A 144,179-nucleotide genomic window follows, 5' to 3' on the forward strand; every position below is an offset into this window, starting at 1 on the left:
TATAGGATAGTATAGTATTTGGATATAGGATAGTATAGTATTTGGATATAGGATAGTGTAGTATTTGGATATAGGATAGTATAGTATTTGGATATAGGATAGTGTAGTATTTGGATATAGGATAGTATAGTATTTAGATATAGGATAGTATAGTATTTGGATATAGGATAGTATAGTATTTGGATATAGGATAGTATAGTATTTGGATATAGGATAGTATAGTATTTGGATATAGGATAGTATAGTATTTGGATATAGGATAGTATAGTATTTGGATATAGGATAGTATAGTATTTGGATATAGGATAGTATAGTATTTGGATATAGGATAGTATAGTTTTAGTATATATGATAGTGGGTATTTGGATATAGGATAGTATAGTATTTGGATATAGGATAGTATAGTATTTGAATATAGGATAGTATGGTATTTGGATATAGGATATTGTAGTTTTAGTATATATGATAGTGGGTATTTGGATATAGGATAGTATAGTATTTGGATATAGGATAGTATAGTATTTGGATATAGGATAGTGTAGTATTTGGATATAGGATAGTATAGTATTTGGATATAGGATAGTATAGTATTTGGATATAGGATAGTGTAGTATTTGGATATAGGATAGTATAGTATTTGGGTATAGGATAGTGTAGTTTTAGTATATATGATAGTGGGTATTTGGATATAGGATAGTATAGTATTTGGATATAGGATAGTATAGTATTTGAATATAGGATAGTATGGTATTTGGATATAGGATAGTATAGTATTTGGATATAGGATAGTGTAGTATTTGGATATAGGATAGTATAGTATTTGGATATAGGATAGTGTAGTATTTGGATATAGGATAGTATAGTATTTGGATATAGGATAGTGTAGTATTTGGATATAGGATAGTATAGTATTTGGGTATAGGATAGTGTAGTTTTAGTATATATGATAGTGGGTATTTGGATATAGGATTGCATATTATATAAATATATAGTGTAGTATCTGGATTAAGTGTAGTCTATGAAGTATTGGATTTAGAGTAGTTTTTGGATATGAAATAGTAGGATTTGCCCAAATATGAGATGTTGTACTTCTATTTTAAATGTCCTGCAATTCAGTGTTGTCTTCCCAGGTTAAAAGTTTATCCTTTGATTCTATTGTATTTGACATTCATATAAGAGCTGGTGAGAATTACGTGATGCTATGGTGAGAAATGTAATGACAAAATCCATAAACACACAGCTTATTAGCACCTAATCCGGGATGGATTTCACAATGATTTTCAGAAGATTGTTTACTTTGCTGTTATGTATTTTAATGTTTGTGTTATAAATCCTACTGGAGAGTTTACCGAGGGGTGGACTGTGGACAAGCATGAGGAGAGGTTCTCTTCCTGTAACCCATTGTATCACTGTCGGTGTTTTAGAAAGGAGAATCTGCTATTTCTGATTTATATTCTTACCATTCAGATTTCATTCATAATGTCTTTATTTGTGGGGAGTATCCACTAAACAGTAATACATGAAGATTTGCAGAATCGAATCCTTTCACATCGGGGCCGTATCTCAGTTTAGAGAAGGCTAGATGGATCTTGTAGTGATTTACTGTACATTAGATTTATAGAAAACAGAAGTAGTATTTTTATTACATTTTTATATCGGAAGAATTTCAATTTTTCATCACTACCCAAGGTGGAATAGTCCATTCATGCATTTACGATAAATAACAATTCCTAATCTTTTCAATTTTTTTTTTATTAATTTAGTAAAGAAATACTAAGCTACTCATCATCCCTAGTAAATGCAAGAAGGTGCAAATTGTAATGAGAGGATTAGATACTAAGTACCCCTGTCTCTGACCAGCAAACTGTTGAATCTGAGACTAGGGGTAACGGGCCAGGGTGGTGGTACCAGTTCCACCTAGATTGGGCTTGAACCCAGATATGGATAAACAATTTACAAAGGATAGAACAGATTAGACAGCTCCCCCCACTCTCACCTGCAGAGTTAAGCAAAAGAGAGAGAAGGAGCTATCAATCCACCTGGTATGTTAGAGAAAAAATAAAGCAATTTAAATGTAGAGATATGCCTACAGTTAAGTCCAAGTAACTAGGTATCTAAAGATAACACACAACAATATTGGAAACACTAGCAAGATATGTATCCTGGCATAAACAGTGAAAACTGTAACTTTATTAGAGCAGACTAAAGAAAGGATACATTAAGCAGTGTCCAAAAGATGTTGGTGAAAGCCACTGCGAAATTCCCAATGGATATGTTTGAACACCAGAGGGTAGGAATTGGAGCATAAAAATTGCTATACTGTGTAAATACCCCTGTTTGGTGTCCACATAGAAGAAACTGAGGGAAAAACGCAGTAGATTAGATACCTTTGAATCTTACAGAGGTTGGACGGTTAGGTGGAGAGGGACAGAGTTGCACAGTGAAAAAAAGGAACTCAAGTGTCCATTGTACAAAGGCTTCACAGGATAGTTTTGGAGTGAAGGGGTTAATCGGATGTATGATAATTCATATGTTAGAGTCAGGTTACAATACCCAGTAATCCTCTGAATCTCATCTCCTATAAGCTCCCCCCAACACCTTCGTGGGTGTTCTATCGCTAGTAAGCCCTGCAGGCTGTCCCCTCGAACTGCCGTTACACTAGTCCAGCTTGTAAGTTCAAAAGAACAAACATCAAATTAAAGAAAAAAAAGAAAAAATAATGAAAGTGATCAGAAGGGGATTCCCACGTGCATAGTGCTCAGTGAGTGCTCAGTGGATGAGGAATCCCCCTGCAACGAAACCCGACGCGCGTTTCGGAGTATGATACTCCTTCGTCAGGGGCTAGAATTTGCCGCCCGGTCTCCCCTCGGTATTTGAATGTAGGCTGGCCAATCACTGAAGTGAACGTCAAAGGCGTCATCGGTGACGTGTCGCTGGTGCGATCACGTGTGAGAAGGGTGGGCGGGGTGAACCGCTACGTCAGGGTGATTGGCAGCCGAATGTCCCATTGAATTACTTAGCTCTCCTGCTAACGAAAAAAGTTTGGGAGTTAGGTATCAGCTCCGTGGTGGACAGTGGAGCATAATCAGGCTGGTTGGCAACTAAATGTGCCATTCATTTACCTGATTCTTCTGTTGACAGTGGACATTGGAGAGTTAGGTATAAGTTCCATAGTGGACAGTGGGACATAAAGAGTTTCTCTTCAACTATCAGGACAGTGTGAATTATCTGTCTTACTGCTGATTCCAATTTTGTGTAGATATATGCTACAAATCTGCACACCATTAAAGTATACTTAGTTGGTAGTTGTAGATATATACGATGAGAGTTTTGATTGGGTTTATTATTCGCCACTATGTCTCCATTATTTAAAGGGGTATATATCCTATTATTTGGTATCTCTTAAGGGGTGCAGAAACTTTTTATCCTTTTGAAGGTCTGGGCTCACCTTTTGTGAGGACGAGTACTTATTGCCTTTTACTTTCTGTCGGGATGAAAGCAGAGTATTAACTCCTATGTCTCAACATAGGAAAGAGAATATGGGGTTAAGTACATCAATGTGTGTTCTTATTGATGTTTAGTCCTTCATCTAGCGGTGGGCAAGGTTCAGAGGAGATGGAATCGGCCCAGATAGTGACTCTGTCTGTCGAGGTAAAGACATGAGGAGTCGTGAAGAGAGAGGGGGGGTGGGGGGGGGGGACAGAAAATCCTTTTAGATTAGTGCTTATGGTGATTAAAGAATTGTATATCTATACGTTAAAGAGTATACATGTTCATAAGTAATTGGACTCGCTAAAATCTGGCAATAACTATATTGCTCTAGATTCAGAGGGATGTTATTCGTAGAGACTTATTAAATAAAGGGGGTATATGAAAACCCTTCGTTAAGTCCTCTAGGGGACAATGTTTTTAGGCGGTATATCCAATAGCATTCGCGTCTTCTCAGACGTTGATCCCAGTTGCCTTTTCTCTGGTCTGGTTTGATCAATTCAATGCCCATAAATTTGAGGACATTAGGGTCCCCATTGTGGGCTGTTTTGACGTGTCTAGAGACAGGAGTTTCGATATTCCTCGTGGTCTTTACTGAATTAATATGTTCGAGGATCCTCTTCTTGAGGGGTCTAAAGGTCTTCCCTACATACATGAGTTGACATTGGCATGTAATGAGGTAGATTACTCCTTTAGAGTTACAATTGAAGAAGGATGAGGATTCAAAATTTTCTATGCGGGTGCTGTCACTGAAAGTTTTGGAGTTTATATTTATATGGTTGCAGGCTTTACACCTTCCACATTTATAAGTGCCCTTGATCTTATTCGACAGCCAATGTGTTGGAACTTTTTTTGCTTGAAAATGGCTATGTACCAACATGTCTTTTAAGTTCCTGCCTCTTCTAGCTGTTAAGGTGCAAATTGTGTGTTTTTAACACATGACAGGAGAAAAGAGACTATGATTGTGACGGACCCATCGTCAATCGATGCTCCTAGTGCTTACCAATGACCATCAGCACCGCACCAGACACCATCAGCACCGCCGTCCCCACATCCAGCGTTACAGCTTGGCTGGGTACTCGCAGTCCTCTACCCACCCTGGACCTACGACAAGGCTCCAGGTTCCAGTGGGTGAACCTCTCCTCCAAGAGAGTAGCAGGAACAAGCTCTTAAAGGAGCTTAGTGATTATAGCCAGGGGAGTATACAGCGTATAGCAATCCCCAGGGTAGATGCAGCCTTTCCCCCCACACATGAGACAAGGCTCTATGTTGAGGGTAAAACAGGAACTCAGCAGATCTGAGGGTTTATTGTCTTTTATACAGTTTTCCCCACAAGGTTACCACCAAGGTGGACCTTGTGGAGCACAGGACACAAAGTCACAAAACCAATCAAAACAGTATTGTACAGTTAGACACTCCCAGATAATGTACACAAACCGTCCCCTCTGCCGGTGATATAATTAACGAAGACAATGGACTAACTCAATTAACTCTATGCAGAAAAAAAACATACATTTTTACAAACCCCAAAAAGTACCGTATATACTCGAGTATAAGCCGAGTTTTTCAGCCCATTTTTTGGGCTGAAAAACCCCAACTCGGCTTATACTCGAGTCAAGGTCTGTATTATGGCAATTTGCATTGCCATAATACAGACTGGGGGGAGAGGGGGGCTGGCAGAGCTGTAACTTACCTGTTCTGCAGCTCCTGTCAGCTCTCTCCTCCTCTGCGCCGTCCGGTCAGCACCTCGGTCAGCTCCCAGTGTAAATCTCGCGAGAGCCGCGGCTCTCGCGAGACTTACAATGTGAGCTGATAGAAGGAGCTGCACGGACGGCGCAGAGGAGGAGAGAGCTGACAGGAGCTGCAGAACAGGTAAGTTACAGCTCTGCCAGCCCCCCTCTCCCCCCCACTGAACTGCCACTGGACCACCAGGGAAGGAGAGCCCCCCTCCCTGCCATGTATCAAGCAGGGAGGGGGGACGAAAAATAAATAAAAATATAAATAAAATAAGAAATAATAATAAAAAATTATAATAATAAAAATAATAATAAAAAAAGGGGGTATAAGGACCACTGTGGGAGGGGGGGGTATAAGGACCACTATGGGAGGGAGGGGGTGGGATAAGGACCACTATGGGAGGGGGGGGGTATAAGGACCGCTATGGGAGGGAGGGGGGGGATAAGGACCACTATGGGAGGGAGGGGGGGGATAAGGACCACTATGGGAGGGAGGGGGGGATAAGGACCACTATGGGAGGGAGGGGGGGGATAAGGACCACTATGGGAGGGAGGGGGGGATAAGGACCACTATGGGAGGGAGGGGGGGTATAAGGACCGCTATGGGAGGGAGGGGGGGATAAGGACCACTATGGGAGGGAGGGGGGAGAAAAGGAACACTATGGGAGGGAGGGGGGGATAAGGACCACTATGGGAGGGAGGGAGGGGGGGATAAGGACCACTATGGGAGGGAGGGGGATAAGGACCACTATGGGAGGGAGGGGGGATAAGGACGACTATGGGAGGGAGGGGGGGATAAGGACCACTAGGGGAGGGGAGGGGGAAGTAAGGACCACTAGGGGAGGGGAGGGTAAGGACCACTAGGGGAGGGGTGAGTCAGGACCACTGGGGGAGGGGGGTGAAGGAACACGGGGGTGGGGAGGTAAGGACCACTGAGGGAGGAGGAGGGGAGGTCAGGACATATGGGGGGGGGCAAATATCCTTGCACCGGCCCTGCACACACTGCATTCATACACTGCATTCATACACACACTGCATTCATACACACACACACTGCACTCATACACACACTGCACTCATACACACGCTGCACTCATACACACGCTGCACTCATACACACGCTGCACTCATACACACGCTGCACTCATACACACACACGCTGCACTCATACACACACACGCTGCACTCATACGCACACACTGCATTCATTATACACACACTGTAAATAAATATTCAATTAATATATTTTTTTTAGGATCTAATTTTATTTAGAAATTTACCAGTAGCTGCTGCATTTCCCACCCTAGTCTTATACTCGAGTCAATAAGTTTTCCCAGTTTTTTGGGGAAAAATTAGGGGCCTCGGCTTATATTCGGGTCGGCTTATACTCGAGTATATACGGTACCCCAAAATACAACATATCCCCTAATAGCCCCAATCTGGGTGAACAACATATTAAAAAAATCACCCAGATCGATTCAGGGGTTCAGGAATTTCCTGGAAGTCTTATATTTGCCCCACCGTGCACATGGTCCCATGCCCAAAACAGTTCCATACACTCGACGACAAACACTGCTGGACAATTTAAGATGGCCGCCGCCACATGTTTGAAAGGGGCATTGTGCTAAGTCCTAATATGCACAAATAGTGTTTTTAAAAGGCAATACACCCCAGGGGCCATAGTCACAGGGCAAGAGGCTGGCAAGCAGGCCTCTCCAAATCCCAGTGGCGAGGTTACTTTCGCCACAATCATAAAATAGACAATGCACAGTTTACAAGCCAAGTGTTATCCAAAATAGTAAATCATTTCCATAATCATATATTTCTAGAAAGAAGACCATCTTAAGAATTCATAGTTACCCAACAGCCCAGACTACATTCAATAAAGTAGTGACACATTCAAACAATATGATTCCCATAAAACCACAAACAAAATGTCATAGAATTTATATCTCACATTCTCACAAGTTCTGCTATAGGGACACAATTACGCCATAAGCCCTGAGTACATTGACACATTTAGCAATAGGTGTATTATCGCACTGTCCCTATCAGACGGACCCTTGTTGGATGTGAAAGCTCCGGATAATCAGTGATCATATCAGAAGGTAAAATGCTTTCATAGAGTGGCTGTTCCTCTGACCAGCGGGACGATGCACTTTCATGCTTTAGGTAATTAAAAGGCAGACTCTAACACTATTTTCCCATTAGTAAATAAGACTAATAGGGGGATTATTTTCTTGATGTAATTAAATGCCGTTTGTTTGCTAAGCTCCTCTTCTGATTACAGCTTAATGATTAATAGCCACTCTAGATACACATACTTAATCTCTGACAAATATCATGAAATGCCGCCCTGAACATATATATCTATGTGTGCACCCTTCGCATGGCTAAATGCACAAACAGTTTTTATGTCTTAAGATGTGTCCAAATATCTTTTATTAATTACAGTAAGAGGTTTTAACTCTGAAAACATCTCTCTTGTGACTAAAAGTGCAAACGTGACACTCATGCATTCCTTGCTATTTCTCTATCCACAGAGTCAATATAAAAGTTACGTTTCGTTTACCTGTCCTATTCAGAAATGATTACCCAACACACCCACCCCTTCCCACACTGTGAAACTCCATTCTAAACTCAGAAAATTGAATAAAATCTTTTAAAACACAAAAGCTAATGTTAAAGGATCATTCAAATCTCCATGCATGCAGCAGTGCCCTCCAGGAGTGTTCAAGCTGCATGCGGCTCGCCTGGAGGCAGGAGTGCTCGAGCCGCATGCTGCTCGATCGGAGGACCCCTGCAGGCACGCAGACCGGGTAAGTACCGTAACAGGTGGGCCAAAGGGGTGGAGCCAAATGCCACTATGGCCAATCAGCATCACCTCATAGAGATGTATTGAATCATTGCATCTCGATGAGGAAAGTTCAGTGTCTGCATGCAGAGGGTGGAGACACTGAATGCCAGTCACACTGTGCAACACTGCCCCAGGAAGCACCTCCAGCAGCCATCTGAGGAGTGGCCAGTGGAGGTAACCCTAGGCTGTAATCTAAACAGTCTATTCTCTTAAAAAACTGTGTTTACTGCAAGAAGCCCGAAGGAACATGATATAGACATCATAACAACTACATTAAGCTGTATACTGTAAATTAAGCTGTAGTTGCTCTGGTGACTGTAGTGTCCCTTTAAATCCTGTTCCTGGACTCTTATTATACACATATATAAGCAGCTGTTAATTGAAGACTGTATTGTGTATAATCTAGATCCACTTTGACTTACTTGCTGTTACCTTGAGTTTACGGTATTACATATATGTATATTTAATTAACTAAATAAAAAAGAAATCCATAAAAAAAATGTTCCCGTATAAAATTTGACAGAGAGTAATTTAATTAATATCATTTGATAACAAAAAGCCTGGGTTTGGCGATAATATTGGCACAATACCCCACACGCTGTATCAATATACCAGGTTTCTTTTAAGATTACTATACATTTAAGTACATTTTCAATGTCTTGAACTGAAATTAAGCACAGAGTTTGTTTTTTGAAAATAGGCGCCATTGCTTGTGATTAAAGAAGACATTATTTTCCTTTCTCGACTCACCATTCTAGTTTACCATTCCGGATGCTATAGGTATCAAGTTATATGGAATCACTGGAACAATATAAACTCTTGTATTGTCTTCTAATAGCTCAATGTATTGTCTGATAGATCATGGTCTGAGTGGTGGGAATGAATGGTCCATTCTCTATACATATTATATCGGTGTGGGATATGCCTAGTCTATGGGAGATAGGACAACATATTCCATCTCAGGACACAGATCTGGGGTTTTATTTCCATGATGGACACTACGTGGTGCGGAGATTGGTTACAAGGTGGTGGATCTAGGAGGAGCATAGTGGATGCATGGAATAGCCTTCCAGCTGAAGTGGTAGAGGTTAACACAGTAAAGGAGTTTAAGCATGTGTGGGATAGACATAAGGCTATCCTAACTATAAGATAATGCCAGGGACTAATGAAAGTATTTAGAAAACTGGGCAGACTAGATGGGCCGAATGGTTCTTATCTGCCGTCACATTCTATGTTTCTATGTTTCTATAATGTCTCTCTGATAGATTTAGTAGTTTAGAAGAATAAAACGGTTTTAAAAGCAAACTTTCTCTTTTTCTTTGCACTTGAAGAAGGACCCTGAGGGTACACAGGCGGCAGACGCAGAGCACGATTCATCAGCGCAAGGAACGTCCCCGCTAGCTTTACACAGACACTTGGTGGTGCAGGTGGAATCTGTCCAAAACTCTTCACCTTCTTTGGCAAAACTGGCTGCATGGGAAATGTACGTATTAACATGTTAACAAGACAATGACATAGAACTCAGCTCTACATTAAATTTCACAAAATATTAATAATAGTGAGAGTTTACCCAAATTAAAGGTGCGATATAGCTGGATCCAGGCCACAATCCATATTAACAGAAATGCCGAGCAATGCAGAATAAAACCGCCCTGGGTCTCAATGTGTAACTGTGTGTAATGGGTCTAGTGTGGATTTATGTTTGTTTGTTTTTTACAATTGCAGTCTTGTTCAGTTTTGAACATTACCAGTAACATAATATGAATAAAATGGGAATGTGGTTAAATGCATTCAGGGTTATTTACTACAGTGAGAATTCAAAGTGAATTAAGACCAAAGTAGCCAAACTAGAAATATTCTCCAATTTAATGTTTGATCTTCAGCTTTGACCTAAAATTTGATTTTCACTTTGAAATCTCAAAAATTCTCTTTAGTAAATAACCATTGATTGTGTCCTATGATTAATGGTATAGCAGAGCTACTTGGAGAACAGAACGAATCACTGAGCAGAGGCACTCACAGAAAATAGCTACTCACAGGACAGAGGCACTCACAGAAAATAGCTACTCACAGGACAGAGGCACTCACAGAAAATAGCTACTCACAGGACAGAGACACTCACAGAAAATAGCTACTCACAGGACAGAGGCACTCACAGAAAATAGCTACTCACAGGACAGAGACACTCACAGAAAATAGCTACTCACAGGACAGAGACACACAGAAAATAGCTACTCACAGGACAGAGGCACTCACAGAAAATAGCTACTCACAGGACAGAGGCACTCACAGAAAATAGCTACTCACAGGACAGAGACACTCACAGGACAGAGACACACAGAAAATAGCTACTCACAGGACAGAGGCACTCACAGAAAATAGCTACTCACAGGACAGAGGCACTCACAGAAAATAGCTACTCACAGGACAGAGACACTCACAGAAAATAGCTACTCACAGGACAGAGGCACTCACAGGACAGAGACACTCACAGAAAATAGCTACTCACAGGACAGAGACACTCACAGGACAGAGACACTCACAGAAAATAGCTACTCACAGGACAGAGACACTCACAGGACAGAGACACTCACAGAAAATAGCTACTCACAGGACAGAGACACTCACAGGACAGAGACACTCACAGAAAATAGCTACTCACAGGACAGAGACACTCACAGGACAGAGACACTCACAGAAAATAGCTACTCACAGGACAGAGACACTCACAGGACAGAGACACTCACAGAAAATAGCTACTCACAGGACAGAGACACTCACAGAAATTAGCTACTCACAGGACAGAGACACTCACAGAAAATAGCTACTCACAGGACAGAGACACTCACAGGACAGAGACACTCACAGAAAATAGCTACTCACAGGACAGAGACACTCACAGAAATTAGCTACTCACAGGACAGAGAAACTCACAGAAAATAGCTACTCACAGGACAGAGACACTCACAGAAAATAGCTACTCACAGGACAGAGGCACTCACAGAAAATAGCTACTCACAGGACAGAGACACTCACAGAAAATAGCTACTCACAGGACAGAGACACTCACAGAAAATAGCTACTCACAGGACAGAGACACTCACAGAAAATAGCTACTCACAGGACAGAGGCACTCACAGAAAATAGCTACTCACAGGACAGAGACACTCACAGAAAATAGCTACTCACAGGACAGAGACACTCACAGAAAATAGCTACTCACAGGACAGAGACACTCACAGAAAATAGCTACTCACTGAGCAGAGACACTCACAGAAAATAGCTACTGACAGAACAGAGATACTGACAGATCAGAGACACTCACAGAGCAGAGATACTGAAAAAACAGAGCTTATCACTGGACAGAGCTACTCCAAGGACAGAGCTACTTGCAGAACAAAGATACCGCAGAAAATAGCTACTCATGGAATACAGCAACTCACAGAACAGAGCTACTGACAAAACAGAGCTACTGACAAAACAGAGCTACTGACAAAACAGAGATACTGACAAAACAGAGCTACTCACAGAACGGAGATACTCACAGAACAGAGATACTGACAAAACAGAACTTGTCACAGAAAAAAGCTACTCACAGAACAGAGCTACTCACAGAACAGAGCTACTCACAGAACAGAGCTACTAACAAAACAGAGCTACTCACAGAACAGAGATACTCACAGAACAGAGATACTGACAAAACAGAACTTGTCACAGAACAAAGCTACTCACAGAACAGAGCTATTCACAGAACAGAGCTACTCAAAGGACAGAGCTAATCACAGAACAAAGATACTCACAGAACAGAGCTACTCACAGAACAGAGCTACTCACAGAACAGAGCTACTCACAGAACAAAGCTACTCACAGAACAGAGCTACTCACAGAACAGAGCTACTCACAGAACATAGCTACTGACAAAACAGAGCTACTGACAAAACAGAGCTACTCACAGAACGGAGATACTCACAGAACAGAGATACTGACAAAACAGAACTTGTCACAGAACAAAGCTACTCACAGAACAGAGCTATTCACAGAACAGAGATACTGAAAAAACAGAGCTTATCACTGGACAGAGCTACTCAAAGGACAGAGCTAATCACAGAACAAAGATACTCGCAGAAAATAGCTACTCATGGAATACAGCAACTCACAGAACAGAGCTACTGACAAAACAGAGCTACTGACAAAACAGAGATACTGACAAAACAGAGCTACTCACAGAACGGAGATACTCACAGAACAGAGCTACTGACAAAACAGAGCTACTGACAAAACAGAGATACTGACAAAACAGAGATACTCACAGAATGGAGATACTCACAGAATAGAGCTACTCACAGAACATAGCTACTCACAGAACAGAGCTACTCACAGAACAGAGCTACTGACAAAACAGAGATACTGACAAAACAGAGCTACTCACAGAACGGAGATACTCACAGAACAGAGCTACTGACAAAACAGAGCTACTGACAAAACAGAGATACTGACAAAACAGAGCTACTCACAGAACGGAGATACTCACAGAACAGAGATACTGACAAAACAGAACTTGTCACAGAACAAAGCTACTCACAGAACAGAGCTACTCACAGAACGGAGATACTCACAGAACAGAGATACTGACAAAACAGAACTTGTCACAGAACAAAGCTACTCACAGAACAGAGCTATTCACAGAACAGAGATGCTGAAAAAACAGAGCTTATCACTGGACAGAGCTACTCAAAGGACAGAGCTACTCACAGAACAAAGATATTCGCAGAAAATAGCTACTCATGGAATACAGCAACTCACAGAAAAGAGCTACTGACAAAAGAGAGCTACTGACAAAACAGAGATACTGACAAAACAGAGCTACTCACAGAATGGAGATACTCACAGAACAGAGCTACTCACAGAACATAGCTACTCACAGAACAGAGCTACTCACAGAACAGAGCTACTCACAGAACAGAGCTACTGACAAAACAGAGCTACTGACAAAACAGAGCTACTCACAGAACAGAGATACTCACAGAACAGAGATACTGACAAAACAGAACTTGTCACAGAACAAAGCTACTCACAGAACAGAGCTATTCACAGAACATAGCTACTCAAAGGACAGAGCTAATCACAGAACAAAGATACCCACAGAACAGAGCTACTCACAGAACAGAGCTACTCACAGAACAGAGCTACTCACAGAACATAGCTACTGACAAAACAGAGCTACTGACAAAACAGAGCTACTCACAGAATGGAGATACTCACAGAACAGAGCTACTCACAGAACATAGCTACTCACAGAACAGAGCTACTCACAGAACAGAGCTACTGACAAAACAGAGATACTGACAAAACAGAGCTACTCACAGAGCGGAGATACTCACAGAACAGAGCTACTGACAAAACAGAGCTACTGACAAAACAGAGATACTGACAAAACAGAGATACTCACAGAACGGAGATACTCACAGAACAGAGATACTGACAAAACAGAACTTGTCACAGAACAAAGCTACTCACAGAACAGAGCTACTCACAGAACGGAGATACTCACAGAACAGAGATTCTGACAAAACAGAACTTGTCACAGAACAAAGCTACTCACAGAACAGAGCTATTCACAGAACAGAGATGCTGAAAAAACAGAGCTTATCACTGGACAGAGCTACTCAAAGGACAGAGCTACTCACAGAACAAAGATATTCGCAGAAAATAGCTACTCATGGAATACAGCAACTCACAGAAAATAGCTACTGACAAAAGAGAGCTACTGACAAAACAGAGATACTGACAAAACAGAGCTACTCACAGAATGGAGATACTCACAGAACAGAGCTACTCACAGAACATAGCTACTCACAGAACAGAGCTACTCACAGAACAGAGCTACTCACAGAACAGAGCTACTGACAAAACAGAGCTACTGACAAAACAGAGCTACTCACAGAACAGAGATACTCACAGAACAGAGATACTGACAAAACAGAACTTGTCACAGAACAAAGCTACTCACAGAACAGAGCTATTCACAGAACATAGCTACTCAAAGGACAGAGCTAATCACAGAACAAAGATACCCACAGAACAGAGCTACTCACAGAACAGAGCTACTCACAGAACAGAGCTACTCACAGAACATAGCTACTGACAAAACAGAGCTACTGACAAAACAGAGCTACTCACAGAATGGAGATACTCACAGAACAGAGCTACTCACAGAACATAGCTACTCACAGAACAGAGCTACTCACAGAACAGAGCTACTGACAAAACAGAGATACTGACAAAACAGAGCTACTCACAGAGCGGAGATACTCACAGAACAGAGCTACTGACAAAACAGAGCTACTGACAAAACAGAGATACTGACAAAACAGAGATACTCACAGAACGGAGATACTCACAGAACAGAGATACTGACAAAACAGAACTTGTCACAGAACAAAGCTACTCACAGAACAGAGCTACTCACAGAACGGAGATACTCACAGAACAGAGATACTGACAAAACAGAACTTGTCACAGAACAAAGCTACTCACAGAACAGAGCTATTCACAGAACAGAGATGCTGAAAAAACAGAGCTTATCACTGGACAGAGCTACTCAAAGGACAGAGCTACTGACAAAACAGAGATACTGACAAAACAGAGCTACTCACAGAACGGAGATACTCACAGAACAGAGCTACTGACAAAACAGAGCTACTGACAAAACAGAGATACTGACAAAACAGAGCTACTCACAGAACGGAGATACTCACAGAACAGAGATACTGACAAAACAGAACTTGTCACAGAACAAAGCTACTCACAGAACAGAGCTACTCACAGAACGGAGATACTCACAGAACAGAGATACTGACAAAACAGAACTTGTCACAGAACAAAGCTACTCACAGAACAGAGCTATTCACAGAACAGAGATGCTGAAAAAAACAGAGCTTATCACTGGACAGAGCTACTCAAAGGACAGAGCTACTCACAGAACAAAGATATTCGCAGAAAATAGCTACTCATGGAATACAGCAACTCACAGAACAGAGCTACTGACAAAACAGAGCTACTAACAAAACAGAGATACTGACAAAACAGAGCTACTCACAGAACAGAGCTACTCACAGAACATAGCTACTCACAGAACAGAGCTACTCACAGAACAGAGATACTGACAAAACAGAGCTACTCACAGAACGGAGATACTCACAGAACAGAGCTACTGACAAAACAGAGCTACTGACAAAACAGAGATACTGACAAAACAGAGCTACTCACAGAATGGAGATACTCACAGAACATAGCTACTCACAGAACAGAGCTACTCACAGAACAGAGCTACTGACAAAACAGAGCTACTGACAAAACAGAGATACTGACAAAACAGAACTTGTCACAGAACAAAGCTACTCACAGAACAGAGCTATTCACAGACCTACTCACAGAACACAGCTACTCGCAGAACAAAGCAACTCACAGAACAGCACTCCTCACAGAACAAAGCTACTCACAGAAGAAAGCTATTCACAGAACAGAGATACTGATAAAACAGAGCTACTCACAGGACAGAGCTACTCACAGGACAGAGCTACTCACAGAACAAAGCTGTAGCAGAGCGCTAGTTCCACATGTATCCGCTGGTATTCCAAGAGTTGCTCAGGAACAAGTAGTTAGCACAGGAAGAACAGCATCAGTAGCAAATAAAATAATCCACGAATATCCCATCACCTTTCCCAATAACTGGACGACACACAGTATCAGGAGCAGAACTGAAGTTTAATGCCACATACCCTGCTTTTATGCAACTCTCTCGTGCAAGGGAGACACCCACAGAAAATTATACAGTATCCAATCACAAACTGGTTACAGCCCACACATCCCCTCCCCTCAGCCTGCGAGATAACCCAATTAGAGCAAAATAGAGCAAAACTGCTCACATGACAGAGCTACTCACAGAACATAGCTACTCACAGAACAGAGATACTGACAAAACAGAGTTTCTCACAGAACAAAGCTACTCACAGAACAGAGATACTGAGAAAACAGAGCTACTCACAGAACGGAGATACTCACAGAACAGAGCTACTGACAAAACAGAGCTACTGACAAAACAGAGATACTGACAAAACAGAGATACTGACAAAACAGAGCTACTCACAGAATGGAGATACTCACAGAACATAGCTACTCACAGAACAGAGCTACTCACAGAACAGAGCTACTGACAAAACAGAGCTACTGACAAAACAGAGATACTGACAAAACAGAGCTACTCACAGAACAGAGATACTCACAGAACAGAGATACTGACAAAACAGAACTTGTCACAGAACAAAGCTACTCACAGAACAGAGCTATTCACAGACCTACTCACAGAACACAGCTACTCGCAGAACAAAGCAACTCACAGAACAGCACTCCTCACAGAACAAAGCTACTCACAGAAGAAAGCTATTCACAGAACAGAGATACTGATAAAACAGAGCTACTCACAGGACAGAGCTACTCACAGGACAGAGCTACTCACAGAACAAAGCTGTAGCAGAGCGCTAGTTCCACATGTATCCGCTGGTATTCCAAGAGTTGCTCAGGAACAAGTAGTTAGCACAGGAAGAACAGCATCAGTAGCAAATAAAATAATCCACGAATATCCCATCACCTTTCCCAATAACTGGACGACACACAGTATCAGGAGCAGAACTGAAGTTTAATGCCACATACCCTGCTTTTATGCAACTCTCTCGTGCAAGGGAGACACCCACAGAAAATTATACAGTATCCAATCACAAACTGGTTACAGCCCACACATCCCCTCCCCTCAGCCTGCGAGATAACCCAATTAGAGCTAAATAGAGCAAAACTGCTCACATGACAGAGCTACTCACAGAACATAGCTACTCACAGAACAGAGATACTGACAAAACAGAGTTTCTCACAGAACAAAGCTACTCACAGAACAGAGATACTGAGAAAACAGAGCTACTCACAGAGCAAAGCTGCTCACAGGACAGAGTTACTTTCAGAACAGAACAACTCATAGAACAGAGATACGCACAGAACAAAGCTACTCACAGAAAATAGCTACTCACAGAGCAGAACAACTTAAAGAATAGAGCTTCTCACAGGATAGAGCTACTCACAAAAAATTGCTACCTATAGAAATTAGGACAGAGTTACTCACAGAAAAAAAACTGAGAACACAGAGCTTCTCACAGAACAGAGCTACTCACAGGACAGAGCTACTCACAGAACAGAGATACTGAGTAAACAGAGCTTGTCACAGAACAAAGCTACTCACAGAACATAGCTACTCACAGAACATAGCTACTCACAGAACAGAACTACTCACAGAACAAAGCTACTCACAGAACAGAGATACTGAGAAAATTGAGCTTCTCACATGTTACTCACAGGACAGAGCTACTCACAGAACAAAGCTACTCACAGAACAGAGATACTGAGTAAACAGAGCTTCTCACAGAGCAAAGTTACTCACAGGACAGAGCTACTCACAGAACAGAGCTTATCAAAGAACAAAGCTACTCACAGAACATAGCTACTCACAGAAAATACCTACTCACAGAACATAACTACCCACTGAACAGAGATACTCACAGAACAGAACTGCTCACAGGATAGAACTACTCAAAGAACAGAGCTACTCAGACAACAAAGCTACTCACAGAACAGAGCTACTCAGAGAACAGAACTACTTACAGAACAGAACAACTCGCAGAACATAGCTACTCAAAAATCAGAGCTACTCAGAGATCAGAGCTACTCACAGAACAGAGTAATTAATAAAGAGAACTCAAGACAAAACAGAAATACTCATGAACAACAAAACAGATGAATAGTTATTTTAGCATACATTTGAACAAGCAGCCTCCAGGAACTTGAAAATCATCGACTCTAAAGATCCATCGACCTGGATAGTTGACATTAGAGGTTGACTTAATCTTCAGGACTTCTGCAGTTCTGGACCCAGGGATATTGAAGTAGTGAGTATTATCACCACTATTGAATCCAGCCTATTGGAATCAAAACACATTTTCCTATATTTAATTTCCAGTTACGAGAAGTAATGATGGATTTAACACGATATTATGTCTTTCTGAGTTCTGTTCATTCTGTACCTGAGCTGGTAATCCTTCCAGACCTGTAAGGGGATTACCACCACTAGCTTCTCCTGTTGTCCACTGGATGTCACCATAATTCAGGATGATGAAGTATCTGAACCCATCAGTTGTGAGGGCAGCTTGGAATGTGTTAACCTGGACATTGGGTTAAAGAATGCTTAGAACCAACTGATCACAACAAAGGATTTCACTTATTTTTAAACATTATGAAAGTCCTTTCTGAACTATTTGGATTTTATTCATTTTTAGAAGAATTTCTGTTTTACATTAACAATAAACCACGAGAAATCTGTGAATATTAATTTACAGTCTGTAATATCTTTGTAAGGTTTGTATCTTTAGGTCTGTCTTTCACACAACATAGTTCAATGGGCTTGTTTAAACAAGTAGCTCCCTCACAGGTCTATAGCGGACACTGAACATGTGAGTGTGAGTACAGGAGTGTGTGCGCACACTAATATGAGTACAGCGATCAGCAGCGAAAACAAGAACTAGCCAAGGTCTGGTACACAGTAATCAGTAAGCCGGCAAACAGGACAAAACAGGGATAAAGAGATAAACGGAGTCATACAAAGCCAAGGTCAAGTACGAAAAATCACAACTGAACACAACAAGCACTAAAGGGAACTGAAACAGAAACCATGATAGGGCAGGGAGTTAAGAGGTAAGGAGAGGTAAGTATAAATACCCTCACATTTAATTTGATTGGCCCATGTCATATCCACGCCTCCAAAATGTGAGTGTATGGGGAATGTGGGATGACAGGGGCCAATGGGAGACCGTTAGTTTTCGTCTCCCACTTCCCCTTTAAGAGTGTGCCCGAGACGCGCGGCGCGCTCTTGGAGCTAGGCGGGACATGTGACCGCATCCCGTGGTTAGTGCCCGCCGTCATCCGAGCCCTGAGCGAGCCGCGCGCGGCAGGAACTGAGGACCTCGGCCGGCCCCCGGATAAGGTAAGTACCGCTACAGAGTATAGTAGTGTGAGTACAGTAGTGTGAGTACAGTAGTATAAGTACAGAAGTGTGAGTACAGTTGTGTAGGTGTGAGTACATTAGTGTTAGTGTGAGTACAGTAGTGTGTGTGTGTGTGAGTACAGTAGTGTAATGTGAGTACATTAGTGTAGGTGTGAGTATAGTAGTGTAAGTGTGAGTACATTAATGTAGGTGTGAGTACAGTAGTGCAAGTGTGATTACAGTACTGTGAGTGAGAGTATATTAGAGTAAATGTGATTACAGTAGTGTGAGTGTGAGTATATTAGTGTAAGTACAGTAGTTTGAGTACAGTAGTGTGAGTGTGAGTACAGTAGCGTAAGTGTTGTTATGGGCAAATGCAAATATTGTATTCCTCAAACTGTGTACTTTGTCTTTAAGAGATATTGCAAACTGACAAAGTGTTAGAAATGGAACATATTGTTTTTCATACATGTTTCTTTAAGCAATAACCTTTTACCTACTTTCACTGCATAATATGTTTACGCCATTTTGTCCCAGACGAAATACAATAACAATAATGCATAAACAAGCTATCCTATGACTCTTTCAGTACACAATATACTGTGGTAACCCTAAGTAGATAAAGATGTTCAGACTTTAAGATGCAATCTTGTCCTAAGACAGGGAATTTCCCATGATGTGTACACCCTTACGTTATGGCCTTGTGTTTTTGCCAAGTTAAGGGATGTCCTAAAATGAATAAAGTAAAATAAGTGTTACTTTTTCATATATGAACTATGGTGAGCCTAAAATGAAGACACATATATTTATATATATTTTTTTAGTAAAGTATCTAAAAGACAAAACTTTATTGCTTCAAAGACAATCCTTATTTTATATTGTATTCTCAATTATTTATATATGTTAAATAGAGGATCTCTTACTAACTATATAAAATTATGGCTAAGATATCTGTATGCTTTAAGACGTTATAGTGGTAAATAAGGGAACCAGCTGCGGTTACAGCGTGAGTACAGTAGTGTAGATGTGAGTACAGTAGTGTGAGTGTGAGTACAGTAGTGTAGGTGTTAGTACAGTAGTGTGAGTGTGAGTACAGTAGTATGAGCATGAGTACAGTAGCGTGAGCGTGAGTACAGTAGTGTAAGTGTGAGTACAGTAGTGTGAGTACAGTAGTGTAGGTGTGAATACAGTAGTGTGAGTACAGTAATATGAGTGTGAGTACAGCAGTGTGTGTATTGCATAGTTCAGGACAGTTCACACTAAGAGTTTGACTGAGATTTTTATACAATATTTTAAAGTCCATATTGCTGCAATTTTGTTAATTTTTAAAGATGCTCAACCAACCTTGTGAGATTTTGACCCGAAGTAGGCCACTTTGTCCCATGTGGCAACAAAGGCCCATTTTGCAGTGAAATGTTGGCTTGGTAGATGCTTTTCCATGTCTTTGGTTATCATTTTCAGCAGATTGTCATCTGTGCTCTCCCGGTAATACACGTTCCCAGACAATTCATTGTTCACATCTCCCCAGAATGGGGTCACAAATGTTTCTCCATGGGTCAGGGGGAAAGCGTCTGGTGTGTATTGGGAAACGGCCGTTTTAAAGGAAATCACTCCGTTATTATTTACCTACAATTTGTATGTGGATAAAATGTATTTATAGAGTGGACTTGTTTGACATGGGTACTTTAAAGTGCTCTCATCACCTATGGGATAAAAAGAATAAAACTTACATAGAGGGATTTGTATTCCTTACTGAAGAATTTAAAAGCCACTGAGATTGGAACATTATCAGACGCCCCATCATCATCCACTGGAGTAGTTCTGTCACCTTCAGATGGTCCGTATGGATAAAGAAGAGGTTCTAAAATTTTAAAGATGAATGCCCCAAGAAAGCATTATTGATTAAAATCTCAAACAGGTCTTTTTTTATCAGATGCAGTACACTCACAATCATATATTGTAGCTCAGGGCCGGTGCAAGCAATATTGCCTACAGAGGAGAAGAAGCATTTTGCCACCCCACCCACCCCAACCAAAACAAATGCATCTTTACCTGTGTCTTGTAAACCCCCACCCCTTTTGAATTTGTTACCCCCTTTAGTTTTTCATATCCCCACTTTTGAATGGCTTGCCCCTTTTATGACAAACTCCCCTTTCCAAGTGAGTTTGCCACGAGCTACTGGAGGAGCCTGCTTGCCAGCCTCCTGCCCACAGACTATGGACCCTGTAAATTGTAATGTAAAAGTCTCCGTTCGTGTATGTGGACTATATGATTCAGGAACCGAACAGCCACACAAGCCTAATTGATACTTTGCGGCAATTTCCATCGCAGTGTTCTAAGTGTTCATCTGGGTGGCCGCATTTCCTATGGACGACCACGAGGTGGCGGCCATCTTGTTCGCATGAACACAGGCAACAGTGTTTGGTTATCGAGTTCATGGAACTATGTTCAAACACTGAAACTCCCAAACACTGCTGAACTTCCATGATCGCCTGTGTTCGGTTCTACAACACTTAGAAAGACAATGTTTGGTGGAAATGTTCCCACGATCAAGGGAAACAAGCTCCAGTGTAAGACTATTGACTATGTTCAGTAGTTTGTTCGGTTTTTAAACTATCAAACTAAATCAATGGCAAGCCCTGATTCTATGGAACTGTTTTGGGCATGGGACTATGCGTGCGGTCGGTCAAATTATGACTTCCAGGAAATTCCTGAACCCCTGAACTGATCTAGGTGATTTTTGGATATGTTGGTTACCCAGATCGGGGCTATCAGGGGATGTAACTTATGTGGGGTTTTATGTATTTTTAAGTTACTTTTGGGGTGTTTGGGAAATGTGTGTTTTTTGTGCCTGGAGGTAATTGAATTTAATACAGTGCTTGACTCAATTATCTCCCAGTTACAGGGGAGTGTCCTGGACCTGAGAGCCAATGTAATTGTGTGTATGTTTTTACTGTGGTCTACACTCAGGACTAGTGGGGGAGTGCCCCTTGCATGGGGACCTGCATATAAGGCCAATTGTGGCTGCCGATAAACATATTCCAGCTTGTACTCCCAGAAATGTGTTTTCTGGTTACTGGTAGGGGGAAGGGCTATTCTTTAATCACTATTCCAGGGTGGAAGATTCAACAGGGAAAGTCCTTGTAAGCGACTGTGGGCAGAAGTGCTGCAGTTTGTCCCCTGTTCCAGCTAGGAAGCGGTCCTTGGCGGAAGTATCCAGCCAGGGGTACAGGGAGCTCTGTTACAATGGTGGCAGAGGTGAGATGGCTTCCTAGTCGTGGGAAAACCAGCATGACTTCAGAGATGGGAGGCAAGTACCATCGGGCAGTATGCAGCATCGACACCCAGCTTAAGCAGCAGTTTCATGAGGTGCTGCGCAGTTCGGATGACCCTATATCAGCAGAAAAAGAGACAGAATGGAGACTCTGAACCGAACTCTGGATAGGGGCCCTCGGAGAAATATTCCCAAATTCTAACCAACGTCAATGATACCCATTCGACCTATGAATGCCGTTTCTGGGAAAACAGCCTCTGGAGGAGTGAGTAAGAGAACTAGAGCGGTTAGTTGGAATTGAGTTATGGTTGGATGAATCCTACCGGGCCTTGAGGTGGCATGCAGGCCACCTCTACCCAGGGCTACTGTACCTCCTACTTCCAACCAGCCCCAGAGATAAGAGACCTTATCGACTGGTCCTGGGAAGACCCCCAGTTGGCAGTTGGAAATACACCTTTAGTGTATTTTAGTGTATTTATTCCCCTTCTCCGTCTTTCCGCTCTGCCGGTGACCTTCTCCTGTCCACTGCTTGCACCCTTACTGCTAACTCGCACTTGCAGGACTTCTCGCGCGCAGCTCCCTTCTTTTGGAACTGCCTGTCTACCCCCATCAGACTCTCCCCCTGTCTTTAAATGTTTAAGAAGTCCCTCAAATCACGTCTGTTCAGTGTCAGGATATTTATATCGGCAGACATTTTGTGCTATGATAGAAATTAAAAGTGTATATTGCCTGAGTCAGTCAAACAGAGCGGACTCCATTTTGGATTTCAGGCTAACAAAGATACATAATTTCTTCTTCCTTTCTGTAACACTAACCACCGAGCCTAAGCTAAGGAATACATTATATAAACAAGCCAAGTGATAAGCAATGAAGCAGGGGGATGGAATGCTCTGTCTAAATGTTAATGGAATAGAAATAATTCTAAACGCAGACACTAGTGACAGAGAAAATTAAGTAATTAATTTTACTTTCTAAATTTTACAAGGTCCCATTGTAAGTAAGGGGTAAAATTGAGTTTAGACATGTCAATCCTAGAAATTACGATCAAAGTCGTAGTCACAAAGACTGAGGCAAACGCTTTGAACTGACAGCAAATTTAAGTTATGGTAGTCATTTTAGATTAGCCAAATGACGTCAAAATCGTCATCAGGAAAAGTTAACTCTTTCCTGGATAGGAAAGTTTAGTGAGGCGAGAGTGCCCTCTATGGACCAAATACCTAAATTGCAATCTGCAGGTTGACCTCACCTTCAGTATCCTATTGGTTATACCAACTGATGACGTACAGAGAATCGTTCCCTTTAAAAGTTAGGACAAAGGGAAGAGAGGTAGTTAGTTTGGGCTTTCAGATTCGGACATGCAGAGAGATCCATGACAGATATTCACTCTGGGACTAACTCAATTCTCAAACTCTCTTGGACCCAACTCAAGAAACACTCCTTGACACTTACTTTTTACTATTACTTACATACCTCCATACAACCAATCATACACGCATTCAAGTTCCTGGGACTACCTACTCATCTGATGAGAATATCTACTTAACTGGTAATTATGCTGGTTTTATTTAATTAATCTAAATTAATTAAAAATCTAATAGCATGATATATGACTGGATAAATAGATGACTGGATTCAATATTTAGAAATCTTAGTTAACTAAAGAATATATAGTTATACACATTCCATTCTGCAGGTGGAATTAAAAATAATTATATATTAATGTGATATTATCACGTGTTAGCATGCCGCTGTTTTTATCCAGGTGTATTGATTTGCTCTAATTAAGATAAGATATCTTTTTAGGCAAATTAAAATTCGGCTTATAGAATCTGGTAGATTATTCTTATTGGATGGGTCCAGGAAATGATTAATGAGTTGGTTTGAATGTTATTTTAATTGAAAATTACATGAGAATAGGATATTATATGCCTAGGAGGATCTAGCCAGCATTGAAAGGGTTACTCAGTTGATTTAACTGTTAGCCAAGGTTTTACGACTTTTCGCTGGAAGTTTAGCTTTCTGTCTGTGAAGTAAACTCATAAATATTGTAAGTGACAGTTGATGCTGTTAGTCATTGGAATGTGCCATTCCTCTGTATTGCATACTTATGTTATACTAAATATTCACTGATTATTATCATGCATGCTGCCTATTATTATTATTATTATTATTATTATAATTATTTTATTTGTCACAATAAATTATATGTATTTTTATAACAAATTGTGATTTTATTTGTATGCAATACATTTCACTTACATGATAACGATCTCTAAGAGAATTGAAATAGTTGGCAATTCTCAACTGTTTAATATTATCATCCCATAAATATCCCCACATCAGAAATGCTTATGTACTCCCAGAGTAACTAATCTATACTTATCCAAATCTGTATCTTGCTCTTCTATAGAGCCATACTCCACTCTCACCTCCAGCTCTGCTACTTTCCCAACTTGTTTGGTGACTGTCACCCTTGCTGCCCTGTTGTGTATTTGTACCCCACCTCCTCTAGTCTGTAAGCTCGTTTGAGCAGGGTCCTCATCTTCCTATTGTTCCTGTGTCACTGTGTAATTGTCTCATTTATTGTAAATGTACCCCTTTTTTATTGTAATGCACTGCGGAATTAGTTGGCGCTATATATATATACAAATAATAATAATAATCCCCCCATTACTGTGTTTTACACCCCCTTGTGTGTTTCTTACAACTTCACCTTGGGTATCTCTTCCTTTTCCCAGCCCCTTTGTGTGTTTCTTTCTCCACCCAGTCCCTTTCTTTGTCTCCACCCAGCCCGTTTGTGTGTGTCTTTCTCCCCTGAGTCCATTTTGTGTGTCTTTTTCCTCTCAAGCCACATAGACATAGATATACAGGCAAAAATACATACATGCACAAAGATACAAACATACAGACACACAACCATACAAGCACATAGGCATAGTCATTCAGGCACACAGTCATACAAGTCACACAATCAAACACAGTCATACAATCTACACATACAGGTACACTGTCAGACAAACACAGACATACAGTCATACAGAAACATACATGCAGTTCATACAGTGATTAAGACGGAGGCATACAGAGACATACGGACACAGTCACACAAAGATATACAGACGTTGAAGGAATACCGATCACTTGGTTGGGCACATTTCATTTATGGATATTCGTTTATTTTGTTCGTACCCAATTGTTTTGGTTCCTGAACGAGAATGTGGAACACTGAGTATCCAGTATGAAAGCCGCAAATGAAACAATTATTAAAATGCTCCACTGGGTGGCTGGCATTTCGTGCAACTGAAGGCATGTGGTCGACAGAATGGATGACTCCTGCGAACACTGGTGAAAATAGACCTGCTGTCCGTTCAAGTTCCCGACCACCTATACGAAAGGCATTCGGGCAGGGCCTGAGTCCTGCAGTAACACGTGGGAACGGCGTTCCTGCACTTTTTTTACAGCAGGAATGCCGTTCCCGGTGTTCTCCATGTCATGGGGGGCACAAGAGGTGGCCTGATTCCCTTTATGTATTCCCCTCCTCAGCGCTGTCCCCTCCTCAGTCCCTGTCCCCTTAGTCAGCCCCTGTCACCCTTCCTCAGCCCCTGTCCCCTTAGTCAGCCCCTGTCCCCTTAGTCAGCCCCTGTCACTCTTCCTCAGCCCTGTCCCCTTAGTCAGCCTTGTCCCCCCTTCTCAGCCTTGTCCCCTTAGTCAACCAATGTCCCCCATCCTCAGCCCTGTCTCCTTAGTCAGCCCCTGTCCCCTACCTCAGCCCCTGTCACCCTTCCTCAGCCCCTGTCCCCTTAGTCAGCCCCTGTCCCCTTAGTCAGCCCATGTCAACCTTCCTCAGCCCCTGTCACCCTTCCTCAGCCCTTGTCCCCTTAGTCAGCCCCTGTCACCCTTCCTCAGCCCTTGTCCCCTTGCTCAGCCCTTGTCCTCTTAGTCAGCCCCTGTCCCCCCTCCTCAGCCCTATCCCCTTAGTCAGCCCCTGTCCCCTTAGTCAGCCCCTGTCTCCCCTCCTCAGCCCCTGTCCCCTTAGTCAGCCCCTGTCCCCTTAGTCAGCCTCTGTCCCCTACCTCAGCCCCTGTTACCCTTCCTCAGCCCTTGTCCCCTTAGTCATCCCCTGTCCCCTTAGTCAGCCCATGTCAACCTTCCTCAGCCCTTGTCCCCTTGCTCAGCCCTTGTCCTCTTAGTCAGCCCCTGTCCCCCCTCCTCAGCCCTATCCCCTTAGTCAGCCCCTGTCCCCTTAGTCAGCCCCTGTCTCCCCTCCTCAGCCCCTGTTCCCTTAGTCAGCCCCTGTCCCCTTAGTCAGCCCCTGTCCCCTACCTCAGCCCCTGTCACCCTTCCTCAGCCCTTGTCCCCTTAGTCAGCCCCTGTCCCCTTAGTCAGCCCCTGTCACCCTTCCTCAGCCCTTGTCCCCTTGCTCAGCCCTTGTCCTCTTAGTCAGCTCCTGTCCCCCCTCCTCAGCCCTGTCCCCTTAGTCAGCACCTGTAACTCTTCCTCAGCCCTGTCCCCTTAGTCAGCCTTGTACCCCCTTCTCAGCCCTGTCCCCTTAGTCAACCCCTGTCCCCCATCCTCAGCCCTGTCTCCTTAGTCAGCCCCTGTCCCCTACCTCAGCCCCTCTCACCCTTCCTCAGCCCCTGTCCCCTTAGTCAGCCCCTGTCCCCTTAGTCAGCCCATGTCAACCTTCCTCAGAACCTGTCACCCTTCCTCAGCCCTTGTCCCCTTAGTCAGCCCCTGTCACTCTTCCTCAGCCCTGTCCCCTTGCTCAGCCCCTGTCCCCTTAGTCAGCCCCTGTCTCCCCTCCTCAGCCCCTGTCCCCTTAGTCAGCCCCTGTCCCCTTAGTCAGCCCCTGTCCCCTTAGTCAGCCCCTGTCCCCTTAGTCAGCCCCTGTCACCCTTCCTCATCCCTTGTCCCCTTGCTCAGCCCTTGTCCTCTTAGTCAGGTCCTGTCCCCCCTCCTCAGCCCTGTCCCCTTAGTCAGCACCTGTAACTCTTCCTCAGCCCTGTCCCCTTAGTCAGCCTTGTCCCCCCTTCTCAGCCCTGTCCCCTTAGTCAACCCCTGTCCCCCATCCTCAGCCCTGTCTCCTTAGTCAGCCCCTGTCCCCTACATCAGCCCCTCTCACCCTTCCTCAGCCCCTGTCCCCTTAGTCAGCCCCTGTCCCCTTAGTCAGCCCATGTCAACCTTCCTCAGAACCTGTCGCCCTTCCTCAGCCCTTGTCCCCTTAGTCAGCCCCTGTCACCCTTCCTCAGCCCTTGTCCCCTTGCTCAGCCCTTGTCCTCTTAGTCAGCCCCTGTCCCCCTCCTCAGCCCTATCCCCTTAGTCAGCCCCTGTCCCCTTAGTCAGCCCCTGTCTCCCCTCCTCAGCCCCTGTCCCCTTAGTCAGCCCCTGTCCCCTTAGTCAGCCCCTGTCCCCTACCTCAGCCCCTGTCACCCTTCCTCAGCCCTTGTCCCCTTAGTCATCCCCTGTCCCCTTAGTCAGCCCCTGTCACTCTTCCTCAGCCCTTGTCCCCTTGCTCAGCCCTTGTCCTCTTAGTCAGCCCCTGTCCCCCCTCCTCAGCCCTATCCCCTTAGTCAGCCCCTGTTCCCTTAGTCAGCCCCTGTCCCCTTAGTCAGCCCCTGTCCCCTACCTCAGCCCCTGTTACCCTTCCTCAGCCCTTGTCCCCTTAGTCAGCCCTTGTCCCCTTAGTCAGCCCCTGTCACCCTTCCTCAGCCCTTGTCCCCTTGTTCAGCCCTTGTCCTCTTAGTCAGCCCATGTCCCCCCTCCTCAGCTCTGTCCCCTTAGTCAGCCTTGTCCCCCCTTCTCAGCCCTGTCCCCTTAGTCAACCCCTGTCCCCCATCCTCAGCCCTGTCTCCTTAGTCAGCCCCTGTCCCCTACCTCAGCCCCTGTCACCCTTCCTCAGCCCTTGTCCCCTTAGTCAGCCCCTGTCCCCTTAGTCAGCCCATGTCAACCTTCCTCAGCCCCTGTCACCCTTCCTCAGCCCTTGTCCCCTTAGTCAGCCCCTGTCACCCTTCCTCAGCCCTGTCCCCTTGCTCAGCCCCTGTCCCCTTAGTCAGCCCCTGTCTCCCCTCCTCAGCCCCTGTCCCCTTAGTCAGCCCCTGTCCCCTACCTCAGCCCCTGTCACCCTCTTCTCAGCCCCTGTCCCCTTAGTCAGCCCCTGTCCCCTTAGTCAGCCCATGTCAACCTTCCTCAGCCCCCGTCACCCTTCCTCAGCCCTTGTCCCCTTGCTCAGCCCTTGTCCTCTTAGTCAGCCCCTGCCCCCCTCCTCAGCCCTATCCCCTTAGTCAGCCCCTGTCCCCTTAGTCAGCCCCTGTCCTCTACCTCAGCCCCTGTCACCCTTCCTCAGCCCTTGTCCCCTTAGTCAGCCCCTGTCCCCTTAGTCAGGCCCTGTCACTCTTCCTCAGCCCTTGTCCCCTTGCTCAGCCCTTGTCCTCTTAGTCAGCCCCTGTCCCCCTCCTCAGCCCTGTCCCCTTAGTCAGCCCCTGTCCCCTTAGTCAGCCCCTGCCCCCTGCTCCTCAGCCCCTGTCCCATTAGTCAGCCCCTGTCCCCTACCTCAGCCCCTGTCACCCTTCCTCAGCCCCTGTCCCCTTCATTAGCCTCTGTCCTCTTCCTCAGCCCCTGTCCCCCCTTCCTCAGCCCATGTCCACCTTTATCAGCCCCTGTCCACCTTCCTCAGCCCCTGTCTCCTCCTCAGCCCCTGTGTCCTCCTCAGCCCCGGTCCACCTTCCTCAGCCCCTGTCCCCTCCTCAGCCCCTGTCCACATTCCTCAGCCCCTGTCCTCTTTTGCCCAGCCCATCCCTTTTCTCAGCCCTGTCCCCTTCTTCACCCCTTATCCCCCTTCCAAAGCCCTGCCCCACACTTTTCTTGCTCCTTTCCCCCCTCTCAGCTCCAGCCCCCTTCCTCAGCCCCATGCTCCCTGCTACAGCTCCCTAACATCCCCACTACAGCTCCTCTCCCCCATCTGCAACCCATATCACCCACACCACAGCCCCTTTCCCAAATTGTAGCGATCAACCTACTTCAGCCCCTATCCGCCCCCCTACATTTCCTAAACCCCCAATTACAGCTTATACCCTCCACTACAGCCCCTGCCCCCCCCTACTACAGCCCTGTCCCTTTACTCATCCCCTGTCTACTAGTTTTAAAAGTGTACAGTTTAGGTGTATGTGTGTGTATGAGTATGTCTGTGTGTGTCAGTATGTCTGTGTGTGTGCACATCAGTATGTCTTTCTGTGTGTGTGCCAGTTTGTCTGTCTGTGTGTGTGCCAGTTTGTCTGTCTGTGTGTGTCAGTCAGTATGCCTGTAACAGTGTGTCTTTCTGTGTGTGCCTGTCAGTGAGTGTGTGCCTGTCAGTGAGTGTGTGTTTTTTCGTGTGTGCCAAATCAGCAAGTGTGTGTGTGCCTGTCATTGAGTGTCTGTTTAGGTGACTGCCCCCCTCCCCCCTTTCAATCACATGGGAAAGGTGTTTTTTCGTGCCTCCTGGTGCAATGGGCCACATGACTGGATTTGCCTCCCAGGCCTAAGGCTGCCAGCTCTCCCCTGACCATGATATACGTAATACAGAAAACTGGAATCAAACATCTATCTATGAAAACAAAGCTTTTTTATTAATTACTACCTTTCTCTTTAAAAATCTAAACCTGGGCTCTTTTTGTGTATTTGTTTTGTAGTTAATTAAAACACCCCAAAAGTACCCTAAAAATACACAAAACCCCAAAAATGTTAGTGAAAAAGCCTTGAACAAGAATTCCTTCTTAGAGGTCAGCGGGATTCTTCCATCACATTATTCCATAGATATATGAACTCAATACATGTCACCACTAGGCGTCCTACGCGTTTCATCCAGGAAGTCCTGCAATTGGATGAAACGCGTAGGACGCCTAGTGGTGACATGTATTGTTTCTAACTGAACTGTAAGTTATTAAATTTCTTCTTTTTTATACTCTAGATGGTCTATTTCAACTTGATTTTATTTGCATTTTCTCCTGAGTTCATATATCTATGGAATAATGTGATGGAAGAATCCAGCTGACCTTTAAGAAGGAATTCTTGTTCAAGGTTCTTTTCACAACTGTGAGAGTGTGAGTGGCCATTTGTTACACAATCTGTGGTTCACCTATATATACAGTTATACGCTATGTGATTTTATTTCTATTTAGCAGATTACCCCCTATTTTTTGTATATATTGTACTGAAGACAAGAGGAAGTCTTTGGGGAAACCTGTGGAGTCTTTGGGGAAACCTGTGGAATAGTTCCTTTCTGCTAAATTATTAAGCACTTTTTCACAGTGGTTTGTGCACACTTTGTGTTTGTTCAGTGGGCCCACAAATGTTAGCCCTGATCTGGGTGACCAACATATCCAAAAATCCCCCAGATAAGTTCAGGGGATCAGGAATTTCCTGGAAGTCTTGTTTTTGGACGACCGTGCACATGGTCCCATGCCCAAAACAGTTCCAGAAAATTAGTGCTAATGGTCGGTCTTCACAGACCAATAACAATAAGGTTACAAGGCACGGCACTCCCACACAAAGTACACAATCCCTCCCCTATGCTTGGGAGATAATTGGATGAGTAACTGTACTAATTCTAATTAGCTGGGGTGTAGCTAGGGATCTGGGCCAGCTACCCAGCATCCCTGTAGAGCCGGTGGAGAGACTTTGGTCCCATCTCCACCTGCCAGTTGGGGTTCCTCACAGGACCAGTCTATGTGGTCCCCTACTTTGGGTACCTCCGGCTGCCGCAGGGGAGAGAGGCTAACATCATCTGATGTAAAGTCAATTAAATCGGTGGGCGCCTCTTCCCAGATCAGTTGCACCACCTCTGCCGAAGGGCTGCTGCAAACCTCCTTTCGCTGAAGACTTCCTCCCCTCGTGGTCTCTCTTGGATTGTCTCTCAACAGTCACCTGGTTCCAGATCACCTGGAAGGTCTCCATCGACACATTAGGGCCATACCAGGTCAGTCGCTGCCGCACCTCAAACAGCAACTCTGAGCAAGAGTCAGAGGATGCCTTACTTGCTTGCTCCAAGTCTGTGGGCACCTATGCTTCCAGGGGCGCTGTACGAATGCTAGTGTTGCCCTCAATATACTCCACATGTTACCGGTGTCTCCAGGATGCTTCTCCTCGCACTAGGAACCAACCGTGCTAGTGTTGCCCTCAATATACTCCACACGTTACCGGTGTCTCCAGGATGCTTCTCCTCGCACTAGGAACCAACCGGGTACCTCCATCAATCGCTGCTTCCTAGTACTTGCGAGCACCATAAGTACTGTACTGGAACACCATAACCACCATAGACCCCACGAACCACTGCAGCTTGGTTGGGGTCGTCCTCCACCCACCCTGAACTCAAGACCAAAATCCAGCTTCCAGTGGGTAGACCTCTCCCAGTCCAGAGAGGAACAGTTCTTATAAGAGCTAGTGATTATATTTAGGGGAGTATTGTGATAAAGCAATCCCCAGAGTTAAATGTAGTTCTCCAATCCCCCAAACATGAGACAAGACTTCATGAAAGGGTAAACAAATATATGACAATCCCCATGCAAAGGGTACACCCACAGGGACCTTGTGGGGGACTGATTTGCAACTTCACAGACCAATAACAATAAGGTTACAAGGCACGACACTCCCACACACAGCACACAATCCCTCCCCTCAGCTTGGGGGATAATTGGATCAGTAACAGAACTAATTCTAATCCAATTATCTCCAAGCACAGAAAAAACATACTTTTTAAAAACATCCCAAATGTACCCTTAAATATATAAAACCCCACAAATGTTACATCCCCTGATATCCCTGATCTGGGTGACCAACATATGCAAAAATCACCCAGATCAGAGCATGGGTTCAGGAAATTGACCGATCGTGCACATGGCCCCATGCACAAAACAGTTCCAGAGAGTTTGTGCTAACGGTCGGTCTCTCTGTCTGGAGTACAAAAGTACATACTTCACATGAACAGAGCCTTTTGAAGTATTTTAGCCAGGTCTATTGCAGGGGCCATAGTCACAGGGTAAGAGGCTGGCCAGCAGGCTCCTCCAAGAACCAGTGACGAGGTTCAGTTCGTCACACATTGCATTTTTTAAAACCCCTGCCCAGACATTACGGTGAATACCACATTCCTGACACTCTAAACAAAAGCACCGTTTGGAGGACAATAAATTAGGTGGGGATCTAATGGTAAGGTTAACGCTCCCATCTGTAGCACAGCAGCAAGATGTCTAGCCAGATTCACTTATAACCATTCGTTTTTGCTTTTTAAAATATTTAGGACATTTTAAGACTTTTTTACCAATATTTTATAACGCGCTTTAGTCTGTTTGCAATTTACCTGATTCGGAATATCCTTGTCCAATTGATGAGATCAAAACTGTGGAGAAATAAATATTTGTAATTAAAGATTTTATTTGATTTCCACCATGATGCTCACGCTATGTCCAACCTTCCTTTCTGTGGTACTATCCACACAAGCATTACTCTGAAGTGGAGCATCAATACCTGACTCCTAATGGAAAACCTTAAAAAATATAAAGGGCCCTTCCCTCCCTCAGCTTCCACCCTTGTTGGTCTTTGATGTAAGTGTATTAAGAAGAAAACAAGTATATCTTTCTTTGCTCCGCAAATTCTTTGTTACCAAGTGTATTTCTTTTACAATAAACTACTGACATTTTTTTATTATTGTAATGATTAAATTAATACATAATATTAAAATGATGATGATGTTTTTTATTATTAAACTCTACGATACTCACTGATTGCCAACAAGAAGGCGATTTTTCTAATAAAAAGCATCTTTTCTTGATCGCTTCCAACACTAGAAACATAAGTTAAGAATACATTTTTTAATTTTTTTTCTTTTTCCGAGATTCATAATATCCATATTTAATACGACTGAAATTTCTTCCATGTGTTTTTCATCGTATTTATAGCACAAGAGAGATGGATTACTCTTCCAGGCCTCCCAACAGTCCCGCTTTTATCGGGACACCCCCTATTTTACTGCTTCGTGCCGCTGCATTCACTTTGTTTCCTGGTGAACTTTTCCCAAATAGTGTAACGCCATCATTAACGCACTCATTCCCTGAATGGTCGCCCTCAGTGGGTTGGCCGGTGTGATTGGTATTCACGCCATGCAGACTTGCCTTTTCTTTGGGTGGACCCGGCCCCGATAGGTGGGATCATCTCATTGGTTGAAGGAACAAATGCCATACACATATTTGGTCTGTCTTCTTTTACCTGCCCTATGGCACCTGGTTTACGAGGCGTGGATGTAGCGCGCTATGCTCTGCACACTTTTCTCAGTAGCAATAATATCACAAAATCCCCCTGTGTACCATTACCCTATTCAGAGCCGTTGCAGGAATAAATATATATTTTAACTTTGAACATTTTTTTCAAGCAGAGCTGCATGTTTAAATGCAAAGTTTCAACCCCACGTGAAAGATCATGTATATAAAGTCATGAGATAGACGTATGGGGTCCGTGACTTAATATCACCACTTATCTCTCCTCAATTCATTTAATGACTATTATGTTTCCCATAGACTGTTAAACACTATCAGCACAGCAAGAACAGGTCAATAGTTTAAAACGAGCCCTGATCTCTAGTGAAGCAGTCCGCCATGGGCTAATAGTGATTCAGACTCACTAGGTGAGATAACCTGGAGGTTTACTCAATATATTGCTCAGAATGGAGGCCAACAAACAGCGCACGTATTCTTCAGACAGCGAGGAAATTACACGGAGATGCGCAGGTAAAATAACTGAATTACTAATAATTTATCCGCAGTAACATGTAATAGCCCTGATAAATCCACGCAAAAATAAAAAGGAACGCAAAGCGCAGAGACCATGGAAATCGGGATCTTCCATATAGCTAGCAAATCCTGTGGATAAGATATACAGCAGACAGACAGAGACCTTACCTGCAAGCTGTTTGAACTACAACCTCAGCTCTATCCAGAACATCCGTCCAGGCCTTATATACAGCGGGTGGTAAATGTAACGTAGCATTTTATTAGCCGTCTCTGTTTATTCTACAGTGGTAATGTATGGGTGAGGTGTGTTTAAATAATGCTATTATCTTTTTTAACATTGACCCTCAATATAAACCCTATACACACCTGTTTGTACAGCCTTTCTATATAACGCCTTTGTAAAAATCTACTCCTTGCTTAAAATAACTTTACATGAATTAGTGAACTGTGTGTTTTATATTGGGATTGGAATATTGTCTAGTGTTTTCATATAGATTATAGATGAGAACCTGGGGACTGCACTTCCCTGAACATGCATACATTACACCCTGTTCCAAATTATTATACAAATTATATTTTTTCTCATTTACCTAAATAATTGATGTAAATAACATACAGCATAATTCTCATGTTATCAACTATTAAGAGTACAATCCAATTTTATTGAACAAACCTCCTAATGATAACAGTATTTTTGTAAACATAAAAAACTTACAATGCACTGTTCCAAATTATTACACACAGTAAGTTTCAAAGCACTTTATAGGTTGTAAAGAACTGAAAATTGTCATTTGTTGATAGCAGCTTCACAAGTCTTGCATCCATTGAACTTGTGAGTTTTTGGACAGTTTCTGCTTGAATTTGTTTGCAAGATGTCAGAATAGCCTCCCAGAGCTGCTGTTTGGATGTAAACTGCCTCCCACCCTCATAGATCTTTTGCTTGAGGATGCTCCAAAGGTTCTCAATAGGATTAAGGTCGGGGGGGGGGGGGGGGGGGGGGGGAGACTTTCTCTCCTTTTATCCCCATAGCAGCCATTGATGCAGAGGTATTCTTTGCAGCATGAGATGGTGCATTGTCATGCATGAAGATGATTTTATTATGGAAAGCATAGTTCTTCCTTCTGTACCAGGGAAGAAAGTGGTCAGTCAGAAACTCCACATACTTTGCAGACTTAATCTTCGCAGCCTTGTTGGAACAGGGTGGCCGTCCACCAACCATCCACTACTCCATCCATCTGGACCATCCAGGGTTGCACGGCACTCATCAGTGAACAGGACTGTTTGAAAATTAGTCTTCATGTATTTTTCTGCCCAATGCAGCTGTTTCTGCTTGTGAGCATTGGTTAGTGGTGGCCGAATAGAAGGTATATGCACAGTTGCAAGACTTTGGAGGACTCTACACCTTGATGTCCGTGGGACTCCAAAGGCCACCAGCAGCTTCAAATATCAGTTTGCTGCTATGTAATGGTATTTTAGCAGCTGCTCTCTTGATCCGATGCATGGATCTGGCAGAAATCTTCATCAATGTGCCTTTATCTGCACAAACCCCTCTGTGCTCTGAATCAGCCACAAATCTCTTCATAGTGCGATGATCACGCTTAAGTTTTCGTGAAATATCTAATGTTTTCATACCTCGTCCAAGGCATTGAACTATTTCACTCTTTTTGGCAGCAGAGAGATCCTTTTTCTTCCCCATATTGCATGAAAATGGTGCTCTGCTTAATAATGTGGAACACCCTCCTTTAGTAGTTTTTCCTTAAATTGGGCTCACCTGGCAATCTAATTATCACAGGTGTCCGAGATTGTTTTCCGTGATCAAAAGAGCCCTGAGACACAATGCCATCCATGAGTTAAACTGAAAAACTAAATATTTAATCTTTGTGACACTTAAATAGAATTTGCATAATAATTTGGAACAGAGTGTATATACAGTATATATATATATCTCATCTCGCCATATATACAGTATATATATATATACAACTGTAGTGGGCCTCACCCTTTCAATGAATAAGTAAAAAACTGCCTTGGTGCAATCCCACGCTGGGTATGTAAAGCAAGAAGAAAAGAGATGCACTCTCAGGTCTTTGTAGAAAAAACTCGATATTATTTAATAACAGGTAACATACATCTGATCGACGTTTCGACCTCTTCAGGTCTTCCTGGATCTTGAGGAAGACCTGAAGAGGTCGAAACGTCGATCAGATGTATGTTACCTGTTATTAAATAATATCGATTTTTTTCTACAAAGACCTGAGAGTGCATCTCTTTTCTTCTTGCTTTATATATATATCTCATCTCGCCATATATACAGTATATATTTATATTATTATTATTATTATTGCCATTTATATAGCGCCAACAGATTCCGTAGCGCTTTACAATATTTTGAGAGGGGGGATGTAACAATAAATAAGACAATTACAAGAAAACTTACAGGAACAATAGGTTGAAGAGGACCCTGCTCAAATGAGCTTACAGTCTATAGGAGGTGGGGTATTAGAAACATTAGGATAGGAAATATCAGGTAGGAGTGAAGCAGAGCTGGGGAAGAGAGCAAAGCACTATCCCATAGGAGAGAGCAAGAGACAGGTATGTAAGGGAGAGATTACTCTGGGAGGCCATACGCTTTCCTGAAGAGATGGGTTTTAAGGCCCTTCTTAAATGATTGAAGACTAGGGGAGAGTCTGATGGCAGTAGGCAAGTTATTCCAAAGGAGAGGAGCCGCCCGTGAGAGGTCCTGCAAGCGCGAGTTGGCCGTACGGGTGCGAGCAGCGGTCAGGAGGTGGTCGCGGGCAGAGCGGAGGGTACGAGGAGGGTCATACCTCTGGATCAGTGAAGAGATATAAGAGGGGCTGGAATTGTTCAGTGCTTTAAATGTATGGGTTAGCACTTTGAATTGACTCCTATAGGATACAGGGAGCCAATGTAAGGACTGGCAGAGGGGCGAGGTGTCATTACAGACTTAGCGGGGCAGTACGGCTTTTGGGGAGACCAATCAGGAGAGGGTTACAGTAATCCATGCGGGAAATTACTAGAGCATGGACAAGCTCCTTGGTAGCATCTTGCGTAAGAAAGGGGCGGATGCGGGCTATGTTTTTGAGTTGGAACCTACAGGACTTGGCAACAAACTGGATGTGAGACTCAAAGGTGAGACCAGAGTCAAGTATGACGCCAAGACAGCGCGCTTGTAGGGATGGACTTATGTGGATATCACTGACTTGAAGGGAGAGTGAGAGAGGAGGATCAGTATTAGGAGGAGGAAAGACAAGGAGTTCAGTTTTAGAGAGGTTAAGTTTGAGAAAGCGTGACGACATCCAGTCAGAGATGGAAGAGAGGCAAGCAGTGACACGTTGCAGGACGGCCGGGGAGAGGTCCGGTGAGGAGAGGTATATCTGAGTGTCATCAGCGTACAGGTGGTAGTTGAATCCAAAAGAGGCAATAAGTTTTCCAAGAGAGGCAGTATAAAGAGAAAATAGAAGGGGACCAAGGACAGAGCCTTGGGGAACTCCAACCGAGACAGGGCGAGGGGAGGAGGTATCCTTGGAAAAGGAGACACTAAATGAGCGTTGGGAGAGATAGGAGGAAAACCAAGAGAGGACAGAGTCACAGAGACCGAGTTTGAAGGAGGAGAGCATGATCAACTGTGTCAAAGGCAGCAGAGAGGTCAAGGAGAATTAATATGGAGTAGTGACCTTTGGATTTAGCGGAGATTAGGTCATTAGTCACTTTGATAAGAGCGGTCTCAGTAGAGTGGAGAGGGCGGAAGCCAGACTGAAGAGGGTCAAGGAGAGAGTTGGAATTAAGGAAGTGAGACACACGGGTAAAGACAAGTCTTTCCAAAAGCTTTGATGAGTAAGGGAGCAGGGATATGGGACGATAGTTAGAGGGGGAGGACGGGTCAAGAGATGATTTTTTCAGGATAGGTATTACAGTGGCATGTTTAAGGTCAGCAGGAACAGTGCCAGAAGAGAGAGAGCAGTTAAAGATGTGTGTTAGGATAGGCACAAGACAAGGGGAGAGAGATCTGATGAGGTGAGATGGGACAGGATCAAGTGGGCAAGTGGTGGGGCGAGAGGAACGGAGAAGTGCAGCCACCTCTTATTCAGTAGCTGGGGAGAAAGTCTGAAGGGTAGGGAAAGCATGATTTATGTGTGGTTGAGAAAGAGAAAGGCAAGGAGGGGAGAATTGTTTCCTTAGCTGTTCAATCTTGTCAGTAAAGTAATATGCAAAGCTATCAGCTGTAAGGTTAGTTTGGGGGGTGGCCACAGCAGGGCGGAGAAGGGAATTAAAAGTGTCAAAGAGACGTCTGGGATTGCGGAAGCATGAACTAATGAGAGAGGAAAAGTAGGACTGTTTGGCGAGGGCAAGGGTTATATATATATATATAACTCATCTCGCCATATATATAGTATATATATATATATATATATATATCTCATCTCGCCATATATACAGTATATATATGTATATATTTAGGGCGAGGGGAGATGTAAGTGAAAGTGAGTAGTGATGGGAGTTATTGGCTGGGAAATAGCTCGGCTCCCTGTTGATTTAATCCACCTCTATTCCTGTGATTGTCAATAATCACTAATTAAATTATCTGCCATCTGTCTGAAGCACGTGACAAAGTCCAGCAGCAATAAATGTAACTAAAGATTCTCTGTGTACTATCACGCAATGCCTAACTCAATGATTACAACCTTATTAAAGCTTCCTCTTCCTTTTTCAGGACAATCGTTGGAGTCACATTATTCATCTTTCAAAGAATTATGATGTCATTAGATACAAAAATATTTCAATTATTTTAATCGATAAAGTTACATCATCACATTTTATACACCACAATGCACGGCTTCCCTATGGAGAATGAATGTCATTTCAAGAAACAGATTTCCTGGTTGATTTTACACGTTATCCATGGTTTGCAAGCAACGTTTTTAACTAAACTGTAAAAAAGAACCCTAGTAGCATATATTTCTAAAAAGAGGAGCTTTTTAATTACTCAGAACACTCAATACGGAAGGTTGCAGTAAATGATGCAGTGCACAGGGCCGGTACAAGCATTTTTGGCGCCCTAGGCAAAAACAAATTTGCCGCTCCATTTGCTCCATCCAATCATGCAGACTAACACAGACACTGACTCAAGTAGACACACACTGACCATGCAAGCTGACACACACGCACTAACCCATGTAGACTGAAGCACACTGACCCATATGCACACACTGAACCATGCAGACACACACTGACCCATGCAGACACACACACACTGACCCATGCAGACACACAATAACCCATACAGACACACACAATGACCCATACAGATATACAGACACACACACTGACCCATACAGCCACACAATGACCCATACATACACACACACTGACCCATACAGCCACAATGCCACATACAGACAGACATACACACACTGACCCATAGAGACAAACTCAATGACCCATACAGACCCACTGACACATATAGACACACACAACAATCCATACATACACACACAATCACCCATACAGACACACAAACTGACCCATACAGACATTACACACATGACATGCACAGACACTGACCTATACAGACACAAACATACTGACTGAAGCAGACTAACGCACATTCTCTGACATACCTTACCTTCATTGCTGTTCATTGCCTGCGCCTGGCTGCCCATCAAGTCCTTTCTCTGCACATTTCCTGTTATTCTCCTGCCCACTTCTCCCCACGTACAGGGGGAGGGGAGGGAGCGAGGAATTGAAGCGACCTTGTGCTGCAGCCACCGCCGCCGCAATGATTGTCTGGGAGGGGAGTCCTGCCGCTGAGTGGGCTGTTCTGTATGCTGCCGGACCGGTGTTCTACCGGGTGCTAGCAGCAACACCAAGCGCCCGGTAACATGGCCTGCTGCATGTTCATAATAATCTAATTTGTCAGGGCCGGGCCCCCCCATTAAGTAGCGCCCCAGGCGGCCGCCTAATTTGCCTATAGGAAGCACCGGCCCTGGTAGTGCACATTTTATTTTTCCAGATATCAATACAGAAAATGGTACAAATTAATCTCTCCATCTCTCACAAATGTATACATAGAAAAGTGAGAAAATAAGATTATATATGATCCTGCCAGGTGTATGATTGCTGCTCTGATTCATTTACTAGACTAGTCACTAAATTCCGAATGGCTGTAGTGTCTGGATTTTGTTTTGCAGACTCAAATGAGCCTGAATTTAATTTCTCTTCATCTGCAGAATCAATATTAATGTTCATTTGTTGAGTTCTCCACTTCAGAGCTCAAAGTGTGAAAAATAAACAAGGAAAGAAAGCCTTCCTTACTGACACAACCCGAACACATCAAGTTATATCACAAACTGGCAACAAGTTATATTAGGAATCTGGAGGAACAATGATTCAAGCAGAATCTAACAAATATAACATAAAGGGGAGTGCACTGGAATAAGAGATCTGCAACATCAAAGGAAGAAATTAAACATGCATGAAAGATATGGAATGTAGGTAGAAGAGAGAAAACATGTTTTGTAGATGCAGAACGTGAATGGAACAGAAGGAACAGAGATAGAGCATTGGTGGAAGACATGGAACATGGGCGGAAGACATTGAGCATGGGCAGAAGACATGGAGTATGGGCAGATGAGATGGAATATGGGCAGAAGACATGGAACATGGGCGGAAGACATTGAGCATGGGCAGAAAGCATGGAGCATGGGCGGAAGACATGGACAGATGGAATATGGGCGGAAGACATAGAACATGGGTGGAAGATATGGAATGTGGGTAGAAGAGAGAGAGAGAGAACATGAATTGAAAACGTAAAACATGAGTGAAACAGAATGAACAGAGATGGAACATGGGCAGAATACATAGAGCATAGGTAGAAGACATGGGAAAAGGAATGTAGTAGAGTCCTTAAGGGGATATTTAGAGATGATCAAAAACTTGATTTTACTTTATTAGATATAAAAAAACAAAAACCTAAAGAGCGATAATAAATCCAATTTTCAAAAGTTCACTAATGTTCCTTGTCTTTTGGATGCATGAGAAATGTAAGGTTTACTTAGCAAACATAAAATTGTTAAAATTGTGGAGAAACCAAAAAAAATATTAAAAAGTAAAACAGAGTTTAAGAATTCAAAATCAGGATTATTTACTAGCCTTTGACTACTTTGGCCTTAAATTAGAAATTTGCCTTGAAATCACACTTTATTTAGAAAATGGTGCAGACTAGATGGGCCAAACGGTTCTTATCTGCCGTCACATTCTATGTTTCTAAGTTTAGCGAAGACTCCTGAATGTATGCAAAATACACACCTTTCTCCTGGATGACTTTGGCTAATAATGTAAGAGCTTGTTGATTACCAGATAAATATATTAAATCCTTCCGGCGGCCAACGGTTTTTATTCTCTCAAGGACAACGGTAGTTGTGACAGTTAAAGGACCACTCTAGGCACCAAGACAACTTCATTTCAATGAAGTTGTCTTGGTGCCAGGTACCTCTAGTTTTTTTTTTTTTTTTTAAATACACTGCAGTTTCAGAGTTTTCCTGTGAAGCATAGTTACGGAGGACACTCCATCTTAAAATGCAAACCACTTTATAAATCATTTTTATTTTTTCTGAGTAGTTATTATGAACTGTAATGTTTTGACTACCTTGTATTTATTTGATTTAAATCTGTTGTAGTTCCCTCCAGATAGATAAACATCACAACATTATTATTATTATTATTATTATTATTATTATTATATTTATATAGCGCCAACAAATTCCACAGCGCTTTACAGTGTGTGGACTAACAGACATGTAATTGTAACCAGACAAGTTGGACACACAGAAACAGAGGGGTTGAGGGCCCTACTCAATGAGCTTACATGCTAGAGGGAAGAGCTTACAAGGCGTGGACAGTCTTCAACAGCAGAGCTCTATATAGCTCTTGAAAGTGTGAGTGAGCTGTCAATAGAAATATATTATTCCAACTTTAATCTATATATTATTCTTAGATTGTTTGTTATCTCTGTCTCTGTTTTTTACGATATTCATCTACAAACAAGATTCTGGTGCATGTATGTATGTATATACTTTTATTTACATGAGGTTGTACTAAACCATAGAAGCGGATTATCTCTTTTTTTGCACATTTAACTGTACCTTAAAGATATACTATAGTCACCAAACCAATTTTAGCTTAATGAAGCAGTTTTTGTGTATAGTTCATGCCCCTGCAGTCTCACTGCTCAATCCTCTGCCATTTAAGATTTAAATCATTTTGTTTATGCAGCCCTAGCCACACCTCCTCAGGCTGAGACTGACACAGACAACATGAAAAATGGCTTCATTTTCAATCAGATGTTAACTTGCGTTAGAAGTGTTTAATCTCCTACTCTGTAAATTGAACTTTAATTACATACAGGAGTCTCCTGAATAATCTAGCTATAAACATAGCAGAAGATAAGGAACTCTAAATTAAATAGAATTTGCAATAAACAAAGTGTAAACATTAGATCTCTCTTTACAGGAAGTGTTTGGGAAGGCTGAGTCACATGCAGGGAGCTGTGACTAGGGCTGTATAAACAAAGTAATGTAACTCCTAAACAGCAGAGAAATAAGCAGTGAGACTGCAGGGGCATGATCTACACACCAAAACTGCCTCATTAAGATAAAGTTGTTTTGGCAAATACACTTTTCGTAGGAGACATTGCTGTACATTGTCACCATTTGTTTCTTTTACTTATCGTGTTTGCTACTTGTTTGATCAACCATTAGATAATGAAAGTCTGAGTGGACCCCTGAGCGTTGAATCTGTGACAGTGGTCTCTACAGCAGGATTGGGATAACAATTTCACTTCTGTCAGACTCCTGATCACCGTATAACTTTACTCGATTAAGGCCTCGGTTTAATATTTATGGAGAAGAGTTTCAAATAAATTATCATTTTTGGATAAACCTTTAAAGTGATTTGATACTAATTTTGTAATATGTTATGTATTTTATATTCACAATGCATTTTGATATTTTAATATTGTAAAACAAAAAGTAATTTTAAAAGAACTTGTTTGGAAAGCTTATCAAACAATATTAAATCGTCGCCCAAGTAAGAAACAAAACCTGGAACAGTACGGACAACCTGTGGCTTTAACCCCTTAAGGACCAAACTTCTGGAATAAAAGGGAATCATGACATGTCATACGTCATGTGTCCTTAAGGGGTTAAAGCTTTCGCACGTCTTAGATTGGGTATTTATAAAAATAAACTTTACATTATTCTATATCTTCTGTCCCACCTTCTCCTTCCTGCTGGTTATTGTACCAGCGTCCCCCTGTCTGTCCCCCCTCCATTAGAGCTCTGTATGGTTTCCAAGATCAATGTATTCTGGAGAGGTAGAAAAGGTTTCTGGGACTTGTAGTTCAGCCAACGGCGCTCATAAGAGAAAGTTGAGAACTAAAATCAGCCCCCAAACCCTGCTCCAAGTAAACCCGATGATGTACAGAGAGATTTGATTCCTGAGAACCAGCCACCCCTCACCCATACAATGTAACCCTTGCAGATCTGTGTAAAACACACCCGTCGTTCAGTTTCCATAGACAGAAATTAGGGTATTCTGTCCCAGCTATGTTCAGTCGTGGGCAGAACTCAAGCCTAATGTGGGATTTCAACAAAATTAAGGAACATTAGTTAAGTTTTGTTTTATTTTAATTGTTTTATTAAGATTAATTGCTTCTGCAAATGTTTAATGCATTAAAAGTTATTGTGCAATTTCCAGAATGGAGTGTCGGTAACGCTGGAATAATGTGTCCTAAATCATATAACAAAAACACAGATTGTAGTCATGGTGACCTGCTTGTAAAAAAAAAAAAGCAACAGACATTCACAAATAAAACGGATTTCCATAGAAAACACGTCAGAGAGTATTTTATTTAAACTCATAGCTTTGCATATAATTGGATTCCATCAATTTACTGGGTAATCATTTAAAGTGACAGAACAGATTTTACCTTCCCTAAACAGGCCCAATAGTCAGAGGGACATTATTCTCCTTCCTCGACTTACCATTCTAGGAATCTAGTTATATAGAATCACTGGAACAATATAAACTCTTGTATTGTCTTCTAATACCGCAATGTATTGTCTGATAGATCATGGTCTGAGTGGTGGGAACGAATGGTCCATTCTCTATACATATTATATGGGTGTGGGATATGCTTAGTCTACGTGAGATAGGACAACATATTTCATCTCAGGACACAGATCTGGGGTTTTATTTCCATGATGGACACTACGTGGTGTTTAGTGTCTAAACCTGCGGAGATTGGTGGTGGATCTAGGAGGAGCATAATGTCTGATAGATTTAGTAGTTTAGAAGAATAAAACGGTTTTAAAAGCAAACTTTCTCTTTTTCTTTGCACTTGAAGAAGGACCCTGAGGGTACACAGGCGGCAGACGCAGAGCACGATTCATCAGAGCAAGGAACGTCCCCGTTAGCTTTACACAGACACTTGGTGGTGCAGGTGGAATCTGTCCAAAACTCTTCACCTTCTTTGGCAAAACTTGCTGCATGGGAAATGTACGTATTAACATGTTAACAAGACAATGACATAGAACTCAGCTCTACATTATAGCTTCTAAAGTTAATTAGTATCATATTTTATGCTAATAAAGGGTCCCTACTTATTACTGCCACACATTCCATGGGTGTCCTATTAAGGGTTACTATAGTCACCAAAACAAATTAATTAAAGTTAATGAAGCAGTTTTCATGTATAGATCACATCCCTGCATTCCCATTGCTCAATAATCTGCCATTTACAACCAAGCATTCTGCTAGCATTTCCTGCTGCTCTATTACATTGTCTGCCTACCTTTAAGTCATCAGAAATAATTACCCCTAAATCCCTTTCCTCAGATGTTGAGGTTAGGACTCTATCAAATATTCTGTACCCTGCCCTTGGGTTTTTACGTCCAAGATGCATTATCTTGCACTTATCCACATTAAATGTCAAATGCCACTACTCTGACCGTTTTTCTAGTTTACCTAAATCATTAGCCATTTGGCTTATCTCTCCTGGAACATCAACTCTGTTACATATCTTAGTATCATCAGCAAAAAGACACACCTTACCATCAAGACCTTCTGCAATATCACTAATAAAATATTAAAGAGAATGGGTCCAAGTACAGATCCCTGAGGTACCCCACTGGTGACAAGCCCAAGCTTCGAATATACTCCATTGACTACAACCTTCTGTTGCCTGTCACTCAGCCACTGCCTCACCCATTCAACAATATTGGAATCCAAACTTAAAGATTGCAGTTTAATGATAAGCCTTCTATGTGCAACAGTGTCAAAAGCCTTACTGAAATCTAGGTAAGCAATGTCTACTGCACCACACTGATCTATTATTTTAGTTACCCAATCAAAAAAAATCAATAAGATTAGTTTGGCATGATCTCCCTGAAGTAAACCCATGTTGTCTCTGATCTGACAGGAAGTGTTTCTGAAGGCTGTGTAGGTCACATGCAGGGAGATGTGACTATGGCTGAATAAACAAAGTTGTAACGGATCACCTGGCACCCCGACTTGGTACCTCCGTTAATGGATGCTCCTAGTGCTTCCTGAGGACTCCAAGCACTCTGGCAGACACCACAATCACCGAATCCGAGAAACCTTTTAAATTCTCCCAAGCATATGAATGCTGTAGACCATTGAATAGGAACCATACGAATAGGCTTGTACTCCTAGCAGTCAACTGGAACAGCATGCAATAAATCCTTCCCCCAATAATGAGACGACACATCACTTTGAGGGTAAATCAGGAACTCTGGACTGGCTCATCCAGCCTGGCTTTTATTTCCATCTCACACATACAGGCCACACCCAGGGGGAGGCATAAAATAACCAATCCGAGATATGGTACAACCCACACATCCCCTCCCCTTAGCCTGAGAGATAATCCACTTATTATACAGTTTAAAACATAACTTTTACACAATATCTGTAACTTCAAAACCATACATCACATTCACATACAAATCACATATTCAGACTCAGCATACTTTAAACATAAACACTTCCTAAATTCAGGCAAATCCCTCCAGTGGATCAAAAGTTACACGGAAGTCCTTTTATGACCGACCGCAAGCACATTTTCTTGCCCAAAACAGTTCCATAGATTTGGGCTGTGCGGTCGGTCAATTCCCGGCATAAAAACGGCTAAGTCCCATTCGAAGTGTGCCTGTACTTCGACTTTAGTCGAAGTGTCGAAGTGGAGTTGATGTTAAGGGTCGGCGGTGTTCGAAGTTAAAATGGCCGCCGCCACGTGGTCCTTTGTCCGATACCGGCCACTTCGACGACTTCGACAACTTCGGTAACTTCGGTAACTTCGACAGCTTCGACAGCTTCGACAGCTTCGACAGCTTCGACAGCTTCGACTGTGTCTGAAGTGCCATATACAAAAGTACCAATCTGTCCCCAAAGTATTTAAAGGGCTAGGGACAGTATTATACAATCCACATGCCCACAAGTAGTTCTTAAAGGGTCAGTACATTATGGTAGCAGTCCATAAGCCCCAATTCAGTCCCTTAAAGGTCCATATCTCCCAGGGACCATAATCACTGGGCAGGAGGCTAGCAACCAGGCTTCTCCAGTTCTCAGTGGCGAGGTTGGTTCCGCCACAAAAGTGATTTAACTCCTAAATGGCTGAGAATTGAGTAGACTGCAGAGACTGCAGGGACGAGATCTATACAGTAAAACGGAGTAAAAAAGCTGGTTACTTTGGTGGCTATAGTGTCTCTTTAATTAGTCTGTATTTATTAGGATTCCCCACCAGTCTACCTGGTTACATGCTTAGCACTTGCTTCACAATTTAAAAGAATGATCTTGTGAATCATGTGACTGGAGTAATCCACTTCATCTGTGGTCATAGGCTGCATGTCCGGCAGGTTCTATCTGTAGGTACCAGATTTAGTCCTGGGACACATGAGATTTTATGTTATTTTACTCATACGGGCATTGGCACAGCTTTCCCTTTTTATTATTGATTTCTCCCTATATTTGGAAAATAATTCTTCACACACTAAAACGAGTGGGACTTTCTCTCTCTCTGAGAGGTTAGAAGTTGCAAAAGTTCAAATGTTAATACACAGATAAACACAGGGAACACTTGCTAATGCCAAATATATCTCATTGAGTTCAGTAACTGTGCATGAGCTTGCAACATCAATTTGGATAAAATTAAGGAACCCTATAAGCATTATAACCAATGCAGCCTAGTGTAGTGTCTGTAGGTCTTTGGGCTTAATACCTAAAGTCTTTTGTCAAACGGTTTTTAACTAGGTCTCTTGTACCACACCAAACCTGCTCTTACTACTTCTCCCGAAATAATAGGAGGTTTTAATACTATGTTATTCTTCTGTTTTAAGACTAACGACAATGACAGACTGCAAGGGCAGGGATTATGTGAAGGCTACACACAAACTCCTACAATAATCAGAGATGGAGGTCAGAATGCTAACTGAGGTCTTCTGATTATTTATAAAGTTTAGGTTATCTGCAGCCACCTATAGTTTATCTTAAGACAGTGACCCCCAAAAAACAAGAGAATTAACATACATTTGAACAAGCAGCCTCCGGGAACTTGAAAATCATCGACTCTAAAGATCCATCGACCTGGATAGTTGACATTAGAGGTTGACTTGATGTTGAGTATTTCACCAGTTCTGGACCCAGGGATATTGAAGTAGTGAGTTTCATCACCACTATTGAATCCAGCCTGTTGAAATCAAAACGTTTTTTTAAAATTCCATTTCAAGCTACGAGAGGTAGATTTGTGTGCGGCAAGAAATCGCAGTGCTGCCAAATCATTATATCTCAAAGATAGAACATTTATATATCAATGTTAAATTTATAGTTTTTTTATTTTGTATTGATCCTCCTGTTTTCCCCTCTTTTGGTCACTTCTCACTTCTCTGAAGTGAATAAAATCAACATTTAGTAGCCTAACAATCATCTATTTTTTCCCATAAATCACCTCCTTTTTTGGCACCATAGGCAGAATTTAGAATATTGACCCTAACCCCATGCCCCACCACATGTTCGACTTTGTTCGTTTTGGTTAGCCAAAGCATATTTCAGCTTGGATTTTGGGAACTCTGCCATACACCTGTTCAACCCAAATTTAACCTAATTGCAGTTCGGTCTTAAATTAATCTCCTGGCCAAACAAGGAGTAATAATGGATTGAACACGATATTATCTCTTTGCTGAGTTCTGTTCATTCTGTACCTGAGCTGGAATTCCTCCCAAGCCTGTAAGGGGATTACCACCACTGGCTTTGCCGGTTGTCCACTGGATGTCACCATAGTTCAGGATGATGAAGAATCTCAACCCATCAGTTGTGAGGGCAGCTTGGAATGTGTTTACCTAGACATTGGTGAAAAAAAAAAAAATTATGATTAAAAATCATCGTATCACAATAAGTGATTTAATTTATTTTGAAAATACACAAAAGGGCACTGTGAATTATTTTACAGGTGTTCTGATTGGCAAAGTCTTCAAGTTAAAAAACAAATGAATGGTCCGGTTTTATAGGGGCATTATTCCCACTTCAAATTGTTTTATATCTGATCATTTTCTAAAATTAATTTCAAAGTTTGTTAAAAACAAAAAAAATGAAAATAAAATAAGTGAAAACCAGGTTGCAATGGTAGATGATGTGTTAGAAGGTTTGTGTCATTAGGGTGGTCTACTCCATACCATTGAGACTAAAATAAGATCTGTGCCACATATTCCGTCCTGAGTATTCAGTGATGGAGCAGAGATCTCTTGTGGTTGACAAAATGCCAGTATTTTAATATCATGCCAACAGGCCTCATATTCTGCTTTGACATTGAATGGAGGCTCTTATTTACAAATTAAGAATATGTTCACATTTGTACAAACACTTCCCCACAATTGTGTCATTGTTTTCTGTACCTGAGAGATAATTGGATTATAGGTTTTTCCTCATGCAATTATCTCTCAAGCACAGAGAATTCTGGGATTGAAAACCCTGCATTTGACCATGTAGGGGTCTGTGCATAAAAGCCGTGTGTGGCCTGAATAAACTAAGCTGACTCCCAGAACTATGTTTCGTCTGGTTACTGGGGGAATGGATGTCTGCATGTGTTAATGGTTCCAGAGTGGCTGAGTGAAAGAATTATTAGAGGTAACAGGTCGGGTTACCCATGGTCTGCTACAATTGGCTTCACTGGAAGCAAAAATTGCTGCTCCTTCTAGCACTAGTGGAGAGAGAATGTAAGATCATTAGTTATTGCAAAGTCTCACCTGTAGATCAGAGACCAACTAAAACAAGATAACACATTTATGCAGATTGTCCCTTTAAAGCTATTGAATTGATTGAGTTTCTACATATATCTCCCATTGCACACATATGGTATTTGTCTATAACTCCATCATCATCAGTTGAATGTTGAATGTGGATAAACATGAAACATAAGAGCCCACCTTTTCAGATTCCGATGCATAGTAGGCCACTTTGTCCCAGGTAGCTATAAACGCCCAAGTTGCAGTGAAATGCTGACTAGGTAAATGTTTCTCCATGTCGTCTGTGATACTCTTCAACAGATCGGGCTTTGTGCTCTGTCTGTAATACACTTTGCCGGCCAACCTATTGTCTACATCTCCCCAAAATGGTGTCACAAATGTTTGCCCATTGGTCAATGGGAAAGCATCTGGTGTGTATTGCGAAACTGCTGTCTTAAAGGAAATCACTCCATTGTTATTTACCTAATGGGAGAAAAGAGTTAAACAATTTACTGGTATGTTTTTCTTGTTACCGTTTGATGCATTTAACTATTTTGGTCTTTGATGCATTGAAGAAGGTGGAGCAGTTCAAGAGAATGATACTTACAAACAGAGAATTGTATTCCTTACTAAAGAATTTAAAAGGAACTGAAATAGGAATTTCAGCAGATGCTCCATCATCTTCCACCGGAGTAGTTTGGTCACCCTCCGATGGTCCGTATGGATAAAGGAGAGATTCTAGAAAGAGAGGAATATTCTCTATTGGTTTTCGATCTATGATGACTCATCTATCTCGCCCTCTGTAATTGTTTTACTAAATCCAAAATAGGTTTAATTGATAATACACAATAAGTTAAAGACTAGCTCTTATGTTAAATGTAAAAGTAGAATATGACTACTTACAGACTGTTTTCAATGATCTATTTTTGCTATTCCCGATGTTTGTGAAAAAAAAGCTGTAATTCTACTAATTGGTTGTCAGAAATCAATATAATCATATTTTTGAATAGAGATCTATACACTTATTTGTCATTGTAATGGACCCTCTGTCAATTGATGCTCCTAGTGCTTACCGAGGACCATGAGCACCGCACCAGACACCATAAACACTACAGATCCCACAAACCGACACAGCTTGGCTGGGAACTCGTCGTCCTCTACCCACCCTGGACCTACGACAAGGCTCCAGGTTCCAGTGGGTGAACCTCTTCTCCAAGAAAGAGTAGCAGGAACAAGCTCTTAAAAAAGCTTAGTGATTATAGCCCAGGGGAGTATACAGAGTATAGCAATCCCCCAGTGTAGATGCAGCCTTTTCCCCCACACATGAGACAAGGCTCTACGTTGAGGGTAAAACAGGAACTCAGCAGATCTGAGGGTTTATTGACAGCTTGGTCTTTTATACAGTTTCCCCCACAAGGTTACCACCCAGGTGGACCTTGTGGGGCACAGGGACAGAGGAACAACAAGCCAAGAAAAACATAGTTTTACATTGTCACTCCCATACAGTGTACACAATCCCTCCCCTCTGCCTGTGATATAATTAACAAAGACAATGGACTAACTCAATTAACTCTAAGCAGAAAAAAAACTAAATGTAAAAAAAAAAAAAAAAATAGTACCCCAAAATACAACATATCCCCACATCCCCTGATAGCCCCGATCTGGGTGAACAACATAACCAAAAATCAACCAGATCGGTTCATCGGTTCTGGAATTCCCTGGAAATCTTCTTTTTGCCCATGGTCCCATGCCCAAAACAGTTCCATACACTCAACAACAAAACACTACTGGACAATTTAAGATGGCCGCCGCCACATGTTTGAATCTGTTCCAGTTAAAAGTCCCAGGGGCATTGTGCCAAGTCCCAATATGCACAAATAGTGTTTTTAAAAGGCAATACACCCCAGGGGCCATAGTCACGGGGCAAGAGGCTGGCAAGCAGGCCTCTCAAAAACCCAGTGGCGAGGTTACTTTTGCCACAGTCATTTCATCCTATATTTATATACTAGCTGTGTATCCACGGTTAATAATAAATAAATGCTAAGATTTCTTAAAAGAAAATGTGCTCGGTAACGAATGGGTCAATGATAGTCATTAATCCTTGTGTTTTAATGCACGCTAGGAAAAGGAATGATTAAATGAACAGCAATTACTTATGTATATGACCACCCTTGGGACATTATCAGTGAGGTTCTTTTAAAAAAAAATAAAAAATTAGAGTGAACTAAAAAAACAGGTTTAAAAAAAAAACTCAGGCTGAAATAGTCAAATCGGTCAAATTTGGATTTTAATTCAGTACAATTCAGTAAATAACTGTACCATCAACGTTGTGAGTTGTCCATCAGATTTGCTATACTCCACCATTCTCCCGATAACCCTCAATTCTCCCAATACCCTGCCGTGATTCTGATACCCTGCTATTCCTCCAATACCCTACTTGCTGCCGATACCCGTCCTTTCTCCCAATACCCAGCCATGCTCCCGATACCCCACCGTACTCCCGATGCTTGCTGCCTGTCTGGTGTACATCTCTGTTCTCCTGATACCCCATAGTGCTCGAAAAGGACCAACTATTGGAGTGGAACATAGAACGGATGTCGGAATCTCTAATGCTGACCTGGATTCAAAATTGTTGGATAAGCTTTTTTTTTTTTTTTATGATTTTCATCTTTTTGGATAAATGTTTAACAATATTTTACAAAATATAAAAAAAATCATACATAAAAAACTATACAACAATATCAAATTATTAAAATATTTTTCAAAATATAAAATCACTTTAAAAGTTAATCCAAAAATATGATTTTTTTTGAAAAACTTTACTTTAAAAAAATTTAAAATTGAAGCTGTTAATATCCCTAAATATGGGTGTAATAGCAAAGCATTTAGGCTACCTTAACATGATCCTTCTTGGATTTAAAATTTCAAGATACTTTATGCTCTCTGACAAATTGTATACTGTATTACCTGATTCTGAGAGCCCTTGGCCAAGTGTTGAGATCAGAACTGTAGAGAAATAAATATATATTAAAAGCTGTCACTGATATTTGATTAATTTATTATAGTATAGAACTGGAAGGTGCTCACCAAGTGCCAACAGAAGATTTGCAACAGACTTCATCCTGCCGGACGATGTCCAATTCTGGAAGACAAATGAGCATTAGTTTACAAAGTCTTGGTCTGTCTGCTCGCTGTTGTTATCATTTCATGCACCCTTCCATCTGTAACAAGCTAAAACATACAATATCTGGGGGAAGAATGGAAACCACCCCAATAGGTCCTGCACATTCACATACTAACTGGGGATTTACTTCTGTGGGACCAGCCAATGGTGAATCGGGCTACTCATTTTAAAGCACAAAGTCATGGTTACAAAGAAGCCAACATATAGTGCTGAGGGCCCACTCTCCCAGCTCTGAAAGAAGGACGTTTATGTTAATAGAGACAAACGATGGGAGTCTGCACAAAAATGAAGATCAGATTGAAAAGGAAAATTCAATGGGAAAATGTGGTGTAGGTGGGACTTTTTCATAAATCAGAAGAGCAGATTATTAGGGAGTCTCCGAGCAGGGGAGACTTCAGAAAAGATTAAACAAAGAAAATATTAAACTGCTCTCTTCTAATCCCTGTGGCAAACGTGCCTATGCCACAAGCTCCTGGAAGAGCCTGCTAGCTAGCCTCTTGCCCAAGGACTATGGGCCATATCCAAAGACCCTGTTTGGGAGTTATGCTGCTGGGGAGGCCTGGCAGTTTACTCTGTGTGCTCCTGGTTCGGCACTTTCCCTTCTTTGGAACTGAACCAAACGATAAATCCCCGGCGTCCGTTCGCATGAAGAAACTTACGAATTGTCCGCAGCACTATTTACCAATTATTGTTATGTGACTAAGTTCAGCATGAGGACTTCGTGGGTCCCAGGTCACAGCAGGATTTAACCGGGAATGTTATGGAACTGTTTTCGGCATGAGGAAAGCACTTTTTGGAGGGAAGGTGCCTGAGGGGCACAAATGCTACCTAAGAGTCAGCCAGAGCACCCTATATTTCGGACGCAGGAACTCACGAAAGTTGACCTGGAAAAGCACCAAATGCACTGGAACTGTTTTGGGCATAGGACCAAGTATGCAGTCGGTCAGAACTTTAACACGGTGGAGTTTCCCCTACACTGCCTGGATATGAGCGCTATTTGGAGAACTTAAGCGCTCAGATCAGGGCTATTTGGGAAAATATTATTGGTGGGGTTATTGTTATTTTTTATATTTTTAGGCTTGCCTGTTCTTGGGAGATAATTAGCTTACCGGTCTCTAATACAATTATCTCCCAGGCACAGAGATTTATGGTAGAGGCTTGTCTTGCATTGAGTGGAGACCCCATGCTGGGGTAAAAGCAGGCAACTTGGCCATAACAAATCAGTTCCTTTGTACTCAGTCTCGACTAGTGTTTGGGTGTACCAGCTATATAGTTATACTCTCTGCACGAGAGGTTTAATCACTAGAATCTGGATCCAGGACCCTGTTCCAAGGTGGGAAGTGATGGCAAGACCCCAGCCAAGCTGCAGTGGCTAGGGGCTGGAGTGCTGGTGGTGTCCCGGCGATAACTAGGCAGCGTGTTCGGCGGAGGTACCCAGTCCCACCCCACACATTCACACACTACATTACATGGTACAGTTGTGAATTTTAGGGAATTGCAGTGAATTAAAATCCAAATTTGACTGATTTGACGGTTTCAGCCTGAGTTTTAAAAAAACTGTTTAGTTCTCTCCAATTTGTTGTTTTGTGAAAGAACCTCACTGATAATGTCCCAAGGGTGCTTGTAGATATAAGTAATTGCTGTTCATTTAATCTTTCCTTTTCCTAGCGTGCATAAAAACACAAGGATTAATGACTATCATTGACCCATTCGTTACCGAGCACATTTTCTTTTAAGAAATATTAGCATTTATTTATTATTAACCGTGGATACACAGCTAGTATACACAATACAGCACCTATCCCACCCGACACATTCACACAACGCGCTCCCTACGTACACAATACAACTACTATCCCACCCAACACATTCACACACTACATCCCCAACATATACAATGCAGCCCCTATCGTACCCCACACATTCACACACTGCACCGCTCACTTATGCTCACTACAGTTCCTATACACAACACAGCCACTGTACACACAAACACTACAACCCCTACAAACACATTATAGCTCCTATCCCACCCCACACATTCACATACTACATCCCCTCTATACACAATAAAGCCCCTATCCCACCCCACACAACATAGTCCCTATCTCACCATTCACACACTACACCCCGTACATATACAATGCAGCCCCTATCCCACCCCACACACTACACCCCCTACATATACAATGCAGCCCCTATCCCACCCCACACACTACACCCCCTACATATACAATGCAGCCCCTATCCCACCCCACACATTGACACACTACACCCCCTACATATACAATGCAGCCCCTATCCCACCCCACACATTCACACACACACTACACCCCCTACATATACAATGCAGCCCATATCACACCCCACACATTCACACACACACTCACACTACACCCCCGACATATACAATGCAGCCCCTATCCCACCCCACACATTCACACTAATCCCGGAGTCTGCATTAAATACTGTATTCAGTAACGAAACACAGGAAGCCCACTTTAACGTCATTGACTCCAGTAGTCAGGTGGGAAGATATTCTGTTCATTTGGTTAATAATTCACTGTGTAATCAAACAAGCAGATTAAAAAGCAAATCCACAAACTGTTCCATCCAAAGTCTCATGTGGAAAATGCTTCCTGTGATACTCGCGGCTCTGCTGGGATCAGCAGGTGAGATGGATCAGGAATTAAAGGACTTTCACACAGACCGAATACACAGTCTTTATTACAGATATTGGGATTTAAGCTCCGAAAGGGGCCACTAAGGCAGCTTCTAAGTGCCCTGTGGGATTCTGGGTAGCAGGTACAGGTTATACTCTGACTTCGGTTTGTGTTGCTGCAAAGGGGGTGCTGTGAAATCACTGTTTAGCCTAAATGCCTAGAAAAGCGACACAATCATGTTTTACTGCATGTCGGGTTGATAGATCAATGAAATGGTTAACGCGGGTTTAAGGTGAACTTCCAGCTCTCTCAGAGTCCAGCACCAGTTATACTGTAGTTGTTGGGTTGATAGATCAATGTAATGGTTAACGCGGGTTTAAGGTGAACTTCCTGCTCTCTCAGAGTCCAGCACCAGTTATACTGTAGATGTTGGGTTGATAGATCAATGAAATGGTTAACGCGGGTTTAAGGTGAACTTCCAGCTCTCTCAGAGTCCAGCACCAGTTATACTGTAGATGTTGGGTTGATAGATCAATGTAATGGTTAACGCGGGTTTAAGGTGAACTTCCTGCTCTCTCAGAGTCCAGCACCAGTTATACTGTAGATGTTGGGTTGATAGATCAATGAAATGGTTAACGCGGGTTTAAGGTGAACTTCCAGCTCTCTCAGAGTCCAGCACCAGTTATACTGTAGATGTTGGGTTGATAGATCAATGAAATGGTTAACGCGGGTTTAAGGTGAACTTCCAGCTCTCTCAGAGTCCAGCACCAGTTATACTGTAGATGTTGGGTTGATAGATCAATGAAATGGTTAACGCGGGTTTAAGGTGAACTTCCTGCTCTCTCAGAGTCCAGCACCAGTTATACTGTAGATGTTGGGTTGATAGATCAATGAAATGGTTAACGCGGGTTTAAGGTGAACTTCCAGCTCTCTCAGAGTCCAGCACCAGTTATACTGTAGTTGTTGGGTTGATAGATCAATGTAATGGTTAACGCGGGTTTAAGGTGAACTTCCTGCTCTCTCAGAGTCCAGCACCAGTTATACTGTAGATGTTGGGTTGATAGATCAATGAAATGGTTAACGCGGGTTTAAGGTGAACTTCCAGCTCTCTCAGAGTCCAGCACCAGTTATACTGTAGATGTTGGGTTGATAGATCAATGAAATGGTTAACGCGGGTTTAAGGTGAACTTCCAGCTCTCTCAGAGTCCAGCACCAGTTATACTGTAGATGTTGGGTTGATAGATCAATGAAATGGTTAACGCGGGTTTAAGGTGAACTTCCTGCTCTCTCAGAGTCCAGCACCAGTTATACTGTAGATGTTGGGTTGATAGATCAATGAAATGGTTAACGCGGGTTTAAGGTGAACTTCCAGCTCTCTCAGAGTCCAGCACCAGTTATACTGTAGATGTCGGGTTGATAGATCAATGAAATGGTTAACGCGGGTTTAAGGTGAACTTCCAGCTCTCTCAGAGTCCAGCACCAGTTATACTGTAGATGTTGGGTTGATAGATCAATGAAATGGTTAACGCGGGTTTAAGGTGAACTTCCAGCTCTCTCAGAGTCCAGCACCAGTTATACTGTAGATGTTGGGTTGATAGATCAATGTAATGGTTAACGCGGGTTTAAGGTGAACTTCCAGCTCTCTCAGAGTCCAGCACCAGTTATACTGTAGATGTTGGGTTGATAGATCAATGTAATGGTTAACGCGGGTTTAAGGTGAACTTCCAGCTCTCTCAGAGTCCAGCACCAGTTATACTGTAGATGTTGGGTTGATAGATCAATGTAATGGTTAACGCGGGTTTAAGGTGAACTTCCAGCTCTCTCAGAGTCCAGCACCAGTTATACTGTAGATGTTGGGTTGATAGATCAATGTAATGGTTAACGCGGGTTTAAGGTGAACTTCCTGCTTTATTCAGACGGTTCGGTAAAGTGAGGATTTTACATTTTGGGCAAAAATAACCGAACTGCAAATATTTTGCTAATCAGCCAATGTTTCAGTTGGGTTATTATTCTTAAAATGTGGAATTAATTTTGAATTCCAGACAGTTCCCACTTTAGTGAGTTCATTATTATGCTGCATATAAACCCCGTAGATATTAATGACTAATGACTATTAAACATTGAATTAATCCGGGTCAGTAGAACACTGAGTGAGTCCTGGGTAGAACGTTACAATAGCGAAAACGATAACATTATATTAAGTTACAAACCAGCTATCTCAGAGTCCAGCACCAGTTATATTGTAGATTCTTGAAAATGGCTGTTTATGTTTTTTGTTGTTTTTTTAAAAGAAAAGTATTAAAATTGCAAACAGCTGTAATGGGCTGTCACATACACCACACATATAGCTCACCATCCCTCTCACATACACCACACATATAGCTCACCATCCCTCTCACATACACCACACATATAGCTCACCATCCCTCTCACATACACCACACATATAGCTCACCATCCCTCTCACATACACCACACATATAGCTCACCATCCCTCTCACAGACACCACACACATAGCTCACCATCCCTCTCACAGACATCACACACATAGCTCACCATCCCTCCCACAGACACCACACATATAGCTCACCATCCCTCCCACAGACACCACACATATAGCTCACCATCCCTCCCACAGACACCACACATATAGCTCACCATCCCTCCCACAGACACCACACATATAGCTCACCATCCCTCTCACATACACCACACATATAGCTCACCATCCCTCTCACAGACACCACACACATAGCTCACCATCCCTCTCACAGACACCACACACATAGCTCACCATCCCTCCCACAGACACCACACATATAGCTCACCATGCCTCACACAGACACCACACATATAGCTCACCATCCCTCCCACACAGACACCACACATATAGCTCACCATCCCTCCCACACAGACACCACACATAGCTCACCATCCCTCTCACAGACACCACACATATAGCTCACCATCCCTCTCACAGACATATAGCTCACCATCCCTCCCACAGACATATAGCTCACCATCCCTCCCAGAGACATATAGCTCACCATCCCTCCCACAGACATATAACTCACCATCCCTCCCACAGACATATAGCTCACCATCCCTCCCACACAGACACCACACATAGCTCACCATCCCTCTCACAGACACCACACATATAGCTCACCATCCCTCCCACACTGACACCACACATATAGCTCACCATCCCTCCCACACAGACACCACACATATAGCTCACCATCCCTCCCACACAGACACCACACATAGCTCACCATCCCTCTCACAGACACCACACATATAGCTCACCATGCCTCCCACAGACACCACACATATAGCTCACCATCCCTCCCACAGACACCACACATATAGCTCACCATGCCTCCCACAGACACCACACATATAGCTCACCATCCCTCCCACACAGACACCACACATATAGCTCACCATCCCTCCCACACAGACACCACACATAGCTCACCATCCCTCTCACAGACACCACACATATAGCTCACCATCCCTCTCACAGACATATAGCTCGCCATCCCTCCCACAGACATATAGCTCACCATCCCTCCCAGAGACATATAGCTCACCATCCCTCCCACAGACATATAACTCACCATCCCTCCCACAGACATATAGCTCACCATCCCTCCCAGAGACATATAGCTCACCATCCCTCCCACAGACATTTAACTCACCATCCCTCCCACAGACATATAGCTCACCATCCCTCCCACACAGACACCACACATAGCTCACCATCCCTCTCACAGACACCACACATATAGCTCACCATCCCTCCCACACTGACACCACACATATAGCTCACCATCCCTCCCACACAGACACCACACATATAGCTCACCATCCCTCCCACACAGACACCACACATAGCTCACCATCCCTCTCACAGACACCACACACAGCTCACCATCCCTCCGACACAGACACCACACATATAGCTCACCATCCCTCCCACACAGACACCACACATATAGCTCACCATCCCTCCCACACAGACACCACACATAGCTCACCATCCCTCTCACAGACACCACACACAGCTCACCATCCCTCCCACACAGACACCACACACAGCTCACCATCCCTCTCACAGACACCACACATATAGCTCACCATCCCTCTCACAGACACCACACACAGCTCACCATCCCTCCGACACAGACACCACACATATAGCTCACCATCCCTCCGACACAGACACCACACATATAGCTCACCATCCCTCCGACACAGACACCACACATATAGATCACCATCCCTCCGACACAGACACCACACATATAGCTCACCATCCCTCTCACAGACATATAGCTCACCATCCCTCTCACAGACACCACACATATAGCTCACCATCCCTCCGACACAGACACCACACATATAGCTCACCATCCCTCTCACAGACATATAGCTCACCATCCCTCCGACACAGACACCACACATATAGCTCACCATCCCTCTCACAGACACCACACATATAGCTCACCATCCCTCCGACACAGACACCACACATATAGCTCACCATCCCTCTCACAGACATATAGCTCACCATCCCTCTCACAGACATATAGCTCACCATCCCTCTCACAGACATATAGCTCACCATCCCTCTCACAGACATATAGCTCACCATCCCTCTCACAGACATATAGCTCACCATCACGCTCACAGACACCACACATATAGCTCAGTACAGAGAATGTCTGTGGCTTAATCACCCTCGTTGGGTAAAAAGAGAGAGAAACAGCTGGAAAACCTGGATGGGTTTCACTTTGATAAAAGTGGTTTTGAGCATTTTTCCACCCTGCTCTTCCCAATGCTCCGTCCTGTGTGTGTGTGTTAGTTCGTATATCAGGGTAGTGACTGTGCAGCATTCTAGGTCTAAGTACACACCAGTCACAAGCTCCCAGTATTTTCCATAAACATCACACTTACATATGAAACTGCTCAAGAGAGTCATAATGAGATCTGACAATTAGCATTTTCATTTGTCTCAACTTAACCTCATAGCAGATGTTATTTGAACACCACATGCCAACACAGAAAGAGTCAAAAGCTGGGATGAGACATCATTACTGTGCCAAATTCTATATTTTTCAGTTCATATAAACATATATATTAATTTTCATTATTTACTGGGAAGGGCGTGCGGAGCGAGGGATGGGGGAGGCAGGGTGGAGCGGAAGTACCAGGGATTCCGCTTAGTATTCCTGGCACTATAGTATCCATTTAATTGTTGGAGTACGGTGGCGGTAGCACACACTCTGGCAGTTATAGAAACTGGTGTCAATGAAGTTTAATTACAGAAATCTTCAACATTAACTGAACTTTTATGAATGTTTATGTCCAGTAACAGGCCGAAACATTAATCGAATTATTGGTGGAGAGGAATGTCAGTCCGACTCACATCCATACCAGGTGGCCTTGCACTATTTTAGTTCGTTTATTTGTGGTGGTGTCCTGATAGACGAGTGCTGGGTCCTGACGGCAGGGCACTGCAACATGACGTGGGTATTTCATTATTGTTTAAGCTGTTTCATACTTTGGGCTGTACTCGTTCTATTCCCGTGTGTTGTCACTGTCTGCTATCACTCGGGGCTAGTCTCACTGTCTGCCGTCACTCTGGGCTGTTCTCACTGTCTGCCGTCACTCTGGGCTGTTCTCACTGTCTGCCGTCACTCGGGGCTGTTCTCACTGTCTGCCGTCACTCGGGGCTGTTCTCACTGTCTGCCGTCACTCGGGGCTGTTCTCACTGTCTGCCGTCACTCGGGGCTGTTCTCACTGTCTGCCGTCACTCGGGGCTGTTCTCACTGTCTGTCGTCACTCGGGGCTGTTCTCACGGTCTGCCGTCACTCGGGGCTGTTCTCACTGTCTGCCGTCACTCGGGGCTGTTCTCACTGTCTGCCGTCACTCGGGGCTGTTCTCACTGTCTGCCGTCACTCGGGGCTGTTCTCACTGTCTGCCGTCACTCGGGGCTATTCTCACTGTCTGCCGTCACTCGGGGCTATTCTCACTGTCTGCCGTCACTCGGGGTTATTCTCACTGTGTTCTATCATTCGGGGTTGTTCTCACTGTGTGCCGTCACTCGGGGCTGTTCTCACTGTGTTCTATCATTCGGGGTTGTTCTCACTGTGTGCCGTCACTCGGGGCTGTTCTCACTGTGTGCCGTTTTTAACGTATCGCCACCCATCAGGTGGCGATAGAGGTACAATACCTATATATTATAGTAATATTTATTATATAGTAATTATAATTTTTTTACTTTTTTTAATGTGTAATGTGGCAGTTGGATAATTAGCGCTGGCCAGCCACCACATAATTAACCCCTGCCCCACCAAGGGCTTTGAAGCAGTTTTATGATAATCAGTTATTAATAAATTAATTCAGTCCGAATTGACCCGTATGCAGCTGGATAATACGGTTCTATTCGGTGCAGAGCTATTTGGATTCTAGTGAATAACCCTGATTGTGTGCTGTCACTGTGTTTTATCTGTGGGTGCTGTCACTGTGTGCTTCCACCATGTGTTGTCACTGTGTTTTATCCCTGTGTGTTGTCATTGTATGCAGTCACTGTTTTATCCCAGTGTGCAGTCACTGTGTTTTATCCCAGTGTGTTGTCACAGTGTGCTGTCACTGTATTTTATCCCCGGGTGTTGTCGGTGTGCTGTCACTGTGTTTTTTCCCGTGTGTTGTCACCCAGTGTTGTCATTGTGTGCGATCACAGTGTTCCGTTATCCCTGTATGCTGTCACTGTGTGCTGTCATTATGTTTTATCCCTGTGTACTGTTACCGTGTGTTGTCACTGGGTTTTTCCCCTGTGTGTTGTCACCCAGTGTTGTCATTGTGTGCGGCCACTGTGTGCTGTCATTGCGATTTATCCCTGTGTGCTGTTACTGTGTGTTATCCCTGTGTGCTGTTACTGTGTGTTATCCCTGTGTGCTGTCATTGCGATTTATCCCTGTGTGCTGTTACTGTGTGTTATCCCTGTGTGCTGTTACTGTGTGTTATCCCTGTGTGTTATACCCGTGTGCTGTCATTGCGATTTATCCCTGTGTGCTGTTACTGTGTGTTATCCCTGTGTGCTGTTACTGTGTGTTATCCCTGTGTGCTGTTACTGTGTGTTATCCCTGTGTGCTGTTACTGTGTGTTATCTCTGTGTGTTATCTCTGTGTGCTGTTACTGTGTGTTATCCCTGTGTGCTGTCATTGCGATTTATCCCTGTGTGCTGTTACTGTGTGTTATCCCTGTGTGTTATCCCTGTGTGCTGTTACTGTGTGTTATCCCTGTGTGTTATCCCTGTGTGCTGTTACTGTGTGTTATCCCTGTGTGTTATCCCTGTGTGCTGTTACTGTATGTTATCCCTGTGTGCTGTTACTGTGTGTTATCCCTGTGTGCTGTTACTGTGTGTTATCCCTGTGTGCCGTTACTGTGTGTTATCCCTGTGTGCCGTTACTGTGTGTTATCCCTGTGTGCTGTTACTGTGTGTTATCCCTGTGTGCCGTTACTGTGTGTTATCCCTGTGTGCCGTTACTGTGTGTTATCCCTGTGTGTTATCCCTGTGTGCTGTTACTGTATGTTATCCCTGTGTGCTGTTACTGTATGTTATCCCTGTGTGCCGTTACTGTGTGTTATCTCTGTGTGCTGTTACTGTGTGTTATCCCTGTGTGCTGTTACTGTGTGTTATCCCTGTGTGCTGTTACTGTGTGTTATCCCTGTGTGCCGTTACTGTGTGTTATCCCTGTGTGTTGTTACTGTGTGTTATCTCTGTGTGCCGTTACTGTGTGTTATCCCTGTGTGTTGTTACTGTGTGTTATCCCTGTGTGCCGTTACTGTGTGTTATCTCTGTGTGCTGTTACTGTGTGTTATCCCTGTGTGCTGTTACTGTGTGTTATCCCTGTGTGCTGTTACTGTGTGTTATCCCTGTGTGCCGTTACTGTGTGTTATCCCTGTGTGTTGTTACTGTGTGTTATCTCTGTGTGCCGTTACTGTGTGTTATCCCTGTGTGTTGTTACTGTGTGTTATCCCTGTGTGCCGTTACTGTGTGTTATCTCTGTGTGCTGTTACTGTGTGTTATCTCTGTGTGCTGTTACTGTATGTTATCCCTGTGTGCTGTTACTGTATGTTATCCCTGTGTGCCGTTACTGTGTGTTATCTCTGTGTGCTGTTACTGTGTGTTATCCCTGTGTGCTGTTACTGTGTGTTATCCCTGTGTGCCGTTACTGTGTGTTATCCCTGTGTGTTGTTACTGTGTGTTATCTCTGTGTGCCGTTACTGTGTGTTATCCCTGTGTGTTGTTACTGTGTGTTATCCCTGTGTGCTGTTACTGTGTGTTATCCCTGTGTGCCGTTACTGTGTGTTATCCCTGTGTGTTGTTACTGTGTGTTATCTCTGTGTGTTATCCCTGTGTGCTGTTACTGTGTGTTATCCCTGTGTGTTATCCCTGTGTGCTGTTACTGTATGTTATCCCTGTGTGCTGTTACTGTATGTTATCCATGTGTGCTGTTACTGTGTGTTATCCCTGTGTGCTGTTACTGTGTGTTATCCCTGTGTGCCGTTACTGTGTGTTATCCCTGTGTGCCGTTACTGTGTGTTATCCCTGTGTGTTGTTACTGTGTGTTATCTCTGTGTGTTATCCCTGTGTGCTGTTACTGTGTGTTATCCCTGTGTGCCGTTACTGTGTGTTATCCCTGTGTGTTGTTACTGTGTGTTATCCCTGTGTGCTGTTACTGTGTGTTATCCCTGTGTGCCGTTACTGTGTGTTATCCCTGTGTGTTGTTACTGTGTGTTATCCCTGTGTGTTATCCCTGTGTGCTGTTACTGTGTGTTATCCCTGTGTGTTATCCCTGTGTGCTGTTACTGTATGTTATCCCTGTGTGCTGTTACTGTGTGTTATCCCTGTGTGCCGTTACTGTGTGTTATCCCTGTGTGCTGTTACTGTATGTTATCCCTGTGTGCTGTTACTGTGTGTTATCCCTGTGTGCTGTTACTGTGTGTTATCCCTGTGTGCCGTTACTGTGTGTTATCCCTGTGTGCCGTTACTGTGTGTTATCCCTGTGTGTTATACCCGTGTGCTGTTACTGTGTGTTATCCCTGTGTGTTGTTACTGTGTGTTATCTCTGTGTGTTATCCATGTGTGCTGTTACTGTGTGTTATCCCTGTGTGTTGTTACTGTGTGTTATCCCTGTGTGTTGTTACTGTGTGTTATCTCTGTGTGTTATCCCTGTGTGCTGTTACTGTGTGTTATCCCTGTGTGTTATCCCTGTGTGCTGTTACTGTATGTTATCCCTGTGTGCTGTTACTGTGTGTTATCCCTGTGTGCCGTTACTGTGTGTTATCCCTGTGTGCCGTTACTGTGTGTTATCCCTGTGTGTTGTTACTGTGTGTTATCTCTGTGTGTTATCCCTGTGTGCTGTTACTGTGTGTTATCCCTGTGTGCCGTTACTGTGTGTTATCCCTGTGTGCCGTTACTGTGTGTTATCCCTGTGTGCTGTTACTGTGTGTTATCCCTGTGTGCCGTTACTGTGTGTTATCCCTGTGTGTTGTTACTGTGTGTTATCCCTGTGTGTTATCCCTGTGTGCTGTTACTGTGTGTTATCCCTGTGTGTTATCCCTGTGTGCTGTTACTGTGTGTTATCCCTGTGTGCTGTTACTGTATGTTATCCCTGTGTGCTGTTACTGTGTGTTATCCCTGTGTGTTATCCCTGTGTGCTGTTACTGTATGTTATCCCTGTGTGCTGTTACTGTGTGTTATCCCTGTGTGCCGTTACTGTGTGTTATCCCTGTGTGCCGTTACTGTGTGTTATCCCTGTGTGTTGTTACTGTGTGTTATCTCTGTGTGTTATCCCTGTGTGCTGTTACTGTGTGTTATCCCTGTGTGCCGTTACTGTGTGTTATCCCTGTGTGCCGTTACTGTGTGTTATCCCTGTGTGCTGTTACTGTGTGTTATCCCTGTGTGCCGTTACTGTGTGTTATCCCTGTGTGTTGTTACTGTGTGTTATCCCTGTGTGTTATCCCTGTGTGCTGTTACTGTGTGTTATCCCTGTGTGTTATCCCTGTGTGCTGTTACTGTGTGTTATCCCTGTGTGCTGTTACTGTATGTTATCCCTGTGTGCTGTTACTGTGTGTTATCCCTGTGTGCCGTTACTGTGTGTTATCCCTGTGTGCCATTACTGTGTGTTATCCCTGTGTGTTATACCCGTGTGCTGTTACTGTGTGTTATCTCTGTGTGCCGTTACTGTGTGTTATCCCTGTGTGCCGTTACTGTGTGTTATACCCGTGTGCTGTCATTGCGATTTATCCCTGTGTGCTGTTACTGTATGTTATCCCTGTGTGCTGTTACTGTGTGTTATCCCTGTGTGCTGTTACTGTGTGTTATCCCTGTGTGCTGTTACTGTGTGTTATCCCTGTGTGTTATCCCTGTGTGCTGTTACTGTATGTTATCCCTGTGTGCCGTTACTGTGTGTTATCCCTGTGTGCCGTTACTGTGTGTTATCCCTGTGTGTTATACCCGTGTGCTGTTACTGTGTGTTATCCCTGTGTGCCGTTACTGTGTGTTATCCCTGTGTGCCGTTACTGTGTGTTATCCCTGTGTGTTATACCCGTGTGCTGTTACTGTGTGTTATCTCTGTGTGCCGTTACTGTGTGTTATACCTGTGTGCTGTTACTGTATGTTATCCCTGTGTGCTGTTACTGTGTGTTATCCCTGTGTGCTGTTACTGTGTGTTATCCCTGTGTGCTGTTACTGTGTGTTATCCCTGTGTGTTATCCCTGTGTGCTGTTACTGTATGTTATCCCTGTGTGCCGTTACTGTGTGTTATCCCTGTGTGTTATCCCTGTGTGCTGTTACTGTGTGTTATCCCTGTGTGCCGTTACTGTGTGTTATCCCTGTGTGTTATCCCTGTGTGCTGTTACTGTGTGTTATCCCTGTGTGTTATCCCTGTGTGCTGTTACTGTGTGTTATCCCTGTGTGTTATCCCTGTGTGCTGTTACTGTATGTTATCCCTGTGTGCTGTTACTGTGTGTTATCCCTGTGTGCTGTTACTGTGTGTTATCCCTGTGTGCTGTTACTGTGTGTTATCCCTGTGTGCCGTTACTGTGTGTTATCCCTGTGTGCTGTTACTGTGTGTTATCCCTGTGTGCCGTTACTGTGTGTTATCCCTGTGTGCTGTTACTGTATGTTATCCCTGTGTGCTGTTACTGTGTGTTATCCCTGTGTGCTGTTACTGTGTGTTATCCCTGTGTGCTGTTACTGTGTGTTATCCCTGTGTGCCGTTACTGTGTGTTATCCCTGTGTGCCGTTACTGTGTGTTATCCCTGTGTGTTATACCCGTGTGCTGTTACTGTGTGTTATCCCTGTGTGCCGTTACTGTGTGTTATACCCGTGTGCTGTCATTGCGATTTATCCCTGTGTGCTGTTACTGTGTGTTATCCCTGTGTGCTGTCATTGCGATTTATCCCTGTGTGCTGTTACTGTATGTTATCCCTGTGTGCTGTTACTGTGTGTTATCCCTGTGTGCTGTTACTGTGTGTTATCCCTGTGTGTTATCCCTGTGTGCTGTTACTGTATGTTATCCCTGTGTGCTGTTACTGTGTGTTATCCCTGTGTGCTGTTACTGTGTGTTATCCCTGTGTGCTGTTACTGTGTGTTATCTCTGTGTGCCGTTACTGTGTGTTATCCCTGTGTGCCGTTACTGTGTGTTATCTCTGTGTGCTGTTACTGTGTGTTATCCCTGTGTGCCGTTACTGTGTGTTATCTCTGTGTGCTGTTACTGTGTGTTATCCCTGTGTGTTGTTACTGTGTGTTATCTCTGTGTGCTGTTACTGTGTGTTATCCCTGTGTGCCGTTACTGTGTGTTATCCCTGTGTGTTATACCCGTGTGCTGCCACCGTGTGTCACCACAGTGTGCTGTGATGTCATTGTGTGCAAAAGGATGAAAACATTATTATAAGATTCAGACGAGGAGCGGCTTGCAGTATCCAGCAACCAAAGGGTTTTCTATCGAGTTGTGATAAATTGGGAGTTTTGTTCCCATTGGGTTCGGCAATGTTTACATCATAGTCTATCTATAGTGACATTACCAAGTGTTTGTTTGAAATCGTGTCATTCTAGTTTAGCCTGGCATGTGCCCATTGATTGCACCGATTATTATTATTATTATTGCAATTTATATAGCGCCAACAGATTCCGTAGCGATTGATGGCAGTCTTGTTTTTCTGATATGAGTATTTATAATATGATGCAGGAACATTCAGATACGACTTGGAGCACACAGTATTTTAAGCCCTGGAGATTTCGATCAGTACACGTATGCTGTGGCCATGTTCCCTCACCCTGACTTCAATGAGACAACGTATGAAAATGACATCATGCTACTCAAACTTGCGTCACCAGCTGTGATTGGTCCATATGTGCAAACGATACCTTTGGCTGACATGTTGGTAGAAGATGGAACAAGTTGCTTAACATCAGGATGGGGAACCACTACGAGTCCTGCCGGTAAACAAAATGTTCTTTGTGTACGGCAAATAAATGATGCATGGAGCAAGTACAAACTATTGATGGAATAAGGCGTCACGGTATTAATAATGGGAGTTGTTCTACTAATAAGTAGATATTGATGTTTGGCTGTAAGCTTACAAGACGAATCACCAAATCCATCATTTGTGACCAGAATCCTGGAACCCTAACAGCTACAGGCTCGGTCTATCCATCAAGACAACACGGGGCCCCATCTCTGTACGTACAGAGAGGAAGCTGGGAGCTGGCGTGGCCCCAAGCTACTTGCTTGGTTTAGTGAAGGCAAGAACCCTAGGATTTTGTCTAGGTTTCCATTCTATGTCAGTATTCGAATTGTTTTCCAATGAAAAGTCAGAGAACAATGTAGGAATAAAAGGGCAGAGAATAACAGAAAGCCTTTATAGAATTATTAATAACCCCGAGGGCAGACCGGACGCTCAAGGGGCACTAGTCATGCCTGCTATGGTTTGTTGCCACTTTATAGGAAAATATAAAATTGCGCCCGGCAATTTGCTAGTGGGAGCTGTAGCAGGCTGGCCGGGTCTTGGGTCATAGACAGTTCTTTCTTCCAATATGAGTAAAGCTTTATTTAGCAAGCCGGCCCCAATTTAGCCACAGCAAAGCATTAACCAAACTAACTAACATAGAGTACCCTGTCTATGCTACTGGGCAGCTAAGCATTAACCAAACTAACTAACATAGAGTACCCTGTCTATGCTACTGGGCAGCTAAGCATTAACCAAACTAACTAACATAGAGTACCCTGTCTATGCTACTGCTAACCCCAGGAGATTAACAAATAAAAATAACAGCTTGCAAAATCCCTTTACTTTCCACACAGTTTCAGCAGCCTCTTTGACTCACAGTCTCTTTGACTCACAGTCTCTCTGTCTCCACCCCAGCTCTTCACAGGAGAGATTGATTTCCCTCTGCATAGGGTTTATGTAGCTCCCTGATTGATTGGGTTCATGTAGCTCCCTGATTGATTGGGTTCATGTAGCTCCCTGATTGATTGGGTTTCATGTAGCTCACTGATTGATTGGGTTCATGTAGCTCCCTGATTGATTGGGTTCATGTAGCTCCCTGATTGATTGTGTTCATGTAGCTCCCTGATTGATTGGGTTCATGTAGCTCCCTGATTGATTGGGTTCATGTAGCTCCCTGATTGATTGGGTTCATGTAGCTCCCTGATTGATTGGGTTCATGTAGCTCTCTGATTGATTGGGTTCATGTAGCTCCCTGATTGATTGGGTTCATGTAGCTCCCTGATTGATTGGGTTCATGTAGCTCCCTGATTGATTGGGTTCATGTAGCTCCCTGATTGATTGGGTTCATGTAGCTCCCTGATTGATTGGGTTCATGTAGCTCCCTGATTGATTGGGTTCATGTAGCTCCCTGATTGATTGGGTTCATGTAGCTCCCTGATTGATTGGGTTCATGTAGCTCCCTGATTGATTGGGTTCATGTAGCTCCCTGATTGATTGGGTTCATGTAGCTCCCTGATTGATTGGGTTCATGTAGCTCCCTGATTGATTGGGTTCATGTAGCTCCCTGATTGATTGGGTTTATGTAGCTCCCTGATTGATTGGGTTCATGTAGCTCCCTGATTGATTGGGTTCATGTAGCTCCCTGATTGATTGGGTTCATGTAGCTCCCTGATTGATTGGGTTCATGTAGCTCCCTGATTGATTGGGTTCATGTAGCTCCCTGATTGATTGGGTTCATGTAGCTCCCTGATTGATTGGGTTCATGTAGCTCCCTGATTGATTGGGTTCATGTAGCTCCCTGATTGATTGGGTTCATGTAGCTCCCTGATTGATTGGGTTCATGTAGCTCCCTGATTGATTGGGTTCATGTAGCTCCCTGATTGATTGGGTTCATGTAGCTCCCTGATTGATTGGGTTCATGTAGCTCCCTGATTGATTGGGTTCATGTAGCTCCCTGATTGATTGGGTTCATGTAGCTCCCTGATTGATTGGGTTCATGTAGCTCCCTGATTGATTGGGTTCATGAAGCTCCCTGATCGATTGGGTTCATGTAGCTCCCTGATTGATTGGGTTCATGTAGCTCCCTGATTGATTGGGTTCATGTAGCTCCCTGATTGGGTTCATGTAGCTCCCTGCTTGATTGGGTTCATGTAGCTCCCTGATTCATTGGGTTCATGTAGCTCCCTGATTGATTGGGTTCATGTAGCTCCCTGATTGATTGGGTTCATGTAGCTCCCTGATTCATTGGGTTCATGTAGCTCCCTGATTCATTGGGTTCATGTAGCTCCCTGATTCATTGGGTTCATGTAGCTCCCTGATTGATTGGGTTCATGTGGCTCCCTGATTGATTGGGTTTATGTAGCTCCCTGATTGATTGGGTTTATGTAGCTCCCTGATTGATTGGGTTTATGTAGCTCCCTGATTGATTGGGTTTATGTAGCTCCCTGATTAATTGGGTTTATGTAGCTCCCTGATTGATTGGGTTTATGTAGCTCCCTGATTGATTGGGTTCATGTAGCTCCCTGATTGATTGGGTTCATGTAGCTCCCTGATTGATTGGGTTCATGTAGCTCCCTGATTGATTGGGTTCATGTAGCTCCCTGATTGATTGGGTTCATGTAGCTCCCTGATTGATTGGGTTCATGTAGCTCCCTGATTGATTGGGTTCATGTAGCTCCCTGATTGATTGGGTTCATGTAGCTCCCTGATTGATTGGGTTCATGTAGCTCCCTGATTGATTGGGTTCATGTAGTTCCCTGATTGATTGGGCTCATGTAGCTCCCTGATTGATTGGGTTCATGTAGCTCCCTGATTGATTGGGTTCATGTAGCTCCCTGATTGATTGTGTTCATGTAGCTCCCTGATTGATTGGGTTCATGTAGCTCCCTGATTGATTGGGTTCATGTAGCTCCCTGATTGATTGGGTTCATGTAGCTCCCTGATTGATTGGGTTCATGTAGCTCCCTGATTGATTGGGTTCATGTAGCTCCCTGATTGATAGGGTTCATGTAGCTCCCTGATTGATTGGGTTCATGTAGCTCCCTGATTGATTGGGTTCATGTAGCTCCCTGATTGATGTTTAACCCCCTCTAGTCAGGGAACACTGAAGTGCCATTCTGAGGCTAATATAGAAGTGTTCCCTCACACTGCCACAGAGCACAGAGTAAAGTGTATTTATTTTAATTTGTGTTACTGACCTTATGTATAATTACACCCATGGCATTGGTGTAGCAGAAGTCCCGCTCCCATATCATTTGCCACCATCGAGCAGGTTTGAAAAGCCGTGTATATAGCTGGGTATGAATGCTGAAGGTAGCTGGAAGGATATGTGTTTGTATTACACTATAATACGTGCAACTAACTTTCATTTTGGAAAAGAATGTATTAATGTTCACTGGACTCTTTTAAAAATGAAAGTGAGAGTTCAAAGTGAATTTCAAATTTAAAGTTAAAATAGCCGAATTGGAAAAATCCTCTGACCTTAAATTTGAAACTGAGTTTGAATTCTCCTGTCTCTTTGTGTATTTCTCAGAGACGTATCCGGATGTGCTGCAATGTGTTAATATCACTGTTACACCGCACTCTGACTGTAGACTATACTATCCCGATGATGAGATAACCGAGAGTATGCTCTGTGCTGGAGACCTCCACGGAGGAAAGGATACCTGTCAGGTGAGGTATCTGTCATAAAGATTAATGGGGGCACTGGGGTGTTAATGGGATTTCCCCCTCTTTGCTTAATAACCCCAGACCCACATTTTACAATAGTAATGTGTAAATCTGTTATGGCAATGGCTTCTCTGGCCTCTCCTTGATTAGCCCGAGTCTCGGACATCAGATGGTGGGGTGGCATGGCTCAGAGCTGACTCCATGAGTAGCCTCTGATTAGTCATTTCCCTGGCACAGACTGAAAGTCTGGGTTGGGAAACAGGGGAGAGCTTGCCAAGGCTGCAGATAGCAGGTCTGCAGCTTTCCCAAGCTGTTTTCATATATACCCCAATGAAAAAAATGCATAATCAAAAGGATGTATAGTTTTTTTTTACTGGGGTGCGTCTACTAAATAAATAATTTATTTTGGGGTAACTTTGTGTTCCTTTATTTACCTAGAACTCAGTAAGAGAAATAAAGCCTAATCCAGACAACCTCTATTTGTGGAGGTTTAGCAATGCTCTCAATCATCCTTTACTGATATGCTAGACGGTGGGTAATAACATCCTATTCAAAGTTAATCCCTGTCTACCTGAGAGCTAGTTATCTATCTAGAGATAGTGATTATTGATTATAGAATGCTGCTCTATTTACTGCAATTGGTTAATGGATTGTTGGGGGCAGCTTTCAATATAAATATGTTTCCATTTTGCTCATTATTTGGGTTGTTCCCCACAGGGAGACTCCGGGGGACCCTTGGTCTGCAATTCAGTGTTACATGGAATCACATCCTGGGGACACCGACCCTGCGGGCAGCCAGCAAAACCCGGGATTTATACCAAAGTGGTGAATTACATTGAGTGGATTGATAATATCATGCAATCCTACCCCTGTCCATAGCGTCCTAAACCATTGTCTCAAAACAATAGAATCCTTTCCAAAGTCATCTAATAAACTCCATCCAACCAGCGTTATCTGTCACTTGGCTCTCATATATTGGTTGACAATAATGTGTCTTTATTTATACACTTTTAGCCTCAAGACTATGTAATACGTGAAAATGGACTCTGCATGATCTGGGGTGATTTTAATTCTATTTTTTCTTGTCAATATTCCTTTAATAGCCACATAATTTCATTATATCCAAAACCAGATTCACCAGTTTTAGACCTTGCAGAGCTTAGCTTTATTCTCCAAAACAAGAAACAAGCCAAACTTTGCAACTTCTAGAGTTACTCTGCCTCTGTACTAAATATCTCACATTAAACATCTTAACGTCTGTGACGGACGCCTGGCACCCCAACTGGGTGACTCCGCCAATCGATGCTTCCTAGCTGACACTGAGTACCATAAGCACCACACCGGACACCATAAGCACCATAGCCCCTTAGCCACCACTGCTTGGCTGGGGTCTCACCGTCCCTTCCCACCCTGGACCAAACCCCTGGATCCAGCTCCCAGTGGGAAGGCCTCTCCTCCAAGAGAGTATTGCAGGTATAGCAGTGTAGCTCTTACAAGAGCTAGTGATTACAGCAATCCACAGAACAATCCCATGAGCAGGGATTATAGCTGGTATTGCTGTTCCCTACAATCACGAGATGAGGCTGCATGTTGAAGGTGAAGTGAACTGATTTTAATGGGGCCGCACTTAGCCTTCTATGACAATCCCCATGCAAGGGGTACTCCCACCTAGACCTGATAGTAGACTGAATTACAAAATCACAGGTCAATGGCAGCAGTGTTACAATATATGACACTCCCATAGATAACTGGATAACCCCCCCCCCCCCCCCCCACTGACCTGGGAGATAATTGAATCAGGAATTGTACTAATCTAATCCAATTATCTCCAAGCACAGAAAAACACACTTTTTCCCCAAACACCCCAAAAGTACCCCAAAAACACAAAGCCCCACAAACATTACATCCCCTGATAGCCCTGATCTGGGTGACCAACATATCCAAAAATCACCCAGATCGGTTCAGGAATTTTCTGGAAGCTATTTATTTGACCGACCGCAGGCATGGTGTCAGGATTACTAGGTGATCCAACATGTAGAATTGTATCACACCTTGGACTAAAGGTAACATCTTACCAGGCCTCAGAATGGCAGGACGTAACGTACCAGAGTATAGTCAGAATATTTGCCAAGATTATGGACACAGGAGACCCAACGATGAGGGAAAGCCAAAAGTCAAGGATACCAGAATACAGGGAAGTCAAAAGAAGCCATAACCAGAAATAAACGCTCAGGAACACACTCTCGGACAACCACTAAGGTAAACCACAACAGGGCAATGAGGAAAGGCAAGAAAGGAGTTTAAATAAGTCTCCTTTAAATCCGATTGGCCGTACCTGGCCTCTGACCCCAGAATGAGCGCGCGCGTCGTTTGCGTGACATCATATGCACGCCAATGTCATTAACTCCTTAACCGCGGGTGTATGTGGGGCTACAAATTGGCATGGGTCCGCAGAAGCCGGCATCCTTCAATATGCCGCAGGAGTCAGACACCACGGTAAAGGTCTGCCAACCAGCATCTCCACCAGCGCCCGGAAGGTAGTTATTCACAGAGACACCACAAGGTGATGATGAACATGTGACATTACCACCCACCTGAAGGCTGCCCACTGGGCAGGCAGGACCAAGTTTGAAGGGAAATTTGGCGTAGAAATAACGAATCTTGCGACCAGCACGAATATTGGAAGCTGGAACCCAAGAACGTTCAGCAGGCCCGTACCCCCTCCAATCAACCAAATGGTGGAAGGAACCGCAAGAAAGCCTGGAATCGATTATGGAAGAGACTTCATACTCTTCCTGTCGAGAAATGACCAACGGAGGAGGGAGAACACTAGGGACACTATATCTATTACAAATGAGCGATTTGAGCAAAGAAACATGAAAGGCAGGGAGAGACAGGGAATATGAAACAGGATTAATTTTTCGAAGGATACGAAATGGACCAAGGAATCTTGGGGCAAACTACATGCTAGGAACTTTCAGTTTGACATTGAGCAATGATAACCACACCCTCTCACCCACTTGGTAAACAGGGTTGGCACCGCGCCACTTATCTGCATACAATTTGAAACTATCAGCCACAGTTTTGAGAGCGGAGTGAACTTTGGTCCAAGTATCATGAAAGAAGCAAGGTGATCATCCAAAACAGGGATAGCTGTGTCAGAGAAAACAGCTGGCAGAACAGTAGGATGAAGACCGTTATTAACAAAGAATGGACTATGTCCAGAAGAGTCATGGTTAGCATTGTTCCTAGCAAACTCGGCCCAGGGTAGTAATTCGGACCAATTATCCTGAGTGCTACGCAAATACAATTCCAGAGACTGGTTAGCCCTCTCAGCTGTGCCTTGGTTTGGGGATGGTAAGAGGAAGAAAATTACAATTCAATGCCCAACTGTTTATTGAAAGCCCTCCAAAACCGAGACACAAACTGAGAACCTCTGTCAAACACAATATTGTGAGGAATGCCATGTAGTTGGACAATTTCTCATATAATGATAAGAACCAGGTCTTGTGAGGATGGCAATTTTTTGAGTGGAACAAAATAAGCCATCTTGGTAAATCGGCCAACTACCATAAGGATGGTGGTATAGCCATTAGAACTAGGAAGTTCTACAATGAAATCCATGGACAAATGGGACCATGGAACACTAGGTACGGGAAGTGGGTGCAACAATTCACATGGAAGTTTATGAGGTACCTTAGAAACTGCACAAACTGAACAGGTCTGCAAATATTCCTTAAAGGAACACTATAGTCACCTAAATTACTTTAGCTAAATAAAGCAGTTTTAGTGTATAGATCATTCCCCTGCAATTTCACTGCTCAATTCACTGTCATTTAGGAGTTAAATCACTTTGTTTCTGTTTATGCAGCCCTAGCCACACCTCCCCTGGCAATGATTGGCAGAGCCTGCATGAAAAAAAAACTGGTTTCACTTTCAAACAGATGTAATTTACCTTAAATAATTGTATCTCAATCTCTAAATTGAACTTTAATCACATACAGGAGGCTCTTGCAGGGTCTAGCAAGCTATTAGCATAGCAGGGGATAAGAAAATCTTAATTAAACAGAACTTGCAATAAAGAAAGCCTCGTTTCGTTACGATCTGCCATTCTTCTGAATTTGGGCCAATCAGATGATCGTATGAATTCCCGAACTCCGAAATATGATCGGAGTCGAATCATGAACCAAATGTAAGATAAAATGGACAGCATTGTTTGATTGTGAGACAGAATTCCACCAACCGCACCAAAAAAGAGATGATTGATTGGAAAAGAGTAGATTAAAGTTTCTTTTTGTAGAAGATAGTCTGTAGATAAACAGTTTTTGCATATATTTAAATTGGCAGTTTTGTTGGCAGGAAATGCTGTTAAATAAAGTAGATTACACTGTGACTACCTTCCCAGTTGGATTCTTTTCTCTGTACTTGTTTCCACATTATATTAATTTGACTCCAATGCCAATACCGCGGCCCTGTATCGTGGAAAACTTCACAGTTGTGTGCGGCATTGACACGATGAGAAAGTAACACCTGTTTGTCATGTGAAAGTTAATGCAAACTTCATTCCAATATCCAACATTTAACCCTTTAACCCCTTAAGGACACGTGACATGTGTGACATGTCATGATTCCCTTTTATTCCAGACGTTTGGTCCTTAAGGGGTTAAAAGATGCTGTGTATTTGCCGACCTACACCTCTTTCAGAACTTCTCGGTTTTTATTTACTTATCACATAACTTTACAATTTGGGGTAAAGCACTTTTCATTTTCAATTCATTTAAAGGAGCACTATAGGGCCAGGAACACAAACATGTATTTCTGACCCTATAGGGTTAAAACCACCATCTAGCCACCCTATCCCACTCATGCCTCCCTAAATATAGTAAAATCTCACATGAACACAAGTCTTCAGCTGCTTACTTTGTCACTGTTTCCTTTAGACCTGCCCACTGCCTGCTGACATGTGGTAGCCTGATCCAATCACAGTGCTTTAACATAGGATTGGCTGAGAATGACAAAGAGGCAGATCAGGGGCAGAGCCAGCATGATTCAAACACAGCCCTGGCCAATCAGCATCTCCTCATAGAGATACATTGAATCAATGCCTTTCTATGAGGAAAGTTCAGTGTCTGCATGCAGAGGGAGGAGATACTGAATGTTTGGATGCATTTTAGGCAGCCATGACCCAGGAAGGATCTCTAACAGCCATCTGAGGAGTGGCCAGTGAAGTTATCAATAGGCTGTAATGTAAACACTGCATTCTCTCTGAAAAGACAGTGTTTACAGCAAAAAGCCTGAAGGTAATGATTCTACTCACCAGAACAAATTCAATAAGCTGTATCCTATACAATAATCTGTGTCCTATAAAATGTATATCATTCAATAAGCTGTAGATGTTCTGGTGACTATAGTGTCCATTTAAAAAAACATTTTGAGCAAATTTTTGAGTTTTATCCTTTTATGCCTGACACAAAGAGCTAACAATTTAAGCTCTTTGTGACCAGGACTCTTCTGAGATTCCATGCGTTCGTGATTCAGGCCTTTCTTGGTCTTCATTTTATATATAGGACAAATAAGCATTCCTTCTAATTCACTGCAATCAAGCGAGAATTCAAAGTTTAAAGGAGCACTATAGGCACCCAGACCACTTCAGCTTAATGAAGTGGTCTGGGTGCCAGGTCCATCTAGGATTAACCCTTTCTGCTGTAAACATAGCAGTTTCAGAGAAACTGCTATGTTTACATATGGGTTAATCCTGCCTATAGTGGCTGTCTCATTGACAACCACTAGAGGCGCTTTCGCTTTTTCACAGTGAGAAGACGTTGCCGTCCATAGGAAAGCATTGAGAATGCTTTCCTATGAGACTGGCTGAATGCGCACGCGGCTCTTGCCGCGCATGCGCATTCAGCCGATGACGGCAGAAGAAGGAGGAGATTTCCCAGCGACGAGGGAGCCTGACGCTGGAAAAAGGTAAGAAATTAACCCCTTCCTCACCCTAGAGCCCAGTGGGAGGGGGACCATCAGGGCACTATAGTGCCAGGAAAATGAGTATGTTTTCCTGGCACTATAGTGGTCCTTTAAACTTAAGGCCAGGATAGCCAAAGTAAATATTTACAATTACGTTTTTTTAACCCTTTAAGACTGGAGGGCGTACTATTACTCCCTATTTTAAGCGGCTCTAAACGCCGCTGGGCGTAATAGTACGCCCTCTGTTTTTTTCTTACTTACCCGGTCGCCGGCGATCCCACGCCGGCGATCGCGATTGGGGGGACTCCCAGGGAGCCCCCCGCAGCAGATCCTCACTCCTGGGGCCCCGCCCGGCCATGTGAGAGTGAGGTCCTTGTGAGGACCTCACAATCACATGTCCGGGTTAGCTGGCTCAGGCATTGCCAGCAGGGGGACTAACTGTAATGACAGTTAGTCCCCCTGCTGGCTGGAAATCAAATAAAATGTAATTAATCAGTGTAAAAAAAATATATATATATACTTAGATCATATATATATATATATTATATATATATGATCTAAGTATATATATACACATATACTTACACACACATGCACTGTCTAGGTGTATTTTACTATTAATATAAATATATATATATATAATTATATATCTAAAAAATGGGTGGGTGTACCAGCGCTAATATGTAAAGCCAAAATATACCAAATGGTTAAAAATTAAACCGAGAAGCTGCTAAAGCACCAAAATCTTATCTTAAAAACTAAGGAATGAAATACAGGGTGATGGTGAAGCGCTATATTTAACTCAAGATGTGGAAACAAGAGATAATTCTGAAGAAGTGTGAATGTACCTTAATAAGATCGTTTCTTGAAACCTTAACCTTGATATAATTTCCTTAAAAGTATAAACACAAAAAACATATCATAGCGTAAAACTGTAAAATATGCAATGCAATATCTATATGAGAAAATTCCCACTCACACTCTGAAGAGCCAAAAGATTTTAGCTCAGTTCTTGCGCATGCAGGGTCCGTAAAGGCGACCCTCTCCCTTCTTGGGAACCTTTATCCTTCTTATTTTCAATCTTCTTTCTTGTAGCAGGAAAAATTTGCCAAATAGTATTTTAGTAAAAAAATATTTATTACACTATCACTTTAAAACAGTATCTATACAAATATTCACTATTTAGGCAAAAATAAAAGAGTCCAATAATTGTAGTTTCCAGGACGCGTTTCGCCAGATAGGCTTCCTCAGCTGGATCAAAAAGTCTTTATGAAGATCCTTGGACTGGTTCCTGCTTTATATACCTTTCTCGTAGTTCAAATAATTGCTCTATGGGCTCTTTAATTTCACGGGCTATCGTCATGGCAACGGCGATGCCCTGCGTGTCAAGCCTCTTTTGCATTTTTGCTTCCGTGTTCGTCACTTCCGGTATGACGTGTTTCCGTTGTTTTCATGCGTTCCACCTTGCGGTTCATTCGTAGGTGTTTCCGGATCGGCATGGTTACAGAGGGAGAGAGGATGAGAATACATTCCGAGAAAGTTCAATAGCATGTTCTTTTTTTTAAAAACTTATATCGGTATGATACACCGTAATCTTTGTTTTCATATTCCATGATTCGTTCTCTTTATCAATAATACATATTGTAATGCTTTAAGTTTTATCAATGTTTATCTCACAGACTGTATATGTATGATTGCTTATTTAACTTTGAATAAAAGATATAAACTCTCATTATGAATGGCTTTCTATACGTTTGTAAATCTTAAAGGTATCAATTGTATACACTTATATCTCTTAAAAATATTTCTTAAAAAATTAAAAATATCCATAAGAATAGACCACTTTAAGTGCAATTTATGTACTTATAATAGTATCAAATGAGACATGAAGCATTCATAGACACAGGATAGATCAATAAATTGTGCCGATTAGGACAAACCACTATGGGGTTTAGGGTACAGTATGTTTAAAATTAAATACATAACTGAAAGTGCACAGATTAAAACAAACCACTTAAGGTGCTTAGCATGGATTTAAAATACATAATATTAAAAAGTGATGAACGTGGTGTCTTATATAAAAACGAAATACTTTCCCCTTAAAATGTTTCATAAAAGTCAGAGTCGTCACCATAATGTATAACACTATAAAACTATATAGGTCTAAAAGATGTGTCTCTCAACATACGTTGTTATTATAAAAATAAATACCATATTTTCTGTATAAACAATATATAAAAAGTGTATAAAAAATGTATAAAAAATATATATGGGTAAAAAATGGACAGAAGTGGAGAGGGGGCAAGAGGGTGGGGGTCTATTTAAGGAAATAGCACATCTCAAAATCTGCGTTCAACCCGTTTGGAATTAGGGTATTAAGTTTAAAAATCCACTCCATTTCTTGCTTGCTCATTTTTGCATCGAAATTTCCTCCCCTCCAGTCCTTATCTACTTTTTTTTTTTTTTTAATTCTTTATTTTTGTTGTGCACAAAATCAACAAGTAGCCTTGGTGCGCCATAACAGCGACATCAGGGTAAGATAGCAGTCATTTGTATTACATGTTGTGGCATTCGTTGAACAGGCACATTTTTAAGGATATATTTTAACAAAGATTAACATTTTAGTTTTCAGTGAAGAAAAGTTATACGGATAGGCTAATCATATGTCGCCTCAACATGGGCACGGATCACTAAACATATTTCAAGCAGTAAATGACACATGAGGAGCATGCACTTTTTCGTAAGATATGTGTAAACAGGCTTCAACCCTCTAGATGTTAGGTGGGGGAAAGCTTCCATGTATTGGGTTTTTTAGATTTGAGTTATATAGATAGCAAGCTTAACTTTACAGTGTAGCCCCTTTAAAATGGGCTTGTAGCTGGGCTTAATGAGTCATCCAGGGAGTTAGACAGGGTTTAAAGGCCCAGTGAGTACAGGCTGTGGATTAACATCTCAAAGAATAAACATAAGTAACCCCAACATGCAAGGCAGAAGTTATGAGTGGCATACATTTTCCTCTATACAGGAGGGATTCAGGAGACCTTATTATGATACAATAAAATAAAAGAGGGAAGCATAAGTATACTGGGCTTCTGGTCACACATTTAACTGATTAAAACTGAATAAACTGAGTAAACTTTTGCCTCCGGGTAACGAGAGTCTCTGCATTATGTGCAGGGGCACAGGCTGTGAGCCGTGTAACGTGTCAGTCTAGGCTGCTTCAGCCAATGCCTGTTTTGGAGGCCTTTTCTGCATACCTGGGGCGGTGTCGTTCATGCCTAGTTGCTTGGAGCGGTGTCATCCCCGTTGTGTAGGGCACCTGAGGGGGTCGTGGCTTCACCGATCTCCTCTGCTTACTAGCTTTGCATGAGGGAGGTGAGCGTTGAGCTCTCCTGTGGTCTGCATCCGGGCGGTGAAGGTGGAAGAGGTTCAGTGGGTGCTGTCTCGGCCTCCGCAGTTGCGCCCGGCCCCAGCATGTAGTAGGGAGCGGTTCCTGTGGGGTCCTCCCCGCTTGCTTTGATGGCAGGCTGGGTTTGGCTGGGTTGTTGTTGCCGCTTGTTGACACCATCGGCTGGGTTGATTGCGTATGGTTGCGGTTCCTCAGGGGGCCTTGTTTCTTTCTGCGCCTTTTACGGGCTCTGATTGCCAGAGGGAGTGTGCGCCCGCATTGGGGACGTATCAGCAACACCTTGGGATGGGTGATCTTTTCGAGAGTGGGGTTTGTCCCATCTCTCCTATTGCCTTTACATGCCGGGTCCTGCCACTTCTTGCCAGCTGAGGGTTCTGTGAGTGGGGACTGCAGTAGGGCCTCCAGCCTCTCCCAGACTGCCCTGAACATGCGCTCGTACCTGAGTTCCGTGTCCCTTCTGATCTCGCACCTAGTGGTGTGTGGGCCGGCCGCCATTTTGTTTTCCCCGCATGTGGCCTCCGGACTCCGTGGTCCTGACTCTTGGGTATGGCTTGTCTGGCTGATCGTGTGAGGGAGGACCGGGATATCCCCCGCCGGTCCAGAGGGGGGGGAACGAGGGCTCTGAGTCTGCTTTTCCAGTGTTCTGGGCATCAGGAGAGCGGCCGCCTCTCCCGCGCCCGCCATGCCAGCATGCCTCATCAGTGCATCGGGCTCCGATCGGGTCGGGTGTCGCTTGTGGGGTATCATTTTGTTTGCCCCGATTTCCCCCTTCACTTGGTGGCTGTAGCTTGGCGTTTTGGTGCAGTTTCAGCAGCTTAAAGTCGCTTTTACAGCAGCTGGCAGCAGGAGCTGGTAAGGATTGCTGCCGCTCAGCTCTGCGGTCCGGCCCCGCCCCCCTTATCTACTTTTTTTATGCCTAGAAATGTAGTATTTTTAAACTCACAATTGTGGAAAGATTTATAATGTAATGAGACACTATGGTTTTCAAATCCTTTTGTAACATTCCGGCCATGTTCCTCTATTCTGATGTGTAGGGCTCTAGTAGTTTTTCCCACATAGCAGAGGCCACAGGGGCATATTAGTGCATAAATCAAGTTCTTCGAGTGGCAAGTTAGCAAATCTTTAATAGGATACTCTGTACCATCTTTATTCGTAAACGTTTTTATATGTCTCTTTTTATTTGTAGTCCTTTTGCAGGTCAGGCATTGGCCGCAGCCAAAGAAACCTTTATCGGAATTAAAAAATGAGTTCTCTGTTTTTTTCTTTCTTATAAAACTTGATGTCAGGGTTGTACGCAAATTGTTTACCCCTCTATGTATGAACCTGGGCTTATCTGGGAGGAATGTTTTGACAATGGGGTCTTGAAGTAGGATTGGCCAAAATTTAGAAATAATCTTTCTTACTTTAAAATTATCCGTACTAAAATTACATATGAAGGGTATTTCTTTCATTTGGTTTTCTTTTTTCTCTTTATATATTAAAAGGCTGTTTCTTTCCACTCCCTTCACTTCCTCTCTAGCTTTTTCCAATTTTTGTTCGTTGTATCCCTTTTCTAAAAAATCGTGTTTAATCTTGTCTGATTGGGTTTTAAAAACATTCAAATCAGTGCAGTTCCGCCGAATTCTTAAAAATTGGCCTTTCGGAGCGTTTTCCAGCCATGGTGAAAAATGGCAACTTTCTCTTTCTATATAGCTATTTGCTTCTACGGTTTTAAAATGATTTTTAGTTTTGATGGTATTGTTCTCTATATATATTAAAAGGTCTAAAAATATAACTTCTGTTTTACTCCAATTGCTCGTAAGTTTTATTCCCCATGAGTTAAAATTCTAAAAATTCAAAAATTCTATAAGATCTTTTTCTTCTCCCTTCCAAATAAAGAGAATGTCATCGATATAGCGGCCATAGGTGACCAAGTTCTCCCTCCAGCTATGTGGGCCATAAATAAATGTGTCTTCCCAATGGGCCATAAACAAATTTGCATAGCTGGGGGCAAACTTGGTCCCCATGGCCGTACCATTAATTTGTAAGTAAAATTCCTCGCCATACCAGAAAAAATTGTTGTTTAAAATTAGTTCGATCCCTTCTAAAATAAATTCCATTTTTTTCTCGGTTAGATCTGAAAAATTATTTAAACGGTGTTTTACTGCATTACATCCGTATGTATGGGGAATATTACTATAAAGTGCTGCTACATCGCTTGTCACAAAAGTAATCTTCATTCCAAATACATTTATTTAAAAGATTTAAAACCGTAATCGTATCCTTTATATAAGAAGTGGTATTTTTTACTAGAGGTTGAAGGTGTAGGTCCACATAATGGGAAAGTCTACTAGATATAGAGTCTATCCCTGCCACTATAGGTCTCCCTGGTGGATTGTTAACATCTTTGTGGACTTTGGGTAAGAAATAAAAAACCGTAATTTTAGGGTACTTGATATTTAAAAAGCTAAATTCTTTTTCATTTAATATATTCGACTCTAGACCCTTATTTAAAAACTTCTGAAACTTAAAATTCATCTCATTTCCAGGATTGTAGTTTAACTTTTTATAGGTGGTATTATCTGCAAGTATTCTCTCTGCTTCCTTCTCATAGAATTCTTTAGACATAAGGACTGTTCCCCCTCCCTTGTCTGCTGGTTTAATAACCAGGTTTGCATCTGTTTTTAAATCTTTTAAAGCTTTTCTTTCCTGTAGGGTCAGGTTATGACTGAAGTTCTCTTTTTTATCCAATTTTTTTATCTCAGTCATGACCATAGTTTCAAAAGTCACCATTTTTTCTGAGATCATCTGTTTTGGATAAAATTGAGACTTAATACCCTAATTCCAAACGGGTTGAACGCAGATTTTGAGATGTGCCATTTCCTTAAATAGACCCCCACCCTCTTGCCCCCTCTCCACTTCTGTCCATTTTTTACCCATATATATTTTTTATACATTTTTTATACACTTTTTATATATTGTTTATACAGAAAATATGGTATTTATTTTTATAATAACAACGTATGTTGAGAGACACATCTTTTAGACCTATATAGTTTTATAGTGTTATACATTATGGTGACGACTCTGACTTTTATGAAGCATTTTAAGGGGAAAGTATTTCGTTTTTATATAAGACACCACGTTCATCACTTTTTAATATTATGTATTTTAAATCCATGCTAAGCACCTTAAGTGGTTTGTTTTAATCTGTGCACTTTCAGTTATGTATTTAATTTTAAACATACTGTACCCTAAACCCCATAGTGGTTTGTCCTAATCGGCACAATTTATTGATCTATCCTGTGTCTATGAATGCTTCATGTCTCATTTGATACTATTATAAGTACATAAATTGCACTTAAAGTGGTCTATTCTTATGGATATTTTTAATTTTTTAAGAAATATTTTTAAGAGATATAAGTGTATACAATTGATACCTTTAAGATTTACAAACGTATAGAAAGCCATTCATAATGAGAGTTTATATCTTTTATTCAAAGTTAAATAAGCAATCATACATATACAGTCTGTGAGATAAACATTGATAAAACTTAAAGCATTACAATATGTATTATTGATAAAGAGAACGAATCATGGAATATGAAAACAAAGATTACGGTGTATCATACCGATATAAGTTTTTTAAAAAAAAGAACATGCTATTGAACTTTCTCGGAATGTATTCTCATCCTCTCTCCCTCTGTAACCATGCCGATCCGGAAACACCTACGAATGAACCGCAAGGTGGAACGCATGAAAACAACGGAAACACGTCATACCGGAAGTGACGAACACGGAAGCAAAAATGCAAAAGAGGCTTGACACGCAGGGCATCGCCGTTGCCATGACGATAGCCCGCGAAATTAAAGAGCCCATAGAGCAATTATTTGAACTACGAGAAAGGTATATAAAGCAGGAACCAGTCCAAGGATCTTCATAAAGACTTTTTGATCCAGCTGAGGAAGCCTATCTGGCGAAACGCGTCCTGGAAACTACAATTATTGGACTCTTTTATTTTTGCCTAAATAGTGAATATTTGTATAGATACTGTTTTAAAGTGATAGTGTAATAAATATTTTTTTACTAAAATACTATTTGGCAAATTTTTCCTGCTACAAGAAAGAAGATTGAAAATAAGAAGGATAAAGGTTCCCAAGAAGGGAGAGGGTCGCCTTTACGGACCCTGCATGCGCAAGAACTGAGCTAAAATCTTTTGGCTCTTCAGAGTGTGAGTGGGAATTTTCTCATATAGATATTGCATTGCATATTTTACAGTTTTACGCTATGATATGTTTTTTGTGTTTATACTTTTAAGGAAATTATATCAAGGTTAAGGTTTCAAGAAACGATCTTATTCAGGTACATTCACACTTCTTCAGAATTATCTCTTGTTTCCACATCTTGAGTTAAATATAGCGCTTCACCATCACCCTGTATTTCATATAATTATATATATATATTAATATCAAATTACACGTAGACTGATACTGATTAAATATATATATATAATTGTTATATTTCTTATATATAATATAAAAAAAATAATATGTAAATACGTAAAAAAAATAAAAAAATAAAAATAAATAATTGAAAAATATATAGATGTGTGTCATTTCGTTCTAACTGTATTGTGATAATATATATATATATATATATATATATATATATATATTTATATTAAAATACACATAGAACGAAATAATATATATATATATATACATAAATATATACGTATATATCACTATATATATACCTATATATATAAATAAAAATATAAAAAAAATATATATACATATATATATATATATATATATATATATACACATATATTAATTCTACACATATATTTATGTAATATTTTTTATATAATTAGGTATCCTAATTAATTACAATTAGCAGGACCTGCCTGACAACCCATGCCGAAAGTATAAGGAATTTAATTTGCTAGCACTATATTTAACCCTATAACTTTCCAAGACACCATAAAACCTGTACATGGGGGGTACTGTTTTACTCGGGAGACTTCGCTGAACACAAATATTAGTGTTTCAAAACAGTAAAATGTATTACAACGATGATATCGCCAGTAAAAGTGAAGTTCTTTGCATTTTTCACGCACAAACAGCACTTACACGGACGATATTATTGCTGTGATACTTTTTACTGTTTTTAAACACAAATATTTGTGTTCAGCGAAGTCTCTCCGAGTACAACAGTACCCCTCATGTACAGGTTTTATGGTGTTTTCAAAAGCATCAAATATAAGGCTTGTGTTTCATTTTTTTCACATTAAAATTCGCCAGATTGCTTACGTTGCCTTTATGACCCTATGGTATCCCAAGATTGAAAATTACCCCATGATGGCATAACATTTGCAATAGTAGACAACCCAAGGTATTGCACATGGGGTATGTCCAGTCTTTTTTAGTAGCCACTTAGTCACAAACACTGGCCAAAATTGGCGTTTTTTGCATTTTTCACACACAAACAAATACTAACGCTAACTTTGGCCAGTGTTTGTGACCAAACGGCTACTAAAAAAGACTGGACATCCCTTATTTGCAATACCTTGGGTCGTCTACTATTGCAAATGGTATGCCATTATGGGTGTAAATTTATTTCCTGGGCTACTATACAGTCTCAAAGGCAACGTAACCAATCTGGCGAATTTCAATTTCAAATGTAACACGCTATATTTGACCCTGTAACTTCCCAAAACACCATAAAACCTGTACATAGGGGGTACTGTTTTACATGTGAGACTTTGCTGAATACAAATATGTGTATTTTATTGCAGTAAAAGCAAACAGTATTATGACATTGACAGTTAAAATGTCATGTAGAACTAAAAAAATAAAAGAATTTCTTATTTTCTCCCATTTTTTTCATATTAAATTATGTTTCATAGCTGAATATTTTATATTAAATGAAAGCCCTGCTTCCCCTGAATAAAATCATATAAAATAAGTGTGGGTGCATTTAATATAAAAGAGGTGAATTACGGTTGGACAGACATATCGCGCAAATGCCAGGTTTTGTTTACGTTTTGTTCTGTTCACAACGTGTACATTTGGCTCAGTCCTTAAAGGGACACTCAAGGCACCCAGACCACTTCTGCTCATTGGAGTGGTCTGAGTGCCAACTCCCACTACCCTTAACCCTGCAAGTGTAATTATTGCAGTTTTTTTAAAACTGCAATGATTACCTTGCAGGGTTAAGTCCTCCCCTAGTGGCTGCCTATTAGACAGCCACTAGAGGGAACTTCCTGGTCCCTAGCACAGGTTTTCTGTGCTAGAGCGTCGCTGGACGTCCTCACGCTGTGTGAGGACCTCCAGCGTCGCTCTATTCCCCATAGGGAAGCATTGAAATTCATTTTCAATGCTTTCCTATGGGGTGCGCTAATGCGCATGCGCGGCATTGCCGCGCATGCGCATTAGGTCTCCTCGGCCGGCGGGCGAGATCAGTCTCGCCAACCGGGCGACGTAAGCAGAAGGAGGAGCGGCGGGGGAGGAGGAAGCAGCGACGTGGGACCTGTCGCTGCCTCTGGTAAGTCACTGAAGGGGTTTTCACCCTTTCAGCAACTGGGGATTGGGGGGTGGGAGGGAGAGGGACCCTCCAGTGTCAGGAAAACGGATCGTTTTCCTGGCACTGGAGTTTCCCTTTAAGGAAAATGAACATGCTGGCATAATATCCACATATAGTATGTATGGTCATTAGCGGAAATTCACATCACACATCACCGCCAGAGACATATCTAATGGAAGCTTAGTGCTCCAGTAGTGTGTGTTATAGGAGGTTTGGAGAGCTGCAGTGAGCGTGCTGCGCAGTTAGTGTCTGTTATAGGAGGTGTGGGAAGCTACAGTGAGCGTGCTGCTCAGGTAGTGTTGGTTATAGGAGGTGTGGGGAGCTGCAGTGAGTGTGCTGCTCAGGTAGTGTGGGTAATAGGAGGTTTGGAGAGCTGCAGTGAGCGTGCTGCGCAGTTAGTGTCTGTTATAGGAGGTGTGGGAAGCTACAGTGAGCGTGCTGCTCAGGTAGTGTTGGTTATAGGAGGTGTGGGGAGCTGCAGTAAGTGTGCTGCTCAGGTAGTGTGGGGTATAGGAGGTGTGGGGAGCTGCAGTGAGTGTGCTGCTCAGGTAGTGTGGGTTATAGGAGGTGTGGGGAGCTGCAGTGAGCGTGCTGCTCAGGTAGTGTAGGTAATAGGAGGTGTGGGGAGCTGCAGTGAGTGTGCTGCTCAGGTAGTGTGGGTTATAGGAGGTGTGGGGAGCTGCAGTGAGTGTGCTGCTCAGGTAGTGTGGGTTAAAGGAGGTGTGGGGAGCTGCAGTGAGCGTGCTGCTCAGGTAGTGTGTGTTATAGGAGGTGTGGGGAGCTGCAGTGAGTGTGTTGCTCAGGTAGTGTGTGTTATAGGAGGTGTGGGGAGCTGCAGTGAGCATGCTGCTCAGGTAGTGTGTGTTATAGGTGGTGTGGGGAGCTGCATTGAGTGTGCTGATCAGGTAGTGTGTGCTATAGGAGGTGTGGGGAGCTGCACTGAACATGCTGCTCTGGTAGTGTGGGTTATAGGAGGTGTGGAGAGCTGCAGTGAGCGTGCTGCTCAGGTAGTGTGTGTTATAGGAGGTGTGGGGAGCTGCAGTGAGTGTGTTGCTCAGGTAGTGTGTGTTATGGGAGGTGTGGGGAGCTGCAGTGAGTGTGTTGCTCAGGTAGTATGTGTTATAGGAGGTGTGGGGAGCTGCAGTGAGCGTGCTGCTCAGGTAGTGTGGGTAATAGGAGGTGTGGGGAGCTGCAGTGAGCGTGCTGCTCAGGTAGTGTGTGTTATAGGAGGTGTGGGGAGCTGCAGTGAGCGTGCTGCTCAGGTAGTGTGTGTTATAGGAGGTGTGGGGAGCTGCAGTGAGGGTGCTGGTCAGGTAGTGTGGGTTATAGGAGGTGTGGGGAGCTGCAGTGACTGTGCTGTTCAGGTAGTGTGGGTTATAGGAGGTGTGGGGAGCTGCAGTGAGCGTGCGGCTCAGGTAGTGTAGGTTATAGGAGGTGTGGGAGCTGCAGTGAGAGTGCTGCTCAGGTAGTGTGGGTAATAGGAGGTGTGGGGAGCTGCAGTGAGTGTGCTGCTTAGGTAGTGTGGGTAATAGGAGGTGTGGGGAGCGGCAGTGAGTGTGCTGCTCAGGTAGTGTGCGTAATTGGAGGTGTGGGGAGCTGCAGTGAGTGTGCTGCTCAGGTAGTGTGGGTAATTGGAGGCGTGGGGAGCTGCAGTCAGTGTGCTGCTCAGGTAGTGTGGGTAATTGGAGGTGTGGGGAGCGTCAGTGAGCGTGCTGCTCAGGTAGTGTGGGTTATAGGAGGTGTGGGGAGCGGCAGTGAGCGTGCTGCTCAGGTAGTGTCGGTTATTGGAGGTGTGGGGAGCGGCAGTCAGTGTGCTGCTCAGGTAGTGTGGGTAATTGGAGGTGTGGGGAGCGGCAGTGAGCGTGCTGCTCAGGTAGTGTCGGTTATAGGAGGTGTGGGGAGCGGCAGTGAGCGTGCTGCTCAGGTAGTGTCGGTTATAGGAGGTGTGGGGAGCGGCAGTCAGTGTGCTGCTCAGGTAGTGTGGGTAATTGGAGGTGTGGTCAAGCAGAAACTGAACATCCAGACTCTTATCACCATGAACACTTCCAATCATATTGGTTGCAGCTCTGTAGATTATGGTGTTAGCCTCTTTAGATTTGCACAGCCGAATTTTTGCAGACAGTAGGTAGATCGTTTGTAAATAGGATGAATAGAAGGGCCGATGAAATGAACTTGTGTGGACAGATATTGTTGCAATACGCAATACGCGTCACCTAATGACATTTTTAGCTTCTGAAACTGGATCCATTGGTCATCTGCATCCAAGGTTAATCAAAGGCTAACGTCATGTTGAGTTCGCTTCCATATGGATCCCAGGTTTCCTGGGTTAATAATTTACTCTAATCTAAACTGTGAACGAAAAGCAAGTCCTAATGACCCTGACAAGATTCCCACGATCCTAATTTCAAAGATGCATGTTCTACTCTTTGTAGCTTTGCTGGGACCTCTCGGTGAGTACATTTCTATAGATAGAATGATTGGTTGCTTTACCAGAAAATCCGATTTGTATTTCTTAATATCATTGTAGTCAATATACCCCAGACAGCATGTCATATATAGCGCTATCAGTGAGGGGAAATAAGGGGAAAATGTGGAATAATAGTATTTAGCAACAATGACTTATCATGTACCCTTAATTGGGTCTTTTCTTTCAATCAAACACTGAAGATTTGTACCCCAACTTGGAAAATTCAGAGGAAAATCTAAATTTCAGCTATGTCCTAACTCTTTAATTGTGACCTGAATTTCAAAGTTAATTCTATGGTTCACGGGTGGGTGTCCAACGGCCGCCGATGACTTTTTTAAATGAATTTTGTGGTATAGACCATGTCCACAGCCCAGTCATTTTCTTACCGTACTCTGACAAGACAAGTTCCATATCCCAGAATATACTAAGCCACATGCTATTACCTGTTAAAGTTACCTATGTTGGTTGTACATATCGTTCCGCTAGTGGTTATAGACCTCTGTCTGTTTATAGACTGTGATTGTCCTCCTGCAGGAATTTATCTCTAATTACAAACCATCTCACTGTAAACACATCTTCCACCAACTTTCTCCACTTTAGATTTCAAACTTCTTCCACCATACTTTTTTATTTACACCTGTAAGTCTGATTATCAATCTCACTATTGGTAATGCATTATATAGAAATAATTACTAAGCCTTGTAAACGGTTTAGGATCAGGAGCTATATATAATAAATCTTAATTAAATGAAATAAAGAAATGTATTGCTTAATGAATTGATTACTTGATACTAATTGGAAGTAGGTATGGCCATTACACTAGGATTAATCACTGCGCTCAAACTCCCACTACTCCTGGACACATTGTCACATTGCTGCCGCCCACCCCATGTGCTCCCTATTAAGGGTTAATAAGTATGTAGGGGTTTATAGAAATCCCCCTCTCTGTCTCATTAGACATTGCTGCCCCCCCCCCCCCCATGTGCTCCCTATTAAGGGTTAATAAGTATGTAGGGGGTTAGAGAAATCCCCCTCTCTGTCTCATTAGACATTGCTGCCCCCCCCCCATGTGTTTCCTATTAAGGGTTAATAAGTATGTAGGGGGTTAGAGAAATCCCCCTCTTTGTCTCATTAGACATTGCTGCCGCCCACCCCATGTGTTCCCTATTAAGGGTTAATAAGTATGTAGGGGTTTAGACAAATCCCCCTCTCTGTCTCATTAGAGATTTTACCGTTCTGTTTAAAGGAGCAAGGTGAAATGTTAGTGTAGAAACCACTTAAGAAGTTTTACCCTGACTTGGCAGGTGAGCTAACACTTTAATGGCCATTGGAGTGGAACTATAAATCCCCCAGTTATTTAAATGTACATAGGGATTGGGATAGTGTGCAAGTAACTGTTATTGTTGTTTTTTATTGTACAATAAGATTAATGCCAGAGTGTAATTAAAGGAGCCGGTAACATACAATATGTTATTTTAGAACAGGGGTCCTCAAACTCCAGCCCCCCAGATGTGGCTGAACTACAACTCCCATGATTCTTTGAATTACATAGATAGCCAGAGAATCATGGGAGTTGTAGTTCAGCAACAACTGGGGGGCCGGAGTTTGAGGACCCCTGTTTTAGAACAATACGTCTGAACAAAATATAGTAAACTCTATCATTCTATAAACTCTATAATACAATAATATCTATAATAATATAACTCTATAATAATAATATAACTATAATAATATAACTCTATAATAATAATATAACTCTATCATAATATAACTCTATCATAATATAACTCTATCATAATATAACTCTATCATACAATATACTCTATAATACAATAATATCTATAATAATATACGGTAACTCTATAATAATATAACTCTATAATAATATAACTCTATAATAATAATATAACTATAATAATATAACTCTATAATAATATAACTCTATAATAATATAACTCTATCATACAATAAACTCTATAATAATATAACTCTATAATACAATATACTCTATAATACAATATACTCTATAATACAATAATCTCTATAATAATATAACTCTATCATACAATAAACTCTATAATAATATAACTCTATCATACAATATACTCTATAATAATATAACTCTATAATACAATAAACTCTATAATACAATAAACTCTATAATACAATAAACTCTATAATACTATAACTCTATAATGTAATAAGCCCTATAATTCTATGACTATGTAATTCAATAAATATCACACTAGTAATAATAATAATAATAATAATAATAATAATAATAATAATAATAATAAATGTCAGACAGTTTAACCAGCAAGCAATCACACAACAAGTATAACGGGAGCAATATGGAACGAGGGATTCTGGGTAAAGCTTAGAGTTTTGGTTTGCGATTGATCCCCAGAATTATTACTCCTTATACGAGTCTCAGCGTAAACATAAAGCAGAGTTCAGATGTTTCTGTTAGTCTGAGTGATGGGAGTTGCAGTCATTGTCAGAGGGTCCTGCACTATGCTGGTATTTATTTTAGGGAAATATACAAGAAAGAAATCACCCCTGATTATTACTGAGCTGGCAATCCTATCGTAACAAGCATTGTTTTATTAATGAATCACAAATCGATTTTTCCATCATTTATTCTAATTGTTTCTAACTTGCTTATCATTCCATCACATTGCTTAGTGAATAGGCTCCTAACAGGATCTGCTCTGTTCTGACGTTTTCTCAATATTTACATTTTAGTCTTGTTTTTGCAAATCAGTTTTCAGTTTATTTGTAAATCTACTGCCACGGTGCAGCACTGAGGGTCCGTCAGAACACAATTTGGGTCTGTCGGTCCATCTGTCTGCCTGTCTGTCTGTCATACAATCCGATTTACTCTGTATTTATATTTCCAATAATAAACATGGCTTGTAGAAGTAGCCGTAATTCCGTGTGAAATTCTTGTTTTTTTTTACAAAATCCCAAATATGAATGCTAGCGGTTTAATTACAGATATAGAAATATAATCATTTTGAAACCATGACTCCAGTTACCTGCTCTCTGCCAGTGCTCTCCCGGAGACGTGTCTCCTCTTGCCTCCTCAAGTTGGCTTTTAAGTGTCACCTCTTACAGCCAATGCTTTTCTAAAGCATGTTTTTTTATCGGTAATTTTTTTTTACGCTAGGTCAGCAAAATGGGGCAATTCATTGGATATTTTGGTGTTTTGCCTCTAACCAGTTATTTGAGATGATATTATCAGGGACAGTATTTCCCTCGGGCTGGGGGAGATGAGAATGGAACCATTCTTGCTCAGCTGGTTCAGAACAAAAATGTGCATGGTCACTCACTGGTTACTCTGTGTCACACGGACTGGCCACACACACATGACATTTGCACAGACGTTATTCGGCATGTGCTAAAAACTTATATAAACCTTTGCACCGACGTTATTCGTCAAGTACTTTAACCTTATACTAAATAAGACATGGACACAGTTAATTCCGTTGGAGTATAAAGTCCACAGCTTTATTATTTAAATTATTAATTAAATTATTCCTTAAATTATCATAAATTAACATAATTAACATAATTTAGGGTCATTGTCCAACTATACATTAAGTTACTATACCCCCCACACAGTCCCCCTGACAATGACCCTACCAATTGAACAATAAATAACCAAATAACAATTCACTTGAAACACGGCCTACCAAAGAGGCCCCACATCATACTGTTAACTGTAGGGGTGTACCTCAGACATCCCTACAACCCCAGGTTCGTCGCCACCGAAGAGCTAGTACCAACCAGTCCTTAATTCCATCAGGCCTACACCTCGGCCTGTCCAGTTCAAATTCCACGCCAAATTCCAATTTTTACTACGCCCTGTTCCGCCGCTGTGACTAAACGGAACTGCTAAAATTAGGGAGGGTGGGTGGGACAATTTACAGGTAAGAGAGGCTCTGGTTAAAATGGCCCCTATTCTAAAATGGCTGCTCTTTATATTCCCTGTCTCCACCCCCAAGCACCATTATCCTAACCCAACCCACAAACACTAGCACCTGCCCACTCCCTGGCTCTGTCAAGGCCCACTCCTCCCACTGCGTTGTTCCATGGGCTTCATTCATAATTTATAAACAGCCTTCAACAATATATATCTATGAAACCATTATGTGTGGAAAACAAAATATCAAATATGTCACAATCAGCCTGGTCAAGAAACACACAGACAAACACACAGATGTCATATTGCTTAGCGTATGCCTCTAGTTCCCCCACAGGGCCGGACTGGGGATACAAAGCAGCCCTGGAAAAAAAATGTTATGCCAGCCCTATAAGTCACTGCGCCATATATTGTAGCGTGTAATATGTAGGGCTATGTCTTACCACCCCAGATGATTGAGTAATATATATATTGCTTTTTGTAATATAAAATATTGGTCCTTTCAGAGTAAAACATTTAATTATACAGTAAGCATACTGACATGCAGACACTGACATCTCAATGACACACACAAGCTCATTGATACACAGCCTCATAGACAAACAATCTCACTGATATACATCAGCTCATTGACATACAAACACAAGCTCACTCACTAGCAGACGCACACACACATGCAAGCAAGCTCACTCACTAGCAGACGCACACACACAGCTTAATGTAGGGGTACTGGTGTCTATAGCATGTCCCTACAGGCTTTTAACCCCTTAAGGACCAAACTTCTGGAATAAAAGGGAATCATGACATGTCACACATGTCATGTGTCCTTAAGGGGTTAAACGTAAACACTGCCTTTTCAGAGAAAGGCAGTGTTTACATTGCTTCAAAGTGACACCGCTAGTGACAGTCACTCAGACGGTCACTAGAGGTGCTTCCTGTGTCAGTGCACCTACATTCAGGGCCTCCACACTATGGAGGCGCTGAACGTTCCCCATAGAGATACATTGATTCAATGCATCTCTATGAGAAGATGCTGATTGGTGTAGCGTTTTGCAGCCAATCCTATGGCAAAGCATTGGATTGGCTGAGATCATCAAGCTTGATGATCTTAGCCATAGAGGAAGGGCCAGTTGAGGGGAGACCAGCACGCTGCGTGGGGGGGAAAAAGGTGAGCAAAAACACTATTTTTAAACACACATATGCACCATGACTGACACAGAAACACACATATACCATGACAGATACACACCCCATGACAGAGACACACACCCCATGACAGACCATGACACAGACCGACCCACACACACACCATGACACAGACACACACACATATACCATGACACACACACCTCGGCTTGTTTCTCGTTATTCTGTCTTCTGGTTCCCCTTACTCGGCTTGTCTCCTGACTATTCTTTGTGTGCTTAGCCCGGCCACTCTAAGGTCTGGTACTGCACCTTTTCTGTGTGTGTGTTAGCGTGTTTGGTTCCCGGAATCGTGACAGACAAGGAAAATGTGGAAGCTTTATGGGTAGATATCTGCTTGGGGCAAACAAAGGGGAAATCAATTATTGGTTGGGATATGTTATAAACCACCTAATGTAAATATTAATGAGGAAGAACAGCTGTTAGAGCAAATTGGGAAAGCTGCAAATCGGGGTAACACGTTAATTATTGGAGATTTTAATTACCCGGACATAAATTGGGATAGAGGGACTAGTAGCTCAGCAAAGGGAATTATGTTTTTGAACTTGGTAAAAGACACCTTCATGTCACAACTGGTACAAGCACCAACTAGAAAGGACGCTTGTCTGGATCTCGTTATAACAAACAATGTAAATCTTTTAACCAACATTCAAGTAGGGGAGCATTTTGGAAATAGTGATCACAATATGGTAATTTTTAAAATAAATATAAAAATGCAAAAGCACGTGGGGTATACTAAAATGTATAATTTAAAAAAAGCCAATTTCAATAAGATTAGGGCAGCTCTACAACATATCGACTGGCATAAACTCCTTAGTGATAAAAACACTGAGGATAAATGGAAACTATTCAAACAAATATTAGAAAGGTAAATTTCACAGTATGTACCATTGGGTTATAAATATAAAAGAAACAAATTAAAACCAATGTGGCTTAGTAGAGAAGTAAAACAAGAGATTAAAAATAAGAAAAGGGCATTTAAATCATTTAAAACCGGACATATCAGAGGCATCCTGTATGAGATACAAGGAAGCCAATAATGCTTGCAAAAAGGCGACTAGATTGACGGAGCTAGTATATTATATCAAAAAATTGTGCTAGATCTCAAATGCCATGTTGATCTGAATTGTTTATGTAAGTTTGTTCCATGCGGTTGTGGCGTTACAAGCATGTTTGTGAACCTAAGCACTACTAAAATAAAGAATGGAAAAAGAAATGCGACTAGATTCGCTAAACTACAAAATGTGACAACCAAAGAGAGCAAAACCGACTCCAAAGCATAAATTCTAAAAAAAAATAAAAAATGAAAGTGTAGGTACATTGAAAACCACGATGGAGGAGTTAGTTAATGAAGACCAGGAAAAGGCAGATATTTTAAATAACTAGTTCTCCTCAGTATATATTAAGAAAGAACCTATGGCTACAGACATGCAAATGATTGCTGCAAAAACTTTGCAGAAAAATTGTGATTGGATGACTCAAGATGATGTGCTACAGCAGCTAAAGAAAGTTAATATAAACAAAGCTCTAGGGCCTGATGGTATTCATCCAAGAGTACTTAATGAACTAAGTGTGGAAATAAGTGCACCTCTGTTTTAAATATTTCAAGATTCTTTTCTTTCAGAAAGTGTAACGAAGGATTGGAGGAAGGCAGATGTGGTCCCTATATTCAAAAAGGGTTCAAAATATTTGCCTGTAAATTATAGACCTTTGGGCTTAAGTTCTGTGGCTATTCTGTGGTTATTGTCAGGGTCCCTTCTGTGGTAACCAGATGTCCCTCAAGATACTCACCTCTTACATAAGGAAGTAGGTCCCCTTCAGCTTTCCTCTTCTTTCTTCAGCCGGTTTCACGCCGGACGCATTAAAGTCATGCAATAAAGTCATGCAGCTAGGGGGACTCGACATCCTGACCAGGGGCGGACTGACCACTCGGGCAGATCGGTCATGGACCGAGGGCCCGAGGGAGTCAGGGGCACGGCAGGCTGCACTAACATGCTCTGGCTGGGGAGATCAGATCACAGATTCTCCCCAGCCAGAATCAAACATATTCTAGGGATAGGTTGCCTCCTGCAACCTCTCTCATTCTGTTGTCTTTCTGTTGCCCCCTCCACCCCCACCTTCTGAGACCTGGCAGTGATCCTGTTGCTCCTGCCTGGTCTCCTCCATGTAATGGCTGCGGAGCTCAGTGTGAGGGGGAAGAGGCGGGGCGAAAGAGGGGAAGTTACCTCACTTCCTGTCCTGCCCTCTACTGCAGAATCTGCCGAACCCTGGCAAACAGCAGGTAAGTAAATATTTTGTTTAAGCTAATATCCCCCCTTACCCAGCCCAGCCCCTTCACCCATCTCAGCCCCTGTGCCCCTTTCACCCATCCCAGCCCTGTGCCCCCTTCACCCATCCCAGCCCTGTGCCCCCTCCACCCATCCCAGCCCTGTGCCCCCCTTCACCCATCTCAGCCCTGTGCCCCCCTTCACCCATCTCAGCCCCAGTGCCCCCTTCCACCCATCCCAGACCCTGTGCCCCCTTCACCCATCCCAGACCCTGTGCCCCCCTTCACCCATCCCAGCCCCAGTGCCCCCTTTCACCCATCCCAGCCCCTGTGCCCCTTTCACCCATCCCAGTCCATGTGCCCCTTTCACCCATCCCAGTCCATGTGCCCCTTTACCATCCCAGCCCATGTGCCCCTTTACCCATCCCAGCCCATATGCCCCTTTACCCATCCCAGCCCATATGCCCCTTTACCCATCATAGCCCCAGTGCCCTACCCACCCAGCCCAGCACCTGTGCCCCCCTTCATCCATACCAGCCCTTGTGCTCCCTTTACCCATCCCAGCCCCAGTGCCCCTTTACCCATCTCAGTGCCCCTTCACCCATCTCAGCTCCAGTGCCCCCTTTCATGCATCCCAGTACCTGTGCCGCTTCACCCATCCCATTACATGTGCCCCTTCACCCAGCCCAGTACCTGTGCCCCTTCACCCAGCCCTGTACCTGTGCCCCCCTTTTCCTATCCCAGCCCCTGTACCCCTTCACCCATCCCAGCCCCTGTGCCCCCTTCACCCATCCCAGCCACTGTACCCCTTTATCCAACCCAGCCCCTGTACCCCTTTATCCATCCCAGTCCCTGTGCCCACCTTTACCTATCACAGCCCCTGTGCCCACCTTTTCCTATCCCAGGCCCTGTTCCCCCCTTTTCCTATCCCAGGCCCTGTGCCCCCTTTACCCATCCCAGGCCCTGTGCCCCCTTCACCCATAACACCACCTGTTCCCCCATTTACCCATCCCAGTCTCTATGCCTCTTTATCCATCTGAGCCCCCTTTCATAACCCCTCTGCCCTTTTTTTTCCATCTGAGCCCCTATGCCCCTTTACCATCCCAGATCCTACTCCCCCTTCACCCACTACAGCCCTATCACTCTCATTCCTATCCTTCCCTGTACCCACCACAGCCTCTGTGCCTTCTTGTACACTCCTCAGCCTCTCTCTCCCTGTACCCACCTCACCCATATGCCTTCCTGCACCCACTACAGTCCTCATCACTCTCATCCCTATCCCTCCCTGCACTCACTACAGCCCCTATCCCTCACTGCTCCCACTGCAGCCGCTATCCCCCCCCCACCGTCCGTATGCCCCCTGCACCTACTATAGCCCCTATCCCCCATGCACTGCAGTCACTATCCACACACATACTGCAGCCTCTATATCTCCCCCACACAGTAGAGCCTCTAGTATCATACAAACATACATTACAGTCCCAGTTTCCCCCAGCTGCCTACTATAGCCCCTATCCCCCACACACACAACAGCCCCTATCCACACGCTCTCTGCAACACAACCAGCCCTCTCCACTAACATACGACACTGCAAACAGCTCCATACACACACGCAAACCCACAAGGAACCTCACTGTTTGCACGCAATCCCACAAACAGCATTCCCACACATTCAATACCACATGCAGCCTCCCTACACAAACATCACAAGAGGCATCCCCAGCATGGCAATACTGCATACAGCCTCCTTATACACACACACATCACAAGAGGCATGCATCCCCAGCATGGCAATACTGCATACAGCCTCCTCATACATACAAACACAATTATTCCAATTACTTATATAGCACCAACATATTCTGCAGTGCAGTACAATAGGTAAAACAAGTCAAACAATTAATTCTAATTCAACATGTTGACATACAGGAACACAAGCAGCATCCCACACATGCAACCACAAGTAGCCTCCAAACACATGTGTTTGGAGGCCGCTTGTATGTTTGAACATGTGGGGGATGCTGCTTGTGATGTCACCAACAAACACAGAGGAAGTGTTTAATTAAATTTGCTTCATGTCTTTATTTTAATGGGGGGGAGCGTAAGGCAAGCTATTAAGGGGTACTCCACTCAAAAACAATGTTTTATTAAAACACTGTTTTTGGTTGGATTTACCCTTTAAAGCAGGGCTGTCCAACCTGCGGCACCCCAGATGTTGCTGAACTACAACTCCCGTGATTCCCTGGCTATCTTTTTAATTGAAAGAATCATGGGAGTTGTAGTTCAGCAACATCTGGGGGGGGCGCAGGTTGGACAGCCCTGCTTTATAGTATATCTGGCCCTGTTTGGGGGACGCCATGACTCACACAGCCATGTTGGGTAGCGCGCACCTATCTGTATGACAGCTGCACAAAGACCTTGCACCTGGAGGGGGGCCCTTGATCTCCTATTGACCGAGGGCCCTATAAGTTGTCAGTCCGCCCCTGATCCTGACGCTAAATGTTCTGATTCTGCCGTTTTGGGGGTGTGATTACCATCCTAACAAGCCACAGTATAAAATGGACTCAAAGGGCTAAGTATTTTATGAAGCACAGGTCATGTCAAACAAACATAATTGCATTCTATAAAGAAGTAAGTAGAAGTATAGATCAGTGTGTTGCAGTGGATGTGATCTATTTGGATTTTGCCAAGGTGTTTCATACAATACCGCACAATAGATTAGTGTTCAAACTCAAATAAATTCTAGATAAATATTCTTGTTGTTGGGTAGAACATTGGCGTGGAGTATGTACGTATCTACGTAGTATAGATTAGTATGTTTATAGATCATAGTATAGAATAGTATGTTTATAGATCATAGTATAGAATAGTATGTTTATAGATCACAGTATAGAATAGTATGTTTATAGATCGCAGTATAGAATAGTATGTTTATAGATCGCAGTATAGATTAGTATGCTTATAGATCGCAGTATAGAATAGTATGTTTATAGATCATAGTATAGAATAGTATGTTTATAGATCATAGTATAGAATGGTATGTTTATAGATCGCAGTATAGAATAGTATGTTTATAGATCGCAGTATAGAATAGTATGTTTATAGATCATAGTATAGAATAGTATGTTTATAGATCATAGTATAGAATAGTATGTTTATAGATCATAGTATAGAATGGTATGTTTATAGATCGCAGTATAGAATAGTATGTTTATAGATCGCAGTATAGAATAGTATGTTTATAGATCATAGTATAGAATAGTATGTTTATAGATCATAGTATAGAATGGTATGTTTATAGATCGCAGTATAGAATAGTATGTTTATAGATCATAGTATAGAATAGTATGTTTATAGATCGCAGTATAGAATAGTATGTTTATAGATCATAGTATAGAATAGTATGTTTATAGATCGCAGTATAGAATAGTATGTTTATAGATCGCAGTATAGAATAATATGTTTACAGATCATAGTATAGAATAGTATGTTTATAGATCGCAGTATAGAATGGTATGTTTATAGATCATAGTATAGAATAGTATGTTTATAGATCGCAGTATAGAATAGTATGTTTATAGATCGCAGTATAGAATAGTATGTTTATAGATCGCAGTATAGAATAGTATGTTTATAGATCAGAGTATAGAATAGTATGTTTATAGATCATAGTATAGAATAGTATGTTTATAGATCGCAGTATAGAATAGTATGTTTATAGATCATAGTATAGAATAGTATGTTTATAGATCATAGTATAGAATAGTATGTTTATAGATCACAGTATAGAATAGTATGTTTATAGATCATAGTATAGAATAGTATGTTTATAGATCATAGTATAGAATAGTATGTTTATAGATCGCAGTATAGAATAGTATGTTTATAGATCATAGTATAGAATAGTATGTTTATAGATCAGAGTATAGAATAGTATGTTTATAGATCATAGTATAGAATAGTATGTGTATAGATCGCAGTATAGAATAGTATGTGTATAGATCGCAGTATAGAATGGTATGTTTATAGATCGCAGTATAGAATAGTATGTTTATAGATCATAGTATAGAATAGTATGTTTATAGATCGCAGTATAGAATAGTATGTTTATAGATCGTAGTATAGAATAGTATGTTTATAGATCGCAGTATAGAATAGTATGTTTATAGATCGCAGTATAGAATAGTATGTTTATAGATCATAGTATAGAATAGTATGTTTATAGATCGCAGTATAGAATAGTATGTTTATAGATCGCAGTATAGAATAATATGTTTACAGATCATAGTATAGAATAGTATGTTTATAGATCGCAGTATAGAATGGTATGTTTATAGATCATAGTATAGAATAGTATGTTTATAGATCGCAGTATAGAATAGTATGTTTATAGATCGCAGTATAGAATAGTATGTTTATAGATCGCAGTATAGAATAGTATGTTTATAGATCAGAGTATAGAATAGTATGTTTATAGATCATAGTATAGAATAGTATGTTTATAGATCACAGTATAGAATAGTATGTTTATAGATCATAGTATAGAATAGTATGTTTATAGATCATAGTATAGAATAGTATGTTTATAGATCACAGTATAGAATAGTATGTTTATAGATCATAGTATAGAATAGTATGTTTATAGATCATAGTATAGAATAGTATGTTTATAGATCGCAGTATAGAATAGTATGTTTATAGATCGCAGTATAGAATAATATGTTTACAGATCATAGTATAGAATAGTATGTTTATAGATCGCAGTATAGAATGGTATGTTTATAGATCATAGTATAGAATAGTATGTTTATAGATCGCAGTATAGAATAGTATGTTTATAGATCGCAGTATAGAATAGTATGTTTATAGATCGCAGTATAGAATAGTATGTTTATAGATCAGAGTATAGAATAGTATGTTTATAGATCATAGTATAGAATAGTATGTTTATAGATCGCAGTATAGAATAGTATGTTTATAGATCATAGTATAGAATAGTATGTTTATAGATCATAGTATAGAATAGTATGTTTATAGATCATAGTATAGAATAGTATGTTTATAGATCATAGTATAGAATAGTATGTTTATAGATCATAGTATAGAATGGTATGTTTATAGATCATAGTATAGAATAGTATGTTTATAGATCGCAGTATAGAATAGTATGTTTATAGATCATAGTATAGAATAGTATGTTTATAGATCATAGTATAGAATAGTATGTTTATAGATCATAGTATAGAATAGTATGTTTATAGATCATAGTATAGAATAGTATGTTTATAGATCGCAGTATAGAATAGTATGTTTATAGATCATAGTATAGAATAGTATGTTTATAGATCGCAGTATAGAATAGTATGTTTATAGATCGCAGTATAGAATAGTATGTTTATAGATCATAGTATAGAATAGTATGTTTATAGATCATAGTATAGAATAGTATGTTTATAGATCGCAGTATAGAATAGTATGTTTATAGATCGCAGTATAGAATAGTATGTTTATAGATCGCAGTATAGAATAGTATGTTTATAGATCGCAGTATAGAATGGTATGTTTATAGATCGCAGTATAGAATAGTATGTTTATAGATCATAGTATAGAATAGTATGTTTATAGATCGCAGTATAGAATGGTATGTTTATAGATCATAGTATAGAATAGTATGTTTATAGATCATAGTATAGAATAGTATGTTTATAGATCGCAGTATAGAATAGTATGTTTATAGATCATAGTATAGAATAGTATGTTTATAGATCATAGTATAGAATAGTATGTTTATAGATCATAGTATAGAATAGTATGTTTATAGATCGCAGTATAGAATGTTATGTTTATAGATCATAGTATAGAATAGTATGTTTATAGATCATAGTATAGAATGGTATGTTTATAGATCATAGTATAGAATAGTATGTTTATAGATCAGAGTATAGAATAGTATGTTTATAGATCATAGTATAGAATAGTATGTTTATAGATCGCAGTATAGAATGTTATGTTTATAGATCATAGTATAGAATAGTATGTTTATAGATCATAGTATAGAATGGTATGTTTATAGATCATAGTATAGAATAGTATGTTTATAGATCGCAGTATAGAAAAGTATGTTTATAGATCATAGTATAGAATAGTATGTTTATAGATCATAGTAAAGAATAGTATGTTTATAGATCATAGTATAGAATAGTATGTTTATAGAACGCAGTATAGAATAGTATGTTTATAGATCATAGTATAGAATAGTATGTTTATAGATCGCAGTATAGAATAGTATGTTTATAGATCATAGTATAGAATAGTATGTTTATAGATCATAGTATAGAATAGTATGTTTATAGATCATAGTATAGAATAGTATGTTTATAGATCATAGTATAGAATAGTATGTTTATAGATCATAGTATAGAATAGTATGTGTATAGATCATAGTATAGAATAGTATGTTTATAGATCATAGTATAGAATAGTATGTTTATAGATCGCAGTATAGAATAGTATGTTTATAGATCATAGTATAGAATAGTATGTGTATAGATCATAGTATAGAATAGTATGTTTATAGATCATAGTATAGAATAGTATGTTTATAGATCATAGTATAGAATAGTATGTTTATAGATCATAGTATAGAATAGTATGTTTATAGATCGCAGTATAGAATAGTATGTTTATAGATCATAGTATAGAATAGTATGTTTACAGATCATAGTATAGAATAGTATGTTTATAGATCATAGTATAGAATAGAATGTTTATATATCATAGTATAGAATAGTATGTTTATAGATCGCAGTATAGAATAGTATGTTTATAGATCGCAGTATAGAATAGTATGTTTATAGATCATAGTATAGAATAGTATGTTTATAGATCATAGTATAGAATAGTATGTTTATAGATCATAGTATAGAATAGTATGTTTATAGATCGCAGTATAGAATAGTATGTTTATAGATCATAGTATAGAATAGTATGTTTATAGATCGCAGTATAGAATAGTATGTTTATAGATCGCAGTATAGAATAGTATGTGTATAGATCGCAGTACAGAATAGTATGTTTATAGATCATAATATAGAATAGTATGTTTATAGATCATAGTATAGAATAGTATGTTTATAGATCATAGTATAGAATAGTATGTTTATAGATCATAGTATAGAATAGTATGTTTATAGATCGCAGTATAGAATAGTATGTTTATAGATCATAGTATAGAATAGTATGTGTGTAGATTATAGTAGAGAATATTAGGTTTATAGATCTTTATGATAAATAACTGTGATTTATCTCTCCTGTGGCACTCTAAGATTATTGAAAGCTACTGTCCATTACCTTTCTGTGTTATTCACTGTTATTCAAGTGATGGGAATTCACTGTGATTTAAAAGTAAATTTCTAATTTGAGGTCAAAGATCCCGAGTTGAACGCCTACACAATGAGAATGTTTCCAAATGATCTGTTTTGGCCTTACATTTTACTTTATATAAACTGTGAATTTCTGAATAACCCGTTAATTTTAACAATGAAGAAATGGCGAGCTATGGGTTGGTCAGTTTGACGGGTTGAAGAAAAATTAAAAGTTTGTGAATTTAAATGGGAGAACTGTGTATCGCTTTCAAACAATTCAAATAACAGTGCAATTATCTTTTATTGATTGTGTTTAGTAACTACATTCACTGCTAGCACAGATAGAGGACAAACAATTACACAGACAGACAGACAAACAGACAATAGATAGATTGATAGCGATAGATAGATAGATAGATAGATAGAGTGGCGAAAGTGACCTTGCCACTGGTTTTTGGAGGGGCCTGTTTGCCAGCTTTTGCCCCAGGACTTAGACTAAGTGCACCGTTCGGTATTTTAACTGGTTCATGTATTCCTGGAATTGAGCGGCTGCACAGCCTAATTTTCTGGAACTATTTTGGGCATGAATCCGTGCGTGTGGTCGGTCAAGAGACTTCCATCTAACTTTTGAACCCCTGAATCGATCTGGGTGATTTTTAAATATGTTGTTCCCCCAGATCAGGGCTATCAGGAGATTTATGGGGATATGTTGTGTTTTGGGGTACTTATGAGACTTTATAAAATATGTGTTTTTTTTATGCCTGGGGATAATTATGTTAATACATTATCTGCCTTAATTATCTCTCAGGATGAGGGGAGAGATTGTGTGTACTGTATGGGAGTGTCTCAATGTAAAACTCTGTTTTTATTGGCTTGTTAATCTTGTGTCCCTGTGCCCAGCTAGGTCCACCTGGGTGTCACCCTTGTTGGGAAACCTGCATAAAAGGCCAGTGTGCCTCCATTAAAATTCAGTTCCTATTTTACCCTCAACATAGAGTCTCATCTCATGTGTGGGGGGAAAAGGCTGTATCTACCCTGGGGATTGCTATTTCACTATACTCCCCTGGGATTATAATCACTAGCTCTTTTAAGAGCTGTTCCTAAGTTCTCTGGAGTAGGAGAGGTTCACCCAATGGAAGCTGGATCCTGGTCTTGGGTCCAGGGTGGGTGGAGGACGGCGAGATCCCAGCCAAGCTGTAACGCTGGACGTGGGGACTGCAGTGCTGATGGTGTCTGGTGTAGTGCTTGGAGTCCTCAGTGAGCACTAGGAGCATCTGTCGGCGGAGGTAGATTGATAGATAGATAGACATACAGACACTGATTTGTACTGTTCTCATGGATTTTTGAGTTTTTTCACATATCACCATTTGCACAGCTACAATGATAAATCAATAAGCACAATGTTTTCCGTTTATTTTAATATGTCCTTTTTAACGGTAATATTTTCTCTTCCAGTTCACGGTCACCCGACTAACCGAATTATTGGAGGAGAGAATTGCGTGGCTCACTCCCAGCCGTGGCAGTCCTCGATTCTTTACTTTTCAGAGCATGTTTGTGGTGGGACTCTAATCGATAGTAACTGGGTTTTGACGGCTGCACATTGCAATCTGCCGTGAGTATTTACATATCTTGCTTTAGGGAAAAGTATTTCTTCCCCATGTCTAGCAGTGAGCAGGAGAGAAAACACAGAGTCCTACAGCCTTGAGCCTGATGTTCTGGTTTGTCTTGATCCATAGCTCAAACAGCTGACAGATCAGAAACATGCAGCCTGCCTACAGTGAGGGAAGGGTTTCAGATTACTACCCGGGTCGTTCCATAGATTATCAATGTGTCAGCATGTTTTACTAAACTGGCGAAATCACAATATGTGCTAACATTTCAATTCTAGAGGATAACCATGTATTTACCATAAACATGAAATAACAGCAAATATTCCCAGTGAAATTGAATATTACTAAGGGAACCACCAGTGGCATCATATTGTGATGGGATTTCCAGAAGATTAAACTGCTTTCAACCAGCAAACTGAATATCCTTCTTCTTACCAACTTCACTTAGTATAAAGACTCCATTTATGCTTCTACAGGGGTTAAGTACATCTCCCATAATGCACAGGCATTGCCGGGCTATATTGTGTAAATGGTGTGTACTACACAAAGTATGGAACTCAGTGAGCCTAGACCAGTAATAGAAAGCTATACTAATTACTAATCCATAGCGCCAAACTGGTGGAACTCCCCCGATCCAAAATAAATGGCTCAAAGAAAAAACAATATAGGGATACAGCAAGCCTGAAACGGAACCTACAACAAACACACAGTGTGTTATGTCATAGAGACATGAAATAATACAACTAATATTTACTCACAGACTCCCCATAATTGCAGGGATTAATCTCAGTTGCCGATAGATTTCTTTCTTGTTTGATGCAATATCTTAGAACGTCTTCCACCCGAACTGGAGCGTTCTGCAACAAGAACGTTAAATCATGGAATAAAACGGTATGTTGGGTCCTTAGCCACCTGCAGCCAACAAGAAAGGATTCTGGTTAGATTGTATCAGGTTATTTTATGTTTTATGCCTTTGAGGAAGTTGATGCTTATAAAATAAAGCTGCATAGGGCAAAGTGTACCATTTAAAAAGGATTGCCCAGCCCTTATACAATTGTAAACGCAGCACGTTAAATTCAAAGTGAAGCTTAAATAGCTTGCTACCTTTTTTACATTTGATTTTATATTCTTGTTGCAGAGCACTTATTCAGTGACGAGGTCCTAACCATTGCTTAAATGTTCAAAGAAGGAAATTTGTAGAATGACAAAGTAATCTGAGGGATCTAGATCAGCTACACGTGGTCATCCAAAATTTCACCTTTCTTTCTCACGGTCTAGGAGCCTACAGGTTCGTCTTGGAGAGCATAATCTGTTGGTTTATGAAGAAAGAGAACAATTTAACTATGCTGGAAAGATATGTCCTCATAAAGACTTTAATAGTGACACCTACGAAAATGATATCATGCTTCTTAAACTGGCAACTCCAGCCAATCTCAATGCATACGTCCAGACAATTCCCCTGGCATCCTCTGACGTTCAACAAAATACCAAGTGCCTTGTCTCTGGCTGGGGTACGACTAGCAGTCCAACAGGTAATAAGTAACACAGACCGTGATATGACGAGGACATTAATACTGGTAAAGTCTTATATCCAGGGTGGGTTGGTGACATGTTCCATTGTTTACTGGAAACCAGAACATGTATGTACGTAGTGGGAACCAGATGAATTAGGCATACCATAACCTACCCATAAACCCACCAATAAACACATACACCCATGTTGAATGAAACAGGCCACTTCATGTATTATTTATGTACTGCATAACACATTCAATCTTACTATGAACTTCATAAATATAACAGATTAATAAACTATTGGGTCATACAGTAAATAACTTAATAAAACCGTCGTTGCCAATCTAATTGACCAACCGCATATACTTACATCCACCCACAAGGCTTAAAATTCCCTTTTAACCTTTTAATGCTCACCACCAGCCGGCATTCCTCGGTGGGGCTCGTCCACATTGGCAACTTCACAGAGACCCGACCATTATCCACACTATAATCTTCCTGTCAACCCGTCTCCCACCATGATTGGCAAGGACACAACTCTGCCTTCAGTTGCGAAAAGCAAACCAGGAGCCAGCAAACAGGGCGGGTGGGAGGGAAGCTGTTGCTGGCCGAATCCTTATTAGTCCTCACCCATTCATACCAAACACAGACACTCCCACACACATATTAGCCAATCACCGCACATCCATTCCCACACTCATACATGTGCCCTTGTCCGCGAAGCTGCACTATACCCTTGGGCCTATTCAAAAGGCATGCCAGTCTTCCGTGCTAAAAATAAATGTTTTTGAAAGACTTTGTCAGCAGAATGATTTTTCATGATGTCCTAGGATCAGATATATTTATGGTCACTATATGATGCCATAGTGAGAAGTTGTGTATGTGGGTTGTTGTGTAATATTGTAGCTTTGATGAAGGCAGTGCAACCAGGACAGTATTAGGGTCTGCACATTGGTTGACTTGATATACAGTAATTCCCAATAACAAACATTGGAACAATTTATAAGATTGGAAACATTCCTTCCTTACTCCAAAGTGGCAAAAACATTGCTCTTTGGGCCAACAAGCTGCTAATATCCAGCATAGTAATTATTACTTATTATCCAGATATGAAACCAAGAGGCTGCACTCCCCTGAACATTCATTTATTATAGGGTGCTGCTGGGGCCAATTTATACACCATAGAGGTTCCAGTGCATTCACTCATTCACTATACAGCAATATATGGGAGTCCAGAGTAACTCCTTGGTTTTGCACCCCTCCCTGTCACAGGTGCCTCATTCAATAGCCCTATTTAACCTCGACCTGCAGAGAGCCCCAGGAGGAAGTCATTTCTAAGTAAGTGGATTGATCTCATAAGAGCAAGCATTAGGTTGATAGCGTAGGACCTGCCAAGAATGGGATATATTGACGTTGTGGGAGGCTTATGCAATGTATGGTCATATACTGCAACTAAACCCACATTATTTTTTGACTAGGTTTGGTGTTTTTAAATAAAACTATTACATTCTAAGAGACTTGAAATGGCTGTTTAGCGAATGAGCGAGTGCGCTGGATCTTTGCTATTTTCCATATAAAAATAAGAATTAGATGCAATTATAGTGCACTAGGTTACATTACAAAGACAGAAAATACAAACAATGTAATAAATCATTTATTCACTTTCTTAAAATTTATCAGAAAATCCCTAGCGGTTTGCAACTGCTTGTGTCTATAAGTGTAGGAAGCAGTATTAAAGGGACACTATAGTCACCCAGACCACTTCAGCTCAATGAAATGGTCTGGGTGCCAGGTCCTTCCAGTTTTAACCCTTCAGATGCAAACATAGCAGTTTCAGAGAAACACATTTGGGGTTAAGCCAGCCTCTAGTGGCTGTCTCCCATATTATGCCTCCATCGCGCAGAGCGTCCATAGGAAAGCATTCGACTCCGCTGATGTCGGCAGAGGGAGCTGACGTTGGTGGGGGAGGAGAGGTCACCAGTGCCGAGGGAGCCAGGCGCTGGATTAAGGTAAGTGGCTGAAGGGGTTTTAGGACTGCTTTGTTTTCCTGACACTACAGGGAGTGCAGAATTATTAGGCAAGTTGTATTTTTGAGAATTAATTTTATTATTGAACAACAACCATGTTCTCAATAAACCCAAAAAACTCATTAATATCAAAGCTGAATATTTTTGGAAGTAGTTTTTAGTTTGTTTTTAGTTATAGCTATTGTAGGGGGATATCTGTGTGTGCAGGTGACTATTACTGTGCATAATTATTAGGCAACTTAACAAAAAACAAATATATACCCATTTCAATTATTTATTTTTACCAGTGAAACCAATATAACATCTCAACATTCACAAATATACATTTCTGACATTCAAAAACATAACAAAAACAAATCAGTGACCAATATAGCCACCTTTCTTTGCAAGGACACTCAAAAGCCTGCCATCCATGGATTCTGTCAGTGTTTTGATCTGTTCACCATCAACATTGCGTGCAGCAGCAACCACAGCCTCCCAGACACTGTTCAGAGAGGTGTACTGTTTTCCCTCCTTGTAAATCTCACATTTGATGATGGACCACAGGTTCTCAATGGGGTTCAGATCAGGTGAACAAGGAGGCCATGTCATTAGATTTTATTCTTTTATACCCTTTCTTGCCAGCCACGCTGTGGAGTACTTGGACGCGTGTGATGGAGCATTGTCATGTTTTTCTTGAAGGACGCAGACTTCTTCCTGTACCACTGCTTGAAGAAGGTGTCTTCCAGAAACTGGGAGTTGAGCTTGACTCCATCCTCAACCCGAAAAGGCCCCACACGCTCATCTTTGATGATACCAGCCCAAACCAGTACTCCACCTCCACCTTGCTGGCGTCTGAGTCGGACTGGAGCTCTCTGCCCTTTACCAATCCATCCATCTGGCCCATCAAGACTCACTCTCATTTCATCAGTCCATAAAACCTTAGAAAAATCAGTCTTGAGATATTTCTTGGCCCAGTCTTGACGTTTCAGCTTGTGTGTCTTGTTCAGTGGTGGTCGTCTTTCAGCCTTTCTTACCTTGGCCATGTCTCTGAGTATTGCACACCTTGTGCTTTTGGGCACTCCAGTGATGTTGCAGCTCTGAAATATGGCCAAACTGGTGGCAAGTGGCATCTTGGCAGCTGCACGCTTGACTTTTCTCAGTTCATGGGCAGTTATTTTGCGTCTTGGTTTCTCCACACGCTTCTTGCGACCCTGTTGACTATTTTGAATGAAACGCTTGATTGTTCGATGATCACGCTTCAGAAGCTTTGCAATTTTAAGAGTGCTGCATCCCTCTGCAAGATATCTCACTATTTTTGACTTTTCTGAGCCTGTCAAGTCCTTCTTTTGACCCATTTTGCCAAAGGAAAGGAGGTTGCCTAATAATTATGCACACCTGATATAGGGTGTTGATGTCATTAGACCACACCCCTTCTCATTACAGAGATGCACATCACCTAATATGCTTAATTGGTAGTAGGCTTTCGAGCCTATACAGCTTGGAGTAAGACAACATGCATAAAGAGGATGATGTGGTCAAAATACTCATTTGCCTAATAATTCTGCACGCAGTGTATAGTGATCCTTTAATTATATAAACTTACAGGTTTGCTACCTGCTGTTTATTAGTTATATATTTCTAAAGATTCCTGGACTGTTCTCTGTATTCAATAAGGAGTGCTAATAGCAAGCTCCAATAAACAGGACCTTACATGATAGAATCAATTTCTCTAGATTCAGTTATATCAATATATATGCATTTTAAATTTTTTTCTTGAGTGATGTTTATCACTTACTCCAAGATAGTGACCATTGTTTATTAATATGGCATGTTTTTGGATTTTAACAAGTAGATTAATAATAATAATAAGTTGCACAATCATTTTACAGATATGTAACGCAGGTGGACCTTTTCCATGTTTGGCATTCAGCCATCTCATGGGCAATATAGTAACTTGAAGTTAATCATTTTTGCTTCAGGAAGAACTGAATTTGTGTTTTACTACTCATTGAATTTGCCAGAAAGAAATAGGCCTATCATGGTGTATATGGGGCCCCTTTGCTACCTCTTGTGGGGCACCCACTTGCGGTCAGAGTTCAGCATTGCGTTTCTTTCATTGCTGGTTGCGACACTGCATTTGAAGGGAAAATGAACAAAGAGAGAACTTTAGTATCCAGTGAGCTGGGGGCTCAATGTGTAACTGTGTATCCCATGAATATTATAATATAGTGTAACAATCCAATCAGATATAAAAGTCCATCTTCCGAACACTTTATCCACAGCCACGTTTCCTGATATTCTGCAATGCGTGAACGTGCAAAGTGTTTCTACAGCCACTTGTCAACAAGCCTACCCTGATGATGTGATAAACGATAACATGCTGTGCGCAGGAGTTGAGGAAGGAGGAAAAGATTCGTGTCAGGTACCTGACCTGTGATTTATCATATATTGGCTGACTTTAAATGATATGCTCATAGATTGGCCATCAGGAGGTTTTAAGGTTTTATCACATTCCAGGGGTATGAGTGCTATTAAAGTCTTTCCGGGGCCATAGCATAACAGAAAGGGCCAGTAACCAACAACCCTCCTTTGGGTACTTAGCCACAGTCATAGAGATTGATAAGTCGACAATGCCTTCTAATGTTGCACAATTAAAACACTTGTCCGGAGAATACATTGCTTACCGATATTACAGTTTTGCAGGATATTGTGCAGAAATGCAAAAATACACAATAGAAATATTAGAATTCTCATAAAGGGGTAAAAATACATTTTCTTCTCTATGTGCTCTGGCACTAAATCCGGCTATGTATGACATAGGTGCAAGACAGGGGGTCGGAGAAAGAGAATATGGAGGCACTGAACCGCCCAGAATCACGAGTGTCTATACTGTACACACAATGTGTTAGCTATAGCCTTCTCGGGATGGAAATGGGTGGTCAGAGGTCAAAGAAATGATTCCTTTACTAGTGCTCCCTGCATCTTTCGGCGCAGCTGACATTTTCCCCTTTAAGAAAAGCTAAAATTGTTGGTTTCTTTCCATTTCCTCCAGGGAGACTCTGGTGGACCTCTGGTGTGTAATTCCCAACTTCATGGCATCACTTCCTGGGGGAACGTTCCATGTGCCGTGGCAGGAAAGCCAGGAGTTTATACTAACGTTTCCAAATATCTGAAGTGGATTCAGGACACCATTCGGAATGGAGATTGTATTTGATTCTTAATTACCATCTTATCTCTCTGTGTATAATCTGTTTTAATTAAAAAATTCTTGTAGAAAAATAATATTCTAATTTGTTACAAATAAACCAATTAGTTTGCGTAGAAAATAAGTACTGCAGACAAATCAATGACTAAATTTAAACATACTATTATATATTTCAATATTGGGAACATGTATGTCAATTATATATACAATACCCCCTCTCCCCCCACAAAATGGGCTGTCCCTCCCCCCCTTCCCCACGTGATATTGGCTATCTACACTTAGTTCCACGTGATATTGGCTATCTACACTTAGTTCCACGTGATATTGGCTATCTACACTTAGTTCCACGTGATATTGGCTATCTACACTTAGTTCCACGTGATATTGGCTATCTACACTTAGTTCCACGTGATATTGGCTATCTACACTTAGTTCCACGTGATATTGGCTATCTACACTTAGTTCCACGTGATATTGGCTATCTACACTTAGTTCCACGTGATATTGGCTATCTACACTTAGTTCCACGTGATATTGGCTATCTACACTTAGTTCCACGTGATATTGGCTATCTACACTTAGTTCCACGTGATATTGGCTATCTACACTTAGTTCCACGTGATATTGGCTATCTACACTTAGTTCCACGTGATATTGGCTATCTACACTTAGTTCCACGTGATATTGGCTATCTACACTTAGTTCCACGTGATATTGGCTATCTACACTTAGTTCCACGTGATATTGGCTATCTACACTTAGTTGAAGCGGACCCACTACAGGCGGACACAGATAATCGCCAACATCACCGGCAGACAGTCATCTTGGCAGGGAAGGAGGTCCAAGGGCTCCGTGATACCGGAGCCACACTCACATTCGTAAAAAGCCACATGGTGCCGAGCACTGCAAAGACCCAGAATACAGTGGCCATAAGGGTAGCTGGGGGAAAAGTGTACCAACTGCCTACTGCCCAAGTACACCTGAATTGGGGAGCGGAGTCTGGAGTGGTGGATGTGGGGTTGATGCCGGAGCTACTGGCAGAAGTGCTGTTGGGGAATACCTGGTGAGGCTCACATCCGCTATTGAGCTTAAGTCCACACCGGAGGAATTATACCTGGTAGTCACCAGGCAACAGGCCCGCACCAGAGACTACAGTTCACACCCGGAGGCTCAGGTAAGAGACTGGTGGGACCCTTAGCTAAGCCTAGCCCCTCCAGCAAGAAATATATCTTGGCGGTAGTGGACTACGCTACCAGGTACCCAGAGGTGGTGGCGCTGACCAACATCCATGCGGAAATGGTAGCTGAGGCTCTGATGCGAATCTTCTCCCGCATGGGATTTACCCAGGAGATAGCATCGGATCGGGGTACTCAGTTCACCGCAGAGATCACCCAACACCTCTGGAGGCTCTGCGGCATTAAGCCGATTGAAAGCTCCCCTTATCACCCACAAACCAACGGTCTCTGCGAACTGTTCAATGGAATGTTAAAACAAATGCTTCGGGCGTTCACAGAGACTCACCGTGATTGGGAGAAATTCATGCCGCACCTCCTGTTTGCTTACCGGGAGGTAATGACGGAATCCACAGGGTTCTCCCCATTCAAGTTACTCTTTGGGAGGCGGGTGAGGGGACCCTTAGCCTTATCCGAGAGCACTGGGAGGGGGATCTTGGCCAGGATGGTAACCCCATTGTGCTATATGTGTTGGAATTCCGTGACCATCTGGAGGAGTTAACTAGGTCTGTTCGAGAGAACCTCCAGGCAGCGCAGGATCGCCAGCGCACTTGGTATGATCGAGGTGCCAGGGACTGTAGCTTTCAAGTAGGGCAGAAAGTTTTAATTTTAAAACCCTGTCAGGAATGACAAGCTACAAGCTGCCTGGCAGGGCCCATACCAAGTTGTGGAACAAAAGCGTGACACCACTTATGTGATTGGCCCTTGCTCGGGAGCGGGAGCGTGAGGGTGATGCATGCTCCACGTGAAAGTGCTGAAGCCCTACCATGAGCGAGCAGAGGAGGTGGCAGAGATCTGTGCCCCTGCCTCTGAGGACTTCGATAACCTTCCCCTGCCTGACCTCCTAGGGGACGGGAGTCAGTCAGGTGAGATAGAGGATGTCAAACTGGAGACCAGTTGAGCCCCCAGGAGCGGACCGAGGTAAAGCAGCTCTTAGAGGAGAAGAAACCTACCTTCTCCAATGTACTTGGGTACATGGCTACACACCGGGTAGAGACACCAGGTCAACTCCCATTGCACCAAACCCCATACCGATTCCCAAATCAGTCCGGGAAATATGCACAAGGAGATCCAAGAGATGCTCCAACTGGGAGTTATTGAGCCTTCTAACAGCCCCTGGGCCTCCCTAGTAGTCCTCGTATCGAATTGGGATGGTATGACCTGTTTCTGTGTGGATTACCGGAGGTTGAATGATAAGACAGTGTCAGACGCATATCCGATGCCTGTTAGACGGCATGGCTTGGGGCCAATACATCACTACAATTGATCTCTGTAAGGGGTATTAGCAGATCCCCCTAGCCCCCGAAGCCATCCCTAAGTCAGCGTTAGTCACCCCATTTGGCTTATACTAATTTAAGGTGATGCCATTTGGGATGAAAAAGGCTCCGGCTACCTTCCAGACGATGGTAGACCGGCTTCCTAGATGGGTTCCAAGACTATGCCTATGCATATCTTGATGATATCGACATTTATAGCGATACCTGTCAGGAGCACTTGGTCCATATAGGAGTGGTCTTAGATAGGATCAGGGAAGCGGGCTTGACCCTGAAGCCAGCCAAGTGTTATATAGGTATGGCCGAGGTACAGAACCTCGGTCACCGAGTGGCTTACATCAGTTGCAAACTCATACTCCGAGAAGTAAACTACGCCGACATGGAGAAGGAATGCCTGGTCATGGTTTGGGTCCTGAAGAAGTTGCAACCCTATTTGTACGCACAGCCCTTCTCTTTGCTCACGGAATACAACCCGTTAGTCTGGCTGAACCGAGTGGCGGGGGACAACGCCAGGCTCTTGTGCTGGAGTTTGGCTCTGCAGCCTTTTGACTTTACGATACATTACCGCCCCGGGAAACAGAATGAAAATACTGACGGGTTGTCTAGACAGACTGAACTTGGAGGATCAGACTGTGTATGCCGGCTTGTGGTCAAGGGGGAGCAGTGTAGTGGAATGAACCTTGGACTGTCACCCTTCTGGCAAAGATATCTCTAATGAGACAGAAAGGGGTATTTTTTATATACACCCCTATATACTTATTAACGCTTAATAGGGAACACATGGGATGGACTGCAGCATTGTAACAAAGCTGTGTGATACAAAAAGTGAATCCAAAAATATAAGTCCTGCGCTCATTCCCATCACTCCTGGGCGGCAGCAACGACCACAGTACACATCATCCCCAATACATACTTGTATTCACTTTTTGTATCACACAGCTTTGTTACAATGCTGCCGCCCATCCCATGTGTTCCCTATTAAGGGTTAATAAGTATATAGGGGTGTATATAAAAAATACCCCTTTCTGTCTCATTAGAGATATCCAGGAAAACCAAAAAAGAGTTGCATAAAGCTATATACCATTTTCCACTATTAGAATTTTTTTTTTTTTTTGCCATTCCACAGGAAAAGTAATATGGCATTCAGTACATTAGCAGGCAAGATATTGGTTATTAAAAGTATTAGGATAACAGCAGGTTAAGGCCTGCAGAATGGTATAATGTTGTGTAATGTAACACACGTGATTAAACATAACATTTCCCTCCCAGGTATGAGGTAGTGGTGGCTAAAATGGGTACTTAAGGGCTGTCTTCTCTTGTGAGGTACCCTCTTCCCAATCGTAGTGGTGGGCAGGAGATGTGCTCTAGGGGTCTGGGCAGAGGGGAGGGGGTAAGTAGGGAGCCATTTACAACATTATTGCTGTAGTGCCACTTAAAAACTCATCAGCGGGGAATGACTAGTGGTGTTTCTGAGTCCTATATGCCTATATGATAGATAAAGAAAAGTGAAAGTAACATAAAGTAAAATGTCCATTCATCGAACATATCATACAGTTGTAAGAAGTTAGCCTCGAGTGGTAGCCTATTTGGTGGTGGGTGAGGCGATTGTTAGTCATGACCGATCAGGTCTGAGGTTGTGGAGGCGTCAGAAGTCTGGTGGTTCTGGGGATGAACTTAGTGACAGGCTAAGCCTGTTAGGCCCGTACTGTGTGTTCTCTGCTTCTTCGTCAGGCTCAGGCTATGAGCTGTTTAGGCAGTCCTCACCTATATGGAATGTCCTTTGCTCTAAGTTGCTGCAGTAGTGGTTGCAGTGAATTTCACCAGTTAATGGTGCTTTTAGTAAGGTCTGGGTATAAGTCCAGTGATGAGCCCTCGAATAATAGGAGGTCTTACCTGGAAACGGATGATTAAATCAGCCTGTGCATCCGCTGGTGCTGCCCTTGGTTTAGGCAGGTGGAACATGCCGTCGAGCTTCACCGCCTTGGCCTGCTTTGGCAGCATCCGTCGGATGTAATGAGGCATGTCAGGGAGGCCTACGGAGTCTGGGATACACAGGATACTTAAGGTTATATCGCCTCCGCTGGTCTTTCGCTGGTCTGTTGTTATTATATCCCATTTTTCTAACTCCTCAAGTTTCTGTTCCAGCACAGATAGACGATGCGGCTCCCAACATGACAATGCGGAAGGTAGTGCCTTCCAGTGGGTCTTTGAAGAAGGCCATGTCACCAGCGATGTTGGCTCTCTGTTCTGCGAATAAAATCTTGAGCTGGTTGGCTATGACTGGCTCATCTTCCGTGGGTTGTTTGGGATTGGGGGCTGGCAGTGGTGAGGCCACCGCTCCCATATCATAGGGGATATCCTCCGAGGAGTAGGAAGAGCCTTTGTCAGCCATCTCCATCTTTTCCCACCCAGCAGCTTGCGATCTATGCAGTAGTTCCCCGATATCTCGGGATGTAGGGCCCTTGTTCAGTTTTGGCTTTTTGTGTGTACTCTTGGTGACAGAGTGGAACAGGTAATTTAGGGGTAGCTTATCCACACCAAAATCAGCGTTTTAATAAGGTTAAGGCCCGGAGCTCACAAAAATGTAGCCGTTCCTCAGTTGGCTCTGCCCATCCAGAATGTATTTTAAATTCAGTTTTTAACAAACAAATTTAAACGCATCATTAAACAGCGGCATATAAAGAGCCCGAACGGGGCGGGAACTGTTGGATTCTGGGACATCTGTGAGAAGGCGAACACATATATCCACACAGTTACAGGTACACAAATGTACAAATATCTGTACAAGGAAAAACACCTGCGCACATTTAGGCATGCATCTTCTGCTGTGACACAGACTCCGTGATTCCTAAATGACAAATCAATAAATGTCGCCTTCCCCGTACATGCAGCAGGCTTAAAGGAACACGTCATCCTGTCTTGGGACTGGTCGTCTCCACTCCCTGTAACTCCGGCTGTGGTTGGGGAGTGAGACCAGTTGTCTCCCCTCCCTGTAACTCCAGCTGTGGTTGAGGAGAAGGACTGGTTGTTTCCTCTCTCTGCAGGGTACACTGCCACTGGGGAGTAAGAGCAGTTCTCTTCTACCTGTGCCTGAGAGATAATTGAGTCAGGAACTGTACAACCTTGTGATGGACCCTCCGTCAATTGATGCTCCTAGTGCTCACCAAGGACCATCACCACCGCACTAGACACCATAAGCACTGCAGACCTCACGAACCGCTGCAACTTGGTTGGGGTCTTGCCGTCTCCTACTGACCCTGGACATACGACAAGGCTCCAGGCTCCAGTGGGGGAACCTCTCTTCCTTCAGAAAGCGTAGCAGGATAGCTCTTAAAAGAGTGATTATCCAAGGGAGTATGTTGATCATAGCAATCCCTTGTAGTGATATAGCAGTTCCCTACAACACGAGACGAGGCTGCGAGTTGAGGGTAAGAAGGTCTGAAGGTTTATTGGCACAGATTGGATTTTTATACAGTTCTTAAGGCCAGAGGCACACCCATTGGACCTGATTGAGGACAGGGACACAAGGGACATAAACCAATGAAAACAGTAATTAACAGTATGACACTCCCACACACAGCATACAATCCCTCCGCTCTGCCTGTGATATAATTAACCCCTTAAGGACCAAACTTCTGGAATAAAAGGGAATCATGACATGTCACACATGTCATGTGTCCTTAAGGGGTTAAAGGGACACTCCAGGCACCCAGACCACTTCTGCTCATTGGAGTGGTCTGGGTGCCAACTTACACTACTCCTAACCCTGCAACTGTAATTATTGCAGTTTTTTATAAACTGCAATAATTACCTTGCAGGGTTAACTCCACCTCTAGTGGCTGTCTACTAGACAGCCACTAGAGGGAACTTCCTGGGTTCTAGCACAGGAAACCTGTGCTAGAGCATCGCTGGACGTCCTCACGCTGTGTGAGGACCTCCAGCGTCGCTCAAATCCCCATAGGAAAGCATTGAAATTCGTTTTCAATGCTTTCCTATGGGGAGACGTAATGCGCATGTGCGGCATTGCCGCGCATGCGCATTAGGTCTCCTCGGCCGGTGGGCGGGATCAGTCTCGCCCACAGGCTGACGGAAGAACAGGGAGGAGCGGCGTGGAGGAGGAGACAGCGATGAGGGACATCGCCGCTGCCTCAGGTAAGTGACTGAAGGGGTTTTCACCCCTTCAGTAACCGGGGATTGGTGGGTGGGAGGGAGAGGGACCCTCCAGTGCCAGGAAAACGGATCGGGCGATGGCCAGTCTGGGCCTGGACCCTGCACGGTACATCCAGGCATGTGTACATGCAACAAGATGCGCATTGAGTCAAACCAGCAATCTTGCTAACACTCATTTCCCCAGATAGAGGACAGTAAAACAGTTACCTTGTTAGTTTCAACTCCTGGTTTTCTAACTCCTACTTGAAAGAGTCTACTTAAAGGGACACTCCAGGCACCCAGACTACTTCTGCCTATTGGAGTGGTCTGGTTGCCAACTCCCACTACTCTTAACCCTGCAAGTGTAATCATTGCAGTTTTTTTAAACTGCAATAATTACCTTGCAGGGTTCACTCCTCCCCTAGTGGCTGTCTAGTAGATTATTCTTTTTGTAAATCTTTCTTTTATTATGGCATATACGTCATGGGGTACAAAAGAGAAAGAGGGAGGCATTGTGGGGTGACATGAGGTAATAGTATCCAGATGGTGTGCAATGCACCTCAAAGACAGATTGCCATGGGTTTTTTTTTTTTTTTGTGAAACATTCAAATAAACAGAGTGGTACAAGCTTGGATAAAAAAAAAAAAAAGTAATCAAAATCAGAGTGTGCAAATAGCCTTAGTGCGCCACAATAGCGTCTTCAGGGTATACTGGTATACATTTGCATTAATTGTCATGGCATTAGCTAGCTATGCATAATATGTTATGAAGGCTGATAACAAATTAAATTCTCGCTTATATAAGTAACGTGAGGAAAACGATGCGTAGTAAAATAAACATTTAACACTTTACATGCTACGTTTTTATGTCTATATATTGAACAGGGTAGATGTAGGCATGTGGAGAAAATTGTAGATTATGCTAGCTTTAGTGTGGTGGAATCTCAGTAAAAATAAATTTACTAGGACAAGATTGCCATGTGGCATATGTGTAAATGGTGTATCAGTTAGTTAGTTTCACGTAGCTAAGATACAATCAACACCGTATTGAGCAAATGCAGGAATGCAGAAACTGAAAACACTTCCCCCCTCCTCCATTGTTCTGGGTGAGCCATGTGGTCTAATAAGTAAGGGAAGTTAGGCTTTGTTCAGCTGATTGTGTAAAGAGTATATGGGGGTAGAGTTAACTATAGGAGGAGCTATATGTCTATATCATGCATTTACACAGTTAGTTCTGGGCTCAGATCTTGTTGTATTTTGGCGACATAAGTCCCTCTGAGCCCCGGTCGGTGAATCGAATAAAGAATCTCTTCCTTCCTGAAGAAACCTGTGTCCATCTCTCTGTGCTTGGCTTCCGTCAGTTTCTCCGGTATCATTTGGTGCATTGGCCGGGAAGCTCATCGTTCAACGGTAGCTGAGAAGCAGAGGCGTGAGACGGTCTATCTTTGCCCACGTTCTCTACGGCTGCACCCCTGAACTTCTGCGTGGACCTCCCTTTGTCTCGGCGCCACTGGTCTTTTGTCCAGGAGATCATCGGCCTCTACGTAGTAAGTGCTGGGGTGTCCCCGTCGATGAGTGTGAACCCAGGTTCAGGAACGAGGAGGTAAGACAACTGCTGTTTTAGACGGCAGACCCACTAGGGGTATACCGATTGTGCGGTAGGCCCAAAAGGGGTTTAAATCTGTGTATGGAATCTGCCCCCTCTGTCGGAGGGAAGGAGCGAAGGCGCACCGCTCAATCGAACGCTCTTTAGTAAGACCGTTTGATTTGGTTAGTCAGGCGGGGTTCTGGTGTAAATAGCCCTAGCCGGACACCGGTGTCTTGTCTAGACTAGCGTTCTAGGGTGTATATTACGTTCGCTAGGTCGGAGGGACCGGGAGACTAAGCGGCGTCTGTGTAAATTCGGTTCGCTAGCTCTCAACCTATCTTGGCTAAGTGGGAAGGCGTGTAAATTTGGAACCCACTAGATTTTTGATAGTAATCGACTAAGAGGCGTCTGTGTAAATTCGGTCCTCTAGCTCGCTATATGTGGTGCTTGGGCAGTGTGGCTAACCAAAACGGATGTATATAGTTTTAGGTAGTCCATTCAAGGTACTGGCCAATAGTTTAGTTGGGATTGTAAATGTGCTAAAGATTGTTTAGTAAAGTGTATATCTTGTTAGATAGCGCGAGCTCAGCCGTCTAGCGAGAGTGTTAATAGTGTGTTGCTGTATCATAGTGCACGGTACCATAACCCTGTATATTTACTGACACTGTATATAAGTACTAATCATTGTCGTCTAATGCATGTTTAACACCATAACCACTAATAATTGTATTGTGACCTTAAATTGTGCTTTGACTTATGCTAACCGTACTGTAACCGCTATTTGTAAAAGACGATGTTACTGGGGTGTGTTATAGACAGGTAATTCATATATAGAGAATTATAGCGTGGGTGACTGTATAGTTTCGCCAAAGGGCATAATATTGATTATCTAGTGACTGGTGTAACAGCTGTGTGTGTACGGGAATTCCCTGTATGTTTTGTTGTATGAGTTTGACCTAGTAACTGTGCCACATGGTGCTGTTGCCAGGGAAACAAATGTGACTGTTGTAGGTGTGTTTGTTGTGTTTCTTTGAATTAGACGCTCCATTGCTAAGTATGGCAGCGCCGATTTAAAGATTGTTGATCCCTTAGAATGTATGCTAAATAACTTTAAAAAGGGATATACTGTGTGTGATTTTGGGGACTACCTTATGTAGTAGAGAATGACCAGTTTTTGACTGTTAACACAGTTTGTGTTACTAGATGGTTATCAAAACTGGTCTGTCCATCCCCAATGGAATCTGACCCATCTGACCATCCCTCAACTAAATTCTTTAGCAAAAACTGGTGCAGCTGGTATGTCCCCCTGTGCTCTAATTGTCTCTGGCTCTCAGATGCCTGTCCCCTCCTTTTTCTGTGCCTACCTACCCCCCCAACTGGTTCTTTGTATTCAGTTTTATTATTAGCAGTCAAAATTGTGAGGAGAATTCTTAATAACAGTAACTGAATCCACTGAAATCAGATAATTCTCAGCAATTACAAAACACCATAACCACTGAAAATACCATAACCACTGAAAATACCATAACCACTGAAAATACCATAACCACTGAAAATACCATAACCACTGAAAACACCATAATCACTGAAAACACCATAACCACTGAAAATACCATAACCACTGATAATACCATAACCACTGATAATACCATAATCACTGATAATACCATAACCACTGAAAACACCATAATCACTGAAAATACCATAACCACTGAAAATACCATAACCACTGATAATACCATAATCACTGAAAACACCATAACCACTGATACCATAACCACTGAAAACACCATAACCACTGAAAACACCATAACCACTGATAATACCATAACCACTGATAATACCATAACCACTGATAATACCATAACCACTGAAAACACCATAACTACTGAAAACACCATAACCACTGATAATACCATAACCACTGATAATACCATAACCACTGAAAACACCATAATCACTGAAAACACCATAACCACTGACATAACACTATAATTACTGAGCCTTGTGTGCCTTTAGTAACAGTAAATTAGTTTTGAAATACAACTGGATGAAATGGTCAATGGTATAGGACGCTGGAATACACTTTTACCATTTTTGGTTACTGGTCAGGCTCCTCCTAGCCCTGTCCGAAACATTTTGTTAACCAAGTTACTGACCAGTAAAATTAATTTATCCATTTCCACCTACCTCACCACTCCCCGACCGGAACCTATGACTAAACAACCCTATCTAAGTCCCACCCTAACCTGACAAATGACCGGTGCCCTCCAACTTTGACATTTACAAATGCCACTGTAGCTTACCCCTGGTCCACCACACATTGACATTAATGGTCAATTACAGTTGGCAGACCCTGTATTTGTTTATGTCCCGTTCACCATGACTGATCTGTTTAATTGGAAGACCCATAATTCCTTTACGAAAGCAGACGAGTAACCTAATGCTTTCTATGAGAGATTGCTGGAGTCATATAGATTATATACTCCTTTTAATCCAGAGGCCCCTGAGAACTCTCGAATGAACAACTCAGCATTTGTCAGCCAGACCCAAGGTGATATCAAAAGAAAATTGCTAAAGTTAAAGGGATTTGTAGGAATGTCCATATCACAGTTCAGGTGTATATGAACAGGGAGATTGAAACAAAGCAGGAGGAAGAACGTAAAATGAGGATGAAGGCAGATATGCTAGCTGTAGCTATCATAAGTGTAGAGAGACAGGGAAGGGAGGTGAATAGAGGAGTTGAGAATAGCCTGAGTAAGGGAGGAAGTAGGAATCACTGTGCGTATTGTAGAGAGGAAGGATATTGGAAAAGTGACTGCCCACAGAGGGAATATAAAGCAAGTTATAGATAAGACAAGAGAGAAGGTTACTAGATGGTTACAAAGGTGGCTATAGAGAAAGTCTTGGAGGGAATGACAATAGTAACAGAGGAGGTGTTCAGGGAAGTAGATACTATTCCCCTACCCAGAGATTAAGGGATAGAGAAGATAGAGATTTTGTCGGTCTGGCTGACACTGTCATGGAAGACTATTGATACCGACTGGGCTCCATCCCCCTTTAGCCGAGTGCAGCCTATGGTCGATGTATCAATAGAGGGAAAGAGGAGCTTTTTCATGATTGACACTGGTGCTGAGTACTCTGTGGTAACTAACCTAGTTGCTCCTCCTTCAGGAAGACTATAATTATGATAGGAGCTACTGGGAAAAGCGCTGCTAGACCAATTCTCAGGAGTCATACTTGTATTCTAGGAGGCCATTTGGTTAAGCACCAGTTCCTATATATGCTGGAGTGTCCAGTTCAGCTTCTAGGACGAGATCTATTATTAAAGCTTCAAGCCCAGATAACTTTTAAACCCAACGGATCAACGTCTCTGAAGTTTAATAGATCACCAGGCATAATATCAGTATCGGTGCAAAAGGAAGAAGAATGGCACTTCTACTCTATAATAACAAATACAGACCCTAAGAGTGATGAATCCTTATTTGACATTTCAAGAATATGGACAGAGAATAATCCTCCAGGACTTGCTCGCAATATTCCACCAATACACATTGAATCAAAGCTTGGAGCATATCCTGTTAGCCTTAGTTAGTACCATATATTATAGAGGGCTAAGGAAAATATACAAACCTATGTGGATAAGTGTGCAAAGTATGACATCCTAAAATTCTGTACCTCCCCTTGGAACACTCCATTATTACCTGTTCAGAAGCCGGGATCAGATGAGTATCATCCTGTACAAGATCTAAACGCAGTTAATAATGCAGTAGTCAATATACACCCAGTGGTACCCATCCCCTATAATCTGCTTGCTTTAATACCAGGTGGGGCAACCTACTATACCTTCCTAGACCTCAAAGATGCTTTCTTTTGTTTCTGGGGTACTGCTGAAAAATTATGTATGGGCATCCACCTTCCATACTTGGTAACTTAACGGGGGATTTGAGTCAGTTGGGAGAAGGAATTACCCGGCAGCAGGTTGTAGAGTTGGGTAAAACTATGGAGGAGGTACAGAAATGGGTACAAGATAGATTACCTGTGAATATTTATCCACCTGTTCATTCTTGCCATCTAGGGGATCAAGTGTGGATAAAAAAATGGAACACTGTTCCATTAGGTTCCAAGTGGAGAGGTCCCTATGTTGTTATTTTATCTACCCCAACAGTTGTAAAGGTTGTAGAAGTGACTCCGTGGATTCATCACTCTAGGGTAAAAAAAAAAAAAAAAAAAAAAAAAAAACAGCGGCAGATTCCTGACAAGCTACCATAGATCCAGAGAATCCTTGCAAGATCCAGTTGAAGCGTGTGACCGAGTTGGATTAAAAGTGTTTTTTTTTGCGAAGATAATATTGTTAAAAGGGAACATCAACAAAGATCTACAAGTGAGTGTTTTTGACGGCCATAATAATGCCTGTCCGCTCACCAAAGTGTTATTAAAAGCCAGGAAAGTCTCGAAGGGACCCCTGTGAAGACGAGCAGAACTCCATTCCCTGCAGCCCTTACATCCTGGAAGCTGAGGTGCCATCGCACGGACGAAGACTGAGGATGAAGACGTCGAAAGAAGTGTTTTTGATAATATGTATTTTTGTGTCTTTTTATATTCAGGAAGGTAGAGGTACCGACACTCCTAGCTGTGAGGTATGCATTAAGACTACAAGAACAGGTAACCATATTTCCCAGACCCTAATTTGGCATTCACAATATGAATGTAACGGAGATGTATCAAGATGTAGATACTTAAATATAGAATATAGTGTGTGCCATTTAGGAGTAGGAGAACCTAAGTGCTTCAGTCCAGAGTATCAACCCCGTACAATTTGGTTGACCCTCGGGAATGGAGATCCTCAGGGGACCCTAATAAATAAAACTGAGTTAGAAACCGTACATTCTTCGGGTGTTCTGCTATTTGATGCATGTAAAGCAATATCAAGTGGTAGAAAGCCGTGGAATGTATGTGGGGATCTTAGATGGGAGAGAACATATGGGTCTAATGATAAATATATTTGTCCCAGTAGTAAAAATAAGTATGAGTCCGAGATGCCCAAATAGAGAATATAATTTTTGCCCATATTGGTCTTGTGTGGGGTGGGCAACTTGGGGACAGACAGCAGACAAGGACATGATTGTGACTAAGTTGCCTACCAGTCCATACTGTAAGTCTATGGAATGCAATCCAATCCATATACTTATAAATAACCCCGACAAGTTCTTAGATAAATATGGTAATTTATTTGGGTTTCAAATATATGGGACGGGTTTAGATCCTGGGACAGTATTGTTTATAGGGATAGAGACTGATACGGTAACCTCCCAAACTCATCAAGTATACCATTCCTTTTATGAAGAGATGAGTATAGATAATAAGATCCCCCATAATGCTAAAAACCTGTTCATAGATTTAGCCGAAAGTATTGCCGGTAGTCTTAATGTTACCAACTGCTATGTGTGTGGAGGTACTAACATGGGAGACCAATGGCCTTGGGAAGCAAAGGAGGTAATGTCCGGTTCTGAGGCAGTTGACCAATTAATATCTACACAAGCCGATTATCATATGAGTGTTAGAGGTAAATCTGAGTGGAGATTAAAGACCTCCATCATAGGTTATGTTTGCATAGCGAGGAAAGGAATGATGTATAATACTTCTGTAGGAGAATTAACTTGTCTAGGGCAAAAAGCTTATGATGATGATACGAAGAATACAACTTGGTGGTCGGCTTCAAATGTCTCAGAACCATCTAACCCGTTTGCTAGATACGCCAATTTAAAGGATGTGTGGTTTGACCTATCCATCACATCTACCTGGAGAGCCCCAGCAAATTTGTACTGGATCTGTGGTAAGAAAGTATATTCGGAGTTACCACAGGACTGGGAAGGGGCATGTGTATTAGGTATGCTCAAACCATCCTTCTTCTTGTTGCCAATTGAAACAGCAGAGACCTTGAGAGTTAAAGTTTATGATGTGAATCATAAAAAGAAGCTAGCATCCTTGAATGTAGGTAGCTGGGAAGATAATGAGTGGCACTGGCTACCTTAGCGCGCTTCATTGCCAATAGGAGGGATGTAATATGTGAGGGAACTGGTTAACAGCCAAACTGTATGCCCATGAAGTGTTATTGTATTCTAATACAGGGATTCAAGCCTCATTCTACCATTAGGCAATTATGGATTCCTCTGTAAAGCACATAGCCTTATTACCAGGTAAACCAGTTGGGCTGTTGATAAAGTCCTCCATTCACTTCCAGTGCAAATAGAAGGAGGTGTATGTGGAAAGTTCAATCTCAGCAACTGTTGTCTGCACATAGATGATGAAGGGCAGGCAGTGGCTGATCTCACAAGCCACATGGCTAAACTGACGCATGTACCGACTTAAGCCTGGAACGGGTACAATTCTAGTAGTTGGTTTGGAAGTAGGTACGAGCAGCTTGGAGGGATCAAGACATTGGTAGGAGGAGTCATGTTGATTATAGTGTGTCTCTTTCTACCATGTTTGGTTCCATTGGTAATTAGGTCCATACAGAGTGTCATAGAGAGCACGACAGAAAGGAAACCAGCTGCGCATGTAATGGCTGTTTGCAAGTATGAACCCTTAGCCCAGAGAGAATATATTCAGAATGAGGAGTGCTGAAGGAATTTGTAAGGATGCTAAGATGCTTACGAGGTCTGTTCTGATTCATGGCAACCTGAGGTGTAAGCAAACTATGGTTAAGTGATGCATCTGGAATTGTGAAATATCAGAAGCATCAAAGGGGGGAATGTGGTGGAATCTCAGTAAAAATAAATTTACTAGGACAAGATTGCCATGTGGCATATGTGTAAATGGTGTATCAGTTAGTTAGTTTCACGTAGCTAAGATACAATCAACACCGTATTGAGCAAATGCAGGAATGCAGAAACTGAAAACACTTCCCCCCTCCTCCATTGTTCTGGGTGAGCCATGTGGTCTAATAAGTAAGGGAAGTTAGGCTTTGTTCAGCTGATTGTGTAAAGAGTATATGGGGGTAGAGTTAACTATAGGAGGAGCTATATGTCTATATCATGCATTTACACAGTTAGTTCTGGGCTCAGATCTTGTTGTATTTTGGTGACATAAGTCCCTCTGAGCCCCGGTCGGTGAATCGAATAAAGAATCTCTTCCTTCCTGAAGAAACCTGTGTCCATCTCTCTGTGCTTGGCTTCCGTCAGTTTCTCCGGTATCATTAGTGTAACTATAATCTTAATTTTATTAATGACAGGAGGCGAATATTTGCTTAAGTCTCTCTTTACTAGAACTCCACAGCAGCACATTAACATAGAGAGATAAACACCAAAGACAAAAACATAAGGCATCTATATAAGGCTCCTCCTAAGCCACCATTTCCTCTTTCACGCTGCGACAACGTAACGTACACAACAATGACAATACCACAAATAAAGAAAAATTCACAACATAACGATGAATGTCATCTGGAAAAACTTCGGATAATGGATGAACTTGATCTTTAACCCGCCAAACGGCCGATCCTATGAACTGAAGTCGAGCCATTAAACTGAAACTAAATAAACAGAATCGAAAACACTGATTAGTGAACGAAATGTACTGATAAAACATAAATCCCACGATCCAGTACTGATAGAATAAAGACATGAAATCCATCACTAATGACCGTCAATATAATATAACATGCACTTCCCACAACATCACCCCAGACTAACCAACCTAGCCCAGATAATCAGACAAATCAACAGAAATACAAACAATGCAATCCATCCAAAACAAGGGGGGGGGAAGAAATCAAATTGGGTGGGAAATATTCGCCTCCTGTCATTAATAAAATTAAGATTATAGTTACACTAAAGCTGGTATAATCTACAATTTTATAGCATGACAGGAGGCTTCATATTTGCTGTTTTAACGCTCCGACAGCAAAGCAAAAGAAGCATGTTCCGACGGTCTAAAGTAAAATAGGCGAAAAAAACTCTACACGGGACCGAACGCAAAATGTCCTGAAGGGAAGCGCTCGCCAAAAAGGCTCGGGAAGCTACGGCGCCCCTAACCAAAAGCGCTCCGAAGGTCGCATCCAGACCCGCCAGAGCCAAAAGACATCTTATCCATCGCGCCAGTGCCTTCGCTACACGAAGCTTAGGCGAGTCCTAGAAGTAAGGGCATGATACAACCGTCGATTCAGACTTGGTACGTCTAAGCACCTTGACGGAGATCCCCTCTGGAGTAAAACGAGAAAGCGCCGACATCGAAGGCCCGGACATCCGAAACACATCTGAACGAGACCAGACACAACAAGAGGGCAAATTTTGCTGAAAGCTGGCTTAGAGAAAGGTCCTGGTTATCAGGCCAATTCCGAAAGAACGCCAAAACCAAACGCACGTCCCAGAGGGAAGAATACTTGGGCGCCGGAGGGCGCACCAGTCTCATTCCACGCAGGAGCCTGCAGACTAGCGGATCCTGGCCGATGGGGAAAAACTCGAAGCGGGACATGTGCCGTCGAGATAGCTGATCTAACCACGATAACCGAGCGATATGACCGACCCAGGTCAAAGAGATGAGACAAGAAATTCAGCACACTAGATACAGGACCCGTAAAGGGATCGGTATCCCGTTCAAAGCACCAGCGACACCAGGAGCTCCATGTTGAGAGATAACACCTCCTCATCCCAGAGGCCCAGGAATCCCAGAGAAGGCCACTAGCCGACTGCGATAATGCCTCGACATTCCAGGCACCCCTGAAAGAGTCCAGGGTCATCCCGAATATCGCCTTGCTGTTCCAGGCGGATATATGCAGGAGGCACCAGCTCAATCCGGCCTGCACGTCCGAGGCCAGGGAGATCATCTGGTCCTAAGAGGGTCTCTTTCGTAGAGAGTGCGCCTTCAGCCGCTGCATGGCCCTGTAATGTAGTGGGCCCGGGTAGAACGCCTGTATAGAGGCCAAGAGGAGACCCACCACGCGAGCCAACCTCCGGAGGGGAGTCCGGTCTTGTCGAAAACACGTCTGATCTCCTTCCGAATGGCCGTTATCTTCGCCACAGGCAGGCGGAGAATGCCGTCTTGCGCAACGACTACGAAACCCAAGAATTCCACCGTCTGCGCAGGCTCCAAGGTCGATTTCTTCAGAATGACCACGAACCCCAGGCATTCCAACGAGGAAAACGCAGAGCGCGTCCGAAATCTGAGCCCGGCAGGGTCCTCGCAAAGATAAGCAAGTCGTCCAGATAGAGGATGCAGAGTACGGCCTCTGATCTGAATTGGGTGACCCCCGGTTTCAGGAGCTTGGTGAAGCACCAAGGGGCCGAGCTGAGGCCGAAGGGGAGGCATGGGAATTGGTACAGAGAGTCTCTCCATACGAATCAGAGGGGACTGCGACAGGCCCCGTCCACCGGGACGGAGAGGTAAGCGTCTTCTAGGTCCAGTCTCGTGACCCAGTCTACTGGCCAGAGAAGTCATCGAAGAAGGTGAATGCCCTCCATCTCGAAGTGGTTGTATACCACGAAGGCGTTCATTTCTCCTAAATTGATCACTGGACGGAAATCTACAGACTTCTCCCTTACCAGGAGAAAATCGAGGTGACGAAACCCCCCAAATCCGGGGCCTGTAGGACCGCGCCTTTGGTTAGCGGAGCTCGAACATCCACCTCCAACAAGGGCTGTTGGCCTCTTGTGATGACGGGGATCCTCGGGCGTCCAACCTGTGTAGGGGAAGAGTGGAAGTCTGTGACATAACTCCGCACTGTCCCAAGGACCCATACGTCTGAAGGTAACCGTGGGCGGAAGACCTTCCCGATCGAAGACTTCGCTTTATCCCAGGAGGTAAACAGAATAACCTGTTTCTGCAGTTCCTCAACGAAAGGCTCCCTGAACAGCAGACCTTTAGCCAGGGGACCCACATCTTCGGCTCCCAAATCCGACAGCTTATTGTCCATATGGAAGAGTGCCGTTTTCCTGGGTTCCGTGCAAAGGGCCACAGTGGCATTGCCCAGCAGGCAAATGGAACGAAGTGCCCGGTCCCTCATAGTGGCTGGGTCCAGAGCCCTACCTTCTGTGAAGGCCTCGTCTGTTAGGGCCAACATCCGGGGTAACCGCCACCCTGTCCGGCAGTACCGGTCTGGGGCATTCCGCCCGCAGCTTCTTGCAGGCCTCACTTCCAAGGGGTCTACGGACCCTGTAGCGCACGAATTGTGCCAAGTGGTCGGGCAGTGACTAGTCCGAGGACCTGGGGCGTCGGATAGATTGAGGCTCTAACAGAGGTTCTCCAGTAGTGCCCAAAAGGGTATCGTCCCCCAACATTGTCGTGGGGGCCCTAGTCGGTGGCGCATCTTCCTCTTCCCAGCGTCCACCGGGACCCTCGCCAAGGTCCTCAACCCAAACATCTTCTCCATCTGAGGGAGGCTGGCCTGCCCGCCACACATCCAGCGCGGCCAAGGTGGGGGGGTTAAGGAGACCTCCTCCCCTGCGCCCGATAGGCGGTGGCGCCTGGCCGGCGAGGTTGTCAACCTCAAACCACGTCACTTCGCCGGAGTCTTGCCCGTCCGGGAGCGCCAGTGCGACCTCCATCAGGCAACTGGGGCTTGATTAGAGCAGTCCTAGTTCAATAAGTGGGTAAGGACACCAGGCAGGGACACCTGCAGGAGGCACGCAGTGCCATGTGGAAGTCAGGAAAACCAGTAAACCGTAAAACCATAGAAACATAGAATGTGACGGCAGATAAGAACCAGTCGGCCCATCTAGTCTGCCCAGTTTTCTAAATACTTTCATTAGTCTCTAGCCTTATCTTATAGTTAGGATAGCCTTATGCCTATCCCACGCATGCTTAAACTCCTTTACTGTGTTAACCTCTACCACTTCAGCTGGAAGGCTATTCCATGCATCCACTACCCTCTCAGTAAAGTAATACTTCCTGATATTATTTTTAAACCTTTGTCCCTCTAATTTAAGACTATGTCCTCTTGTTGTGGAAGTCAGGAAAACCAGTAAACCGTAAAACCATGTCCATAAAAAAACATGCAGGGCAAGCACACATGCAAAGAATCGAAAACTAAAGTCTATTGCTTAGTTACTTGGGGAGGTGAGGGGGATTGAATCTGTGACCCTCATATATGGGGCATAATTTATGATGCAAGGGCTCACAGAGCTGCCTCACATGGACAGAAAAGAAAGCTGTCACCAAAAAATACGCACCCCCAAACCACCCAGGAGATGGGGAAACACACTGGACCAACTAGTCACTGTACCTTTAATAAGGCAGTGACACGCGCGGCAAACAGTGGAGAGCCGCGCACCCGCTGCCCGACCACGCGGTTCGCGGGGAGGGTGACCGGGAGCGGAGGCTCCCGCGGCAAATGAGTAGATCCCTGCTCCGTCCCCACTCTGATAACAGTGTTAGCGAGTGAGCGGGGACGCGGGCAGGGTAAAGAACAAAACGGGGATTCCCGCTCGGCGGACGGAGCCGACGGGCGGGAATCAAAGGCAACACACGAGGGACCGCAGGAGTCTTTCTCTGCGGTCCCGGCGGTCGGCACGGGGAGCGGTCGGAAGACCGCTTCTCGGCGACCACCACGGCCAATAAGCCAGAGGAAACAGAATAAACAATAAAGCCAACAGGGTAGAACAAAACTCCCAAGGAAAAAACAGGCACAAAAGAAATAAACACATGGTAAACTACCCGCAATCTGTATAAATAACCACATGGTAATCTATCAGTAATCTGTATAATTAAACACATGGTAAACTACCAGTAATCTGTATAAATAAACACATGGTAAACTACCAGTAATCTGTATAAATAAACACATGGTAAACTACCAGTAATCTGTAAAAATAAACACATGGTAAACTACCAGTAATCTGTAAAAATAAACACATGGCAAACTACCAGTAATCTGTAAAAATAAACACATGGCAAACTGTCAGTAATCTGTATAAATAAACACATGGCAAACTACCAGTAATCTGTATAAATAAACACATGGCAAACTACCAGTAATCTGTATAACTAAACACATGGCAAACTACCAGTAATCTGTATAACTAAACACATGGCAAACTACCAGTAATCTGTATAACTAAACACATGGCAAACTACCAGTAATCTGTATAACTAAACACATGGCAAACTACCAGTAATCTGTATAAATAAACACATGGCAAACTACCAGTAATCTGTATAAATAAACACATGGCAAACTACCAGTAATCTGTATAAATAAACACATGGCAAACTGTCAGTAATCTGTATAAATAAACACATGGCAAACTGTCAGTAATCTGTATAACTAAACACATGGCAAACTACCAGTAATCTGTATAAATAAACACATGGCAAACTGTCAGTAATCTGTATAAATAAACACATGGCAAACTGTCAGTAATCTGTATAACTAAACACATGTTAAACTACCAGTAATCTGTATAAATAAACACATGGCAAACTGTCAGTAATCTGTATAAATAAACACATGGCAAACTATCAGTAATCTGTATAAATAAACACATGGCAAACTATCAGTAATCTGTATAAATAAACACATGGCAAACTATCAGTAATCTGTATAACCAAACACATGGTAAACTACCAGTAATCTGTATAAATAAACACATGGCAAACTACCAGTAATCTGTATAAATAAACACATGGCAAACTATCAGTAATCTGTATAAATAAACACATGGCAAACTACCAGTAATCTGTATAACTAAACACATGGCAAACTACCAGTAATCTGTATAAATAAACACATGGTAAACTACCAGTAATCTGTATAACTAAACACATGGCAAACTATCAGTAATCTATATAAATAAACACATGGCAAACTATCAGTAATCTGTATAAATAAACACATGGTAAACTACCAGTAATCTGTATAACTAAACACATGGCAAACTATCAGTAATCTGTATAAATAAACACATGGCAAACTATCAGTAATCTGTATAAATAAACACATGGCAAACTATCAGTAATCTGTATAAATAAACACATGGCAAACTATCAGTGATCTGTATAACTAAACACATGGCAAACTACCAGTAATCTGTATAAATAAACACATGGCAAACTACCAGTAATCTGTATAAATAAACACATGGCAAACTATCAGTAATCTGTATAAATAAACACATGGCAAACTACCAGTAATCTGTATAACTAAACACATGGCAAACTACCAGTAATCTGTATAAATAAACACATGGCAAACTACCAGTAATCTGTATAAATAAACACATGGCAAACTATCAGTAATCTGTATAAATAAACACATGGCAAACTACCAGTAATCTGTATAAATAAACACATGGTAAACTACCAGTAATCTGTATAACTAAACACATGGCAAACTATCAGTAATCTGTATAAATAAACACATGGCAAACTACCAGTAATCTGTATAAATAAACACATGGCAAACTACCAGTAATCTGTATAAATAAACACATGGCAAACTACCAGTAATCTGTATAAATAAACACATGGCAAACTATCAGTAATCTGTATAACTAAACACATGGTAAACTACCAGTAATCTGTATAAATAAACACATGGCAAACTACCAGTAATCTGTATAAATAAACACATGGCAAACTGCCAGTAATCTGTATAACTAAACACATGGCAAACTACCAGTGATCTGTATAAATAAACACATGGCAAACTACCAGTAATATGTATAAATAAACACATGGCAAACTACCAGTAATCTGTATAAATAAACACATGTCAAACTACCAGTAATCTGTATAAATAAACACATGGTAAGCTACCAGTAATCTGTATAAATAAACACATGGCAAACTACCAGTAATCTGTATAAATAAACACATGGTAATCTATCAGTATTGTAAAGGAAACATTCCCCAAAGAAAATAAAAGAGCCAGAAAGGCACATAAATCTCACAACCAAGCATAGTTCATAACAATCATAAATAAATCACACTAAATCCCAAAGCCACCCACAAGAAGCAGGAGGCAGTGGTACTCTGACCTGTACTGATGCAGAGCAGCAAAGAAAGAGGGAATGGTGGCTTAGGAGGAGCCTTATATAGATACCTTATGTTTTTGTCTTTGGTGTTTATCTCTCTATGTTAATGTGCTGCTGTGGAGTTCTAGTAAAGAGAGACTTAAGCAAATATGAAGCCTCCTGTCATGCTATAAAATTAGCATGGACACGTCGCTTATGCTCTGCTGTTAGGGTCAGACTATGTGAGCATTTGACAGCCACTGTAGCTAAGCTTATATGCTAATTAGTACTGTTAATTGGTAGCAGGTAGTATTGGCTAGTGGCGTATGTTACAGGTTTATAACTTCGTAATATACATGCTTGTGAGACGTGTGGTTACTGGGCATAGGCTAAAACATAAGCTAGAACATTCCAAGGCAGGCTAGGATGAGCCTTTCAAGCGTTACCGCCTTTGTTTCGTTAAGGTCCTGCATGTGACCCTTTTCTAACATGGGAGAGGGAGGGTCTATGACTTATTCCCTGGTGCCGGAGGGTGCCCTTAGGCCTGTAAGCATGAAACATAACAAGCACATTAACCTTTGATAATGGGTAGTTTGCTGAGGATATGCACTGGTGAAAACAAACAATTAAGAGACATGTAAAGTGAGGGTAATACCGCCGGGTGTTAGTGGGTTAATTACATTGTGAGTTCAGTAGTTGGAAGTCCTGTAGCCCCATGTAGCTAGAGCACAGCTAAGCGGAAAAAGGCCTTGACAGGAGTTAGGAGGCGGGTTTAGGAGGAAGTAAGCAAGGGTTGGAATTATGGGTAAGTAGGATTGGCTATTTAAATGGGCAGCCATTTTAGGTGAGTCATTCTAACTTTCTACCTGGTTGAGTTTGTGTTCACCCCGGTGTGCGCGGACTTTGCTTGGCGGATTTTCTTTTGTCTCCTCTGCAGGGCCAATGGACGACGTGGAGCGTTTGCTGGAGGGGATCAGGTCGGCAGCACAGCATCAGGGTGCGGACTGGCTTCGGGCCCAGCTAGGCCCTGCCCTGGCGGAGGCGGCGGATCGGGACGGTGATGGCGGTAGGCCGGTTCGGGCCAGGAGGCCACCAAGGAGGCTAAGCCCGGGCGCGGGGCCCGGTGAAGTTACCCCCGGATGCAGTTAAGTTTCGGTTGCGGCTGGCAGCAGGCCCGGTGGCCGCGTGGTCGAGGCCTTGCCTCCCCGCGTGCGGCCGGAGCCTCGGATGAGTACTCGGAGGCGGAAGGATATCGTGGACGGGGGCGCTGCTGCTTTCGGGTCGGAGGTGACCGGGCGGCCCCCTGGTGGATCGGGGACCACGGAGGGGAGGTCCAGGAGGGCTTCCCCTCCATCGGAGAGTGAGGATGGCGAGTCCGGATCCGGGAGACCGCATGGCCGGCCTAGGAGGCAACAGGCAAGTGCAGGGGGCTCCAGCCGGGGCCCTCTTGGCGGGAAGGACGCTAGGGGGAGCTCTGCCACAGGGGGGGGGGGCAGGAGTGGGCCACTAGAGGGCGCCCGGGCCTTAGTCGAAAAGGGGGAGGGTCCTGGGGCCCCTAAGAGAAAGTGTGGTTTGAAAGGGGTGGGTTCCACGGGCGGTGGGGGTTCTCGGGGTGCTGCCAGGTCAGTGAGCGGGTCCCCCAAGAGGGTGGATGGTAGGTCTGGGCTGTCAGGGTCTGGTAAACATGGGGTGAAGGGTAAAGGGGCTGTAGCAGTTGGCGCGGGGAGGGGGGTCTCGGATGTAGATGGGCAGAGAGGTGGGGTAGACGGGGGAATGGGATCCTCTGTAGTTGGTGGGCGGCGGGGGGGCTGCGGCCTAAGGAGGGGCCCGGGTTCTGGGAGTAGTAGTGGCAGCCCCTCGCCAGTTAGATCTCCGGGGTCCCGGGATACTCGGGGGAAGTCGGGTCGGCACTGCTCCCCCTCGGACAGCTCGGCAGGGGATGGTGAGGCAGCCCCTAGGTATGGTCGGCGGGGGCGGCCTACAGGTAGAGACGGGAGGAGTCGTAGTCCCAGGGGTTCCCAGGTGCTGGGGGGTAGTAGAGCTCAGCGGGAGGCTGGTGCAGAGCAGGCGCTCCCGGGGTCGTGACGGGAGGGGAATTGATGTTCGCTACACCCTACCCAGGACTTCTTCTCCTCTTCCTAGGTCTCGGAGCCATTCCGTCACCTCGCAGGCAAGGCACCGGGTGGGCTCCCCGGTTGGTGAGACAGCGGCGGAAGTTCCTCTTCCTGGATGTCGGGCGATCAACACTGCAGCCCCCACCGTTCAGGTGTCGGGGGGCTTGGCCGGTGAGTCCAGTGGGTCACTACACTCCAGCGCTTTAGTTACCACACTTCAGGCACTGCTCCACTCATTGGGGGCGGGGGGTGACACTAGCGGCATTGGTCAGGTGTGGGCTCCAGGAGCTGGGGCTACGGGTTCTCGGTTCGGGAATTCCACAGGGCCTAGTTCGGGCGGGGACACGGTGGTGCCGCAGGACGTAGGGGAGGCTGGGAGTGAGCAGGCTGAATTGACTGGGGGTATCCCCGACGCGGCTAGGCAGCACGCGTATGTATCTTTTGCGGGTCCGCTGGGGGTTCACCTGAAACAGGACGTGAAGGATAAGATCTGGAAGGGTGAGTTTTGTGAGATTTTCTCCCTCCTCCCGTTAGAGGACTTTATTGACCTCAAAGAGGAGGATAAGAAGGATGAAAAAAAGGAGGAGGAGGAAAAGAGGAAGCGGTATCGCAAGATTCCGAAATCCTTTGGTAATTGGTTGAGGGCATTTTACGTGCTGGCTAGCGTACTCGGCGAGAAATCGCCGGGGTTATGCTCGTCTCTGTTTTGCTATCTGGATGGCATTTGGGAAGCGTACCGTACTTATGGGGGGTTGGCATGGTGGCGGTATGACGAGCAGTTTAGGCAACGGCTGGCGGCTAATCCAGGTATGAGGTGGGATCAGATGGACCTGCCGCTCTGGATGAAGCTGATGATGGCACAGAAGGCGCAGCCCTTTCAGAACTCGGCGGGCGCAAGGGGGCAGTCCACCTCGTCGGCCTCCTTACAAAAGGGCTTATGCTGGCTCTATAATGAGGGCCAATGCAAATGGGGGGCCACCTGTCGTTTCAAGCATGAGTGCTCCGGCTGCGGGGGCGCTCATGGGCTCAACCGCTGCTTCAAGAAGGGTAAGTCCGGAGGCGCCGGTGCGGCTGTTGCAACCGGAGGAGGGGGTGCATCCGCTTCCCCGGGGCTTAACCCCAGTGAGGCTAGGCGCGATGGAGCCGCTACGTTAACAGGGCGGATGCTGCTGTGCTCCGGGCGGGTTTTGCGAGTGGGTTTTTTATTCCGTTCCAGGAGTGGGGGGGGGGGTCGGGGAGGCTGCGCAATCTGAAGTCTGTTGCCGACTTACCGGACGTGGTGAGGGAGAAGCTGGGCAAAGAGGTCGGGCTGGGCCGCATGGCGGGCCCGTTCGCAGTGCCTCCGATGGAGGGCCTGTGGATTTCCCCCCTCGGGGTGGTTCCCAAGAAGGAGCCGGGAAAATTCAGACTCATTCACCATCTCTCATACCCGAAAGGGGAGTCGGTGAATGACGGTATTAGTAGGGACTTATGCTCGGTGTCGTATGCATCTTTCGACCGGGCGGTCGAACTGGTCAGGCGGGCCGGGCATGGGGCTCTGATGGCTAAAGTGGACATTGAAGCAGCGTTTCGGCTGCTGCCGGTCCACCCGGACTGTCATCACCTACTAGGGTGTTTTTTCGAAGGGGCCTACCTCGTGGAATTGTGCCTGCCCATGGGCTGTTCCATCTCGTGCTCCTATTTTGAGAAATTAAGCACTTTTCTCGAATGGGTGGTACGGGAGGAGGCGGGGAATCGTTCTATCGTGCATTATTTGGATGATTTTCTGTGTGTGGGGCCGGCTGATTCCTTGGAATGCCTGCGACTGCTGCGGACGGTTGAGTGGGTGGCGGGCCACTTCGGGGTTCCGCTGGCGGCGGATAAAACTGAAGGCCCGACCACGTGCCTGAGTTTTCTGGGACTGGAGGTGGACTCGGGGCTGGGCGAATGTCGGCTGCCCCGGGATAAGCTGGACAGGCTTAGAGGGGCGGTGGCTGCGGTGGCCGGGGCGCGCAAGGTTACCCTACGGCAGCTGCAGTCTTTGATTGGGATGCTCAATTTTGCATGCCGGGTCATACCAATGGGGAGGGTCTTCAGTCGCAGCTTGTCGGCTGCTACCGCGGGGGTTCGGTCCCCGCACCATTTCATCCGGGTGTCGGCGGCCATGAGAGCGGACTTGGGCATCTGGGATGCCTTCTTGCAGGATTTTAATGGGACGGTGTTTTTCCGGCAGGAAGGACAGTCGTTGGCCGAGCTTGAGCTTTTCACGGATGCATCGGGCAGTGTGGGCTTTGGGGCATATTTCGGCGGATGCTGGTGCGCGGAGTGGTGGCCAGAATCTTGGGGGTCGAGCCCTCTTATGCGCAACTTGGCTTTCCTTGAGTTGTTCCCGTTGGTCGTCGCAATGGCACTGTGGGGCGACGGGCTGCGCGATCGGAAGGTGGTCTTTTTCTCGGACAACATGGCAGTGGTACACGCGGTGAATCGGCAGTCTGCGGCTTCAAAGCCAGTGGTTAAGCTGCTTAGGCGACTTGTATTGCTGTGTATGTCTCGGAATGTTGTTTTTCGCGCGCGCCATGTTCCAGGGTATTTGAATGAGGTGGCTGATGCTCTGTCTCGTTTTCAGTGGTCCCGATTCTGGCTGGCAGCGCCGGGGGCATCGAAAGAAGGGCAGGCCTGCCCGGACGAGATTTGGCAGCTGGGAGCATCCTGCTTGGAGGACTTGTGAAGGCTTCTCTGGCGCCGGCCACTTGGGCCTCATACAGTAAGGTTTGGGACTCCTGGGAGCGGTCGCTGGACGGGTTGGCCATAGACAACGGGGATGCCCTGCGGGATGCTTTCCTGTGGTACACTTGTCAGTTGCTGGCTAAGGGGGCGTCCCCTGCCGTGGTGGACAGGTCCATGGCGGCGATGGCGTTTTGGTTTAGGTGGCGGGGGAAGGAGGACGTTACCAAGACCTTCGTCATCAGGCAAGCCCTGAAGGGTTATCGCAAGGGATGCAGGTCGCCAGATACCAGGCGCCCGGTGTCGGTTAAGGTATTGGGGGATTTGGTGGGTCTGTTGCCCGAGGTCTGTTTCGATGGGTTCGAAGTTTCTCTGTTCAAGGTGGCGTTTATCTTGGCGTTTTTTGGGGCATTCCGCATAGGGGAATTGGTGAGTGCTAATAAGATGGTGCAAGGGGGTCTGCAATTTTCGGGGGTTCGTATTTTGGATAGGAAGGTAGTAGTGCACCTTGGCAGATCCAAAACGGACGTCCGCGGCGTAGGCCGGGACGTGACACTGTGGGCCTTGCCGGGCTCGGCTTTGTGCCCGTTGGCTGCTACAGCGGAGTACCTGGCACAGAGGCCGACGGTAGGGGGTTCTATGTTGGTACATGCTGACGGATCGTCCCTTTCTCGGTTCCAGTTCACAAAAGTTTTTCAGTTGGGCCTAGGTAAGTTGGGGCTTCGGGCTGAACGTTTTGGGACGCACTCGTTCCGTATTGGGGCGGCCACGGAGGCAGCACGGTTGGGATTAGGAGACGAGGTGGTGAAGCGGACAGGGAGGTGGGAATCGGTAAGATTCCGTTCATATGTCCGGTTGGGTTTATTGGAGTGATGGACTTGGGGGACTGTTAAGTACAAAATAAATAAATAAATAAATAAATAAAAAGGAACACTTTGATGTTTTGGGCTGGGGTGGGGGGTCTCTGTTGGACTTCCCTCACCATTTGTTTCTCCTCCCCAGGGCGTGTGGCATGGATCGTGGGACATTCCTTTGTCTTCTGGGCCGAGAGGAGGGCCGCAGCTCGAGCACAAGGCCAGCAGCTGGGTTTTCCGAGAGGCCAGTTGGCAGTTCGTTGGTTTGGGTATCGGGGGTTTTGGTGGGGGGATGTTTGTGGTGCACTGTTCAGGATGCTAGCGGCTGGGCACATGCCGGACTTGCTGGTCCTACATGCGGGGGGTAATGACCTGGGTCTTACGCCACAACGCCGGCTGGTGAAGTGGATGAAGCAGGACATTAACAAGTTAAGGGGCCTGCTTCCGGGGGTTATGTTAGTTTGGTCGGAAATTGTCCTGCGGCGCCGGTGGCGGCACGCACGGGATCCGGTGGCTATGGATAGGTGCAGGAAGAAAGTGAACAGCTTGATGGCAAGCTTTGTCAGGAAGGTGGGGGGTGTGGTAGTGAGGCACCTTGAGCTGGAGGAAGGGTTGCCAGGATACTACCGCTCGGATGGTGTTCATCTCTCGGATGTGGGTCTGGACCTGCTCAACTTGGGTTGGCAGGATGGTATACAGATGGCACTGTTTCTTCTAAGGGGTCAAGGTCTGAGCTTGTGGCGGGACGGGGAGCTGAAGGAGAGGAAATAGGCTCCCCAGGATGAACGTGAGGTGGAACAAACAAGTTGTGGTCATCGGTGGTTGAGAGGTTTCGAGTCCTGGAGGTGGCTCAGAACCTGGTGGGGCAGGGGTATCCGGGTATACCCCTGCCGTGGTTAATGGATGGTTGGCACTTTTACAATTGGTGGATTGGAATAATGTTGGTGTATGTTATAAATATGTATATGTGTTATTATATGGGGGTCATTGCCTTTTGTATGGTAGCCGAAGGAACAGGATGCGAGGGGGCGGAGTATGGGGGGCAATGACCCATGTTTATCTGTTAATTTATTATCGTTATTATTATTATTATTATTATTATTATTATTGGTTAATAAAGCTGTGGACACATTTCCCCATATTCCTTAGTGTCTGTGTGTTATTGGGTTAGGATATGGGTGTGGTTTGTCCTGGATTCCGACTGCCCAAAATGGTGACTATACACCTGTCATGTCTATTAGGTATTACAGAAGGTGCTACAATCATGCCTCAGTTAGGCTGCTGGACATGCTATCAGGGCTAGTGCACCGGTTTTGAAAATACCAGTCCATGTCAGGCAAGTAAAATTAATAGACTAGGTAGTAGCTAAACATTTGCAGGCTAACTATGCAAATCTATATTGTTTCTGGAGTGGAGTAACTGAGTAAAAGAACAACAACAAAAGAAAAAACATTCACATAGAGTCAGGCTGGCTAAATACGATCATGCTTATCAAATCTATCTAAACATTAACAAGTTACTTAGACTGCGCACATTTGAACACAAATAATGAGGGATAAACCTGCTAGCTAGGGATACAGGCTGCCACTGTAATGTCTACCCACTTGCTGAGCCTGGAGAGGCATGCTGATCTGAAGTGTCATAGCTACGTACATACATGGGGAAAGTAGTGCGTTAGGTCATCAGGGTAAAACTGTGTGCGGGCAGGCCAGAACAATTAGTGCTCAATATAGTTAGACTAGTGCAGTTATAACCTTATATCAGATTGCATGCTAGCTGGATCAGTGCAGTATGTTCTCATAGAAACATAGAAACATAGAATGTGACGGCAGATAAGAACCATTCGGCCCATCTAGTCTGCCCAGTTTTCTTATGCCTAGTCTTAGGCATAGTCTTATGCCTATCCCACGCATGCTTAAACTCCTTTACTGTGTTAACCTCTACCACTTCAGCTGGAAGGCTATTCCATGCATCCACTACCCTCTCAGTAAAGTAATACTTCCTGATATTATTTTTAAACCTTTGTCCCTCTAATTTAAGACTATGTCCTCTTGTTGTGGTAGTTTTTCTTCTTTTAAATATAGTCTCCTCCTTTACTGTGTTGATTCCCTTTATGTATTTAAATGTTTCTATCATATCCCCCCTGTCTCGTCTTTCCTCCAAGCTATACATGTTAAGATCCTTTAACCTTTCCTGGTAAGTTTTATCCTGCAATCCATGAACCAGTTTAGTAGCCCTTCTTTGAACTCTCTCTAAGGTATCAATATCCTTCTGAAGATAGGGTCTCCAGTACTGTGTACAGTACTCCAAGTGAGGTCTCACCAGTGTTCTGTACAATGGCATGAGCACTTCCCTCTTTCTACTGCTAATACCTCTCCCTACACAACCAAGCATTCTGCTAGCATTTCCTGCTGCTCTATTACATTGTCTGCCTACCTTTAAGTCATCAGAAATAATCACCCCTAAATCCCTTTCCTCAGATGTTGAGGTTAGGACTCTATCAAATATTTTGTACTCTACCCTTGGGTTTTTACGTCCAAGATGCATTATCTTGCACTTATCCACATTAAATGTCAGTTGCCACAACTCTGACCATTTTTCTAGTTTACCTAAATCATTTTCCATTTGGCTTATCCCTCCTGGAACATCAACCCTGTTACATATCTTAGTATCATCCGCAAAAAGACACACCTTACCATCAAGACCTTCTGCAATATCACTAATAAAAATATTAAAGAGAATGGGTCCAAGTACAGATCCCTGAGGTACCCCACTGGTGACAAGCCCAAGCTTCGAATATACTCCATTGACTACAACCCTCTGTTGCCTGTCACTCAGCCACTGCCTTACCCATTCAACAATATTGGAATCCAAACTCAAAGATTGTAGTTTATTGATAAGCCTTCTATGTGCAACAGTGTCAAAAGCCTTACTGAAATCTAGGTAAGCAATGTCTACTGCACCACCCTGATCTATAATTTTAGTTACCCAATCAAAAAAATCAATAAGATTAGTTTGGCATGATCTCCCTGAAGTAAACCCATGTTGTCTCTGGTCTTGAAATCCATGTGTTTTTAGATGTTCAACAATCCTATCCTTTAACATGGTTTCCATCACTTTCCCCACTACCGAAGTAAGGCTTACTGGCCTATAGTTGCCCGACTCCTCCCTATTACCTTTCTTGTGAATGGGCACAACATTCGCTAACTTCCAATCTTCTGGGACTACTCCTGTTATCAATGATTGGTTAAATAAA

The 144,179-nt window shown here is 43.1% G+C and overlaps 4 protein-coding genes across 4 annotated transcripts; 2 read left to right on the forward strand and 2 right to left on the reverse strand.

Annotated features, from left to right (window-relative positions):
• Positions 1-9,345: 9,345 nt before the first annotated feature.
• LOC134577755 (alpha-tectorin-like) lies at positions 9,346-34,408 on the reverse strand. Its single transcript, XM_063436630.1, has 8 exons — positions 34,364-34,408; positions 33,191-33,252; positions 32,770-32,808; positions 20,896-21,026; positions 20,510-20,791; positions 18,210-18,347; positions 17,945-18,104; positions 9,346-9,552 (listed from the first exon to the last, which is right to left on the reverse strand). Exons 2-8 carry the CDS (start codon positions 33,228-33,230, stop codon positions 9,377-9,379), a joined length of 966 nt encoding a protein of 321 aa, XP_063292700.1. The 5' UTR covers positions 33,231-33,252; positions 34,364-34,408; the 3' UTR covers positions 9,346-9,376.
• A 9,857-nt stretch (positions 34,409-44,265) lies between these two features.
• Positions 44,266-93,071, reverse strand: LOC134577756 (alpha-tectorin-like). Its single transcript, XM_063436631.1, has 8 exons — positions 93,003-93,071; positions 52,594-52,648; positions 52,474-52,512; positions 50,114-50,244; positions 49,708-49,989; positions 48,487-48,624; positions 47,816-47,975; positions 44,266-44,757 (listed from the first exon to the last, which is right to left on the reverse strand). The coding sequence occupies exons 2-8, from the start codon at positions 52,625-52,627 to the stop codon at positions 44,582-44,584; spliced, it is 960 nt and encodes a 319-aa protein (XP_063292701.1). The 5' UTR covers positions 52,628-52,648; positions 93,003-93,071; the 3' UTR covers positions 44,266-44,581.
• LOC134577983 (trypsin-like) lies at positions 55,303-72,449 on the forward strand. The gene is made up of 5 exons (XM_063436943.1): positions 55,303-55,362; positions 60,732-60,888; positions 67,624-67,877; positions 71,418-71,557; positions 72,272-72,449. Exons 1-5 carry the CDS (start codon positions 55,314-55,316, stop codon positions 72,431-72,433), a joined length of 762 nt encoding a protein of 253 aa, XP_063293013.1. The 5' UTR covers positions 55,303-55,313; the 3' UTR covers positions 72,434-72,449.
• LOC134577757 (trypsin-like) lies at positions 89,788-113,114 on the forward strand. Its single transcript, XM_063436632.1, has 5 exons — positions 89,788-89,947; positions 106,178-106,334; positions 107,611-107,864; positions 112,139-112,278; positions 112,909-113,114. Exons 1-5 carry the CDS (start codon positions 89,803-89,805, stop codon positions 113,068-113,070), a joined length of 858 nt encoding a protein of 285 aa, XP_063292702.1. The 5' UTR covers positions 89,788-89,802; the 3' UTR covers positions 113,071-113,114.
• The last annotated feature ends 31,065 nt before the right edge of the window (positions 113,115-144,179 follow it).

Source organism: Pelobates fuscus, chromosome 11 (genome assembly GCF_036172605.1).
Source record: "Pelobates fuscus isolate aPelFus1 chromosome 11, aPelFus1.pri, whole genome shotgun sequence".
NCBI lineage: Eukaryota > Metazoa > Chordata > Amphibia > Anura > Pelobatidae > Pelobates > Pelobates fuscus.

Bases quoted from the DNA above. Each gene is read 5' to 3' on its own strand.
- LOC134577755 (XM_063436630.1), bottom strand. From the start codon at position 33,230: ATGCTTTTTATTAGAAAAATCGCCTTCTTGTTGGCAATCA. The intron at 20,792-20,895 runs GTAAGTTTTATT...TACAAATTGTAG, and splicing joins AGGAATACAAATCCCTCTAT to GTAAATAATAACGGAGTGAT. The intron at 18,105-18,209 runs GTACAGAATGAA...TGATTCCAATAG, and splicing joins TGGAAGGATTACCAGCTCAG to GCTGGATTCAATAGTGGTGA.
- LOC134577756 (XM_063436631.1), bottom strand. From the start codon at position 52,627: ATGAAGTCTGTTGCAAATCTTCTGTTGGCACTTG. The intron at 49,990-50,113 runs GTAAGTATCATT...TTCTCCCATTAG, and splicing joins AGGAATACAATTCTCTGTTT to GTAAATAACAATGGAGTGAT. The intron at 44,758-47,815 runs GTATGTTAATTC...TTTCCCATGCAG, and splicing joins CGGAGGCTGCTTGTTCAAAT to CAAGTTTTGCCAAAGAAGGT.
- LOC134577983 (XM_063436943.1), top strand. From the start codon at position 55,314: ATGTGGAAAATGCTTCCTGTGATACTCGCGGCTCTGCTGGGATCAGCA. The intron at 55,363-60,731 runs GTGAGATGGATC...GTTTATGTCCAG, and splicing joins GGCTCTGCTGGGATCAGCAG to TAACAGGCCGAAACATTAAT. The intron at 67,878-71,417 runs GTAAACAAAATG...TGTATTTCTCAG, and splicing joins AACCACTACGAGTCCTGCCG to AGACGTATCCGGATGTGCTG.
- LOC134577757 (XM_063436632.1), top strand. From the start codon at position 89,803: ATGGATCCCAGGTTTCCTGGGTTAATAATTTACTCTAATCTAAACTGT. The intron at 89,948-106,177 runs GTGAGTACATTT...TTTCTCTTCCAG, and splicing joins AGCTTTGCTGGGACCTCTCG to TTCACGGTCACCCGACTAAC. The intron at 106,335-107,610 runs GTGAGTATTTAC...CTCACGGTCTAG, and splicing joins GCTGCACATTGCAATCTGCC to GAGCCTACAGGTTCGTCTTG.